The following is a 112827-nucleotide window of genomic DNA, read 5'->3' on the forward strand; positions in this document are numbered from 1 at the left end:
TCCTTCATTGCTGGATGTTTGAGTTACTGAACCAGGCCATGGTGCGACCATGATGGTTATGTCTGCTCTCCACAGCTTCCAACATTACCACCCCCGATGTTATCACTTTCAGCTACCTGCCTTCCGCAACCTCCAACCTTAATGTCCCCGAGTCCAGCATGGCCCGGTTTTATCTTCTCCCCAAATTCCCTCAACAGAACTGCCTTGGCAGACCCATTGTTTCTGTCTGCTCTTGCCCTACTAAATTCATTTCAGAACGGGTCTTGACCTGAAATGTCACCCATTCCTTTTCTCCAGAGGTGCGGCCTGACCCACTGAGTGCTTCCAGCATTTTGTGTCTATCTTCGGTGTAAACCAGCATCTGCAGTTCCTTCCCACACATGATGCAACCAGTTAGCGTGCTCACCAACATACACCTGGAGATACTCAATAAAGTATTTGGCGACTTGCCGAATCTCTTCAAACATCTGAGAAAGTAGAGGCGTCGGTAACATTTATTTGAGATTTAATCAGTGTTGGTTTCTTATGCCTTCAACCCTTGATATCAATGGACCAAAGACTTTATTGTGGTAATGAATATATCTGTGAGGTAAATGGGAGATATATGTATGTATATTTATGTATATATGTGTGTGTGTGCATATGTGTACGTATGTGTGTATGTATATATATGTGTGTATGTATATATGTGTGTATGTATATATGTGTGTATGTATATATGTATGTGTATGTGTGTATATATATATATATGTGTGTGTATGTATATATGTATGTGTATGTGTATGTGTATGTATATATATGTGTATATATACATACATGTATATGTGTATGTATTTGTGTATGTATATATGTGTGTGTGTATGTATATGTGTGTGTGTGTATGTATGTATGTATATGTATATATGTGTGTGTGTGTATGTGTATGTATATATGTGTGTATATATACATATATATATATGTGTGTGTGTATATGTGTGTGTCTGAGTATATGTGTATATGTATATGTGTTTGTGTGTGTGTATGAATGTGTACATATGTGTGTATATGTACAAATATATAGGTATATATAGGTTCTTTATTGTCATTATAACATGTAAACATGTACAACGAAATTAAAAATGCCAACCAGTCAGTGCACCATTCACACATTATCTAAAAGCTAACGATACGTAAAAGATGCAATGTATATGTGTATGTATATATGCACAAACACACGTCCATTTGGCCCATCCTGCCTATGCTGGTGCTCATGCACACCACACAAGCCTCCTTCCGCCCATGTTATCTCACCCTATCAGAACCTCTTTCCAATGCTTCCTCCTCTTGTGTTTATCTTGCTTCCTGAATCCATCTTTGCTATTGGCTTCAACCGCTCCCTGTGGTAGCAAGTTCTACATTCTGTGGACAAAGATGTTTTGTTTGTACTTCCTGGTGGACTTATCGGTGCACCTCATGTTTGTATAGTATTGTTAAATATCTAATTACTCAATGAGGTACCATTTTTACACAACAGCTAAGTGTTGACTTTCAAAAAGAGGATGCTTCTGTCGTGTCAACAGTTGCTGCTACAACTTTGTTTCTGATCTTGTTTCGAGCAATATCTGTTGCAATTATTTTTTCAAGAAGTCTTGAATCTGCACACACTTCCTGCCTGTAAAATATTACTTCCAGTTATCTGTTTCCATTGACAGTGATCTCTGGTTTGCTTTCTCAGATGCACGCAAATGATACCAAGGCAGTATCATAGAGTCATGCAGCACGGAAACAGGCCCATTGTCCCAACTTGCTCATGACAACCAGGATGCCCCACCTATGCTGAAGAGAGATACAAAAAGCTGGAGCATCTCAGCGGCTCAGGCAGCATTTCTGGAGAAAAGGAATAGGGGCCCCCACACTCTCAATCTGAAAAAGGGTCTCGACCCGAAACGTCACCTATTCCTTTCTCCAGAGGTGCTGCCTGGCCCTCGAAGTCACAATTTTTGTGTCTATCTTTGATTTAATCCAGCATCTGCAGTTCCCTCCTACATATTTCTCCTGCCCCATCTATGCTAGTCCCATAAGCCCACATGTGGCCCATATCCCTCTAACAATGGGATAATTATTAGAGATATATCAATATCAATATCAGTTTTATTCATCACTTGCACATAAAGTGCAGGTGAAATGAATTTGCCAGCAGCGGTACAATGAAAAAGAACACACAAAAACACAATACAAAATTTAACACAAGCATCCACCACAGTATTCATAAGGCACAAAAATTGGCCAGTCCTCCTCCATTTCCCCCCGTGGTCGGGACCTCATATATATGGGATATAAATAATAATTTCCTATTCATCTAGCTGCTCAGGTGTCTTTCAAATGCTGTTGTATTATCTGCAGCTCAACTACCTCCACTGGCAGTTAGTTCCATACACCCACCACCCTCTGAATGAAAAGTTGCCCCTCAGGTTTGTATTAAATCTTGCCCCTCTCACCTTAAACCTATGTCCTCTTATTTTTGATTCCGCAATCCTTGGAAAAAGACTGTGTGCATTGATCCTATTAATCCCCATTGTGATTTTATACATCTCTATGCTATCACCACTGCACTCCAGGGAATACAGTCCTCGCCTGCCCAACCTCTTACTATAGCTCAACCGCTCAAGTCCTGCATTCATTGTTGAAGAAGAACAATGGGGTTTCTCCTCAACACATTGATCAATATTTATTCCTTAATCAATGTGATTAAAAGACCGATTATCCAATTATTTCCATATGTGGGAGCTTGCTGTGTACAAACCAGCTGTTTTTGCCTTTACTTTAGAGATACAGTGTGGAAAACAGGCCCTTCAGTCCACCAGGTCCGCGCCGACCAGCGATCAGCCCGTACACCAGCATTATCCTACACACTAGTGTGTACGTACATTAAAAACTTAAGCATGTCACTGCAAACCTTGAAGGAATGAAATGTCTTCCATAACAATCTGGTTATATATGACTCTTGTGCATTCCTATAGACTGATTGTCACTCTGAGCTGACTAAATATTCCAATGTGGGAACTGTGCTAATTCTACCCAGTGTTGCGATGAACAACTCATATCCTCAAATTCGAGCAAGAATATGGACCCTAAAGAGAATGTATACCAGATTACAGTGTGTAGCTGTTGCTGGTTTTGTGGAGTTATATCACAGCACAGCCGTAATCACTCTGATTCAATGAAAGACAATGGGTTTATTAGCCTGCACTAGTTCCAGTTTAGCTTTTTTTAAAAGATAAACACAAAATGCAGGGGTAACTCAGCGGCTCAAGCAGCATCTCTGAGAGAAAATGGATAGGTGATGTTTCGGGTCGGGACCCTTCTTCAGACTGAATCGGGGTAAGGGGGTGAAGAGCTGGAGACGAGAAAAGACCAGGGCCTATCAATGCCGGCCACAAATGACCTCGGGCAGGGCTGTGCTTGGTAAACCCATTGTTGGTTAGGGAAGGTGTGATCTCACGAGGGAAACAATGTGGAGAACTGTGCAATTGGCAAAACGACTAGGGTGGAGGAATAGGGCAAAGGAAGAGTGGAAGTAGAAGTTACATCATATTAGAGAATTTAATGTTCATACGGCTAGGTTATATGCTATCCAAGCAAAATATGAAGTGCCGTTCCTCCAATTTGCAACTTCACTGTGGCAATGGAGCCTTTTGTTCTGGAGTTGATGTTCTGGACTATACTTTCTCCCACCCTGCCTCTTGCAAAGATGCTCTCCCATACTCTCAATTTCTCAATCTCTCAATTTCTCCGGACTCTCCCGACGCCGGGGCAAGACCACCCAGTGAGAACGGCCAGGGACATCGGGCCTCCGTAGAGGCAACTGCGGTGGCCCCAATAGGCCTGACTTTGGGGTGAACATGGGGTGGGGACTGGACATTGTGCCTTCCTCCACAGTGCTATCCACTGTGGGGGGATGATTTTTTTTGTCTAACTGTAGTCTTGTAGGTCTGTGTCCAAGATGGCTGCCGTGAAGAGAGAGTGGACGCTGGCACGATTTGGTTGCCGCTGCTCTCTCTTCACACTGTGTTTTTGATTTTCTGTTTTTGGATTGAATTCTGTTTTTAATTTGTGTCATTGTGATGTCTTTAATTACTTGTTTTATTCCGATTATATGTTTTTATTCCGATTACTATGTAAGGTGTCCTTGAGATGTATGAAAGGCGCCCATTAAATAAAATTTATTATTATTATTATTATCTCTGCCGATACTGCTCCCAGGATGAGACTTTACATTCAAGGACATCTGAGATGTCCTTTTTCTTTGGAACGTGGTTTCCAACCCTGCTGTCATAGATGCATCCCTCACCCGCACGTTTTCACAGTGGCCCCCTAGTTCTACTCTCACTCCCCCTCACCCCAATGGTTTGATGATGGATGACATTGAAAGGGGACAGAGACATTAACATTAACCGACATCGGGAAGCTCCAAAAGCTGCACGACGTTTGACTAGTCCTGACCCGGGGTAGATCGCCCGGCAAGGGGGGAGCTGAGATTCCCGCCCGATGCAGGAACTTGATTGCCCCGACGAGGAGGCCAACCGCTGGCTACAGGAGTAAGATCATCCCGTCAACGGAAGGTTAGAGGCCCCCGACCGCGGGAGAACAAAGAAGGGAAGAGATTGAACTTTTTTTCGGCTTCCATCACAGTGAGGAATGTGGAGGAGTCACTGTGGTGGATGTTTATGTTAAAATGTATTTTGTGTGTTCTGTTGCTTTTTATAGGTATGACTGTATGGCAAATCAAATTCCTCGTATGTTGCAAAACATACTTGGCTAATAAAGTATGACTATGATTAAAAATAATGTTGAGTTTCTGTTGCAAGCCCACTCAAAGTTATTTTAAGGTTCTTTTCCCCAAGCATTTTAGGTCCAGAAGTTGTATATCAGAGACAAATTGGGCATTTGTTTTATCCAGAAGTAGTATTTCAACTACAAATTGAGTATGTTATTGTCCAGAAGTTGTATTTCAGCTACAAATTGAGCATCTTTTTTGTCCAGTTCTAATTCAGCTACAAATTGAGCATTTTAGGGGTCTGGGTCGCAATTTTCTCATCCAGAGTGATATGGTCTATGGTATATTAAGGCACACTGAACTTTTATCTCCTGTTCAAGATTCAAGAGAGTTTATTGTCATGTGTCCCAGATAGGACAATGAAATTCTTGCTTTGCTTGGTTCTTGGTTTCTTGGTCCTCCAAAATATTCCAAATGGAATTTAAACTGGAGGTGGTGAAGGGAGGGATTAAGCCAGAAAGGGTTATTGGGAAGAAAGAGCTACTTTAAATTTAGTTGCATCTGGTTGGGTAACTATAGTTGGGTGGAGATTATTCCATGCTTTAATTGTGCGTGGGAAGAACGAATTGCTGTACACATCTGTCTTTGTAGCTGGGATCACAAATTGGATCGAATGCCCTCGTCTGCTCCTAATTGGTTTGGGTTTGGTGTAGGTCTTGTAATCTATGTCTAGCTGACCATTTAACATTTTGTAAAAATTATTATTATGTTTAAATTCTTATTATGTTTACATATTCTGTTGTGCTGCAGCAAGCAAGAATGTCATTATCCTTCCTATGTGGGACACATAACAATAAAACTCTCTTGCCCATCTCTGCTCAACCTGGTGGCGGGACTGTCCCTTTAAACGCCGGTCGCGGCAGCCATTGGCTTTGAGTAGGCCTCAGGCCTCAGGCGGGCGGGCGGTGTGCATGGCAACGGCATGGAGTCGGGCCCTCAGCTCACGATCAACCAGCGCTTCGCCGGCCGTTACGAGCGCTACCGGCAGAAGGAGGAGCTGCAGCGGCGTGAGTAGTGGCGGCGGCGGTGGAGGGGCTGGCGGGAGGGTGGGCATGAAGTCTCCGAGCCGGAGATGTTGCTGCTGTGGTAGTAGGAAGCCTGCTGGCCGAGGCCTCAGCCAGCCTGTAGCTCAATAGCCCCTTAATGCACCTAACGCTGAAAATCCCCAGTGTCACTTTAAAACCTTGCAGCACACTAAGCACAAATAAAACATATGCAGGTAAAGTTTGTATATAGCACCAATAATGATGTAATTAAACAGTTAGAAATAATTGTTAATTATAATAATAATCAGCAATTCTAAACAAGATAGACACAAAGCTGGAGTAACTCAGCGGGTCAGGCAGCATCTCTGTGAAAAGGAATAGGTGATGTTTCAGATCGAGATCCACTTTCAGCCTGGGGCGAAGAGTCTGAAAAATGGTCTTGATCCAAAACGTTACCCATTCCTTCTCTCCAGAGATGCTGCCTGACCTGCTGAGTTACTCCATTATTTTGTGTCTATCTTTGGTGTAAACCAGCATCTGCAGTTCCTTAGGTACACAAAATTGCTGGAGAAACTCAGCGGGTGCAGCAGCATCTATGGAGCGAAGGAAATAGGCGACGTTTCGGGCCGAAACCCTTCTTCAGACTGAAACGTTGCCTATTTCCATCGCTCCATAGATGCTGCTGCACCCGCTGAGTTTCTCCAGCAATTTTGTGTACCTTCGATCTTCCAGAATCTGCAGTTCCTTCTTGAACACATCTGTAGTTCCTTCCCTCACCTCAATTATAAACAATTGTTTACAAACCTGTTGTGCTGCTTCTATTGCAAGACGCACGTAAAGGGCCTGTCCCACTTTCACGACCTAATTCACGACCTTTTTAACGTGGACATTTTTCATGAGGCTAGAAAAAACATCCCGATCTACTTGATGCCACGAGTACATACGACTAGCATCACGGCCTGCTACAACCTGCCTATGACCTCCTACGACCTCGTGACGACCATGCTGCGTGCATGAATCAAGCAGAGGTCGTGAATTAGGTCGTGAAAGTGGGACAGGCCCTTCTCGAGCATGTTCCTTCTCGAGACATATGATAATTAAACACTCTTGATTAATGGTGCCTGCCTGGCAGAAATGAGGAATCTATATGTAAAATATTGATTTAGTGTATGTAAAGTATATTTATTTGCAATCTGTATATGCATATATTTTTTTTCTTTTTGTTTCACAGTAAAGGATCGTTATGGTGATGGGGCTGGGGAAGAAGACAGTTCTTCAAGCTCTGAATCAGATGAGAGTGAATTGGTAAGATTCTCCTGCCTTCTCGCTTGTAACATTTAACACCCTTAATAACCAACAACAGTTTCTTCCCCTCTGTTTTCAGGCTTCCCTAAGCTGGGTACCGTCCAAGCCGCCTCTAACCCAAAGCGGACATTGAACTTTGTCTCTGGAACTGGTGTGCTACAATGCTGAGAACTATGTTCTGCACTCGTATCTTCCCCATTGCTCTACCTATTGTGCTTGAATTTGACTTGATTGGTTTTTACCTGTATTATCTGGTCTGTTTGGATGGTTTAAAAAACAAAGCTTTGACTGTACTTCAGTACAATAATGAACCTAAACCTAAAGCATACCATGACTGAAGTGTGGACTCTCACGCGTGTCTAAATGCCTCTTAAACATTGCTGTTGTATCTGGTCAAGTTGTCTGTGCGTATCACTAAATCTATAACCACTATACTGTACTTCATGCCTGCGTTGGGCCAGCCTGAGTAGAGAACTAGAGTTCAATTCAGTTCATTCCACAGGATCATTTCGTGGATATAATTGTTCATAACTACAGGTAGCTACATGAGCTAAGATTGGCTTTGGATACGTGAGCTAAGAATGGCTTCTTAACTATGGATGAATGTTATGTCATCTACCATCCCCCTGCAAAATAATACTGACACATTGCAAACATAATTCTCAGAAAGATAACATTTTAATCTCAATCTAATAAAATGCAGAGGGGGGTGGTTTTGGGACGCCAGAATGCACCGCTGAGCCTACTGGAGACGTTGTGGGTTCAATCAGCGAAACGTCGATGAAAGTAGGTGCTCACTTGATAACCCCATGACGTGTCTGCCTAGCCTTTCTCAACATCGGAGGAGCATAGGTGAGTGCAGAAGGCTCCCATCACCATCGGGAGTAAGTTGATATTTGGCACTTTGGACTTTTAACATCTTGTCCTGTTTATTTGTAAACATGATACGTTTTTGTTTTAAAGCTGAGATGGTTCTTGGCATCTAGTTTAGCTTGTACATATTTGTGGCTGATCTTTTTCCTGAAGTCAATGACACTTGCCCTCCTCTCCTTCAAAGGAAACTGACCCCACATTGGACATTGACTTCTACAAGACTCTTTCCTTGTTGAAGAAGAAGGATCCCAAAATCTACCAAAAAGATGTGCAGTTTTACACATCAGATGGTAAGTGTATCTGAGGTTTGGGTGGCACATAGTACTTATATGGTCATTGTGTTACTTTGAATGCCCAAGTGTTGTGATGTTTTTCCTCTTCAGGCAAGTATTAGTAAATGGGTTGTGTACCCATTATTGCACGATTTTCAAGTGATCTATTTGCAGTTCCTTAACATACCATCAAATCCTGTGGTTGCTAATTAACGGAAGACAAAAATGCTGGAGAAACTCAGCAGGTGAGGCAGCATGAGCGAAGAAAATGGGCAAAGTTTCGGACCGAAACCCTTCTTCAGCTAATTAACATTGGCTCACAGTCCACGAGTGCACCAATCTCCTTTTCAACCCCATATCCATATCCCTTCCTGACAATTTTTCCTTACGATATAAAAGAAGACCATTTCAGCCCATCGAGTTTGTGCCGGTTCACAGAACAATGCCATTTCCGTACTAATTTTCCATGTAATCTATTTTTTCTTTCTACATTTCTATCATTAGTTCCCCTACATGTTATGAGTCTTTTGAGGAACCTTGTTTGACATCTCATCTGAAAGTTCTAGTTCTAGCCCTTCCCTAGTACTGCAGTGCAGTGGTAGCCTGAATGAATGAAGGAGACTTTATTATCACATGTGACATGTCACAGTGCCATTCTTAGTTTTACTTACACAAGGTATATAAGCAATCGGCACATACAGGGCACCGACAAAGTTACAAAGTATTCCATTTATTCCCGCTTCATTCTCGGCAGACCCTCACGCCGGGTCTCCCTTTGTTCTCTCAGCTGCGGGTCCGATGTCCAGCACCCTCTGCCGGTCTGTCCGACCTCTGGTACCCTCTGCCGGTCTGATTGGGGATGATCAGCCATGATCACATTGAATGGCGGTGCTGGCTCAAAGGGCCGAATGGCCTACTACACCTATCGTCTATTGACCGTCTGACCTCTGAATATCATACTTTTTTTATGAAACAAAAAATAATTGATTCAATTATTTACAATAATATGTACAGTACAAAATAAATCGAAGCAAAACCCACCACTATAATACAAATCAAACAAATATTCTTCAGTACTAAATATACTATTATATAACTATAACACCATCCTTCTTAAGGACGCATTCCAACCCCCTGCCATGCCCAGCGGTCCCGGAAATCCTCCAGGGCGCCCGCGGACAGCGCATAGTCCCTCAGATGTAACCCTGGAGAATAACATACTTGGAAGGCTTGCACCCATAGCTGTCAGATTTCTGAGAGACCGTTGCTGTTGACATAATTTGATGTTTCTTTTGTCTAAGTCATGGGAATTAATTAATTTAAACATCTAACTGAGTAATTGCTGTCACACTTCAGCTGCGTCCACAGGTGCGATCCAAATTGACGTATTGTTGGTTAACAGGTATCTTAATATATTGGGCTGTTCACTGGAATGTATTTATCAACAAGTTCCTCAAATGAATCTAAATCTGAAAGAGGATGTGTGGAAAGCTGTAAGTGATACCAAATCCTTTGTTTTCTGCACAACATTATTTGCATGTTCTCTTTTAACTGTAGATAGAGAGGCCTGAAATTTCAACCAGTTTTCGTCCTGTTTCCAGCTTAATTTATTTTTATTTATTTTTATTTATTTTTAAATTAGAAGCAATTGTACAGAGATAAAATATTCAGCATCTAAAATGATACAATTATTGTACAGCTTCATTTTTATCCTTATAACCTAAACTATCAAAATGAAAAAAGAAAAGAAAAAGAAAACAAGAAAGAAAAAAGAATACAAGGTGAAAAGATAGATTAAAAAAGAACAAAAGAAAGTCCCCTGAACTACAGAGGTAGCGTGGCAGAAAGATATAGAAATAAGAAGAAAGAAAAAGAAAGGTGAAGATATACCTTGCCCCTCGTCCCCCCCGCCCACCTTACCCAACCCAGCATCACGTTTAGCTTAGTTTAGTTTAGAGATACAGCGTGAAAACATGCCCTTTGGCCCACCGAGTCTGCGCCAACCAGTGATCCCCGAACACTAATATTATCCTATATACACTTGGGACAAATTACAATTTTACCAAGCGAATGAACCTACTAACCTTGTGTCTTTGGAGTGCGGGAGCAAACCTGAGCACCCGCATCAAACCCACACAGGTCTTGTGGAGAACGTACAAACTCCGTATGGGCTAGCACCTGTGGTCAGGGTCCAACTCGGGTCTCTGACGGTCTAAGGCTGTAGCTCTACCACTGTGCCAACCCTTGTTGGCTTTTTTCCCCATTTGTATTATCTAGAGCTGGAAAGTGGAAAGAAAGTTGCGCTACCAAGAAGGGATCTGATGGTAACATCTCAAACTATCTTTTTATAGATGTTGGAAATGAAGGCAGCAAGGGGAAACCAGGAAACAAAAAGAAAAAGGAAAAGCCAATGTACCTAAAGGATTATGAACGGAAGGTCATTCTTGAGAAAGAGGGGTAAGTCATGCAGTAACATTCCCCAATATGGAAATGAGAATCTTTCAGTTGCAAGATATTCATTCAAAATATAAGTTTATTGGCCAAGTATTCACATACAAGGAATTTGCCTTGGTGCTCCGCCCACAAGTGACAACATGACATAGTGACAGTTAGGAATGATACATTAAACATTAATAATAAAACATTATTGATGCATTAAATAAAATACCAGAGAAAAACGAGGCTACAGATTTTTAGTTATTGAGTAGAGCTACTACGTGGAAAAAAGCTGTTTTTATGTCTGGCTGTGGCAGCTTTGACTGCATTTTACCTGCCTTCTAATGCTTGAAGTCACTTCTGGATGCTGGAGACATCCATGTTGTTCTCAACAATTAATGGTCTTAAAATGTTGACAATATTCAAAGCCGCAGATTCCAAGATTTTGTTAGTGTTCATACGTGGTAGGAGCAGAATTAGGCCATTCGGCCCATCAAGTTTACTCCGCCATTCAATCATGGCTGATCTATCTCTCCCTCCTAACCCCATTCTCCTGCCTTCTCCCCATAACCTCCATCTGTCTCCTCAGATTCTGGTGAACTTCTACCGCTGCACCATCGAGAGCATCCTTACCAACTGTATCACAGTATGGTATGGCAACTGCTCTGTCTCCGACCGGAAAGCACTGCAGAGGGTGGTGAAAATTGCCCAACGCATCACCGGTTCCTCGCTCCCCTCCATTGAGTCTGACCAAAGCAAGCGTTGTCTGCGAAGGGCGCTCAGCATCGCCAAGGACTGTTTACCCTCCTACCATCCGGGAGGCGCGACAGGTCTCTCCGTTGCCGGACCAGCAGGTCCAGGAACAGCTTCTTCCCTGCGGCTGTCACACCACTCAACAATGTACCTCGGTGATTGCCAATCACCCCCCCCCCCCCCTCCTCCCACAGGAAAAACACTATGACTGTATGCATGTAAATAGATTTATTTATTGAAACCATATTCTATGTCGCTCTTCCAGGGAGATGCTAACTGCATTTCGTTGTCTCTCTACTGTACACTGACAATGACAATTAAAGTTGAATCTGAATCTAACCCCTGACACCCGTACTAATCAAGAATCTATCTATCTCTTCTGTAATATCTAATAACTTGGCCTCCACAGCCTCTGTGGTAATGAATTCCACAGATTCACCACCTTCAGTCACTTCATGCCACCATCTCTTTGTTTATATGTCAGTAAACAAATTGTGCCCTTTTTGGACATATTTTAGCTTTTTATTACTGTCCATTATTGTCCACACTTTGGGATGAAGGTGAGAGTGCAATTAAACATTTAACGATTACTTAAAAAACGAATTCATATTGAGTCAAACATGTTCATTTTTGATCATTACATTGTATAAGATTTTGATAATTGGAGTAATGTGATGGCCGATTTATATATATTTTCCTAAATATTGTTTCCTTCATTACAAAGAAAATATGAGGATGATGACAGTGATGACGAAGAAACAAGAGCTAAAATAGAGGTAGGATTTACTTTCTATGACTGTCTATTGCTGAGTTATTGGAGCATGAGTTACATGTTAGATTCCTGCATTGGGCGACACAGTGACACAGCAGTAGAGTTGCTGCCTTACAGCTGCCTTGCTACGGGTGCTGTCTGTATGGAGTTCGTACATTCTCCCTGTGACCGCATGGGTTTTCTCTGGGTGTTCCATTTCCTCCCACACTCTAAAGACATGTAGGTTTGTAAGTTAACTGGCTTTGGTGCAATTGTGAACTGTCTCTAATGTGTAGGATAGTGCTAGTGTATGGGAATCGCTGGTCGGCGTGGCCTTGGAGGGCCGACTTCCAGTGAGCAAAGGTCCAAAGGTCCAAAGCTCAAGCTCGCTCCATCTAAAAATTCAACCAGTCAATTTTCCGCAATGCAAGTATATCCTTCTGTAAACATGAGGACCAAAGCTATATGCAGTAGTCCAGGTGTCCAGTAAAAGTGCCACTTTTACGCTCCATACCCGTTTCTATAAAGGCCAAAGAAACTACAAAAAGTAGTAAACACTGCCCAGTCCATCATCGGCTCTGACCTCCCTACCATCGAGGGGATCTATCACAGTCACTGCCTCAAAAAGCCTGGCAGCATCATCAAGGACCCATACCATCCTGGCCACACACTCATCTCCCCGCTACCTTCAGGTAGAAGGTACAGGAGCCTGAAGACTGCAACAACCAGGTTCAGAAACAGCTACTTCCCCACAGCCATCAGGCTATTGAACTCAACTCAAACAAAACTCTGAACATTAATAGCCCATTATCTGTTATTTGCACTTTATCTGTTTTATTTATTAATGTGTGTATATACAGTATTTATACAATAGTATATGGACACACTGATCTGTTCTGTATTCATGCCTTCTATAATTCTGTTGTGCTGAAGCAAAGCAAGAATTTCATTGTCCTATCTGGGACACATGACAATAAACAATCTTGAATCTTGAATGTTCCATTAGTCATTCTAATTGCTTCCTTTATCTACACGCCAATCCATTTGTATTTCATGAGATAAGACAGCTGATCCCTTTGCATTGAAGGGGAGAGAAGACAATTGCTATTCTTTACCCTTCTATTTTTTTTGGTTATATAGTATTTCCAAAGGTAGATGCTTGACAGTAGTTTACATTGATAAACTGTCATTAATGTTACAAAATGTTTAATGGATACACTTGAATGACCTTCAGCATCCTTTGTGACTACTACCGTTGAAGCTCTCCTTATCTGCACCTAAACAGCGGATGTTGCAACTTAATCTTGTGCATACTCTAACTTACTTAAGGGCCTGTCCCACTGTACGAGGTAATTCAAGAGTTCTCCCGAGTTTCCCCTGATTCGAACTCGGAGAATTACAGTAATAGCCGTTTGTAGGTACTCGGGGCTCTCGTGGACATTTTTCACACTATTGAAAAAACTTCACGAGCTTACCGCGTTTCCCGAGTACCTGCCGTTAGTGTTACGAGCTGCTAAGAGATGTCCCGAGCTCCAACGTGCCCACTATGTACATTCCACATACTTACCATGAGTTTGATTTTTTTTTTAAACTCGGGAGAGTTCTTGGGTATACTCTTATAGTGGGACAGGCCCTTTACTGTGCACCTGAGTCTTTCAAAACGACTTAGCATTGCCAGAACCTAAAGGCTTCCCATTAAAAAGCCTCCTCCGTGGCCAGATTGGAGGAGCAGCACCTCATATTTCGTTTGGGCAGTTTACACCCCAGCGGTATGAACATTGATTTTTCTAATTTCAGGTAGTCCCTACTTTCTCCTCCCCTTCTCAGCTCTCCCTCAGCCCACTGTCTCCGCCTTCCTTTCTTCTTCCCGCCCCCCCCCCCCCCCACCCACACATCAGTCCGAAGAAGGGTCTCGACCCGAAACGTCACCTATTCCTTCACTCCATAGATGCTGCCTCACCCGCTGAGTTTCTCCAGCATTTTTGTCTACATTTGATTTTCCAGCATCTGCATTTCCCTCTTAAACAAACGGAGTGGTTTTAGTGATCATCTCAATAACATTTTTCGTGCGGCACGGTGGCGCAGCGGTAGAGTTACTACTTTACGGCGCCTTGCAGCGCTGGAGACCCAGGATACTGTCTCTACAGAGTTTGTACGTTCTCCCCGTGACCGCGTGGGTTTTCTCGGAAATCTTTGATTTCCTCCCACACTCCAAAGACGTACAGGTTTGTAGGTTAATTGGCTTGGTTTAACTAAATTTGTCCCTGGTGTGTGTAGGATAGTGTTGGTGTGTGGGGATCGCTGGTCAGTGCGGGCTCGGTGGGCCGAAGGGCCTGTTGCCGCGCAGTATCTGTAAACTAAACTAAAAGATAAGGTTTTAGCATTGTATGGAGCTCAGATACTTATCAAATGCCTTTCTTCAAGAAGCGTTGGTTTGGAAGTAGGTTTGTTACTGTGCTTTTATGATGCTGACACATTAATGGGAATTTGGTTTCAGAGAGCAGCATCTCCCAGTTACATAGAAGAACAAAAACAACTGAAAGAAAGGTAAGAATGTGAGAGACTCGTGCCTGGAATAATCACTTGAATGCACTGATTTTTTTTTCCCTAGTTAGTTCATCTAATTTCTGCTCCCAATCCACTTTCTTCCATCTAGCCAAATTTAATTCCACATGCTGGTTGCAGATCATTGTCTGTCCTTATTGTATATGTTTACAATTCCACATGAATTGAATCAAATCATTACAAACCCACTGCTTCCCATATGTACCTAGACTACACCTCTACCCACCCTGTCTCTTGTAAGGTCTCCCTCTCCCCCTCTCCCCCTCTCCCCCTCTCCCCCTCTCCCTTCCTCTCTCCCCGCTCTCTCCCTCTCTCCATCTCACCCTCTCTCCCTCCCCCTCGCTCCCCCTTTCCCCCTCTCCCCCTCTCCCCCTCCCTCCCCCCCCCCCTCCCCCCCCCCCCCTCTCCCCCCCCCTCCCTCTCTCTCTCCCTCTCCCACTCTCCCCCTCACTCCCTCTCTCCCTCTCTCCCTCTCTCCCTCTCTCCCTCTCTCCCTCTCTCCCTCTCTCCCTCTCTCCCTCCCCCTCCCCCTCCCCCTCCCCCTCCCTCCTGTTCTCCAGATGTGGCCTTCCACAAAAGGACATCCGAGATATCTTTCTTTTATTTCAGGTTCTACTACTTTGAATTGAATCCATACCATTTTCTTTGTCTTCAATATATTCTATTCATTTAGTCAAGACGAGCCATTGGTAGAGCTGCTGCCTCACAGCGCCAGAAACCCAGGTTTGATCCTGAGCTCGGGTGCTGTTGTGCAGAGTTTGCACCTTCTCCCTCTGAGCGCGTGGGTTTCATCCGGATGCTCCCGTTTCCTCCCGCATCCCAAAAACGTGCTGGTTTCTTGGATAATTGGGCTCTGTAAATTGCACTCGGCATGTCGGGGTGTGGATGAGATAGTGGGAAAACATAGCACTAGTGTGAATGGGTGAATGGGCCACAAGGACTAAGTGGGCTGAAGGGCCTGTTTCCTTGCTCTATCACTGAACGGAACATTTTTAGTAATCTGCATTGACTGGGCCTGTCTAACTTCTATTCGCATTATAAACCAATACCATTAACCAACCGTTCCATAATTCCAGGCCCTTTTCACCTACTCCTTTTGTTAAAGATTGTGGGGTTACGTTTGGCAGTCTCCTATAACTGACAGAAATGACCAGAGTGAGCTCTGGGTCACTATAGGAAGCCATGGACGACCCTTCTTTACTGTACTGGTGATGCTGCCCATTTGCCTGGCTGGAACATGCAGCCTGAAGTGATTTGAGGCAGCCAACTGCTGAGCTTTGCACTTTTGTCTGAGATGCACTGTTTCTCTCCTCAATGTGTTACCAATGATTTTTTTGGGGGGGTTATTTCTAAATAAGCATTGAAGTGTGCAGTATCAAATTCTACAAGCTAGACAAATGTATTGCCAGCTTTCAAATCAATGCTTATTTTAAACAAATAAAACCCCTTTTGGTTTTCTTGAGCTGGTTTTGGTTGCAATGATCAAATACAGAGGGGAACCTTGACTTGCACAGAGTGTCATGACCAAGCATAGTAGTTTGGATAGATTTCATGCCGCCAAATAGACACAACAAGCTGGAGCAACCCAGCGGGACAGGCAGCATTTCTGGAGAGAACGAATGGTTGATGTTTCGGAGTGAGACCCTTCTTCAAACTGAATTTTCAGAGAGTTTCTAAACATTTACAAAGCTGCAGGGAAGATCAATAGACAATAGGTGCAGGAGTAAGCCATTCGGCCCTTCGAGCCAGCACCGCCATTCAATGTGATCATGGCTGATCATCCCCAATCAGTACCCCGTTCCTGCCTTCTCCCCATATCCCCTGACTACGCTATTTTTAAGAGCCCTATCTAGCTCTCTCTTGAAAGCATCCAGAGAACCTACCTCCACCGCCCTCTGAGGCAGAGAATTCCACAGACTCGCATCTCTCTGTGAGAAAAAATGTTTCTTCGTCTGCATTCTAAATGGCTTACTCCTTATTTTTAAACTGTGGCCCCTGGGTCTGGACTCCCCCAACATCGGGAACATGTTTCCTGCCTCTAGCGTGTCCAAACCCTTAACAATCTTATATGTTTCAATGAGATCCCTCTCATCCTTCTAAACTCCAGAGTGTACATGCCCAGCCGCTCCATTCTCTCAGCACATGACAGTCCCACCATCCCGGGAATTAACTTTGTATACCTATGTTGCACTCCCTCAATAGCAAGAATGTCCTTCCTCAAATTAGGTGACCAAAACTGCACACAATACTCCAGGTGTGGTGACAAAAACTTGCGTTTAGATCATGTCAAAAGCCACGTCAAAGTAGGGTTGTTTGAGGAAGAGTTTCTTCAAACAACCCTTCTTCAGACCACAAATGCTGCTGGGTGTCCCTTTGCACTGTCTGCCAACCCTCTAACATCTCGTATGATGTGTCTTTGTGCAAGAACACCAGTGCCAGGAGCATGGAGTTTGATATCAAAGAATGATTTCATAAAGATGGACACAAAATGCTGGAGTAACTCAGCGGGACAGGTAGCATCTGTGGAGAGAAGGTAGGGGTGACGTTTCAGGTTGAGACCCTTCTTCAGACTTGGAGTTAGGGGAGAGGGAGATATAGAGATAGGGCCAGAGTGAGTCCCACCGCAAATTGGAGGAGCAGCATCTCATATTTCGCTTGGGTAGTTTACACCTCAGCGGTATGAACATTGACTTCTCCAATTTCAGGTAGTCCTTGCTTTCTCCCTCCTTCCCCTCCCCTTCCCAGCTCTCCCACAGCCTGTCTCCGCCTCTTCCTTTCTTTTTCCCGCCCCCCCCCCCCCCAACATCAGTCTAAAGAAGGGTCTCGACCCGAAATGTCGCCTATTTCCTTCGCTCCATAGATGCTGCCTCACCCACTGAGTTTCTCCAGCTTTTTTGACTACCTTAGAGATATGGAAAGGTAAGGTATGAAAACAAGAGATTCACCACCCTCTGACTAAAGATATCCCTCCTCATCTCCTTCCTAAAGAAATGTCCTTAATTCTGAGGCTATGACCTCTGGTCTTAGACTGTCCCACTAGTGCAAACGTCCTCTCCACATCCACTCTATCCAAGCCTGTCACTAGTCGGCAAGTTTCAATGAGATTCCCCCCCCCTCATTTTGCCTTTGTCTAATCATCTGCCCATTGTCTTGCCTTTGTCTAATCATCTGCCCATCAACCCCCTTTCACCTGTATATTTACCTATGACTTGCCTGGCTTTGGTCTGCGCCTTGCTTTCAGCCCACTACTACAATCAGTTTGAAGAAGGATTTGAAATTGTGCCTATTGATGTTCTCCAGTGATATTGGACATACTCCAGATACTTCAGCACTTTGTCTTTATTTTCGCAAACCAACATCTGCAGTTCCTTGGGTCTAGTTGCTACTCGTTTGCCTTGGAAATTGAACATTGCAATATTTATTGATTATTGTCATAATGTCATAAGTGATAGCAGAACTCGGCCATTCGGCTCATCAAGTCCACTCCGCCACTCAATCACGGCTGGTCTATCTCTCCCTCCTAACCCCATTCTCCTGCCTTCTCCCCTGACACCCAGACCCCCTGACACCCTCACAGTGGCGCAGCGGTAGAGTTGCTGCCTTGCAGCGCCGGAGACCCGGGTTCGACCCTGACTACGGGTGCTGTCTGCGCGGAGTTTGTACGTTCTCCCCGTGACCTGCGTGGGTTTTTTCTGAGACTCTCACTCGGGCTTTGGTCTGCCCCCAGCTTTCCTCCCACACTCCAAAGACGTACAGGTTTGTATGTTAATTGGCTTGGTAAATGTAAAAAATATCCCTAGTGTGTGTCGGATAGTGTTACTTTGCGGGGATCGCTGGTGGAGGCCTGTTTCCGCGCTGTATCTCTAAACTAATCAACCGTTGTGTTGCGTTTTCCCACAGCCTCTGTAAGTTTGTTGACGACAGCGAAGAGGACAGAGAGAGTGGGGATGACGGCACTGGTTTTCTGAAACTGCGGGTGAAGTCTGAAGAAGAAAAGGTGCCTGATGTGGTTTTTATTCCACTTTTAGTTTCCATGCTGCATTTATTATGTGGAAAGATAATTATTCTTGGCTCAGCGCATGTCACTGCACCTATTACAGACTGAAACACTATGTGCCCAGTGCTTTATTGCGCTGTTACATATTTGTTATTGTCCTACGGACATGTGAATTGATGCAGTATATCAATTTACTTGGAATTTGTTGTGTTGTGCTCCTGTCCTATACGAACTATTGATGGTGACTTGGTAACACTGGAAAACAGTAAAATGAAGAAATGGAGAAATCTTATCCTTCACATCCTTAGAAACATATAAAATTATAAAAGGACTGGACAAGCAAGATGCAGGAAAAATGTTCCCAATGTTGGGCGAGTCCAGAACCAGGGGCCACACAGTCTTAGAATAAAGGGGAGGTCATTTAAGACTGAGGTGAGAAAAAAAAATTTCACCCAGAGAGTTGTGAATTTATGGAATTCTCTGCCACAAAGGGCAGTGGAGGCCAAGCCACAGGATGGATTTAAGAGAGAGTTAGATAGAGCTCTAGGGGCTAGTGGAGTCGAGGGATATGGGGAGAAGGCAGGCACGGGTTATTGATAGGGGCCGATCTGCCATGATCACAATGAATGGCGGTGCTGGCTCGAGGGGCCGAATGGCCTCCTGCACCTATTTTCTATGTCTATGTTTTCACAATGTAATACCATGACTGTCAATATTCTGTTATTCTGGGATTTGGGGTCAGTGAATTTGGCACATTGGCTCGTTTGTTGGGATTGCAAGATCCCAACTCCCTTGCAAGTCGGGAGCTTGCAATTTAAAATGTGTGCATTTGTTTCGAGTGAACATGGAGAGCCAGGGTAGAAACTTAAGGGAGCAAACATACAGGTGGCACGGTGGCGTAGCAATCGAGCTACTGCCCAACAGCGCCAGAGGTCCAGGTTAGAATCTGACTACAGGTGCTGTCTGTACGGAGTTTGCACGTTCTCCCCGTGACCGCAAGAATTCTCTCCGAGATCTTCGGTTTCCTCCCACACTCCAAAGACGTGCAGGTTTGTAGGTTACAAGGTCATAAGTGATAGGAGCAGAATTAGGCCATTCAGCCCATCAAGTCTACTCTGCCGTTCAATCATGGCTGATCTATCTGTCTCGCTTCTAACCCTAATCCTAACCCCATTCTCCTGGCTTCTCCCTATAATCCCTGACACCCGTACTAATTAACCAAACCAGGTTAATTGGCTTGGTATAAATGTAAATTGTCCCTACTGTGTGTAGGATAGTGTAAAGGGCCTGTCCCACTTTCACGACCTAATTCACAACCTTTTTTACTCGTGGATATTTTTCATCAGGCTAGAAAAACCTACTTTATGCCACTAGTGCCTACGACTAGCATCAGGCCTGCTACGACCTCCTATGACCTTGTGACGACCATGCTGCGAGTATGAGTCAAGGGCAAACTCGAAGTGGGACAGGCCCTTTAGTGTGCGGGATCGCTGGTCGGTATGGACTCGGTGGGCCGAAGGGTCTGTTTCCGCACCATATCTCTAAAATAAACGAAAATATATAGTGTATTGCTTTAGGCTCCATGATGACATCAGGTATTGCTTAGGAACTGCCAAAGCAACTCGTATCCCAGCTCTCCTTTAATTTCCTGTTGCACATATTCATTTCCTTTCACTGATAAGGCTATACACAGAGTCCAGATTTAAACTCAACCAATATTAATGATTATTCATGTGTTGCTTTTTCAAAGGAAAAAGAAGAAGAGTTTTATATCAGTTGGCTGAGAGGACAAAATGATTTGGAAGACAAAGAGCAGCTAAAAGATATAGTGAGTACTTTCAATTTATTTTCCATTATCTTGGTATAATGGACATCTGATTTGTATTGCATTTGGAAATAATACTTGAGTAAAATAACAATCCAGGTTACTTTTTTTTACAGATGCTAGATAATCTCAAACTTGGGTCAAAATCGTAGAGTTGTAGAGCACAGAAACGGATCCTTTGGCACACTATGTCCATGTCAACCTTTTTCCCCATCTGCAGTAATCCCACTTGCTCACATTCGGTCGGTATCAATAGGCAATAGGTGCAGGAGTAGGCCATTTGGCCCTTCGAGCCAGCACCGCCATTCAATGTGATCATGGCTGATCATCCCCAATCAGTACCCCGTTCCTGCCTTCTCCCCATATCCCCTGACCGCTATCTTTAAGAGCCCTATACAGCTCTCTCTTGAAAGCATCCAGAGAACCGGCCTCCACCGCCCTCTGAGGCAGAGAATTCCACAGACTCACCACTCTCTGTGAGAAAAAGTGTTTCCTCATCTCCGTTCTAAATGGCTTACCCCTTATTCTTAAACTGTGGCCCCTGGTTCTGGACTCCCCCAACATCGGGAACATGTTTCCTGCCTCTAGCGTGTCCAAACCCTTAACAATCTTATATGTTTCAATAAGATACCCTCTCATCCTTCTAAACTCCAGAGTGTACAAGCCCAGCTGCTCCATTCTCCAGCATATGACAGTCCCGCCATCCCGGGAAATTACCATGTAAACCTACGCTGCACTCCCTCAATAGCAATAATGTCCTTCCTCAAATGAGGGGACCACAACTGCACACAATACTCCAGGTGTGGTCTCACTAGGGCTCTGTACAACTGCAGAAGGACCTCTTTGCTCCTGTACTCGACTCCTCTTGTTATAAAGGCCAACATGCCATTCGATTTCTTCACTGCCTGCTGTACCTGCATGCTTACACAAAGCGCTGGAGTAACTCAACGGGACAGGCAGCATGTGTATGAAAGAACTGTTGGTTTATACCGAAGGTAGACACAAAATGCTTGAGTAACTCAGGCGGTCAGGCAGCATTTCTGAAGGAGAAGAATAGGTAACGCATCTCTGGCGAATATGGATAGGCGACTCTTTGGGTCGGGACCCATCTTCAGACAACAAATCTGAATAAGGGTCGCGACCCGAAACGTCTCCTATCCACGTTCTCCAGAGATGTTGCCTGACCCGCTGAGCTACTCCAGTATTTTATGATTTTTTTTTGGAGTTCTTTGTGTCTGCAAAAAATGTGAGGATGTGGCAGTTCAAGGCAGAGCACCACTGAGTAAGAGTCAAGGTTGGGTGGCACATTGAAGTTCAAGTTTAATTAATGATCCCATCTGGTAAAGTACAGGGAACAAGTTTAGTTTATAGTCACATGTACCGAGGTACAGTGAAAAGCTTTTGTTGTGTGCTAAAGGCCCTGTCACAAATTCTCCCGAGTTTTCCCCTTGATTCAAACTCGGAGAATGTCCGTAGCGAGTCCGTAGGAGTCCGTAGATATTTTGTAGCGGCTCATAATGCCAGCCGTAGGTACTCGGGGCATCAGGTAAGTCGGGACGTTTTTTCAGCATGTTGAAAAATGTCCACGAGTAAAACAAAATAGCCCTGAGTACCCACGGCGGGCATCTCCGAGTTTAAATAAAGGGGGGAATTCGTGAGTAACTCGGGAAAGTGGGACAGGGCCTTAACCAGTCAGCGGAAAGACAATACAAGATTACAATGATGCTACCTGACCCGCTGAGTTACTCCTGCATTTTGTGTCTATCTTCGGTGTAAACCAGCATCTGCAGTTCCTTCCCACACACTCGAGCCATCCACAGTGTACAGATACATTATAAAAGGGAATAATGTGAATAATGTTTAGTGGAAGATAAGGCCCAGTTAAGTCCGATTAAAGATAGTCCGGGGGTCTCTAATGAGGTAGACAGTAGTTCAGGACCGCTCTCCAGTTGGTGATAGGATGGATCAGTTGCCTGATAACAGCTGGCAAGAAACTGTCCCTGAATCTGGAGGTGTCCGTTTTAATTGTCAAAGAACTGTTCTCCTGATCAATATTTGATTTGATTTGATTGGATTGGATTCAATTTATTGTCATTGCACTTTTCAGTGCAACGAAATGGTTTAGCCTGCAGTCATAACATAGAATAAATAACAAACACTCAACACAGTTTAAGTCCCAAAGTCATTGTGTCTTCCCTCCTTGCTCTCCCTCTGCGCTGAGGCAATCCAAGCCTCCGATGTTGTGACCCCGCCGGGTGATGGTAAGTAAGTCCCGCGGCTGAATCCGTGCTCCGCAAGCGGGCCGGTTCAAACTCCGCGGCCCGGGGCGGTCGAAGCTGCCGAAGCTGCCGTCCTCCAGTCCAGCGGACGCAGCTGTAGTTGCGGGAGTTCCGGAAAACAGAACTCGAGCTCCCGATGATGTCGTCCACTGGCCCGCGGCCGAGCCTCTGAGGCTCCAAAGTCGGGTTGGAAGTTGGGTCGCCCTGCAACCATAGCCCCGAAGTCGGCCAGCCTCGTTGGTAAGTCCTGGCTCTGCCTCCGGAGCCTCGAGGTCGGTCGCAGTTGGAGGCCGCCAGCTCCGCGATAGGCCTCAGCGCAGACGGACACGGAGACGGGGGATACGGCAGGAAAGGTCGCACCCCCCCCGAAGGAAGAGTCATAAAACATGTTACACCCACCCCCCCCCCCCACACACACACATACACAACTAAATAAACCGAAATAAACTAAAAACGGGACAAGAGAAAACAAAAAGCAGAAAAGACAAGGACTGCAGGCGAGCCGCAGCTGCAAGGCAGCGCCGCCACTTACGGAATTTTTGGTCATTTCTGCTACAAATGGTCAGCAAATTGATGCTTCTGAGGAGAAATTGTTACTGTAATATACAGTTAAACAATGGTATAGGAACTGATGGTGTTTTGTTCACAGCTGTTCAGGGTCAGATGTGTGATTTACTCGAGGTATTTATAAATCATAACACTTTCAGTGATTAGATCTGTGATTTCCTGTGTTCAAAGCTTGTCCATTGTCTAATCGTTAACGCCATCAGGTTTTTTGTCTCCCTAGTGCTTTAATGAACTGTGGAACTGGCCTTATCACAATGGAAATCTTGATGTCAGCAAGTGCCATTCACTCAACAGGGCTAAATGTGTGGTCAATCTAGAGAGATTTTCATCAATCCTCAAGCCAAATCTTAATCCTTAAATCAAGTGCTATCACGATTCCAGCTGACAAACCACTTAGTCCACTAATAAGTTCTTATTTTAAAAATGAACCATGTGCCCAGTCTCTAGAATGTGCCCAACTGAAGTGATATTTTTTCCCCTACTTTAGTTTAGAAATACAGCACGGAAACAGGCCCCCTGGCTCACCAAGTCCGTGCCGATCAGCGATTCCCGTACACTCGCTGGGGCCAAATTACAATTTATACTGAAGTCAATTAACCTACAAACCTGTACATCTTTGGAGTGTGGAAGGAAATCTGAGCACCCAGGGAAAACCCACACAGGTCACCTGAGAACATACAAACTCCGTACAGACAGCACCCGTAGTCAGGATCGAATCTGGGTCTGTGGCGCTGTGAGGCAGGAAATGTCTCTGTAAAGCTTCTCGGATGTTTTTTCCTGCATTAAAACTGCCATCTAAAATAATAATAATGAGTTTCATAACTGACCTTCAGAGTCATACAGCACGGATGCAGGCCCTTCAGCCCATATCGTCCACACCTACCACAATGCCCCGTCAAACCTTTGATCCATACTCTTGTCCACCTTTGATCCACATTCCTTCAAATCCTCTCCTATCAATGTACCTGTCCTATCCATGTACCTGTCCTATCCATGTACCTGTCCTATCCATGTACCTGTCCTATCCATGTACCTGTCCTATCTATGTACCTGTCCAAATGTATTTTAAAGGTTGTTATTGCACCTGCCTTTGCCATTTCCTCTGGCAGCTTGTTCCATAAATGCTTTTGTGACCTGTTTCTAGATTGTAAAGAAAAAATATTTAGTCTCAATATGAGTGTCTTGAAAAATGGCCAGGTCTGAGGTGTAACACTGCTGTTTAGTTTAGTTGAGTGCTACAGTGCGGAAACAGGCCTATCGGCCCACCGAGTCGGCACCCACCAGCGACCCCCGCACATTATCACTACCCTACACACACTAGGGACAATTTTACATTTATACCAATCCAATTAACCTACAAACCGATACCTCTTTGGAGTGTGGGAGGAAACCGAAGATTTGTGAGAAAACCCATGTAGGTCAGGGGGAGAAGGTACAAACACTGTACAGACAGCACCCGTGGTCGGGATGAAACCCAGGCCTGTGGCGCTGTGAGGCAGCAACTCCACCGCTGCACCATCTGTTGCTTTAGAAATGTCCATTTTGTTAGTATGGTTTTAAGACATGGGTGAAAATGGTGCTGCTCTTTTATTATCTGGAACCACTTGGAGATCAGATAAACTCTGTTCCAAGTAGCATTGTACTTTGGTAGTATATCCTACTCTGCATGATAATTGTGTCGGATTGCAAAAGTTATCCTTTTGCATTACCAGTTGGAATGCCACATGTTTAGATTCATGTCATCAATTTCCTTCACCACCTCCAGCCTTATTTAAACCCTTTGGTTTTATTTAGTGGGCTAACATGCAAAACAATGCTTCTGGCTGTATCTCTGTACATGTGCCAATGATAAATCAATATCAATACTCCCAACAGTGCATGGTTGATTTTTATTACCATTGGTTTACTCTTCTTCTTTTCATGTCCATCTTGTTACAAATGTTGACCTCGCTGTCATTGTCCATCCTGAAAAGGATGCAAGCTTCCTGCTGTGACAATCAGTGGAAGCCATCACTTGTTGCAGTAGATGATGGTGGTAGCAGAATTAGCTCAGGATACATCCAGTCTCCAGCCCCGCGACGTGGACGCTTCTGCTATGGGGCCATTGGTTTACTAATGGCATGTGCACTGAGATACACAGAACAAGGTTTTACACTGTATTTTCCAGGCAAATCATTTCATGCATGACTACACCAAATAGTGCAAAAAGAAATAAATAAAGAGTGCAGAATATAGTGTTACTGCTACAGAGAATGTGCAGATGAAAAAGAATGCATGGGCTTCAGCAAGGTAGATTGGAAGATTGAGAAATCAAGATTTTTTTTCTTTTTAGATGTACAGCACAGCTGGTTGAGCTGCTGTCAACAGCACCAGAGACCCTGGTTTGATCCTGACTACGAGTGCTGTCTGTGTGGAGTTTGCACGTTCTCCCTGTGACCACGTGGGTTTCCCCCGGGTGCTCTTGTTTCCTCCCACATTCCAAAGACGTGCGGGTTAGTAGTTTAATTGGCCCTCTGTAAATTTGCCTCTAGTCCGTAGGCAGTGGATGGGAAAGTGGGATAACAGAGAACTAATGTGAAGGTAGACAAAAGTGCTGGAGAAACTCGGCGGGTGCAGCAGCATTTATGGAGCGAAGGAAATAGGCAACGTTTCGGGCTGAAACCCTTCTTCAGACGGGTTTCTAATGTGAACAGGTGACCAATGTTCAGTGTGGACTTGGTGGGCCGAAGGGCCTGTTTCCATGCTGTGTGTGTGCGTGCAAGTTTTTTTTGAATGGTAGTATTAGAATCACTTAACTTGGTCGGGTTCATAAGACAATTGGTTTTGAGACCTGCACTGCTGTAACCCAAATAATGCATCTACTGCCTTAACATGAGAGACTAATAAATATATCTAAGTGGAATCTTCCCTGTGGAATATTCATTTATTTATGATAACATGATCATTTAAACTAAAGAAAAAAACCATTGTGAATTAGCAATTTGAAGCGTACTTCTGCATAGTTCTAGACCGGCCTAGATTGTTAGAGGATTGTGGTGGGTCTTGGGTCAGTGAAGAACAGGAATGCTGCAGTATTGTTACACGAGGTCTCCATTAGACTATCAGGGAGTCTCTTCCTTCGTGAGGGAAGGTGTTTCACTTGCTTTCCAATCAGTGCCATGGGGTTTGTGCACACCTTCAGTTCATCTCCAGCTGTATATACACATACACAAAAAAAAATCAACGCTCCCAAGTCTCTGTAATTCAGAGCTTATTTGGAGGTTGCAGTGTGTAATATATTGTTGGCTGTGGAGAAGAAGCTGTTCCAGACCCTGGATGCTAGTTTTCAGGCACTTATATCTTCTTCCCGATGGCAGGAGTGAAATGAGAGTGTGGCCAGGGCAGTGTGGGTCTCTGATGATGCTGGCTGCCATTTTGAGGCAGCGACTCCTGTAGATCCCTTCGATGGTGGGGAGATCAGTATCCGTGCTGGACTTAAACAAAAGGAAATATTTTGATCATGTTACAGCAATACCTCCGAGATTACTGGAATGATCCTCAATTGGATGAAGGGGAGAAGTTTCTGCGGGACTATGTTCTCAATAAAAAATATCTTGATGAGGATGAGGAGGAAGAAGACAGGTAAGAACATTTATATTTGCTACAGGTGTTTACTACATTCACCGGACTTTTTGTTTCTGTTATTTATTTGACTTTTATTTCATGAAGTATATTTAAGTATTACATCCTGTATCCTTTGAGCCATGTTGTATTTGTATATGACGATATGTGACATTTTATAGCCAAGGTGCTTATTGTTTTAATGGCTTTTTGTAGATAGGGGTGAACTATGAACACGTTTATCTGATTTTTATTGCACAATCCACTTTCGATCAATTTTAAGACCAGTGGCGTCCTTGCATGGTGCTGCCGTTTGTTGTGGAGTTCGTGCTGTGTCAAGTGGAACACATTGGCTCGTTGCCTGTGCTATTTCAGCAGTCACACTTTTTGCAGTCCCTTTCATTCAAAGGTTTCCGCTGTTGCTGCTGTTACCCCAAGATGGAGCTGTCCATGTCCGCCGACTCGGGTGAATGATCCTGCTTCCTTCCCACCACACAGAGGCCAATTCACCTGCAAACCCGCACGTCTTTGGAATGTGGGAGGAAACCCACGCGGGTCACAGGGAGAACGTACAAACTCGGTACAGACAGTGCCCGTAGTCGGGATTGAACCCGGGACTCTGGCGCTGTGAGGCATCAACACTACCGCTGTACCACACACCTTGGTTGCCCATAGTTGCAGAGGTCCCTGGAGGTTGGTGTCAGGGTACATGTGTGTCGAATTTGTGGTGCGCAGATTATAACTTCTGCCTTGGAGATGAGGAACCAGTGAAGACAATTCCAGCATAACAGTGACGTGGGCCTTTGGCAGAGTCACTGGGCAGCGATGGACTGCAGGAACAGCACCACTCACTTTCAAACCCACGGATAATATACAGCAGATAGACACAACAAGCTGGAGTAACTCAGCCGGTCAGACAGCATCTCTGGAGAAAAGGAATTTGGGTCAAGACCCTTCTTCAGACTGAGAGTCAGGGGAAAGGGAAACAAGAGATATAGACGGTGATACAGAGAGAAATATATATAGAACAAATTAATTAAAAATATGTTAAAAAGTTACGATGACAAAGGCGACTGGCCATTGTTAGCTGTGATCTAGGTGAAAATGAGTTACAGCCAATGAGACTCAATATGATAGTATACAGCAGCGGAGTTTGTTTGGCTGTGGTCCCCAATCAGTTGAATAGCCGGGGTGGGAGATTGCAACCTTCACGTGGTACGCCCTGTTTCGGCGAATGCAATCAACCTGGCATGCACAATCAAATAAGTTGTCCTAGATCAAGTTGTCCTACAACTTTAGGCTGTGCGCGCCATACGCAAGATGAAGAAAAAGTTGAATAGCCTGTTGTTCGTGGAAATTAACCATTTGCAGAGGTCTAAGAGCTGCAACCATCCCAGCAACATTTAGCACAAACGTTTCTGAGGATGAGATGGTTGGAAGGGAGAAACATTGTTCTTGTATATACAAAAAAAAAAATTCCTTTTTGCTTTATCAATTCCCCAAAATGTGGATTTAATATACAAAACTCAAAAGAGCTAAAATTAAACTTTAGAATCTGGTCAACTTTGGATGGGGGTCAAGAAACTTCTATTTCTCCCTCCAATCAATAAAAAAACCTATTTGGACGAGGGGGGAGTTTGGAAATTACAAAATTATGGTTAACCTTAAATTACAAAATTAAAATGAATAGATTTTTTGTAAGTCAAGGGAAGCAAATAGATACGAGTTAGTGTAAGACACTGATCAGCCATTTTCTAATACAGTGGTAGAGCAGTAGAGTTGCTGCCTTAAGGGCCTGTCCCACTTTCACGACCTAATTCACGAACTTTTTTACTCATGGACATTTTTCATCATGCTAGAAATGAAATATAGGAGCAAAGAGTACAGAGCCCTAGTGGGACCACACCTGGAGTATTGTGTGCAGTTTTGGTCCCCTAATTTGAGGAAGGACATTCTTGCTATTGAGGGAGTGCAGCGTAGGTTTACAAGGTTAATTCCCGGGATGGCGGGACTGTCATATGCTGAGAGAATGGAGCAGCTGGGCTTGTACACTCTGAAGTTTAGAAGGATGAGAGGGCATCTCATTGAAACATATAAGATTGTTAAGGGTTTGGACACGCTAGAGGCAGGAAACATGTTCCCGATGTTGGGGGAGTCCAGAACCAGGGGCCACAGTTTAAGGATAAGGAGTAAGCCATTTAGAACGGAGACGAGGAATCACTTTTTCTCACAGAGTGGTGAGTCTGCGGAATTCAATGTGGAGGCAGGTTCTCTGGATGCTTTCAAAAGAGAGCTGGATAGAATTTCTCGCTAGAATTTAGAAGATTGAGGGGGGATCCTATAGAAACTTACCAAATTCTTAAGGGGTTGGACGGGCTAGATGCAGGAAGATTGTTCCCGATGTTGGGGAAGTCCAGAACAAGAGGTCACAGTTTAAGGATAAGGGTGAATCTCTGGAATTCTCTGCCACAGAAGGTAGTTGAGGCCAGTTCATTGCCTATTTTTAAGAGGGAGTTAGATGTGGCCCTTGTGGCTAAGGGGATCAGGGGGTATGGAGAGAAGGCAGGTACAGGATACTGAGTTGGATGATCAGCCATGATCACATTGAATGGCAGTGCAGGCTCGAAGGGCCGAATGGCCTACTCCTGCACCTATTTTCTATGTTTCTATGTCTATAGGGCTCTTAAAAATAGCGGAGTCAGGGGATATGGAGAGAAGGCAGGAACGGGGTACTGATGGGGATGATCAGCCATGATCACATTGAATGGTGGTGCTGGCTCGAAGGGCCAAATGGCCTACTTCTGCACCTATTGTCTATTGTCTATCCCTGTACAGTAGTTGATTTTTGAAACTGCTGCAAGCAGATCTTTGAAGGATACCTCTCGCGAACTATGGTACATCAAGGTCAGGGAGGGCACTAACAGGTCAGCCATCTGGAGCAAAGAATGTGCGTAAGTAACACTGTTGCATTGCAGAGTAGCAGAACAAGGTTGCACCAGCTACTAAGTTGCAAGCTCATTAGATACTGCAACATGACGTACAACGATACCATGCCAGCATACAAACCCGTTCAACTGATTCCATTGGTGAATCCTCCGATCTCCCATCCAGTGACATTCAAGTTGGGGAAGAGCGGGAAATTTAAAAAAGACAAAACGTACCAAATTATATTTTTTCCCTCCTGCCCCGTTGAACTGAGGTCAAGGGGAGGGCATCGAATGCGAGCCAGCGCTGATGCCTGATTGCCCAATTACAAAGATGAGTCAATTTCAAATCGTGGCTGAATAAAATATAAGTTGGCAAAGAGCCGGAGTTATGAAACTATAGAACTCACAGTTTTCACTCTGAAAATGGATCCTGTACAAGCCGCAGCAAGGGCAGAGAAAAATTCAGCTGACACCACTTGTTATATTGAAAAAAGTCTGCTGGAACAATTAAGTATGAGATGGTGAGAAGTATATGAAACCACGATATTAATAAAAAGAAAAATCTGCTTCTTCTGCCCCTCCAAGTTGCCTAATTGCTCCACATCAGGAAGGAGGAGTGGAGGCTGCGGTGGCCTGCCTATTTCCTCTGTGGTTGCAAACCAGAGAATTGTGTATTATTGCACAGCTCCAGTAATGCAATCCTCTTGCCCTGCCTTCATAAGATCATAAGGAATAGGAGCAGAATTAGGCCATTCAGCCCATCAAGTCTAATCTGCCATTCAATCATGGCTGATCTATCTCTACCTCCTAACCCCATTCTCCGGCCTTCTCCCCGTAACCCCGGACACCCGTACTAATCAAGAATCTATCTATCTCCGCCTTAAACATATCCAATGACTTGGCCTCCAGTACCTTCTGTGGCAAAGAATGCCACAGATTCACCACCCTCTGACTAAAGAAATGTCTCCTCATCTCATAGAAACATAGAAAATAGGTGCGGGAGGAGGCCATTCGGCCCTTTGAGCCAGCACCGCCATTCATTGTAATCATGGCTGATCGTCCCCTATCATTAACCCGTGCCTGCCTTCTTCCCATATCCCTTGACTCCACTAACCCCGAGAGCTCTAACTCTCTCTTAAAGAGTGTTGTTTTTAGTCCTTCGTTTTACGGTTTTTAATGGTTTGTAATAACTTTTTGTCCATGAGTTCTCATGTACAGCACTTTGTGGCAACTGCGGTTGTTTAAAGCGCTTTATAAATAAAGTTTATTATTATATTATTATTAAATCCATCCAGTGATTTGGCCTCCACTGCCCTCTGTGGCAGGGAATTCCACAAATTCACAACTCTGGGTGAAAAAGTTTTTTCTCACCTCAGTCATAATTGACCTCCCCTTTATTCTAAGAGTGTGGCCCCTGGTTCTGGACTAGCCCAACATTGGGAACATTTTTCCTAATGTTGGGCGAGTCCAGAACCAGGGGCTCCTTCCTAAAATCTCCTTCCTAAAAGAACATCCTTTAATTCTGAGGCTGTGACCTCTAGTCCTAGACTCTCCCACTATTGGAAACATCCTGTCCATGTCCACTCTATCCACAGTTCCAGTCCTGGCCTCCTGTGCATCCCCAATCTGAATCTCCCCACCACTGACCACCATGCACTGCAGCTGCACTGAATCTCTGGAATTCCCTCTCGGTTCTTTTTCCTTCCCAATATTACATAGAAACATAGAAATTAGGTGCAGGAGTAGGCCATTCGGCCCTTCGAGCCTGCACCGCCATTCAATATGATCATGGCTGATCATCCAACTCAGTATCCCGTACCTGCCTTCTCACCATACCCTCTGATCCCCTTAGCCACAAGGGCCACATCTAACTCCCTCTTAAATATAGCCAATGAACTGGCCTCGACTACCCTCTGTGGCAGGGAGTTCCAGAGATTCACCACTCTCTGTGTGAAAAAAGTTCTTCTCATCTCGGTTTTAAAGGATTTCCCCCTTATCCTTAAGCTGTGACCCCTTGTCCTGGACTTCCCCAACATCGGGAGCAATCTTCCTGCATCTAGCCTGTCCAACCCCTTAAGAATTTTGTAAGTTTCTATAAGATCCCCTCTCAATCTCCTAAATTCTAGAGAGTATAAACCAAGTCTATCCAGTCTTTCTTCATAAGACAGTCCTGACATCCCAGGAATCAGTCTGGTGAACCTTCTCTGCACTCCCTCTATGGCAATAATGTCCTTCCTCAGATTTGGAGACCAAAACTGTACGCAATACTCCAGGTGTGGTCTCTAGTGTACAACTGCAGTAGAACCTCCCTGCTCCTGTACTCAAATCCTTTTGCTATGAAAGCTAACATACCATTCGCTTTCTTCACTGCCTGCTGCACCTGCATGCCCACCTTCAAAGACTGGTGCACCATGACACCCAGGTCTCGCTGCATCTCCCCTTTTCCTAGTCGGCCACCATTTAGATAATAGTCTGCTTTCCTGTTTTTGCCACCAAAATGGATAACCTCACATTTATCCACATTATACTGCATCTGCCAAACATTTGCCCACTCACCCAACCTATCCAAGTCACCTTGCAGTCTCCTAGCATCCTCCTCACAGCTAACACTGCCCCCCAGCTTAGTGTCATCCGCAAACTTGGAGATATTGCCTTCAATTCCCTCATCCAGATCATTAATATATATTGTAAATAGCTGGGGTCCCAGCACTGAGCCTTGCGGTACCCCACTAGTCACTGCCTGCCATTGTGAAAAGGACCCGTTTACTCCTACTCTTTGCTTCCTGTTTGCCAGCCAGTTCTCTATCCACATCAATACTGAACCCCCAATGCCGTGTGCTTTAAGTTTGTAAACTAATCTCTTATGTGGGACCTTGTCGAAAGCCTTCTGGAAGTCCAGATACACCACATCCACTGGTTCTCCCCTATCCACGCTACTAGTTACATCCTCGAAAAATTCTATAAGATTCGTCAGACATGATTTACCTTTTGTAAATCCATGCTGACTTTGTCCAATGATTTCACCACTTTCCAAATGTGCTGCTATCCCATCTTTAATAACTGACTCTAGCAGTTTCCCCACTACCGATGTTAGACTAACTGGTCTGTAATTCCCCGTTTTCTCTCTCCCTCCCTTCTTAAAAAGTGGGGTTACGTTTGCTACCCGCCAATCCTCAGGAACTACTCCAGAATCTAAAGAGTTTTGAAAGATTATTACTAATGCATCCACTATTTCTGGAGCTACTTCCTTAAGTACTCTGGGATGCAGCCTATCTGGCCCTGGGGATTTATCGGCCTTTAATCCATTCAATTTACCCAACACCACTTCCCGGCTAACCTGGATTTCACTCAATTCCTCCAACTCCTTTGACCCGCGGTCCCCTGCTATTTCCGGCAGATTATTTATGTCTTCCTTAGTGAAGACGGAACCAAAGTAGTTATTCAATTGGTCCGCCATATCCTTGTTCCCCATGATCAACTCACCTTTTCTGACTGCAAGGGACCTACATTTGTTTTAACTAATCTCTTTCTTTTCACATATCTATAAAAACTTTTGCAGTCAGTTTTTATGTTCCCTGCCAGTTTTCTTTCATAATCTATTTTTCCTTTCCTAATTAAGCCCTTTGTCCTCCTCTGCTGGTCTCTGAATTTCTCCCAGTCCTCCGGTATGCTGCTTTTTCTGGCTAATTTGTACGCATCATCCTTCGCTTTGATACTATCCCTGATTTCCCTTGTTATCCACGGATGCACTACCTTCCCTGATTTATTCTTTTGCCAAACTGGGATGAACAATTTTTGTAGTTCATCCATGCAGTCTTTAAATGTCTTCCATTGCATATCCACCGTCAACCCTTTTAGAATTAATTGCCAGTCAATCTTGGCCAATTCACATCTCATACCCTCAAAGTTACCTTTCTTTAAGTTCAGAACCATTGTTTCTGAATTAACAATGTCACTCTCCATCCTAATGAAGAACTCAACCATATTATGGTCACCCTTGCCCAAGGGGGCACGTACAACAAGACTGCTAACTAACCCTTCCTCATTACCCAATATTCTTCTCTCTCCTTTGATATTCTATTGAAAATAAACCTCTGACCAAACATTTGAGCAATTGTCCATAAGTGTCAATGCCAAGCAACCAGAGGAAAAATAGACACAAAATGCTGGAGTAAAGGTCCTGTTCCACTTTCACGACCTAATTCACGACCTTTTTAACTCGTGGACATTTTTCCTCAGGCTTAAAAAAACGCCCCGACCTACTTGATGCCATGAGTACCTACGACTAGCATCATGACCTGCTACAACCTACCTACGACCTCGTGTCGACCATGCTGCAAGTATGAGTCAAGGGCAAACTCGGCAGAGGTCGTGAATTAGGTTGCGAAAGTGGGACAAGCCCTTAAGTCTGGCAGCACCCTTGGAGAATGTGGATAGGTGATATTTCCCGTCGGGTCCCTTCTACAGATTTCAAACCCTTCTTCAAACAAGCCCACTTTGAAGTGGCTTTGACATGATCTAAACGCAAGTTTTTGTCACCACTGATCATCCATGCAGCTTTGTAAATGTTTAGAATCTCTCTAAAAATGTCTAACTCTGTGAAACTCTTTACGGAGATATGATAGTGGCATTTAAGAGACATTTGAATAGGGATATGTGGATATGCAAGGAATTGTAGGATAAGGATTATGTGCAGGTGGATAGAAGTTGGTCTTGGCATCAGGTTTGGCACAGACATTGTGGTCTGAAAGGCCTGTTCTTGTTCTATGTTCTATAACATGCACCAGGTGGTATTGTACCCTGCCCTGTAGTATTTTATCCTACACATCACCCAGAATTTCTGCTTGAATCCATCATCAGTTCTGTGATCTATTCTCCAAAGCGACAATTCCAGGGAGCCAATAACCAATTCTGTGGTCCTTGACAGGGAAGGCAATTGTTTCTTATTCACTCGGGGCGGCACGGTGGAGCAGCGGTAGAGTTACTGCCTCACAGCACCAGAGACCCAGGTTCCATCTTGACTCTGGGTGCTGGCTGTATGGAGTTTGTACGTTCTCCCCGTGACCTGCGTGGGTTTTCTCCGGGTGCTCCGATTTCCTCCCACGCTCCAAAGACGTGCAGGTATGCAGGTTAATTAGCTTCGGTAAAATTGTAAGTTGTCCCTAGTGTGTGTAGGATAGTGTTAGTGTTCGGGGATTGCTGGTTGGCATGGACTCGATGGGCCGAAGGGTCTGTATCTCTAAACTAAACTAAACTTGTAAAGGGAAACTTTTTAAAAGAAGCAGTTCATTTTTGGATGATGCTTGTTATCACCAACACGTGATGTTAGCGAGGTGGGAACAGAAATCCTTGCCTTGAACTAAATTAAGGAGAAAGAGAGATATTTAGGGATGTAGAGAGTGATAATTCCCCTCATTGGCAGTGCATAGGTTGCTTGTGACTGACGACAAGGTTAAGCTTGACAATAATGTCCATTGTTCAAATAGGAAAAATCATAGTTTGGCCAAAAGTGTTAGAGTCTGAAGATAGACACAAAATGCTGGAGTAACTCAGCGGGATAGGCAGCATCTCTGGAGAGAAGGAATGGGTGATGTTTTGGGTGAGACCCTTCTGAACTTGGCCATAAAGGCTCATTGTCCTGGCAGAGGCACTGGGTTGGTGTTGCAGGGGTCGGCCTGCTCGGTGCCGCTGTGGGCCGCGTCCTATCCAAGCGCTCGGCCACTTGCAGCGGCACCCGCCCGAGATGTGCTTTTGCGAACTGCTGACTTAAGTTTTTTTAAGTCTACAGCAGTGGAATCTGACCTGGATGATCTGAGAGAGGAAGAGAAAGTTACCCTCTTCACCTCTGTGCACTTGTCCACTCGTGATCTGCAGCCATAATGGTGTAGCCTTCTAAGAATAGACAAAATGCTGGAGTAACTCAGCGGGACAGGCAGCATCTCTGGATAGAAGAAATGGATGACGTTTTGGTTCGAGGCCCTTCGAGGCCACTTTCACCCGGCACATTACCTCTTTAATCTCCTCCCATCAGGAAGGAGATATAGAAGCATTAAAAGTAAAACATCTCGCTTCAGAGACAGCACCTACCTCCAAGCCATCAGATATTTGAATTTGCACTAATCACTTTGCACTTTCTTTTGCACTTGCACTTACGCTTAACATGACGCTGCTGGGTACTGTCCTTCCTGTATATATTGTCCTTCGTACGGTACTGTCTGTATTATTTATTGTGGTGTATGTGGTGGTTGTATTGTACTGTATTGTATCTGTCTGAGAGCGAACCAAGACACATTCCTATCAACTTGTTGACATGGCAATAAACTTCTTGAATCTTGAATCTTGAATCTTCTTCAGACTGAGAATCGTATCGCATTTAGGCTGCTTGACATTCACTTTGCTTTTGTTTCCTTCCCTTCCTTCCCTCGTGCTCGCCCACAACAATCTTGAAGGATACCTACTTACGATGAAATCGTTCAAGACGATGTAGACGACTCCTCGGATGAAGGGGAGGAATTTCTAAAGAAACAGGAAGACTTTGAAAGAAAATATAATTTCCGATTCGAGGAACCAGGTGCAGAATTAGTAAGTGACATGTTAAATATAGATGATAATGCACTTCCCTTTATTGATCCCAATTACCCACAGCCCTAATATAGTCACAAGTTCAATGTGCGTCTCAGGTCATCAGTGGTGAAAGTATTTCTCCAACAGCCTCAAGAAATGGAGAGAGAAAAGAATCATTCAAAGGACAAAGGACATGTAGAAACATAGAAAATAGGTGCAGGAGTAGGCCATTCGGCCCTTCGAGCCTGCACCGCCATTCAATTTGATCATGGCTGATCATCCAACTCAGTATCCTGTACCTGCCTTCTCTCCATACCCCCTGATCCCTTTAGCCACAAGGGCCACATCTAACTCCCTCTTAAATATAGCCAACGAACTGGCCTCAACTACCTTCTGTGGCAGAGAATTCCACAGATTCACCACTCTCTGCGTGAAAATTTTTTTCCTCATCTCGGTCCTAAAAGATTTCCCCCTTATCCTTAAACTGTGACCCCTTGTTCTGGACTTCCCCAACATCGGAAACAATCTTCCTGCATCTAGCCTGTCCAACCCCTTAAGAATTTTGTAAGTTTCTATAAGATCCCCCCTCAATCTTCTAAATTCTAGCGAGTACAAACCGAGTCTATCCAGTCTTTCTTCATATGAAAGTCCTGACATCCGAGGAATCAGTCTGGTGAACCTTCTCTGTACTCCCTCTATGGCAAGAATGTCTTTCCTCAGATTAGGAGACCAAAACTGTACGCAATACTCCAGGTGTGGTCTCACCAAGACCCTGTACAACTGCAGTAGAACCTCCCTGCTCCTATACTCAAATCCTTTTGCTATGAATGCTAACATACCATTCGCCTTCTTCACTGCCTGCTGCACCTGCATGCCTACTTTTAATGACTGGTGTACCATGACACCCAGGTCTCGTTGCATCTCCCCCTTTCCTAATCGGCCACCATTCAGATAATAGTCTACTTTCCTGTTTTTGCCACCAAAGTGGATAACCTCACATTTATCCACATTATACTGCATCTGCCATGCATTTGCCCACTCACCCAGCCTATCCAAGTCACCTTGCAGCCTCCTAGCATCCTCCTCACAGCTAACACTGCCTCCCAGCTTCGTGTCATCTGCAAACTTGGAGATGTTGCATTCAATTCCCTCGTCCAAATCATTAATATATATCGTAAATAGCTGGGGTCCCAGCACTGAGCCTTGCGGTACCCTACTAGTCACTGCCTGCCATTGTGTAAAGGACCCGTTTACTCCTACTCTTTGCTTCCTGTCTGCCAGCCAGTTCTCTATCCACATCAATACTGAACCCCCAATTCCGTGTGCTTTAAGTTTGTATACTAATCTCTTATGTGGGACCTTGTCGAAAGCCTTCTGAAAGTCCAGATATAACACATCCACTGGTTCTCCCTTATCCACTCTACTAGTTACATCCTCGAAAAATTCTATAAGATTCGTCAGACATGATTTACCTTTTGTAAATCCATGCTGACTTTGTCCAATGATTTCACCGCTTTCCAAATGTGCTGCTATCCCATCTTTAATAACTGATTCTAGCAGTTTCCCCACTACCGACGTTAGACTAACTGGTCTGTAATTCCCCGTTTTCACTCTCCCTCCCTTTTTAAAAAGTGGGGTTACATTAGCTACCCTCCAATCCTCAGGAACTACTCCAGAATCTAAAGAGTTTTGAAAAATTATCACTAATGCATGCACTATTTCTGGGGCTACTTCCTTAAGTACTCTGGGATGCAGCCTATCTGGCCCTGGGGATTTATCGGCCTTTAATCCATTCAATTTACCTAACACCACTTCCCGGCTAACCTGGATTTCACGCATTTACCTGGATTTCACTCAAAATAGCTGGGGTCCCAGCACTTAATTCTTCCCTTCCCTCCCGCACCACCCCCTCCCCGGGCACTTTCCGTTGCAACCGCAAGAAATGCAACACCTGTCCCTTCACCTCCCCCCTCGACTCCATTCAAGGTCCCAAGCAGTCGTTCCAGGTGCGACAAAGGTTCACCTGTATCTCCTCCAACCTCATCTACTGCATCCGCTGCTCTAGATGTCAGCTCATTTACATCGGTGAGACCAAGCGTAGGTTGGGCGATCGTTTCGCCGAACACCTCCGCTCAGTCCGCAATAACCTACCTGACCTCCCGGTAGCTCAGCACTTCAACTCCCCCTCCCATTCCCAATCCGACCTCTCTGTCCTGGGTCTCCTCCATTGCCAGAGTGAGCAACAGCGGAAATTGGAGGAACAGCACCTCATATTCCGTCTGGGGTCCTTGCGTCCTTATGGCATTAACATTGAATTCTCCCAATTTGGCTAGCCCGTGCTGTCTCCTCCCCTTCCTTAACCCTCTAGCTGTCTCCTCCCACCCTCCCATCCGCCCGCCCTCGGGCTCCTCCTCCTCCTCCCCTTTTCCTTCTTTCTTTCCCCACCCCCCATCAGTCTGAAGAAGGGTTTCGGCCCGAAACGTCGCCTATTTCCTTCGCTCCATAGATGCTGCTGCACCCGCTGAGTTTCCCCAGCAATTGTGTGTACCCTGGATTTCACTCAGTTCCTCCATCTCATTTGACCCCCGGTCCCCTGCTATTTCCGGCAGATTATTTATGTCTTCCTTAGTGAAGACAGAACCAAAGTAGTTATTCAATTGGTCTGCCATGTCCTTGTTCCCCATGATCAATTCACCTGTTTCTGACTGCAAGGGACCTACATTTGTTTTAACTAATCTTTTTCTCTTCACATATCTATAAAAGCTTTTGCTGTCAGTTTTTATGTTCCCTGCCAGTTTTCTTTCATAATCTATTTTCCCTTTCCTAATTAAGCCCTTTGTCCTCCTCTGCTGGACTCTGAATTTCTCCCAGTCCTCTGGTAGGCTGCTTTTTCTGGCTAATTTGTACACTTCATCTTTTGTTTTGATACTATCCCTGATTTCCCTTGTTATCCACGGATGCACTACCTTCCCTGATTTATTTTTTTGCCAAACTGGGATGAACAATTGTTGTAGTTCATCCATGCAGTCATTAAATGCCTTCCATTGCATATCCACCGTCAACCCTTTAAGAATCAATTGCCAGTCTATCTTGGCCAATTCACGTCTCATACCCTCAAAGTTACCTTTCTTTAATTTCAGGACCCTTGTTTCTGACTTAACAATGTCACTCTCCATCCTAATGGAGAACTCAACCATATTATGGTCACTCTTGCCCAAGGGGCCACGCACAACAAGACTGCTAACTAACCCTTCCTCATTACTCAATACCCAATCTAGAATAGCCTGCTCTCTCGTTGGTTCCTCTACATGTTGGTTTAGAAACCTATCCCGCATACATTCCAAGAAATCCTCTTCTTCAGCACCCTTGCCAATTTGATTCACCCAAACTATATGTAGATTGAAGTCACCCATTATAACTGTTTTACCTTTGTTGCACGCATTTCTAATTTCCTGTTTGATGCCATCCCCCAACTCCACTACTACTGTTAGGTGGCCTGTACACAACTCCCACTAGAGTTTTCTGCCCCTTAGTGTTTTGCAGCTCTACCCATATCGATTCTACATCCTCCAAGCTAATGTCCTTCCTTTCTATTGCGTTAATCTGCTCTCTAACCAGCAACGCTACCCCACCTCCTTTCCCTTTCTGTCTATCCCTCCTGAATATTGAATATCCCTGGATGTTCAGCTCCCAGCCTTGGTCACCCTGGAGCCATGTCTCCGTGATCCCAACTATATCATAGTCATTAATAGCTATCTGCACATTCAACTCATCCACCTTATTACGAATGCTCCTTGCATTGAGACACAAAGCCTTCAGGCTTGTTTTTACAACACTCTTACCCCTTATACTATTATGTTGAAAAGTGGCCCTTTTTGATTTTTGCCCTGGATTTGTCTGCCTGCCACATTTCACCTTGCTACCTATTGCTTCTCCCCTCATTTTACACCCCTCTGTCTCTACGCTCACACATTTAAGAAACCCTTTCCCTTTAACTCCATCCTCAACTATCCCATTCGACACCCCACCCCCCTTATTCAGTTTAAAACCACCCGTGTAGCAGTGGCAAACCTGCCTGCCAGAATGCTGGTCCCCCACCTGTTAAGATGCAATCCATCCCTTTTGTACAGTTCCCCCTTACCCCAAAACAGATCCCAGTGATCTAAGAATCTAAATCCCTGCCCCGTGCACCAGTTCCTCAGCCACACGTTCAGGTCCCGTATCTCCCTGTTCCTGCTCTCGCCAGCATGAGGAACTGGAAGCAAACCGGAGATAACAACCCTGGAGGTCCTGCTTTTCAGCATTTTTCCGAGCTCTCTAAAGTCACGCTGCAGAATATTCATCCCTTTCTCTCCGACATCATTTGTGCCGACATGCACTACCACTTCCGGCTGTTCACCTTCGCCATTGAGGATTTTCTGCACTCTGTCCGTGACATCCTGGATCCTGGCACCAGGAAGGCAGCACACCTTCCTCGAATCCCGTCTGTTGCCGCAGAAACCCCTGTCCGTACCTCTCACAATGGAGTCTCCCACTACAATGGCGTTGCCTGACTTAGGCCTTTTTGGTTTTGGCTCAACATTTATTGTCACATACACCAATTGGTGTCGTGAAATTTGAGTTGCCATTGCAACACACCAATAAAATTAACACAACATTATAGAATTTAACATTAAACATAAAAATACATCTCCCCACAGCGGGATCAACGTTTCCCACTGTGAGGGAAGGCAGCAAAGTTCAGTCCACTTCCTCCATGTACCTACATCACTGTTTCCCAAGTCTAAGTGTCATTCATAACTCGAGGGATTTACGCTATCTATTCCCCTCATGACTTGGTTACACCTCTAGAAGTTCACCCCTCAGCCTCCACCCCTCCAGCCTCGAGTCTTTTTTTCCCCCAGGGCAGTGAAATCAAGAACTAGGTTTAAGGTGAGTGGGGAAAGATTTACGAGGAACCCAAGGGGCAATTTTTTCACAGAGGGTGGCGGGTATGTGTACACGCTGCCAGAAGCATTTGAGACAGATGCAGAAACAATTGAGAGACACTTGGATAGGTTCATGGATAGGGTAGGTTTAGAGGGATCTGGGCCAAACACAGGCAGGTGGGACTAGTGTAGATGCAGGGCTGCCAACATTGGGTGAGAATTGGGAGTGAGAAATTGCGAGAGACCGGGGTGGGGGGTGGGAGGAGTGTGTCCCCCTCCCATTGGTACGGAACGTTTGCATTTTTCAGCTTGAAATTGTGCAATATGGTGCATACTGTAGCGAGTCTTTTAACTTACATTTGAATGCAATATATATGCTTTAAATTGGATTGGAGCGTTTTTGAAAGGGGGGAGGCTGTGCGATCACTGATCACTGGCCTTGGGGGTACCCGGTGAGGGAGTGGAGCAACCGAGTGGGGAGAGGGTGTGGAAGAAGGGGGTCCCCCCTCCCAGGGTAGGAACATTTTGAAATTTGATGTATTAAAATCATGTTTTAGTGCACTGTAGAAGTATGATTTCAATGTTTATTGTCTGAAGTATTTTTAAGAGGTAAGTTTTTAAGGGGTAACTTTATCCACACAAAGGGTGATGGGTGTATGGAACAAGCTGCCAGAGGAGGTAGTTGAGGCAGGGACCATCCCAACATTTAAGAAAAGGTTAGGCTGATACATGGATAGGACAGGTTTGGAGGTATGGACCAAAAGCAGGTAGCGTAGCTGGGACATGTTGGCGGGTGTGGGCAAGTTGTGCCGAAGGGCCTGTTTTCACACTGTATCACTCTATGACTACATTATACCTCTACCAAGCATGAATGCTTCAAAATCAAGTGATCGAGTTTTATTGCCATATACTTAAGCATAGAAACATAGAAAATAGGTGTAGGAATAGGCCATCGGCCCTTCGAGCCAGCACTGCTATTCAATATGATCATGGCTATTCATCTAAAATCCGTACCTCTTTCCTGTTTTTTTCCCCATATCCCTTGATGTCGTTAGCCCCAAGAACTAAATGTAACTCTCTCTTGAAAACATCCAGTGAATTGGCCTGCACTGCCTTCTGTGGCAGAGAATTCCACAGATTCACAACTCTCTGCGTGAAGAAAGTTTGTTCTCATCTCAGTCCTAACTGGCCCCCTCTTTATTCTTAAACTGTGACCCATGGTTCTGAACGCCCCCAACATCGGGAACATTTTTCCTGCAGTTACAGTAAGTGAAAATCTAGCAGGCAAGCAGGATGCTTTATCCAACCACCCCCATTTGAAGTCCACTATCTTCCACCGTTTCTACCCAGTGCTTGGTACTTACTTCCGGCAGCCACTGGTTGTCCTCCAGGATGCACCGAGCCGCAGCCTGGTCCATGCCGGTCATCTGGGCGAATTCGGCACAGAGACTCTCTCTCCCCCCTCTTCCGCTCTCTCTCCTCTCAACCCCCCTCTCTCTCCCCCCCTCTATCTCTCCCCCCCTCTATCTCTCCCCTCCCCTCTCTCCCCTCTCTCTCTCCCCCTCTCTCTCCATCTCTCTCTCTCTCCCCCCTCTCTCCCTCTCTCTCTCCCCTCTCTCTCCCCCTCTCTCCCTCTCCCCTTCTTTCCCCTCTATCTCCCCCTTCTCTCCCTCTCTCTCTCCCCTCTCTCTCTCTCCCCTCTCTCCCTCTCTCTCCCCCTCACTCGTCCCCCCTCTCTCCCCCTCTCTCTCACCCCCTCCCTCTCTTTCTCTCTCCACCCTCTCTCCCCTCTCTACCCCCTCTCTCTCTCTCCCTCTCCTCTCTCCCCTCTCCCTCTCTCTCCTCTCTCTACCTCCTCTCTCTCTCTCTTCCATTCCTCTCTCTATCCCCCTCTCTCTCCCCCTTCCTCTCTCTTCCCCCTCTCTCTCTCCTCCTCCCCTCTCTCTCTCTCCCCCTCTCCTCTCACCTCTCCCTCTCTCTCTCCCCCTCTCTCTCTCTCCTCTCTCTCTCCCTCTCTCTCTCCTCTCCCTCTCCCCATTTCTCCCTCTCACCTCACTCTCCCCTGGCTCTCTCTCCCCTCTCTCTTTCTCCTCTGTCTCTATCTCCTCTTTCTCTTTGCCCCCCCCATCTCTCTCTTTCCCCTGTTTTTCTCTTTCCCCTCTCTCCCTCTTCCCCCTCTCTGTTTTACCACCCCTCTCTCTCCCATTCTTTCCTACCCTCTCCTCCCTCTCCACCCCCTCTCTCTCTTCCATCTTTCTTCCCTCTCACCCCTTTCTCTCTTCCCCCCTCTCCCACCTCACTCTTCCCCCTCTCACTCCCCTACCTCTATCTCCCCTCTCTCCCCCCCTCCCTCTTCTCTCTCTCCATTCATGCCCCCCCCCCCCTCTGTCTCCCCTCTCTCTCCTCTCACCCCCTCTCTCTCTCCCCACTGTCTCCCTGTCTCCTTCCCCTCTCTCTCTCTCTCCACCTCCCTTTGAGAGTCTGTTCCTTCGGCACAGAGACTCTCGCGGCAGCGGCACGACGCTTCCGACGCCCCCGCGCCCGGGACTTGCACTGTCCGGGTGCTCCATGGCCAGACTTGCTGCGAGCGACACGTCAGCCCCGCAAACACTCGCCAGTCCCGGCTCCCCGCATCTGTTCCCGCCGCTGGTTCTGCTCCCATCCCTCCCTCAGCCCCTGCTCTCCAACACCCGTGGACCATGCAGTTTATCCGAGTTTTGAAATTTTCGTTGATCACAGAATTTCTCACCACAGAGCGTGAGAAATTTCTGATCAGCGTGAGGGCGTGAGAGTTTGCTTGAGGGCGTGAGTCTCACGCTCAAAGCGTGAGAGTTGGCAGCCCTGGTAGATGGGATATGTTGGTCGGTATGGGCATGTAGGGCTGATGGGCCTTTATCCACACTGTGATGACTCTGACTCTTAAATGTTATCAGACAACTAAACCTACCTACTGTAACCAGAGAGCAGTGCTGAACTACTATCTACCGAATCGGGCACCCTTGGACTATCCTTGATCGGATTTTACTGGCTTGCACTAAACGTTATTCCCTTATCGTATCTGAGGGACCTCCAGGTCCCTCGGATCGGCCGACTTGGGGTTGCTGAACATCCCGCGGTCTATGCATAAGCTCAGGGGCGACCGCGCTTTTGCAGTTGCAGCTCCTAGACTGTGGAACAGCATCCCTCCTCCCATCAGAACTGCCCCCTCCATCGACTCCTTTAAGTCTAGACTTAAAACTGATCTCTACTCCCAAGCCTTTCTTGACATACTCTGAGCGAGGGCTATATGTATGTAGTGATGTTTGTATTTAATCTATGAACCACTGTTGTTTGTTATACTATTCTTATACCAATGTAAAGCACTTTGGCCAACGAGAGTTATTTTTTAAATGTGCTATATAAATAAAAGTGACTCGACTTGACGTATCTGTACACTGAGAATGGCTCGATTGTAATCATGTATTGTCTTTCCTCTGACTGGTTAGCACGCAACAAAACCTGGTGACAATAAACTAAAGAGAAACTGAACTGAAATGACTGAACTATGAGGTACATGGATAGGAAAGATTTGGAGGAGTCCAGGCCAAATGTGGGTACATTTACCAAGATGCCCCATACATTAGATGCGGCATCTTGGCTGGCATGGACACGTTGGGCCAAAGGGAAGGAAGCGACTGGAAGAGACTAATTAGTAGAGGGCAGGAAAACATGAGCCATCTGAGCAATCATCCAACATGCACATCCTTCGGCAGACTGAAGAAGGGTCCTGATCCGAAACGTCTCCTATCCATGTCCTCCATAGATGCTCCCTGGCCGCTGAGTTACTCGAGCATGTTGGGCTTTTAAAAACGTTTTTTTAAAGTTTCTATTCAAATCTTTCTGGTTGCAGTTAAGGAACAAGGGCCATGAGGTGATAACACAGGCAAGCACCACACCTGACTGTTGCACGTATCCCAGCCTCTATAAAACTAATAGCTGGTAGTTTGGGAAGGAGAAGAAAGATGCTGTATGACTCAGATTGACTCTGGAAAGCCTGATAGTGGTGTATGGCACAGGAAAAACCAAAAGGAATTTTGAGAATCTATGTTCTCAATGTGACCTTGTGGGTTTTCTCCGGGTGATCCGGTTTCCTCCCACACTCCAAAGATGTGCAAGGTTGTCAAGTCAAGTTTATTCATATGAGATGTGCAGTGAAATGAAAAGTGGCAATGCTTGCGGATTGTGCAAAAAAACAAAACAAAACTACAAAACAAAATGAAACAGAAACATGTTCATTCGACTTTGGTAAAAATTGTAAATTGTCTCTAGCGTGTAGGATAGTGCTAGTATACAGGGATCGCTGGTCAGCACGGACCCGGTGGGCCGAAGGGCCTGTTTCCGCGCTGTAACTCTAAACTAATCTAAACTAGAAATCTCCCAATTTTAATTGAAGTGTTACGTTCAAGCTTGTTCAAGCTGCATGATGTTGAGGAAGTGGGTAGACTACCTGCTTTGATCCTGTCTTGCACTGAAACTGACAGGGAAGATAGACACAAAATGCTGGAGTTACGCAATGGGGTAGGCAGCAAAAATGGGCAGGAGACGTTTTGGTTTGGGACCCTTCTTCAGACGGATTGTAGTGGGTTGAGGGGGATGGGACTGGAAGCCAGAAACGACCTGGACAAATCAAGCCCGGCAACAGATGACCTCAGGCAGGGTGGTTACCTGATAGGCCAATTGTGTAGGAAGGAACTGCAGACGCTGGTTTACACTGAAGATGGACACGAAATGCTGGAGTAACTCAGCGAGACAGGCAGCATCTCTGGAGAGAAGGAATGGGTGACGTTTTGGGTCGAGACCTTTCCTCAGACCGGGAAGGGTTGGTGTCAAATATAGAGGACTCTTGAAAGTCTCAGCAGAGCTCTTGATTAAAAACTCTTGAAAAACGTTGATATATTCATTTTGTGGACTACCAAAACATGCATTGCTTTCTCTTTTAAAGATCAAATCATACCCAAGAACCATTGCAAGCTCAGTCAGAGCGAAGGACATTCGAAGAAAACAGAAAAGAGTCGAAATTAAGCAACGGAAGAAAAGCGTAAGTGTATCACGTAATCATTGAAGCAAAATGGTATAAATGTCGGGATTTTTGTTTTGATTCACTACGGACGGGCACAGTGGCGCAGCAGTAGAGTTGCTGCCTCACAGCGCCAGAAACCCGGGTTCCATCCTGACTACAGGCGCTGTCTGTACAGAGTTTGTACATTCTCCCTGTGACCATTCTCTCCGGGTGCTCCGGTTTCCTCTCACACTCTAAAGGTGTACAGGTTTGTAGGTTAATTGGCTCTGTTAAGTGTGTGTTGGATAGTGCAAGTGGATTGTCACCTTGTCGTGGTGGAGGAGCTTGTGTGGACCTGAGATCCTGAGAGCGATGCCGTCTGGAGCTGTGCTCCTGGTAGGGCCACCCATGGCGGTAAGGTCGAGGGGGAGGTCTCTGACAAAGTGCAATCCAACCAAGACTTCAACGGTGGAACAGGCGGAGGACGATGGCTGACCTTAGTGGAGCGTCACAACGGCTGGGAAGGCGGATGAAGGCTGCAGCAGAAAAGGGTCTCCGGTCGTCTTGGACTCCTGGTAGGGCCACTGGATCCTGCCACTGGATCCTGACCCAGATCTGTCAAGGACCGTGGGGTGGCTGTCTGTGCACCAGTCTCCCCACGTTAAACAAAGTCACGCACAGGCGTCCTCCAACCCTGGAGACACCCATGGTCAGCCAAGACCAAAGGGGGCCAAAGAAGATGGGGTGATTGCTGGTCGGTGCAGAATCGTTGGGCCGAAGGGCCTTTTTCGATTCTGTATCTCTAAAGACTAGTCTAAAAACTGCATTAGGACAGGAGTAGGCCATTGGCCCTTTGTGCTCATTCCACCATTTACTTACCAAGTGTAGGAAGGAACTGCAGATGCTAGTTTAAACTCAGAATGAACACAAAGTGCTGGAGTAACTCAGCAGTAGACTAAAATGCTGGAGAAACTCAGTGGGTGAGGCAGCATCTATGGAGCGAAGGAAATGGGCAACGTTTAGGGTCGAGACCCTTCTTCAGACTGGTGTGAGGGTGGGGGGAGGGGTGGGGGGGGGAAGAAGAAAGGAAGAGGTGGAGACAGAGGGCTGAGGGAGAGCTGAGGAGGGGAGGAGAAAGTCAGGACTATCTGAAATTAGAGAAGTCAATGTTCGTACCGCTGGGGTGCAAACTGCCCAAGCGAAATATGAGGTGCTGCTCCTCCAATTTCCGGTGATCCTCACTCTGGCCATGGAGGAGGCCCAGGACAGAAAGGTGAGATTCGGAATGGGAGGGGGAGTTGAAGTGCTGAGCCACCGGGAGATCAGGTTGGTTATTGCGAACTGAGCGGTGGTGTTGGGCGAAGCGATCGCCAAGCCTACGCTTGGTCTCGCCGATTTAGAGCAGCTGACACCTAGAGCCGCGGATGCAATAGATTGGAGGAGGTGCAGGTGAACCTGTGCCGCACCTGGAAAGTGTTCGGGTCCTTGAATGGAGTCAAGGGGGGAGGTAAAGCGACAAGTGTAGCATTTCCTGCGGTTGCAAGGGAAAGTGCCAGGAGAGGGGGTGGTTCGGGTGGGAAGGGAACAATTGACCAGGGAGTTACGGAGGGAGCGGTCTCTGCGGAAAGCAGACTCAGCGGCTCAGAGTAACTCAGCGAGTCAGGCAGCGTCTCTGGAGAAAAGGAATAGGTGGATAGAAATCATGGTTGATTTTGATCAGCACCACTTTTTGATCAGCATCACTTTCTTGCAATGACTACATGTTTCTTGATTTCCTTAACAGAAAAAAAGTATTGATTCTTTTTAATATGGTCAACAATTAATCGTGGGTAGAGAATTATAAAGATTCTGGTCTCTGTCCTCAACAGCCAAGTCCTCATGTTAAGCCTATAATTCATTTCTGCACACCTCGCCCAACCAGAAGAACGGTCACCCCTGGAACCACCCTGTGGATTGAAAGATGCAGCATGAAAATAGGCCCTTCGGCCCACTGAGTCCAGGCTGACCATCTATCACCCATTCACAGTAGTTCGAAATGATCCCACTTTCGTGTACACTGCTTACACATGAGGGTCAATTTAATGGGCCTACAAACCAGCACATCTTTGGGATGTGGGATGGAACCAGAGCACCCAAAGGAAACCCACGCAGTCACAGGGAGAACATGCAAACTCCACACAGTCAACACCCGAGGTCAGGATCAAACTCTCTGGCACAGTGGGGTAGCAGCTCTAACAGCTGTTCTGCAACAACTTTGTTTCAATGTCATCAACTCTCATGAGTTTTCAGGCTGCAGAATTTGAGCACCGGTCAGTCAGCGAGCTCTCCAAGAACTAACCTCGTCTTCTGTTAATGTTGATAAATGGGTTCTTTAGGAGAAGGAAAAGAAGAAAGAGGACCTGAAGCAGCTGAAGAAGCTGAAGAGGATGGAAATAATGAACAAACTGAACCGCCTAAAGGAGATAACTGGGAATGAAACCATTGGTTTCAATGAGGAGCACCTGGAGGAAGACTTCAACCCAGCCAAGCACGACCAGCTCATGCAGGTCTGTATCGGGCAAAGTAAACCGCGCCTTGTAGAGACGCTTCATAGAGTCATACTGTGAGGAAACAGTCCCTTCGGCCCAACTGGCCCCATCTACACTAGTCCCACAGGCCTATGTTTGCCCCATATCCCGCCAAACCTACCCTGTCCATGTACCTGTATAAATGTTTCTCAAATGTAACAATAGTTGCTGCCTCATCTACCTTTTCCAGCAGCTCGTTCCACACACCCACCACCCTTTGAGTTAAAAAAAAAGTGACTCCCTCAAGTTCCTATTAAAGCTTTCCCCCCCCCCCTTTACCTTAAATCTATGTCCCCTGGTTCTCTATTCCCCTACCCTGGTACGGTAGTTTACTCGATCTATTCCTCTCATGGAGTTGTAAGATTACCTCTCATCCTCCTGTGCTCCAAGGAATAGAGTCCTCGCCTACTCAACCTCTCCCTGCAGCTGAGGCTCTCGGGCCCAGCCAACATCCCCGTAAATCTTCCCCGCACCCTTTCCAGCTTGACGACATCGCAAAGAGAAATAGAGCTTTTGTAACCGGGAAAACTATTTTATTCCTGCTCTGCAGCGATTCTTCAATGATGACTATTACGGAGTCGAAGATGAACAGAAGCCACAGTTTGAGAATGAGGAGGAATTTGGAGGTAATGTATCTTCCACTGGAAACTTAATTGAAAGATCTAAATTAAATGCAGCCTCTTGTGTTCTTTTGTCTGTTGGTGGAGGAAGCTGTGAATGGAATGATGGTGAGGACAAGTTGCATTCAGTCTCAATTCTCATCTATATTTGCTGTGGAGAGCAACATAGATGTTAGGGAACTCTGGGCAATTAATAGAGTTGAGGAGAGTCCACATTACAGAAGAGGAAGATAGACACAAAATGCTGTATTAACTCAGCAGGACAGGCAGCACCCCTGGATAGAAAGAGTGGGTGACGTTTCGGGCCGAGAACCTTGAAGTGCTGGCTTAAAATGCCGTTATTGGAAGGGATTGAGGGACATGTATTTGGAAAGGCAATGGCTCATGAAAGATAGTCAGCATGGCTTTGTGTGTAGGAAAACATGCCTCACAAATTAGGTTTTTTTTAAAAAAGAGGTGACGAAGATAATGGATAAGTTCAGTATGTTTGATGTTGTCTACATGGACTTATCAAGGCTTTTGACAGGGTAACACCTGCAAGGCCGGTCTGGAGGTGTGTAGGAACAACTGCAGATGATGGTTTATACATTAAGCCACATTAAGTTAACTGTAATCTAATAAGGCCGCATCCAAGAAACTTCAATTAGATATATTTCAAAATGTACATTATTTTGTTAAAATAGCCCTCATGACTTCCTAATGTTTTAATTGTGGCCGTCAGTCGGGGAGGATTATTTCATTGAATCTTCTTTTACTCTTTGGTATTTTAAATACGTTCATTTTAAGATTAAAATAAAGTAATAAAAGATGAACAAAAACATATTAATAAAGATAAAAGGTAGACAAAAATGCTGGAGAAACTCAGCGGGTGAGGCAGCATCTATGGAGCAAAAGAAATAGGCGACATTTTGGGTCGAGACCCTTCTTCAGGACTGAAGAGGGTCTCGACCCGAAACGTCGAGACCCTTTAGGCGACCCTTTTTCGCCCTATTTCCTTCGCTCCATAGATGCTGCCTCACCCGCTGAGTTTCTACAGCATTTTTGTCTACCTTCGATTTTCCAGCATCTGCAGTTCCTTAAATAAAAATAAAAGGATTTGTTCTACAAAATTTGGATTCATTCAATAGGCCGCACCTAATGGCCTAGAAGGCTGCATGTGGCCTTAATGCCGCAGGTTCCCCATCCCTGGTTTATACCAAAGATAAACACAAAATGCTGGAGTAACTCAGCGGGTTAGGGGATAAGGAATAGGTGACGTATCAGGTCGAGACCCTTCTTCAGTCACGGAAGGGTCTCAACCTGTGCCACAGGGATCAGTGCCGGCCCGAGTGTGTTGGTTACTTAAATTAACGATTATGATGTGGGTGGCATGATTGGTAAGGTTTGCAGATGCAAACACACAAAGTAGGTTTGTGGCACGCACTGTCGGGTGGGCGTGGAGGCAGTGGCATTTAAGAGGCTTCTCTAATTTAAGAATTAGATACGCAGGGAATGTAAAGATAGGAATCACATTCAGGCAAGGAAGATCAATTTCACCATGGATGTTGTAGACCTGGTCAAGAGCTGTACTGTTTGACGGTCTATGTTTAAAATGCTGGAGTAACTCAGCGGGACAGGCAGCATCTCTGGAGAGAAGGAATGGGTGACTTTTCAGGTCGAGACACTTCTTCAGACTGACTTGACTTTGAGCGGACTTTACAGTATCTTGCACTAAACGTTATTCCCTTTATCATAAGTGATAGGAGCAGAATTAGGCCATTCGGCCCATCAAGTCTACTCTGCCATTCAATCATGGCTGATCCATCTCTCCCTCCTAACCCCATTCTCCCGTCTTCACCCCATAACCCCTGACACCCATCACTCATGTGTCTGTACAATGTGGATGGCTCACTTGTAATTGTGTATTATCTTTCTGCTGACTGGTTAGCATACAACAAAAGCTTTTCACTGTACACGAGACAATAAACAACAGTCAAACTCAGCAAAAAAAGTCTATATCCAACTGACCTTATTGGTAAAGAAGAATACATAAGATGAAACTTTAGCAACAGAAATAAAGAATATGTTTTTAGTGCACTAAAATGTTTTAAATCTAATCTAATTGAAGTTCCTGTTTATTGTTCCACCAGATGAGTGGAACTGGGACACATGGACTGGGAAGGAAGCAGACTGGACAGAGAGAGGGGGAGAAGACCAGTGGCCAGAAGAGAGTTGTGAACCACACTGTGATGATCCAGATTTCATTGTAAGCCAAACTCCCAGTTCAATGAATTAACATTGCCACAAAATTGCGTTACCAGGAATTTTTTTAACTTTTTTAGAAATTGACCACTTTGGGCATTAGAAATCAAATGTGTAGTTCGTGCAGAGTATTATACTGATTGTAGCATGTGCACCTTTTTCCGACAAAGATAAGTTCATAAGTGATAGGAGCAGTATTCGGCCATTGGGTCCATCAAGTCTGCTCCGCCATTCAATCATGGCTGATCTATCTTTCTCTCTTAACCCCATTCTCCTGCCTTCTCCCCATAACCCCTGACACCCGTAGTAATCAAACCTGTAAGTGTACAAGTTGGGGTTTCTATGTTTAGTCTTCTTGTCGAGTCCACACACAAGATTAGAAGTTGTTCTGCCAGAGCTGAACACACTTCTCGGCATCTGCATGCAATGGTGTCTGTCTTGTGCTTCTTGTGCGTGCTGGTGGAAAGAAACAGATCCGCGACGTGAATGCTCTTTCCTTGACCCCTCTAAATTTAGTCCAGTTTAGAGATACAGCGCGGAAACAGGCATTTCCGCCCACCGGGTCCACACTGACCAGTGATCCCCGCACACTAACACTAGGGACAATTTTTACATTTACCAAGCCAATTAACCTACAAACCTGTACGTCTCTGGAGTGTGGGAGGAAACCGAAGATCTCGGAGAAAACCCACCCAGGTCACGGGGAGAACGTACAAACTCCGTACAGCCAGCGCCCGTAGTCGGGATCGAACCCGGGTCTCCGGCACTGCATTCGCTGAAAGGCAGCAACTCAACTGCTGTGCCACCCTGACCGCCCTGCAGACTGCCTTATGTCTTGCGGTCTTGGCGCATGGAGAGCCCTTGGTCACAACACTTGGCAAAGGAACAGTACGAGGGAGATTGTGATCCTTCTCTTTACTTTTGCTGCGAATGAGAACCTTTATCAGGAGTCATCTGTACAATGAGAGATTGCTCATGTGTGAGTGCCAGCCTTGGATGGCAGCAGGGTCAAAACCGCTCATCCGATGCTGGCACGTGCAAGCTTCCTGTCTTGGTGGCATGCAGACTGGGCAGCTCCCAGACTGGTAAGGTATGAAGGTCATTCTGCAGTGAGCTTGCCCACACTGATTCTCCATTCCTACAGCCTCAGAATAAAAGGACGTACCTTTAGAAAGGAGATGAGGAGGAATTTATTCATTCAGAGGGGGGTGAAACTGTGGAATACATTGCCACAGACGTATGTGGAGGCCAAGTCAATGGATATTTTTAAGGCGGAGATGACAGATTCTCAATTAGCGTCAGGGGTTATGCGGAGAAGGCAGGAAAATGGGGTTGAGAGGGAAAGATAGGTCAGCCATGATTGAATGGCGGAGTAGACTTGATGGGCCGAATGGCCTAATTCTGCCTCTAGAACCTATGAACATGAACCATTACTGCTTTCATCGAGTTTGCTCCTGAAGAATAAGCTCGTGGGTCATCCATCCCTCAGCAACCTTTCCCCATGGACCATGAATCGCAGAAGAGAGACAGAAAGTTGTGGGGGTGCAACGTGGTGGAGAGTTAAGGGTCTGTCCCTCTGTACGAGCTAATTCAAGAGTTCTCCCGAGTTTTCCCTGATTCGAACTCGGAGAATTACGGTAATGGCCGCTCGTAGGTACTTGGGGCTCTCGTGGACATTTTTCAACATGTTGAAGAATCTTCACGAGTCTTCCCGAGCTTACCGCGTTTCCCTTGTACCTGCCGTTAACGTTACGAGCCGCTAAGAGACGTCCCATGCTCCGACGTACCCGCTATGTACATTCTACGTGCTTACCATGAGTTTGATTTTTTTTTAAACTCGGGAGAGCTCTTGAATTACCTCGTACAGTGGGACAGCCCCTTTATTATCTCTGTACTGTGATCAGAGCATAAACACTGGGGCGGCACAGTGGCGTAGCGGTAGAGTTACTGCCTGACAGCGGCAGAGACCCTGGTTCCATCCAAACTACGGGTGTTGACCGGACGGAGTTTGTACGTTCTCCCCGTGACCGCGTGGGATTTCCCGGGTAGCCGGTTCCCTCACACATTCCAAAACGTACAGGTTTGTAGTTCAGTTGGTTTTGCTAAATGATTGTAAATTGTCCCTAGTGTGTAGGATAGTGCTAGTGTATGGGGATCGCTGGTCGTCACGGACTCGGTGGGCCGAAATGCCTGTTTCCATGCTGCATCTTTAAACTAAACTAAACTGGCATCTAAGAAGGCACACCAACCCCTCTACCTCCTGAGAAGAGTGAGGACATTTGGCATGTCTCCAATCATCTTTCAAACTTCTGCTGATGCACCGTATAAAGCATATGGTTGGGTTGCATCAAAGCTTGGTTTCAGAACAGCTGTGGCCAAGACCGCAAGATGTTGCAGATATTTCTCAATGTAGCCCAGTCCATGACACAGACCAGTCTTCCCACCATGGACTCCATCTACACCTCATGATGCTTTGGGAAAGCAGTCAAACTGATCCCACGCCGGTCTTTCCTTCTCCCTCCTCCTGCCTAAAAGTACAGTAGCTTGAAAGCGTGTACTACCAGACTCGGAAACAGCTTCTTCCCCTCTGTTATCAGGCTTCTGACTAGTCCTTCCATTAACTAGGACACTGGCTATTTCACCTCTACCCCATTGCGGATATTGGACTTTGTCTGTGGAACTGATGCGCTACAATGCTGAGAACTATATTCTGCACTCTGTATCTTCCCCTTTGTTCTACCTACTGTACTAGAGTTTGATTATATTTATGTATAGTGCATTTGATCTGCTTGGATAGTCTGCATTACAAAACCTTTCACTGTACCTCGATACATGTCGCAATAATAAACCTATACCTTTCACAGATGGATGCAGATTATGATCCCAGTCAGACGGTGGTCCCCTCCAAGAAGAAAAAGAAACAAGATGTTCCGCTCATGGGCAAGAAAAGACGGAAATCTAAATTTGCAGAGGCAGTTTGCAAGATGAAGCCAGCTTTTGATCCAAGTAAGACTCTCAGGTGTGAGTGATCCTTCTAACCACACAACTGATGGTAGCTCATCTCTCCTTGGTGAATGTCTATTATGCCTTCATGGTTAAAACTGAACTAGTGTTTACTGAGAAGGTTGCAGCAGAAAAAAAGCACCCTGATTGTCCGACTGAATAAAGACTGGATGTCTTGTAATATGGTGCTGTGATGGGAGATGAGCAATGGAGAGATTCGGGGGTAGAATGGCTATGGAAGGATATGGACCATGAGTCGTTTACATTTTAGCTCAGATTTAGTTTACATTTTAGTTTCGAGATACAGCATGGAAATAGGCCCTTCAGCCCACCGAGTCCGTGCCGACCAATGATCAAGTAATAGGAGGTAGACAAAAATGCTGCAGAAACTCACCGGGTGAGGCAGCATCTACGGAGCGAAGGAATAGGTGACGTTTCAGGTCGAGACCCTTCTTCAGACTCGGCCCGAAATGTCACCTATTCCTTCGCTCCATAGATGCTGCCCCACCCGGTGAGTTTCTGCAGCATTTTTGTCTACCTTCGATTTTTCCAGCACCTGCAGTTCTTAAACACAATGATCACGTAATGGTCTGAAGAAGGCTCTCAACCCGAAACATCTCATATTCCTTTTCTCCAGAGATGCTGTCTGACCCGCCGAGTTACTTTGGCTTTTTGTGTCTATCTTCGGTGTAAACCATCATCTGCAAATCCTTGCTACACATTACCTGTGTACTAGTCCTATCCTACATACTAGGGACAATTTACAGAGGGGCCTATTAACTTACAAACCCGCACGTCTTTGTATTGTGGGAGGAAACCGGAGCACACGGAAAAACCCCACGTGGACACAGGCAGAATGTACAAACTCCATACAGGCAGCAGAGACAGTCAGGATGAAACCTGGGTCTCTGGCGCTGAAAGGCAGCAACTCTACCGCTGCACCACCCTGTGAGATCAGGTCTGGCACAGATATTGTGGGCTGAATGGCCTGTTCCTTTGCTGTACTCTTCTGTGTTCAGTGCCTTCCATTATGTGAGGAATCTACTCCATCTTTTTGGTTGTGCTGTCTCTTGAATTTGACCTTCAATATCTGAGGTGTGAAACACTTTGGGAAGTTCAATACTAACGTTATACACAGACACCTTGGGAGTGTTGCTGTACAGGTGCCTCGGGATGCAAATTCTTTGCTCCCTCAGAATGGAGAAGCAGGTGGACAAGTGAAGATGGCACTCAGCGGGCTTGCCTTCATAGGACAGGGCATTGAGTATATGAAATGAAAAGGAAAGTGGTGAAATCATTGGACAAAGTCAGCATGGATTTACAAAAGGTAAATCATGTCTGACGAATCTTATAGAATTTTTCGAGGATGTAACTAGTAGCGTGGATAGGGGAGAACCAGTGGATGTGGTGTATCTGGACTTCCAGAAGGCTTTCGACAAGGTCCCACATAAGAGATTAGTTTACAAACTTAAAGCACACGGCATTGGGGGTTCAGTATTGATGTGGATAGAGAACTGGCTGGCAAACAGGAAGCAAAGAGTAGGAGTAAACGGGTCCTTTTCACAATGGCAGGCAGTGACTAGTGGGGTACCGCAAGGCTCAGTGCTGGGACCCCAGCTGTTTACAATATATATTAATGATCTGGATGAGGGAATTGAAGGCAATATCTCCAAGTTTGCGGATGACACTAAGCTGGGGGGCAGTGTTAGCTGTGAGGAGGATGCTAGGAGACTGCAAGGTGACTTGGATAGGCTGGGTGAGTGGGCAAATGTTTGGCAGATGCAGTATAATGTGGATAAATGTGAGGTTATCCATTTTGGTGGCAAAAACGGGAAAGCAGACTATTATCTAAATGGTGGCCGACTAGGAAAAGGGGAGATGCAGCGAGACCTGGGTGTCATGGTACACCAGTCATTGAAAGTGGGCATGCAGGTGCAGCAGGCAGTGAAGAAAGCGAATGGTATGTTAGCTTTCATAGCAAAAGGATTTGAGTATAGGAGCAGGGAGGTTCTACTGCAGTTGTACAGGGTCTTGGTGAGACCACACCTGGAGTATTGCGTACAGTTTTGGTCTCCAAATCTGAGGAAGGACATTATTGCCATAGAGGGAGTGCAGAGAAGGTTCACCAGACTGATTCCTGGGATGTCAGGACTGTCTTATGAAGAAAGACTGGATAGACTTGGTTTATACTCTCTAGAATTTAGGAGATTGAGAGGGGATCTTATAGAAACTTACAAAATTCTTAAGGGGTTGGACAGGCTAGATGCAGGAAGATTGCTCCCGATGTTGGGGAAGTCCAGGACAAGGGGTCACAGCTTAAGGATAAGGGGGAAATCCTTTAAAACCGAGATGAGAAGAACTTTTTTCACACAGAGAGTGGTGAATCTCTGGAACTCCCTGCCACAGAGGGTAGTCGAGGCCAGTTCATTGGCTATATTTAAGAGGGAGTTAGATGTGGCCCTTGTGGCTAAGGGGATCAGAGGGTATGGAGAGAAGGCAGGTACGGGATACTGAGTTGGATGATCAGCCATGATCATATTGAATGGTGGTGCAGGCTCGAAGGGCCGAATGGCCTACTCCTGCACCTAATTTCTATGTTTCTATGTTTCTATGAATTCATTAAAGTCTGAATTGAGTTCATTGAGTTTGAGGAAGGGTCTCGACCCAAGACGTCATCCATTCCTTCCCTCCAGAGATGCTGCTTGTCCCGCTGAGTTACTCCAGCATTTTGTGTCCATCATTGAGTGTAGGAGTTGGGATGTCATATTGCAGCTGTCCAAAAATGGCCAGGCTGCATTCGGAGTATTGTGTGCAATTGTGTTTGCGACAATACAGAAGGATGTGGTGAAGTTCAGAAGAGTGCAGATAAGATTCACCGAGATGTTGCCTGAAAATACAGGGCTTTACTTACTTCACAGACTGGCTTTACCCAGTCTGATGAAGGGTTTCGGCCTATTTCCTTCGCTCCATAGATGCTGCTGCACCCGCTGAGTTTCTCCAGCCTTTTTGTGTACCTTTAACTTATGAGAGTTTGGTTAGGCTGGTTTATTCTTACTATAATGTAGAATGCTGATGGGCATCCCTTATATGGGTTTATGAAATGATGAGTGACACTAAAGAAGGGTCTCGGCCCAAAACATCACCAATTCCCGCTGAGTTACAATTTTTGTATCTATCTTCGATTTAATGCAGCATCTGCAGTTCCTTCCGACACATTTCTCCTGCCCCATCTATGCTGGTCCCATATGCCTGCATTTGGCCCATATCTTGCTGAGTCCCATATGCCCATATTTGGCCTGTCCTGCTGAGTTACTCCAGCTTTTTGTGTCTAAGATAAGATGGATAGTCAGAACCTCTCCCAGATTCCCACGGGAGGGGTTCCCAGAAGGTATTGGGGGCCAAATCACTGGATGGATTTAAGAGAGAGTTAGATAGAGCTCTAGGGGCTAGTGGAATCAAGGGATATGGGGAGAAGGCAGGCAGGTTATTGATTGGGGATGATCAGCCATGATCATAATGAATGGCGGTGCTGGCTCGAAGGGCCGAATGGCCTCCTCCTGCACCTATTTTCTATGTATGAGCTCGGCCCGTGCGTTTGGGTGGTAAGGCCACTGCCACTGGGTTCAGTGTGGGGGCAGGGAGTTTAGTGATCGGGTGGGGAGGGAGAGTGGTTGGAAAGACCGCTTCACTAAGGGCGTCGAGGGCCTGTGGGGGAAGGCAGGAGAATGAAAATGTAGCAGCACTCTGCATCTGTGGAAAGAGGAAGTTAATGTTTGAGTCACAGACCTTTCACCAGAACTGGGAAAGGGAGAAGACGAGTTAGGTTTCATTTGCAGAGAGGGTGGGAGCAGAGAGCAGAGGCAATGGGATTACAGTACAGTTTGCATAATCCAGTCCCATTGTTCAAAACCCCCGATTATTTACCAAATCTGTAGCCTCCCTTTGATCTGGTATTTTGTTGGTTCACATGCTTGATCAATGGTGTTTTATCATTAATGTTTTATTATTATTAATGTTTAGTGTTTTCTGAGTCATTCGTAACTGTCACTGTATGTCATGTTGTTACTTGTGGGCGGAGCACCAAGGCAAATTCCTTGTATGTGAATACTTGGCCAATAAACTTACTTACTTACTTACCCTGCTGTGCACACTTTCTTTAAACTTGCTGGTGCCCCGTCTCTCAAGCTCCCTCTATACTCACTGGGTGAGTTTATTCAAGTTCAAGTTCAAGTTTATTGTCAAGCGTCCCTGATAGGACAATGAAACTCTTGCTTTGCTTCAGCACACAGAACATAGTAGGCATTGACTACAAAACACATCAATAAATAAACTGATAAAGTGGAAAATGACAGATAATGGGTTATTAATGTTCAGAGTTTTGTCCGAGCCAGGTTTAATAGCCTGATGGCTGTGGGGAAGTAGCTATTCCTGAACCTGGTTGTTGCAGTCTTCAGGCTCCTGTACCTTCTACCTGAAGATAGCAGGGAGATGAGTGTGTGGCCAGGATGGTGTAGGTCTTTGATGATACTGCCAGCCTTTTTGAGGCAGCGACTTCGATAAATCCATGGAAGGAAGGTCAGAGCCGATGATGGACTGGGCAGTGTTTACTACTTTTTGTAGTCTCTTCCTCTCCAGGGCGCTCAAGTTGCCGAACCAAGCCACGATGCAACCAGTTCTACCACTGTGTAGAGAATAAAGAGCTTTGGGTATTAACAGGATAGTATTCAATCTGTTTATCCCACAGTAGTGAAGTTGCGTGGGTGCTGGATTACCAGCGCTTTACTGTACTTGTGATAGGGTGAGGCAGGTACTACTTTGTTTTCTGTTCTTTCACATCAACGCATCTTTGCATTTTCTAGACTTCCTTATAGTCTCCCATAATTAGTGGGTTTTTTTAAGTTTTCTTTCCGGATTGGTTTTGGTGCATTTAAAGGATGGCTTGAAGCCAGAAAGAAAAAGGTAGCAGGCAGAATTGTGCATCACAGCAGCACGGCTGGTAGAGTTGCTGCCTCACAGTGCCCGTGACCCGGGTTTGATCCTGACCTCAGCTGCTCTCTGTGTGAAATTTGTACGCTCTCCTTCTGATGTTGGGGGAGTCCAGAACCAGGGGCCACAGTTTAAGAATAAGGGGTAAGCCGTTTAGAACGGAGACGAGGAAACACTTTTTCACACAGAGAGTGGTGAGTCTGTGGAATTCTCTGCCTCAGAGGGCGATGGAGGCAGGTTCTCTGGATGCTTTCAAGAGAGAGCCAGATAGGGCTCTTAAAGATAGCGGAATCAAGGGATATGGGGAGAAGGCAGGAACGGGGCACTGATTGGGGATGATCAGCCATGATCGCATTGAATGGCGGTGCTGGCTCGAAGGGCCGAATGGCCTACTCCTGCACCTATTGTCTTTTGTCTATTGTGATCACATGGGTTTCCTCCGGGTGCTTCGATTTCCTCCAACATCCCAAAGACAGGCAGGTTTGTAGGATAACACAAAATTGCTGGGGAAACTCAGCGGGTGCAGCTGCACCCGCTGAGTTTCCCCAGCAATTTTGTGTACCTTCGATATTCCAGCATCTGCAGTTCCCTTTTGAAGAGGTTTGTAGGATAAATGGCTTCAGTAAATTGCCCCCAGTGTGGATTGGAAAGTGGGATGATATAGAACTAGTGTGAACGGGAGATCGATGGTCTGCGTGGACTTGGTGTGCTGAATGTTTAGTTTAGAGATATTGCGCGGAAACGGGCCTTTTGTCCCACCGAGTCTGTGCCGACCAGTGATCCCCATACACTAGCACTATCCTACACACTAGAAGCCAATAAACTTACAATCCTGGACGTGTTTGGCATGTGGGAGGAAACTGGAGCACCTGGGGAAAACCATAGTCTGTATCGAACTCGGGTCTCTGGTGTTATAAGGCAGCAACTCTACCGCTGCGCCACCGTGCCACCCTAATGTCATGTTCCCGTACTGTATTTCTAAGCTAAACTAAGAAAAATAAATCACTAAAACATGGGGGGAAAGCACATTAACATAAGAGAAAAAGCAGGGCAGATCATGTAGTTTTGATTTACCTAACAACTCAGAGGAGCTGTGCTTGCCACTTTCATTTTGGTAAATTTGTTGATGTGGCATTTACCTTATCTCTTTTAATGTGTTTGACTTTTGACCAAATTGTTTTTTATTGCAGAGGACAAGACCTTTGAGCAGTACTTAGATGAGTATTACCAGCTGGATTATGAAGATATCATCGATGACTTGCCCTGCAGGTTTAAGTACAGATGGGTGTTGCCCAATGACTTTGGCCTCAGTACAGAAGAGGTATGCTTGAACTGTCAAACCCACAGCTCTTTAGCTGTGCAGATTGGAAAGCAACCAACAATAACGCTTAAAGTTAACGTTGACGTCTCCGGGCCTGTGCCCACTGGAGTATGGAAAGATGAGAGGGGGGGATCTCATTCAAGCTTACCAAATAGTGAAAGGGCTGGATAGAATGGATGTGGAGAGGGTGTTTCCACAAGTGGGAGTGACTAGAAGCAGAGGCCACAGCCTCAGTGTAAAAAGACGTTCCTTTCGGAAGGAGATGAGGGGGAATTGTTTTTTGTTAGTAGTTGGTGAATCTGTGGTATTCAAGACTTAAGTCGAGACTTAGAACTCATCTTTACTCTCAAGCCTTTCTTGACGTCCTCTGAGTGAGGGCTGTATTTATGTATGTACTTAATCTATGAACCACTGTTGTAGAAAGTTAGCACCTCCACCAATGTAAAGCACTTTGGCCAACGAGAGTTGTTTTTTTAATGTGCTATAGAAATAAAAGTGACTTGACGGAAGTGGCGGCGCTGTTAACAGCTGCGGCTCGCCTGCAGTCCGTCTGTCTTTACTTTTTTCTGTTGTTTTTTTTGTCTTGTTTTGGTTAAGTTTTAGTTTGTTGGGTTGTGTTAGGGGGGGGGGGAACATGTTCTCTGTCTCTTCCTTCGGGGGAATGCGACTTTTTCGTGTCGTATCCCCCTTCTCTGCCTCCGTCTGCGCTGAGGCCTAATGGCGGAGCTGGCGGCCTCCAGCCTGCGACTGACCCCGAGGCTCCAGTGGCAGAGCCAGCCAGGACTCACCAACGAGAGGCTGGCCGTCTTCGGGGCTGAGGCAGCGGTGGCCCGACTTGCTGGTGCGGCGTTCTGGCTTTCGGCGGCGGCTTGGAGTTGATGCAGCGGGGCTCGGAGCTGAGACTGCGGGACCCGGAGCTGGGGCGGCGGCCCTGAGCGGAGACTGCGGGACCCGGAGCTGGGGCGGCGGCCCGGAGCGGAGACTGCGGGACTCGGAGCTGGGGCGGCTGCCCGGAGCGGAGACTGCGGAACCCGGAGCTGGGGCGGCGGCCCGGAGCGGAGACTGTGGGACCCGGAGCTGGGGCGGCGGCCCGGAGCAGAGACTGCGGGACCCGGAGCTGGGGCGGCAGCCCGGAGCGGAGACTGCGGGACCCGGAGCTGGGGCGGCGGCCTGGAGCTGGGGCGGCTGCCCGGAGCTGATGCTGTGGCGGGCCGTCTCGGAGCGGAGACGGCGTTCCGGCTTTCGGCGGCGGCGACATCACCACGGAGGTCCGCTGGACTAGAGGGCGGCATCTCCGGCCTGGATCGATCGCCTCAGCGCAGAGGGAGAACAAGGAGGGAAGAGACGGAGACTAAGACTTTGCCTCCATCACAGTGAGGATGTGCTTGGTGAACTCACTGTGGTGGATGTTTAATTTGTGTTTATTGTATGTTTTGTTTTTATTGTTACTGTGTATGACTGCAGGCAACATAATTTCGTTCAGACCGAAAGGTCTGAATGACAATAAAGGAATCTAATCTAATCTAATCTAATCTAAAACTTGATTCATTGTCACAGACGGCTGTGAAAGTCCAGACATTGGGTCTTTTTTAAGGCAAAGATTAACAGATTCTTGATTAGGACGGGTGTCAGGGGTTATAGGGAGAAGGCAGGAGAATGGGGTTGAGAGGGAAAGATAGATTAGCCATGATTGAATGGAGGAGTAGACTCGATGGGCCGAATGGCCTGGTTCTGCTCCCACGGCCCATGAAATATGAAAGCTTCAGGCACGATGACCTACAAATATCAGGTTATCATGTAGAGTTTGCAGACGTGTTGTGAGAGCTTGGAGTTGCAAGGATGCTCAACTCTGAGACACAAGGTCTTTGTGGAGTGGAGGGCCTTTTGATAGAACGGAAATAAAGGGATTTAGTGGGAAAGAGTTCCACAAAAGCAAGAATTTATTGACAAAAAATGTGCGTCATTGTCCTATCTACTGTTCTCCTTCACCCTTCCAACCACTGCCATGCTTTCTACTATCTGACCCGATAAGTTCTGTCCTACTGTATATCTAGGAAAGAACTGCAGATGCTGGTTTAAATCAAAGGTGGACACAAAATGCTGGAGCAACTCAGCAGGACAGGTAGCATCTCTGGAGAGAAGGAATGGGTGACGTTTCTAGTCGAGACCTGTCTGAAGAAGGATCTCGACGCGAAACGTCACCCATTCCTTCTCTCCGCAGATGTTGCCTGTCCCGCTGAGCTACTCCAGCATTTTGTGTTTATCTACTCAATCTCTGACTCTACCGCTGTGCATCTTCCTCTGACCGGCTCTCAGTCTCTCCTTATGTGATACTGAGCCCAATTTTGTCTTTGTAAAGTTCCTGTTGACAATCTCACGAAATGGAAAGTATAGCTCATACGTTCATAAGTGATAGGGGCAGAATTAGGCCATTTGGCCCATCGAGTCTACTCCGCTATTCAATCATGGCTGATCTATCTTTCTCTCCTAACCCCATTCTCCTGCCTTCTTCCCATAACCCCTGACACCCGTACTAAACAAGAATCTATCTATCTCTACTTTAAAAAATATCCACTGACTTGGCCTCCACAGTCTCCTGTGGCAAAGAATTCCACAGATTCACCACCCTCTGACTAAAGAAATTCTTTATAATGTAAGTCTGAGTTACTGCGTGCTTAGAAAGTCCAAAACACTGGTGGTCTGACCACTGGAATAACTTTGATTAAAATATTCATTGCTATTAATTGAGTAAAACAAAGGAAATTTGTATACAAAAGCCCAGTAGTGGCTTTAGGCAAAAATACAACCTTTTTTGCCTTTTCTGCTTCCTAAGAGTACAGAGTGTTTTATAGTCTTGTGTCCCAAACAGAAACATTAAATTCTTACTTGCAGCAGCACAACGGAATATGTAAATAATATTGTAAACAAAAAAAGTATTTTTGTAATATCTGTGTGTGTGTGCACACGCGCGCGCGCACACACACACACTCACACACGCACAGGTACATATACATATAAATATACAAGCACACACTTGCGCGCGCACACACACACTCGCACACACACACTCGCACACACACACTTGCACACACACTCACACATTCACGCACACTCATACATTAAAAACAAACAATAATATTGCAAGAAGACAAATCCAATGCCCCCAAGTCTATGTAGATCTGGGCTTATCTGGAGGTTGGAGTATTGAATGTAATATCCTGATAGCTGTAGGGAAGGAGCTGGTCCTGAACCTGGACCCAGTTTTCAGGCTTCTATATCTTCTTCCCGATGGCAGCGGTGAAATGAGAGCGTGGTCAAGGTGGTGTGGGTCTCTGATGATGCTGGCTGCCATTTTGAGGCAGTGACTCCTGTAGATCCCTTCGAAGGTGGGGAGGTCAGTACCCGTGATGGACCGGGCAGTGTTCACTGCTTTTTGCAGTCTCCTTCGCTCCTGGATGTTCAAATTGCCGAACCAGGTTGTAATGCAACCAGTTAATATGCTCTCTACTGTACACCTATAGAGTTTAAGACAGGTGTTGAGGACACTAGTGGCTGCACTGCTGTGGTAGATCCCCAGATGTTGCATTCAGGTTCCCCTTTAATAAGTGGGCTGGTAGAACTGCCAAAGAACCTGGAAATTATCATACTTGCTGGATTTTACTTTAGTTTTTAAAGAAATTTGGCATGTCCAGAAAGTGATTCCAGATTTCTTGATCAATTCACAGTGGCGCTGCTGGTAGAACTGCTGCCTCAGGCCCCTCTTCGATCCTGATGTTTGCTGCTGTCTACGTGGAGTTTGCACGTTCTCCCTGTGCCCGCATGAATTTCCTCTGGTACTTCAAAGATGTGCGGATTCGTCGTTTAATTGGCCTCTGTAAATTGCCCCCAGTGTGTAGAGAGGGGATGAGGAAGTGGGATAACAGAGAACAAGTGTGAATAGGTGATTGTTGGTCGGCGTGGGCCGAAGGGCCTGTTTCCATGCTGTGCCTCTAAATGTTAAATGAGCATCAGCAACTGTATCCCCACTCATTTATTTGTAACCTACTGCTATGCTGTGATAGGTGATCAGTAAATTAGTTTCTGCTGACAGCATCGTTATTGTGTGTAAATAACAAAAAGATTCTCGGGTCACAAACGCATATTAACAAATTTAGGTTGAATTTCTTATCTCCAAATCTACTGTTGAAAACTTTGCACTTTTGTTATCTGCAACTTCTCTGTAGCGCTATTCGGCACTGTTTCCTTTCTCCTTTTTCCACTCCTGGTGCAGTCAGTGCAGGCTATATAATTGTACTTGTTTTTGAGATGATATGCCTGGATAGTATGCAAAACAAAGAATTTGTATACTACCTCTTTTAGACAATAGACAATAGGTGCAGGAGTAGGCCATTTGCCCTTCGAGCCAGCACTGCCATTCAATGTGATCATGGCTGATCATCCCCAATCAGTACCCCGTTCCTGCCTTCTCCCCATATCCCCTGACTCCGCTATTTTTAAGAGCCCTATCTAGCTCTCTCTTGAAAGCATCCAGAGAATCTGCCTCCACCGCCCTCTGAGGCAGAGAATTCCACAGACTCACCACTCTCTGTGAGAAAAAGTGTTTCCTCGTCTCCGTTCTAAATGGCTTACTCCTTATTCTTAAACTGTGGCCCCTGGGTCTGGACTCCCCCAACATCGGGAACATGTTTCCTGTCTCTAGCGTGTCCAAACCCTTAACAATCTTATATGTTTCAATGAGATATCCTCTCATCCTTCTAACCTCCAGAGTGTACAAGCCCAGCTACTCCATTCTCTCAGCATATGACAGTCCCACCATCCCGGGAATTAACCTTGTAAACCTACGCTGCACTCCCTCAATAGCAAGAATATCCTTCCTCAAATTAGGGGCCCAAAACTGCACACAATACTCCAGGTGTGGTCTCACTAGGGTTTTCTGTAGGTTTAGAGCGATTATAGGCCAAACATGGGCACTTGGGACCAGCTTATATGGGCGCCAGGGACAGCATGGATGAGTTGGGCCGAAGAGCCTGTTTCCGTGCTGTATGACTGACAATAATCATCCAATATCAATACATTGTTACATAGCTTTGGGGCCAGTGTGTCTTCAAAAGACATTTGGATGGGCCCATGGATGGATAGGTTTAGAGGGATATGACTCAAACAGGGCAGGTCGGACTAGTGTAGATGGGACATCTTGGTCGGCATGGGAAAGTTGGGCTGAAGGGCCTGTTTCCATGTTCCTCTATGACTCTTAACTTCATGACCAAATCTGCAACAATAACTATTTGTCTCTGCATTTCAGATTTTGGCAGCAGATGATAAAGAACTGAATGCTTGGTGTTCGTTAAAGAAAACCTGTCAGTTCAGGTCAGTCAAAACTTATTTTACTGGATGCTATCTTTATAGGGCGTCACAGTATCGCAGCGGTAGAGTTGTTGCCTTACAGCACCAGGGACCCGGGTTTGATTCTGACTACAGGTGCTGTCTGTACAGAGTTTGTATGTTCTCCCCGTGACCTGCGTGGGTTTTCTTCGGGAGCTCCGGTTTCCTCTCACACTCCAAAGATGTGCATGTTTGTAGGTTAGTTGTACAAATTGTCAATTGTCCCTAGTGTGTGTGTGTGTGTTCATGTGCGGGGATTGCCGGACAGCGAGGACTCGGTGGGCCAAAGGGCCTATTTCCGTGCAGTATCTCTAAATTAAACTAAACTAACTGCAGATTATAACATCAAAACAAAACACTGTTATAAGCAGAATGCAGGGCAATACAGTGGGACAATGCCAGAGTTGCTACTTTATAGTGCCAAAGTCCCAGCTTCGATCCTAATTATGGGTGCTGTCTGTACGGAGTTTGCACGTTCTCCCTGTGACTGTATGGGTTCTCTCTGTATATTCCAGTTTCCCCCCACATTCCAGAGATGTACAGGTTTATAGGTTAATTGGCCAGTAAATTATCACAAGTGTGCAGGATAGAACGAGTGTGAACGTCGGCATGGACCCAGTGGGCCGAAGGGCCTGGTTCCATGCTGTATCACTAAACTGCATGATCACATTCCTAACTTCTGCAAGGGTCCAGACTTGCATCATTCCCAGTTATTTTCCCGGGCATACTTGGAATTTCCTATAAGCGATTTATTTATTACTGTAAATACGTTTAGTGTTCCAGACAGATTAGGAAGAACCCTGGTCCTTGCTGAATTAGTTGATCTTTGTGGTGCCATATCTTCACAGGAGAGCTTATAATATGCAATAACGTACTTTTAGCTTTGGACATCTAAATTTAGTGAGAACTGCATGGACAGGGCGGCATGGTGCCTTATTGTGCCAGAGTCCCGGGTTCCAACCTGACTACGGGTGCTGTCTGTACGGAGTTTGTACCTTCTCCCCATGACCACGTACGTTTGCCCCAAGTCAAGTCAAGTCAAGTTTATTCGTCACATACACATACGAGATGTGCAGTGAAATGAAAGTGGCAATGCTCGCGGACATTGTGCAAAAAAACAAACAAACAAACTACAAACAGAATGGAACAGAATCACATTTACATATATTACATATTTATGGGAGGAAAGAAAAAGGAAAAAAACAGCAATTAAAAAAAAACACCACACAACAGTAAAATGGTTCAGTAAAGTTAGTCCCTGGTGAGATAGGAGTTTACAGTCCTAATGGCCTCTGGGAAGAAACTCCTTCTCATCCTCTCCGTTCTCACAGCATGGCAACGGAGGCGTTTGCCTGACCGTAGCAGCTGGAACAGTCCGTTGCTGGGGTGGAGGGGGTCTCCCATGATCTTGTTGGCTCTGGAGTTGCACCTTCTGATGTATAATTCCTGCAGGGGGGTGAGTGTAGTTCCCATAGTGCATTCGGCCGAACGCACTACTCCCTGCAGAGCCTTCTTGTCCTGGGCAGAGCAGTTCCCAAACCAGATTGTGATGTTTCCGGACAAGATGCTTTCCACAGCCGCTGAGTAGAAGCACTGGAGGATCCTCAGAGACACTCTGAATTTCCTCAATTGCCTGAGGTGGTAAAGGCGCTGCCTTGCCTTACTCAGGAGTGCTGCAGCGTGTGATGTCCATGTCATATCCTCAGAGATGTGGACTCCTAGGTATTTAAAGCAGCTCCCCCTATCCCCAGTATCCCCATTTATCTTCAATGGAGTGTATGTCCTCAGATGATGTGCCCTCCTAAAGTCCTAATGTGCTCTGGTTTCCTCCCACACTCCAAAGATGTACAGCTTTATAGGCTAGTGTTGCTTTGGTAAAAATCGTAACTAGTTGCCAGTGTGTAGGATGGTGCTCGCATACGGGGATCGCTGGTCGGCGCGGACTCGGTCGGCCGAAGGGCCTGTTTCTGCGCTGTATTTAAACTAAAACTGCACCAACACCTGCACATCAGCACACCTCTTAACTGCAAACCCAGTAAAAACACAATTTTCTATTTTCTCAGAACAGAGAAAGAAGAGGTACTTGACCTGAAGATTTACAAGAAGAAAGCACAGAATTCCTGGAAAAAACAGCAGACCTTTAAGTCTCTGGCGCTGCAGTAAGTGTCATCAGTCAGCAGTGTCAATACCATCAGTAGTCTTGATAATGACAGGAATCGGTTCAGAAAAAGGAAGTAGTGGCTTCTTGGGTGTTCACCACAATGACGGCATTGGTGCCGGCTTTTCTGGACTCGCATACAGGGTTTTTGTGGGGGGGGTGGGATAAAGAGTCATTATGCTTGATGCTCAGTTCTGTGACCTGCCTTCAAAGGAGTGTGCTCTATTTCTTTAGTCAAAGCAGCATACTCTGTCTAGTTTGGATTTCTCTTGTTCTTATTGTTGGCAAAATCTGGTAGTTTCAGTCATTTAAAAAATAGCTTTTAGGCAAATATTTCAGCTTTCATTTATAATATTGCCTGTTAATTATCTGCGCCAACACTTTATGTAGCAATGTTACAAAAGTTTGAGATTTTAAAAATCAAGTCTGCAATTTATCCCATCAGATAAAGCATAAAAATAAGTTTAATTTGACACCTAATTCACTTTCACATCTTCAGTATTAAAAAAAGTTATGGCCATTTTCATCCTCGGAAATTAGCATCTTGTTCCCTATTGATTTTCCATTGACTTAACACAAAAGCTGTGATCGAGGACAGTCTAAAGCCCATAACTTTATTAAAAATTAAGAGAACTGAAAGAAATGTTCAGTTATTATAGATTGAAGCATTCTGAAACAAATATTAAACAATCTTACTTGGATGACCTGAAATTAAAGCATATAATTAGTTAGTTACCCAATTGTAGCTAATTCCAAAATTCAATTACTAGATCTAAACATCTATCCATTTCTTAAGGAAAGATTAACATTTTTAAATAGCCTAAGTGTCCAAAGAACATTCAGACAAGAATTCACAATAAAACATGATTTTAAAATCTTATTGACGTTAATTTATAGGCCAAATGGAAGGAATTTAGTGTTCAATTGCTGTAAATTAATGGCCATTTAAATCAGCTTTCGTGGGATCGTGTGGAACACGATGGTTTGGAACGTTCCCATTGTGGTGAATTTGTACCCCATATGCCCAGAAAAATACTGCAGGATTTAATGGGCCGCCAAATCAGCTACTCGCAACATAAAATTTTGTATAAAGGGATCTTAAGAAGCACTTTTTAATGTAAAAATAAACAGCCTACCTTGCGTTGTCCCCTACATGAGATCCGTCCCGTTGGCGGTGGTCGCGGGTTTAGAGGATGACTTTTAACCTACTATAACAATTAAATAAACCAATATAGTTTAAAAATAGCTGCAGCGAACTAATGTCGCAGCGATTTTTCGTCATCAACTAAGTAGGCTGAACAACCTCGATTTGAATAGCCGAGAGACAATCGCGTTTTAAACCCGCACCCCTCTCAAAGGCGCCAAAATCACGCACATGGGCGGCGACAGACCTGCAGCGACGCTGAAGGTAAGTTTTGCAACATACCTACTTTATGAGCATTTTCGGGGTTGCATCATTGCAGCTCGTTGTTGTAACGCTCTGGGTGTTGAACATAGAACAGTACAGCACAGGCCCTTCGGCCCACAATGTCTGTGGTGAAAATGATGCCAAGTTACATTAATCTCCTCAGCCTGCACGTGATCCTTACCCCTCCATTCCCTGCATATCCATGGGCCTAACCAAAAGCCTCTTAAACGCTACTATCATATCTGCCTTCACTGCCACCCCTGGCAGTGCGTATTCGGCACTATTCTTCTTCTTCTTCTTTCGTGTGGCGTGCACAGCTTAAACTTGTTGGACAACTTGTACTACTTGATCTTCTGATTGTGCATGTCGAGTTGATTGCATTAGTCGAAACAGGGCGGACCATGTGAAGGTTGCAATCTTCCACCCCATTCGGCACTCTCTTTGTGAACAAATACTTGCCCCACACATCGCCTTTAAACTTTGCCCCTCTCGTCTAAAAGCTATGCCTTCTGGCCTTTGTCATTCCCATCCTCGGGAATAAGGTTCTGACTATCTACCTCTCATAATTTTATATATTTCTATCTGGTCTCTAAATCTAAATCTCTTATTAATGTTATTCAATTCAATTCTGTATTCTTTCTTAATGTGCTGCATTGGCAAGAAGCATTTCACTACACCTAGGTGTATGTGACCAATAAATAACCTTTGAACCTTTGGTCTTCGCTCCGCCTCTGAAGCTCCAGAAAAAACAATCCAAGTTTGTCCAACCTTTCCCCGCATTATCCCATTTACCTCATCGACTGGAGTGTTCATATCATTCCGTGTTTAACTAAAGTTGCATGCTTGACATATGAACTGTATGGTCGACAGAATTTTACCCAAGACTTTTTAAACAAAACAAATTTTCTGCCTAGGCTCTTCGGAATTGTCACTCTGACTTTTATTTTTATTGTTATTCTCATCAGCAGTTCAACTGAAATATTTAAATTCTTAGCATATAAATTGACATCTATCATTGATTGATTCGCATATCAGTGGACAGTGGAGACCCTCCTTCAGACTAGTTTGGGTGGAGAGAGGAGGAGAACTTTTTCAGGGTAGACGGTAGACACAAAATGCTGGAGTAACTCAGCGGGACAGTCTGAAGAAGGGTCTCGACCCGAAACCTCATCCATTCCTTCTCTCCAAAGATGGTGCCTGTCCCAGCTGAGTTACTCCAGCATTTTGTGTCTATCTTCGATTTAAACCAGCATCTGCAGTTCTTTCCTACACATTCTTCAGAGTACACATACCTCGAGGAGATTTTGCAGTGGAGCAGACAAAATGTGTAGGAAGGAACTGCAGATGCTGGTTTACAGTGAAGATATTATCTTTTATAACGCTCACCTTTTCACTCCATGTCTATTCAGTCTCTCTCAAACTCTCACACTCTTGCCGACCTTTACACACCCTAGCCCTTTGCTGGGCAGTTAATGGCCTCTGCTGCTAAAGCACAGAGCCTCTCTCCATGAGATATCCGTTAACCTTCAATTCACTATTATATTCACTATTAAATAGTGAATGTAACCTTCAATCCACTATTAATATCAATTGAATAATACAGATTGATTGATATTAATAGTGAATTGAAGGTTAAATTACTGACCCTTTAAAAAATGTTTTTCAATGTTTTTGTTCTGCAGGGAAGAAGAATCTCAGACTGACGAGGCTGCTGGCAGAGCCAAGATGGGCAAGAAGCGCAGGGATAAAGTGCAAACGGCAAGGCTGCTGGAGGAAGGAGTGGCAGCAGAGATGGAGAGCACGAATACCAGCCCGATGGGTGGGTGGCTGGAGGCCGGGATGGGTGGACCAGATGCTGAGGTGGATGAAGCCGTCCTGATTGGCAGCGTGAACGCAACGTCGGCGGCGGAGGAAGCACCGGGAACGTCCCCTGCTCCCCCAGCCGCCCTGGGGGAAAAGGCGGCGCAGCCCGCTAAGAAGAAGAAACTGCGAAGGAGAAACGTGCGGCTGGGCTCGCGGGTGAAGATGGGTGGCCGGGTGTTCAGTGGCTCCAGGCTGCAGGCGTACGGGCTGGACCCACGCAAGCTAAGATACAAGCTGATGAACAGAGGAAAGAAGAAACAAGGAAAGAAGCAAACAAGAGCCTGATTTATTGTTGATGAACAAGGTCATTTTGTGAAAAGTAAGCTGGTTTCTTCAATCATTATTTAGATTACTTTACCTCCTGTTACTGGCACATTTTGGTCCTTGTTCAATAGGAATTGTCTCTCAATGTCCCTTAAATGGGGAGTTTCGAGGGGTTTCTGCTTCATAGTGTCACGTCATGCTGCCCAAGATGCCCCATCTCAGCCACTCACATTTACCCGTGTTTGGTCCATATCCCTCTAAACCTTTCCTATCCATGGACCTGTCCAAATGTCAATAGACAATAGACAATAGATGCAGGAGTAGGCAGCACCGCCATTCAATGTGATCATCGCTGATCATCCACAATCAGTACCCCGTTCCTGCCTTCTCCCCATATCCCCTGGCTCTGCTATTTTTAAGAGCCCTATCTAGCTCTCTCTTGAAAGCATCCAGAGAACCTGCCTCCACCGCACTCTGAGGCAGAGTAATCCACAGAATTCTCTGCCTCTGTCCTTTAAACGTTGCTATTGTCCCTGCCTCAACTACCTCCTATGGTAGTGTTGCAAATACCATTTGTATGGAAGATAGACACAAAATGCTGGAGTAACTCAGCGGGACAGGCAGCATCTCTGTATAGAAGGAATGGGTGACGTTTCGGGTCAACACCCTTCTTCAGGTCCATTCCTTTCCTTCAGAGATGCTGCCTGTCCCACTGTGTTACTCCAGCATTTTGTGTCTATCTTCAGTATAAAGCACATCTCAGATCCGCAGACCCTCAGCACAGGAGCACCGCAAGGCTGCGCACCCTCCCCTCTCCTCTACTCTCTCTACACCAACGACTACACCACCACAGACACCTCTGTCAAGCTTCTTAAGTTTGCGGACGACACAACCCTGATTGGACTGATCCAGGATGGGGAGGAATCCGCATACAGACAGGAAGTGACACAGCTGGTGTCCTGGTGCCATCGTAACAACCTAGAGCTCAATGCTCTTAAGACAGTGGAATTGATTGTAGGCTTTAGGAGAGCTCCCCCTCCCCTGACCCCACTCACCATCAACAACACCACAGTCACATCTGTGGAGTCTTTTAAGTTCCTGGGAACCATTCAGATTCAGATTCAATTTAGATTGTCATTCTCAGTGTACAGTACAGAGACAACGAAATGCATTTAGCATCTCCCTGGAACAGCGACATAGCAAATGATTTAAATAAATAATAATAAGTGATAATAAGTGTCCGGGGGGTGGGGGGGTGATTGGCAGTCACCGAGGTACGTTGTTGAGTAGAGTGACAGCCGCCGGGAAGAAGCTGTTCCTGGACCTGCTGGTTCGGCAACAGAGAGACCTGTAGCGCCTCCCGGATGGTAGGAGGGTAAACAGTCCATGGTTGGGGTGAGAGCAGTCCTTGGCGATGCTGAGCGCCCTCCGCAGACAACGCTTGCTTTGGACAGACTCAATGGAGGGGAGCGAGGAACCGGTGATGCGTTGGGCAATTTTCACCACCCTCTGCAATGCCTTCCGGTCGGAGACAGAGCAGTTGCCATACCATACTGTGATGCAGTTGGTAAGGATGCTCTCGATGGTGCAGCGGTAGAAGTTCACCAGGATCTGAGGAGACAGATGGACCTTCTTCAGTCTCCTCAGGAAGAAGAGACGCTGGTGAGCCTTCTTGATCAGAGTTGAGGTATTGTGGGTCCAAGAGAGGTCATCGGAGATGTTGACTCCCAGGAACCTGAAGCTAGAAACACGTTCCACCTCCGTCCCGTTAATGTGGATGGGGGTGTGCGTGCCGCCCCTGGACTTCCTGAAGTCTACAATGAGCTCCTTGGTCTTCTTGGAGTTAAGGGCCAGGTTGTTGTCAGCGCATCATGCTGCTAAGTGCTGGACCTCCTCTCTGGACATCATCTCCAAGGACCTTAAATGGGGGGCTACCATCGACTCCACAGTCAAAAAGGCTCAACAGAGGATGTACTTCTTACGGCAGCTGAGGAAGCACAATCTGCCACAGCCAATTCTACACGGCCATCGTAGAGTCTGTTCTCACCTTCTCCATCATGGTCTGGTTTGGCTCAGCCACCAAGCACGACACCGAGAGGCTGCAGCGAATCGTCCGATCAGCAGAGAAGGTTATTGGCTGCAACCTTCCCTCCATTGATGAACTGTACACTGCAAGGGCCAGGAAGCGAGCGGGCAAGATCATCTCTGACCCCTCTCACCCTGGCCACAAACTCTTTGAATCACTTCCCTCTGGAAGGCGACTCCGGACTGTCAAAGCTGCCACAGCCAGACATAAAAACTGTTTTTTCCACTAGCAGTAGCTCTACTCAACAGCCAAAAGTCTGTAGCCTCCTTTTGCTCTGGTATTTTATCTGGGACTCAGCTTCGATCCTGATGTCAGTTGCTGTCTGTGAGGAGTTTGCACGTTCTCCCTGTGACCACGTGGGTTTCCACTGGGTGCTCCGGTTTCCCATGCTTCCTGAAGACGTGCAGGTTTGTAGGTTAATCGGCCCTCTATAGATTGCCCCTGGTGTGTAGGGAGTGGATGAGAAAGTGGGATAACACAGAACTAGTGTGAACGGGTGATCGATGGTCGGCGTGGACTCTTGCTCTTTGCTCAGAGTAAGGGAATCGAGAACCAGACGATTTAGATTTAAGGTGAAGGGGGAAAGATTTTATAGGAATCTGAGGGATAACTTTTTCACACATAGGGGTGGTAGATGTATGGAACAAACTGCCATGGGAGATAATTGGGGCAACGTTTAAGAAGCAATTAGATACATGGATAGGACAGGTTTAGAGGGATATGGACTAATGCGGGCAAATGGGACTAGTGTAGATGGAGCATGTTGTTCGGTGTGGGCAAGTTGGGCCGAATGGCCTGTTTCCACACTGTATGGCTCGAAGACCCCTTCATACAAGTTCTATCTTATTCCACTTTCTTGTCCACTCCTTTACAAGCTAAAGGGCAATTGGCAGAGGTCAATGAACTAACAAACTACACATCTTTGTGGTGTGGGGTGTAAGCGGAGAACCCCGGAGGAAACCTACGCAATCACACAGGGAGAACGTGCAAACTCCACCCAGACGGCACCAGAGGAACCCGTGTCCGGCAGCTCTACCACTGTGCTGTCTAGTCAAATCGTACAACATGCGAGTACAATTAAGTCACACACTACTGTTACAGAGGAAAAGTCCATGGTCTGGAATGGGACTGGTGGGAGATCAGGACTACATTCCAGCTCATGGAAGGGCAACTCAGTACTCTGATAACAGCGGGGAAGAAGCTGATCCTGAATCTGGTGCTTAAGAAGATGCTGGAAAAATCAAAGATCAAAGATCGTGTAGAGCAGGGGTGGGCAACCTTGTTCTGCATAGGGGCCGGGACGCATGTCTGTGAGCGGATGGTGGGCCACATCTATCACGTGTACACATGGATCCCGCCCCGGATGGCAGGCATCAAATCACATGTTCACAGAAGGTAGACAAAAATGCTGGAGAAACTCAGCGGGTGAGGCAGCATCTATGGTGCGAAGGAATAGATGAGGTTTCGGGTCGAGACCCTTCTCCAGACTTGGCTTGGCACTTTCAAGCTGTTGTATCTTGTGCCCGATGGGGGAGATGAGAGGTGGGAATGACCAGCATGTAAATAGTCCTTGATTATGTTGGCTGCTTTCCTGAGGCAGTGTGAGGTGTTGATGGTGGGGAGTTTGGGATGTGTGATGGACTGGGCGACTGTCTGCAATTTCTTGTGGTCTTCTGCAGAGCCAGCTGTGGTGCATCCAGATAGTATGCTCTCTGTAGCAGACGTTTCAAATCAGCACTTCACACATTCCAGTGTAAATCAGAAGCCTTGCTGATTTTATATATTTTCTTTTCTCCACTATAGCTTGGGAAACTTGACACCGTGTTATGTTCTAAGCAAGCCCGGGAGAACATCACCTCACGAAGCAGGGATGGCAGGAAAAAACGTGTTGCTTTCCATGGAGAGTCTCGTGGCCATCTTGGAAGATGTTCTCAGTAGCCCGTTACACCAGTCTCCTCTTAGCTCACTGCCAGAACTCTATGAATTATAATACATCCTTCCCCTGAGCTCCTTTTATAGATTTTTAATGATTATGAATAAAAGATGGTGTTAAAATTTCATTCAACTTTCTTTAAAACAATGTCCTTGATGACTTGGCTGAGTCGCACTTGAGAGGAAGATCCCGACACAAAATGTCACCTATCCATGTCCTCCAAGATGCTGCCTGCTCCGCTGAATTACTCCAGCACTCTGTGAAACGTCACCTATCCATGTCCTCCAAGATGCTGCCTGCTCCGCTGAATTACTCCAGCACTTTGTGAAACGTCACCTATCCATGTCCTCCAAGATGCTGCCTGCTCCGCTGAATTACTCCAGCACTTTGTGAAACGTCACCTATCCATGTCCTCCAAGATGCTGCCTGCTCCGCTGAATTACTCCAGCACTTTGTGTTTTTGCCCAAGATTCCAGCATCTGCAGTTTAGTTTTAGTATGGAGGTACAGCGCGGAAACAGGCCCTTCAGCCCTCTTAGGTCATGCTGACTAACGTTCACCCATAGATTAGTTCTATCCTACACACTAGAGCAAGTTACAGAAGCTATATAGCCTGCAAACTTGTGCGTCTTTGGAGTGTGGGAGGAAACCGGGGCACCCAGAGAAAACCCACGCGGTTACTGGGAGAACGTACAAACTCCGTACAGACAGCAGCCGTAGTCAGGATGGAACCTGGGTCTCTGGCTCTGTGAGGCAGCAACTCTACCCCTGCGCAAGCTTGAAGCTTATCTTTGAGTATAATTATGAGAAGACTCTACGAACTGGGATAAAATTCCATTCTCTTTCCTTGTTCAGGGTGTTTAATTCATTTGTAGTGAAGAAGCTGGTGGTTCCAATTAAAATAGCAGAAATGAAATGTTGCTGGGAGTGATTCTACTTAACTGGCAGTGAGCTTGAATTAATTTCTCTCTATCCAGTGCTTGAGAGCTGACATTATATCTGCTTGAGGGCAGCTGTGAAATGCAACTCGCAGACTACACAATTGGAAGGGGGAGGGTTGCAGACATCAGATCACAAAGTCCCTAAAAGCCCAGTCCCACAGTACAAGTTCATTCCAAGAGCTCTCCCGAGTTTGCCCTGATTCGAACTCGGAGATTTACGGTAATGGCCGCTCGTCGGTACTCGGGGCTCTCGTAGACATTTTTCAACATGTTGAAAAATCTTCACGAGTCTTCCCGTGCTTACCTGCCGTTAGCGAGTCTTCCCGAGTACCTGCCGTTAGCGCTATGAAATGTCCCCGAGCTCCGACGTATCTGCTACGTTCATTCTCCGTGCTTCCCACGAGTTTGATAGTTTTTAAAACTCAGGAGAGCTCTTGGAATGAACTCGCACCGTGGGACAGGGCTTTACCTCCCTGAAAGTGGCAGCACAAGGATGGTAAAGAAGCCATACCGCTGGGTTGTAAGCTGCCCAAGTGGGATACGAGGTGCTGATCCTCCAATTTGTGTTGGGCCTCACTCTGACAGTGAAGGAGGCTCAGGACAGAAAATTCCGTATATGGGAATGGGAGGGGGAGTTAAAATGTGTAGGAATGAACTGCAGATGCTGGTTTAAACCGAAGACAGACACAAAATGCTGGAGTAACTCAGCGGGACAGGCAGCATCTCTGGTGAGAAGGAATGGGTGCTGTTTCAGATCCAGACCCTTCAGACAAAATGTTTGGCAACCGGGAGATCGCGTAGGCCAGGGGTGGGCAACCTTGCATTGGGGCCGGGACGCATGTCTGAGCGGATGCCGGGCCACATCTATCACGTGTACACGTGGATCCCGCGATGGCAGCCATCAAATCACGTGTTCACAGAAGGTAGACAAAAATGCTGGAGAAATTCAGTGGGTGAGGCAGCCTCATGCAATCCTTGCATGTCTCACCCGCTGAGTTTCCCCAGCATTTTTGTCTACCTTCGATTTTTCCAGCATCTGCAGCTCTTTCTTAAACTTATTCGCAGAAGGTACGCGGCCGTGCCGGCAGCTTTGCGCAGGATGCGGTACAGACAGAGCTCGACGGGCCGGATGATTTGGGGGAGTCCAGAACCAGGGGCCACAGTTTAAGAATAAGGGCTAAGCCATTTAGAACGGAGACAAGGAAACACTTTTTCTCACAGAGAGTGGTGAGTGTGGTATTCTCTGCCTCAGAGGGTGGTGGAGGCAGGTTCTCTGGATGCTTTCAAGAGAGAGCTAGATAGGGCTCTTAAAGATAGCGGAGTCAGGGGATATGGGGAGAAGGCAGGAACGGGATACTGATTGGGGATGATCAGCCATGATCAAATTGAATGGTGTTGCTGACTCGAAGGGCCAAATGGCCTTAAAGATAGCGTAGTCAGGGGATATGGGGAGAAGGCAGGAACGGGATACTGATTGGGGATGATCAGCCATGATCACATTGAATGGCGGTGCAGGCTCGAAGGGCCAAATGGCCTACTCCTGCACCTATTGTCTATTGTCTATTACGGGGGGGGGTAAATGCGCCTGCGGGCTGGATGATTTGGGGTTAAGGGGCCGCATTCGGACCCAGGGCCGTAGGTTGCCGGCCCCTGGCGAAGGCCAAGGTGGACTGAGCGAAGGTGTCCCTAAAACTCCCTTCACCCGCAGTGTCAAAGTGTGGCTGGCCTGGAACATGAAAGCACAGACGTTTGAGCAAGAGCTCTTTATGGTGCAACATCCTCACTGCGCAATGTCCTTTACAAAGTTACAGCCTGTTCCAGCCCGGAGGGAAGCTGGCGGTCACTGCACAAGGTATTACAGTAAAAACAATGCAGCGGCAGAGTCATTGTCGGGCTGGTAATCCTCCAGATCGGTGGATGTCAGTTCAAATTTCATCACCACCTCAGCGAGGGAATTAAAATGCAGCCCATTGAGCAAATGTGGAATTGAAAAGCCTACTGCCGGTAATGGTGACTATCTCTGAGCGGAAGGAACCCGACAGTCCCTTCTGGCCTGTATGTGTCTACAAGCCCTTCGGTAAACATAAAATGGTGGAGTAACTCAGAGGGTGAGGCAGCATCTCTGGAGAGAAGGAATGGGCGACGTTTCGGGTCGAGATTCTCGACCCGAAACGTCGCCCATTCCTTCTCTCCAGGGATGCTGCCTCACCTGCTGAGTTACACCAGCATTTTGTGTCTACCTTCGATTTATACCAGCATCTGCAGTTCTTACACTTTCCACATGCCCTTAGTTACCACACTACTAGGAAGAGCCATGAGGATCAGGCCAAAGAGATCAAAATTGGTGTTCATAAGTTCTAGCAGAATTAGGCCATTCAGCCCATCAAGTCCACTGCGCCATTCAATCATGGCTGATCTATCTTTCCCTCCTAGCCCCATTCTCCTGCACGGCACAAGCTGACCCTGCTGTTCCTTGAAGTCCCATGGAAAAATAACCTGTGAGTGTGACGGACAACCTGGTCAAGGGATGAATTGTCCCAGACATCCAACTATTCCAGACAATAGAACATAGGTGCAGGAGTAGGCCATTCGGCCCTTCGAGCCAGCACCGCCATTCAATGTGATCATGGCTGATCATCCCCAATCAGTACCCCGTTCCTGCCTTCTCCCCATATCCCCTGACTCCGTTATCCAGAACATGTTTCCTGCCTCTAGCGTGTCCAAGCCCTTAACAATCTTATATGTTACAATGAGATGCCCTCTCATCCTTCTTAACGCCAGCATAGTCCTCCTCAGACCTATCCTACCCCACACAGTCAGTGGCAGGGTGTTCCCAGTGGTGTAGCTGGTATAGCCACTGCCTCACAGCATCAGACCTGCCTTCGATCCTCACTAATTAAGCTGAATTGAGAGATACATCGCGGAAACAGGCCCTTCGGCCCATCAAGTCCGCGCCGACCAGCGATCCCGTACACGAGCACTATCCTACACACTGGGGACAATTTAGATTGCCTATTACCCCACAAACCTGTACGTCCTTGGGATTGTGGGAGGAAGCTGGAGCACCTGGAGAAAACCCACCCTGTCACAGGGAGTACGTTCAAACTCCGTACAGACGGTGTAGAGTTCGAACGTTCTCCCTGTGACAGCCTGGGTTTCCTCCGGGTGCTCCGGTTTCCTCCCCCATCCAAAAGACGTACGGGTTTGCAGATTATCTAGCCCTCTAAGTGTGCAAGGAGTGGATGAGAAAGTGGGATAGCATAGAACTAGTGCGGACGGGTGATCGATGGTCGGCATGGACTCAGTGGGCCGAAGGGCCTGTTTCTGGTCCTGGCCCTAGGCCCTGCTTAAGAGCAGGGAGGTTCTACTGCAGTTGTACAGGGTCTTGGTGAGACCACACCTGGAGTATTGCGTACAGTTTTGGTCTCCTAATCTGAGGAAAGACATTCTTGCCATAGAGGGAGTACAGAGAAGGTTCACCAGACTGATTACTGGGATGTCAGGACTTTCATATGAAGAAAAACTGGATAGACTCGGCTTGTACTCGCTAGAATTTAGAAGATTGAGGGGGGATCTTATAGAAACTTACAAAATTCTTAAGGGGTTGGACAGGCTAGATGCAGGAAGATTATTCCCGATGTTGGGGAAGTCCAGAACTAGGGGTCACAGTTTAAGGATAAGGGGGAAGTCTTTTAGGACCGAGATGAGAAAATCATTTTTTACACAGAGAGTGGTGAATCTGTGGAATTCTCTGCCACAGAAGGTAGTTGAGGCCAGTTCATTGGCTATATTTAAGAGGGAGTTAGATGTGGCCCTTGTGGCTAAAGGGATCAGGGGGTATGGAGAGAAGGCAGGTACAGGATACTGAGTTGGATGAGCAGTCATGATCATATTGAATGGCGGTGCAGGCTCGAAGGGCCGAATGGCCTACTCCTGCACCTATTTTCTATGTTTCTATGTTTCCATGCCTAACTCTAAACTTATGGTTGAAGTGTGACTAGCACTGTTAATACACACCATGGTGTACAGACAATTATATGGGTGTGCTTGTTTCAACTCAATCACATAACTATTTTGAGCATGAGTAACACGGTAAAGACTTGTTGCAAGACGTTGGGCTTTCAAGTTCAAGAACATAATATTTAACTTTCAGAAAAGTTATAAAACTGCTGGGAACTTTGGATAAAGTTGGTTTGGTGTTTCGGATGATAGCTGGATTCGTGATGTTGGTGCGTAACCTCTACAACCCAACTCCCCTGCTGATCGGTGGCACCAATGTTAAGGATGGGAGTGCAGCGTAGGTTTACAAGGTTAATTCCCGGGATGGCGGGACTGTCATATGCTGAGAGAATGGAGCGGCTGGGCTTGTACACTCTGGAGTTTAGAAGGATGAGAGGGTATCTCATTGAAACATATAAGATTGTTAAGGGCTTGGACACGCTAGAGGCAGGAAACATGTTTCTGATGTTGGGGAAGTCCAGAACCAGGGGCCACAGATTAAGTATAAGGAGTAAGCCATTTAGAACGGAGACAAGGAAACACTTTTTCTCACAGAGAGTGGTGAGTCTGTGGAATTCTCTGCCTCAGAGGGCGGTGGAGGCAGGTTCTCTGGATACTTTCAAGAGAGAGCTAGATAGGGCTCTTAAAGATAGCAAAGTCAGGGGATATGGGGAGAAGGCAGGAACGGGGTACTGATTGGGGATGATCAGCCATGATCACATTGAATGGCGGTGCTGGCTCGAAGGGCCGAATGGCCTACTCCTGCACCCATTGTCTATTGTCTATTGAGTCCTGAAGGACTTAACTGGGTTAATTGGCCGAAGGGGCTGTTCCCATGCTGATGTCTAAACTAACTAAGTCACACAGCTAAGACACAAAGTTCTGGAGTAAGTCAGCGGGTCAGGCAGCATCCCTGGAGAACACGGGTAGGAGACGTTTCAGGTCGGGACCCTTCCTCTGCATTTGCAGTTCCTTGTTTCAACATAAATCACTTTAGCGTCATCTGCAAACTTACTAATAACTCTCATCTACATCATGTACATTCTCATCTAATTCGTGGTGACAAACCACAAACAGCAATGGGCCCAGCACTGATTCCAGAAGCACATCACTAGTCACAGGCCCCTAGTCCAAAAAAAAATCTTCCACCACCACCCTCTGCTTCCTTCCAAGAGGCCATTGGTCTATTCAGTTGGCTAGGTCTCGCGATATTCTTCCAAAGTAGCCTGTCATTTATCACCTTATCAAATGCCTTCCTGAAGTCCATATAACTATGGCTTTCCCTCCTGCCGTTCCATTACGCAGTTGCCACAGTGTGTACCATCCATATAATGCATCCCAGCAACTCGTCAAAGCTTGCTCCTATATATCCTTAGTACACAGAACAAGCTCATGTAAGCCCTTTTGAACTGAGTGATGGATCACATGTTGATATGAATCATGAAAGTAGCCAGTCCTTGTTCAATAACACAACAAAAAGGATCTTGGGGTGCAAGTCCACAAAGTTGCAAACACAAGTACCTTGAATGGTAAAGGATGCGTATGGTATGCTTCATTGGGAGAGACATGGAGACAAGGGTCTGTCCCACCTGGGCGTTATTTGCGCGTTACGCAGATGGCTCGCCCAGATTTTGTACATCCCAAAACCCGGGGGGGCGCCGCGCGCGACCCAGCATCACTGCCTACGTCACCACGCACCATGCGCGCGTAATGGGCGCCATGCGTGAGGCAGGACGCGCGCGTCGTGCGTCATGACGCATAAATGATGTTGTGTAACTTACGTGCAAATGACGCCCGAGTGGGATAGGCCCTTAAGTCACGATGCAGCTGTATAGGACTGGTTCGGCCGTATTTGGAGTATTGCATGCAGTTCTGGTCACCCCATTACAGGAAGAATATGGAAAGGATTAGAGGAGGTTTACCAGAATAGAGTCAAGAGAGGGAGTCAAGAGTGTTTTATTGTCATGTGTCCCAGATAGGACAATGGAATTCTTACTCGCTGCAGCACAACAGAATATCTTCTTCTTCTTCCGTATGGCGTGCACAGCCTAAAGTTGTAGGACAGCTTGTTCTATTTGATCTTCTGTTTGTGCACGTTGAGTTGATTGCATTAGTCGAAACAGGGCGGAGCGCGTGAAGGTTGCAATCTTCCACCCCACAACAGAATATCTAAACATCGTACATAACAGAACAAAACAAACGTTCAGTGTGTGGGCCCATTTACCCACATTTAGTCCATATCCCTCTAAATCTTTCCTCTCCATGTTCCCGCCCAAGTTCCTCCAGCACTTTGTGTTTTTCTCAAGGTTCCCGCACTTGCGGTTCCGTGTCTCCAAGATCAAACTGTCGTGTTTGTTGCTCCCCTTTGCGATCATACGCACATGAAATGCATTTGCAATCGATCCAAATCACCATCTATATCGAATCCAGGCCCACCGAGGTGGCTGGGATTTAGATGCCTCTTTGGTTGGGTTGTGGTAGAGAATAATTCCAGCATGGATTGAGAGTTGGTGATCCGCCAAGGAGAAAAGCCTGGGAACAAATGGACCTACTCAGATCAACAGTCGATGAGTCGTCAGCGCTTTAACTTCCCCACCCATTCCCACACTGACCTTCCTGTCCTGGGCCTCCTCCACTGTCAGTTTGAGGCCACATGCAAACTAGAGGAACAGCACCTCCTATTTTGCTTGGCAGCTTACAACCCAGCGGTAGGAACGTTGATCCCTCTAATTTCAAATAATTAGGGATTCCCTCTCTCTCCCTGTGCCTCCCCCATCCCAGTCCTCCTTCTAATTTCACCCTTTGTGAAATTACTCCTTATTCTTAAAACTGTGGCCCCTGGTTCTGGCCTCCATCCTTCACTGCCTTGCCTGTTCAAGTGCCTTTCCAAACGCATCTTAAACACAGTACTTGTTTCTCATTCCACCACCACCACCATCACTTGCAGCGAGTCCCGGATATCATCCAATCTCTGCGTTGAAAGAAAAAAGTTACCTCCAAGATCCATGTTCCCAGATCACAACAAACTGACCTTGAAACCTTGAACTCCTTATATCCGTGCCATCGTGTTTGTGACAGTCCCCAACACTGTGGGGGAAAAATGGGAACCTGACCATCTGTGGAGACCACATTTCAGATCAGGACCCTTCATCAGTCTGAAGAAGGTTACCAACCTGCAACATCATCTGGTCTCTCTCTTGAAAGCATCCAGAGAACCAACCTCCACCACCCTCTGAGACAGAGAATGGCAAAGACTCACAACTCTCTGTGTGAAAAGGTGTTTCCTCATCTCCGTTCTAAATGGCTTACTCCATATTCTTAAACTGTGGCCCCTGGTTCTGGACTCCCCCAACATCGGGAACATGTTTCCTGCCTCTAGCGTGCCCAAACCCTTAACAATCTAATGGTTTCCAAAGTCTACAGAGTGATTTAGGCCATTTGGAAGAATGGGCTGAAAGATGGCAGATGGAGTTTAATGCTGATAAATGTGAGGTGCTACACCTTGGCAGGACAAATCAAAATAGGACGTACATGGTAAATGGTAGCGAATTGAAGAATACAGTTGAACAGAGGGATCTGGGAATAACCGTGCATAGTTCCTTGAAGGTGGAATCTCATATAGATAGGGTGGTAAAGAAAGCTTTTGGTATGCTAGCCTTTATAAATCAGAGCATTGAGTATAGAAGCTGGGATGTAATGTTAAAATTGTATAAGGCATTGGTGAGACCAAATCTGGAGTATGGTGTACAATTTTGGTCGCCCAATTATAGGAAGGATGTCAACAAAATAGAGAGAGTACAGAGGAGATTTACTAGAATGTTGCCTGGGTTTCAGCAACTAAGTTACAGAGAAAGGTTGAATAAGTTAGGTCTTTATTCTCTGGAGCGCAGATGGTTAAGGGGGGACTTGATAGAGGTCTTTAAAATGATGAGAGGGATAGACAGAGTTGATGTGGACAAGCTTTTCCCTTTGAGAGCTGGGAAGATTCAAACAAGAGGACATGACTTCAGAATTAAGGGACAGAAGTTTAGGGGTAACATGAGGGGGAACTTCTTTACTCAGAGAGTGGTAGCTGTGTGGAATGAGCTTCCAGTGGAAGTGGTGGAGGCAGGTTCGATGGTATCATTTAAAAATAAATTGGATAGGCATATGGATGAGAAGGGAATGGAGGGTTATGGTATGAGTGCAGGCAGGTGGGACTAAGGGAAAATAATTGTTCGGCACGGACTTGTAGGGCCGAGATGGCCTGTTTCCGTGCTGTAATTGTTATATGGTTATATGGTTATACAAGTCCCAACCACCATTAGGTTATTAAACACAACAACCTCCAATTAAGCTCGGACCACATATATTTGCGAGATATGATTTTTATTGTTCTTGTTTTTGCACTATTATTATGTTTTTTTATAGAGATATATAACTTTATTTGTTGTTTTATATAGTGTTGACAAAGTATTCGGATACATATCTGTTCCCGACCAAAACGCCACTTATCCATGTTCTCCAGAGATGTTGCCCGACTCGCTGAGTTACTCCAGCACTTTGTGTCTTTTTGTAAACCAGCATCTGCATTTCCTTATGTCTCCATGAAGTCATAGAGAGTTACAGAGTTCTAGAGTGAAATCAGGCCCTTCGGCCCAACTTGCCCATGCCGACCAACATGTCTCATCTACACTAGTCCCACCTGCCTGCATTTGGCCCATATCCCTGTCCTATCCAGGGGGACATGTCCAAACGTCATTTAAACCTGCCTCAACTATCTCATCTGGCAGCTTGTTCCGTATACCCACCAACCTTTGTGTAAAAAGTTGCCACTTAATTCCCTATTAAATCACCCCACCCCCTCACCTTAAACCTGAGTCCTCTGGTCCTTGATTCCTCTACTCTGGGTAAAAGACTGTGCATTTACCCCACCGATTCATTTCCAGTGAAATGCACCCACTGTGTTTGCAAGTGTGGGCAAGTTGGGCCGAAGGGCCTGTTTCCATACTGTATGAGTCTCTGACTGTCTGACTTCCTGCACAGAAAGTAAATATTACAATCAGTGTTCCCACAGGAGTGAGTGCGGTGTAAGGCCAGCGTTGGCTCAGAAGGTAGTCGGCACATCAGGTGAGATCACCTCTCATGGCCAGAAGGCAGGCAGGCAGGCAGGTGTCTGCTTCAACAGGCCGGTTCAACGAAGAGGCATTGGAAGCTCAAAGATTCAAATGCAACGCTAGCATTTATTTCGAAAGGACTAGAATACAAAACCAGAGATGTAATGATGAGACGCTGGTCAGATCGCATTTGAAGTATTGTGAGCAATTTTGGGCCCTGTATCTGAGGAATAAGGTTGCCAACTGTCCCGTATTAGCCGGGACATCCCGTATATTGGGCTAAATTGGTTTGTCCCGTACGGGACCGCCCGTGTCCCGTATTTGACCGCTACTACTCGGGTCGAGGGGACTGTCGGGTCGGAGCGCCGCGTACGGCCCCGCCTCACGTCCCGACGTAGTGCAGCCCATGGAGTGCAGCAGCAGCAGCAGCGCCTCGCCCGTGGCCCCGTCGTTCGGCAGCCCGGCCAGCTGTCCGACCTTCGGACCTTCGCTTACCGCCGACACCACCACCACCCCTCCTTCTCATGGACGATCATCAGTTCATGAGTTGGACGGGGCGTCGGACTTTGCACGGCCCGGGCCAAAACTCCTCAGCTGGCCCGCCGGCTGGGCTTTGTGTGCAGTCCAGCACCCGGGGCCAACTCATCATTCACCCAGCCACGGCCGAGTCGGTCAACGAATTGCCGTCAGGAATTTGTCCAACATTTTGACCGTTTGTCCCTCATTTGGGAGTGAGAAAGTTGGCGACCCTACTGAGGAAGGATGTGCTGGCCCTGGAGAGGATCCAGAGGAGGTTTACAAAAATGATTCCAGGAATGAGTGGGTTAACATATGATGAGCGTTTGACGGCACTGGGCCTGCACTCGCTGGAGTTTAGAAGGATGAGGGGTGACCTCATTGAAATGTACAGAATAGTGAAAGGTTTGGATAGAGTGGATGTGGAGAGCAAGAGCGGAACTCGCTATCAAAACATGGAGGGGACGGGGGACACCATTTTTTGGTGGCCACGTGCGCATGCGCTCACTCACACACGCGCGCGAGGCTTCGGAGGCTCAATCCAGCGCTAAAAGCGGAGATTTTAAAATCGGGATGACAAAAACTTGGGGGGGATGTCCCCCACCTCTCAAAACATGGGGGGGACGTGTCCCCTCTGGGCCCCCCTGGGTTTTCCGCCCCTGGTGGAGAGGATGTTTCCACTAGTGGGAGAGTCTAGGACCAGCCTCAGAATAAAAGGACGTTCCTTTAGGAAGATGAGGAGGAATTTCTTTAGTCGGAGGGTGGTGAATCTGTGGAATTCATTGCCACAGAAGGCTGTGGAGGCCAAGTCAATGGATATTTCTAAGGCAGAGATAGGTAGATTCTTGATCAGTGCGGGTGTCAGGGGTTATGGGGAGAAGGCAGGAGAATGGGGTTAAGAGGGAGAGATAGATCAGCCATGATTGAATGGCAGAGTAGACTTGATTGGCTGAATGGCCTCTAATTCTGTTCCTATAACCTATGAACTTATGATACAACAGAGGACATTATTAAAGAGCTAATCTCAGTCCAGTACACAACCATTCATCTGATAAACCAGGCCTAATCCGCACCAGAGACCAGCTGTGCAAGGACTATAGAACCTCGTTGACATTAATTTTGAAAGTTATTTTAACGATGACTGTTCCGCTGTTCTCTGGGATTTTAAACTTTCTGATTGGCAGCTGCCCGTGTCGAGATTGCACTTTTAGTTCCAACACAGGGAAGTTGTGACTCAAAGGGAAAGATTCCCATTGCTCCCAGTTTAGGTTTTGAATATCCCTGTTTTATTGTAACAAGGACAAATACTATGAGCTTTGTAACTGACATGACTTTAGTATTGTGTAGGAAGGAACTGCAGATCCTGCTTCAGGGCTGCACGGTGGCGCAGCGGTAGAGTTGCTGCCTCACAGCACCAGAGACCCGGGTTCGAACCCAACCACGGGTGCTGTCTGTACGGAGTTTGTACGTTCTCCCCGTGACCTCATGGGTTTTTTCCGAGATCTTCGGTTTCCTCCCACAGCCCAAAGACGTACAGGTTTGTAGGTTAATTGGCTTGGGTTTGTAATCCTTGGTATATGTGTAAATATATGTGGAGTACTGCATTTCGTTGTCTCTGTACTGTACACTGACAATGACAATTAAAGTTGAATCTGAATCTGAAATTGTCCCTAGTGTGTGTAGGATAGTGTTAATGTGCGGGGATTGCTGGTCGGCGCGGACTCGGTCTTTCTGCACTGGATCTCTAAACTAAGTCAAGTCAAGTCAAGTGAGTTTATTGTCATGTGTCCCTGATAGGACAATGAAATTCTTGCTTTGCTTCAGCACACAGAACATAGAACAACTAAACGAAACCATCAGGCTACAACCTCCAAATAAACTCCGAACTACAAATTGCCTTTAGTTGTACTAAGTATTTAGGATTTTTTGCACTAGATTTTTACAAAAATTTATTGAACTTCTTTTTTTGTGTTTGTTTATTTTATATTATCTATGGGTATTGTGTTTACAGACCTGTTGTACTGCCGCAAGTTCGAATGTCATTGTTCCGTATTGCAACATATGACAGTAAAACACTGCTGGCTCTCCCTTGACACTCGACTCACTTGAAGGAAACTCACGGTGAACATACACATTCTACCCAGACATCGTCCGAGGTCGAGATCGAACCCGGATCTCAGGCTGTGACACAGCAGCTCAACCCGCTGCGCCTCTACGCCGCCCACATCTGTGGATGGATAGGGCAGGCCATGTTTCAGCTTGGTACCCTTTTTCAAGTTGATGGAGAAGGGAGGAGAAAGCTGGAAAGTGTAGGTGGAGGCTGGGCAAAGCCTGGGAAGTGATAGGTGGATGGACACAAGAAGCTGGAGTAACTCAGCGGTACAGGCAACATCTCTGGAGAGAAGGAACGGGTGACGTTTCAGGTCGAGACCCTTCTCGGATACGTGGGGGTGGGAGGGGGTGGGATGTTGGCACATTGCTCCATCAGTCTGAAGGATCCCTCAAGCACACTTTGACAGTCTTCTTTATGGTCTGCGACACTATTAATCTTGCCATCATTTGCAAATCTACTAACCAACCCATCCACATTTACATCCGAGTTGTTTATATATATCGTAAACAACAGAGGTCCCAGCACAGATATGTGAGACTTTAACATCGTGGAGCTTGCGATCTCTTTGCCGGGGGATCGAAGATCCAGCCGTGGGGCCCGTAGACTTTCACACCATGAAGCCCGCGGTCTCTGGTAAGAAGAGGCCGACTCGGGAGCTCCATGCCGCGGAGAGAATTTCAACCGCCTCGATGTGGGAGTTTCGATTACCCCGACAGGGGCTTCGATCATCGTCTGTGGGGGCTTTGATCACCCCGACTATGGACGGTTTGACTGCCCCGACCGCGGGAGAACACGAGGAAGAAGACTGAACTTTATTGCCTTCCATCACAGTGAGGAATGTGGAATCCACTGTGGTGAATGTTTATGTTAACTTTTATGTGGTGATGTCACGTTTCAGGTTGGAACCCTTCATCAAACTGCACTTTGCAGCCTGAAGAAGGGTCCTGACCCGAAAAGTCACCCTGGTTGGCACGGTGGCGCAGCGGTAGAGTTGCTGCCTCACAGCGCCAGAGAGCCGGGTTTGATCCTGACCATGGGTGCTGTCTGTAAGGAGTTTGTACGTTCTCCCCATGACCTGCGTTGGTTTTCTCCGGGTTCCTTCCACACTCCAAAGACGTACAGGGTTGTGGGCTAATTGGCTTGGCATAATTCATTGTAAATTGTCCCTAGTGTGTATAGGATATGTGTAAATGTGCGGGGATCGCTGGTCGGCCCGGACCCGGTGGGCCGAAGGGCCCATTTCCGTGCTGTATCTCTAAACTTTGTGTCTATTGAAGGATGGACAATTTACAGAACCAGGAAAGGTTAATTACAGATCAGAAAGGTCATCACATTGCGACTAAAGCTGGTGATTGACACAATATTGAACCCAGCACAAGTGGAAAGCATTTTATCGGGATGCATCACAGCTTGGTTTGGGAACAGCTCCACCCAAGACCACAAGAAATTGCACAGAATTATGAAAGCAGCCCAGACCATCACACAAACCAACCGCCCTACCATTGACTCAATATACACCTCACGCTGCCTCAACAAGGCCAGCAGCATAATCAAGTGTGAGTCACCTGCTGGCCACTACCTCTTCTCCTCTCCCATCGGGCAAAATGCATAGAAGTGTGAAAACGCACATCTCCAGATTCAGGGACAGTTTCTTCCCAGCTATTATCAGACAACTAAACCATCCTATTATACTGTCTATTATACGGTGCCAAAACACTCCACTGCGGCGAGCCTCAACGACTTCCGCCCAGTTGCACTTACTCCCATCATCACTAAGTGCTTCGAGAGGCTGGTCTTGGCACACCTCAAAGGCTGCCTACCTCCCACACTGGATCACTATCAGTTCGCCTACCGCAAGAACAGGAGTACGGAGGATGCCATCTCAACGGCACTTCACTCCGCCCTCTCCCACCTCGACAACAGAGACACTTACGTAAGAATGCTGTTCATCGATTACAGCTCAGCATTCAACATCATTATACCCTCTAAACTGATCACCAAACTCGGTGACCTGGGCATCGACCCCTCCTTCTGCAACTGGATATTGGACTTTCTAACCAACAGACCCCAGTCTGTTAGGTTAGACAAGCACACCTCTTCAACCCTCACCCTGAACACCGGCGTTCCACAGGGCTGTGTGCTGAGCCCCCTCCTCTACTTCCTCTTCACCTACGACTGCACACCTGTACATGGGACTAACACCATCATCAAGTATGCAGATGATACAACGGTGATTGGCCTCATCAGCAACAACGATGAGTCGGCCTATAGGGAGGAGGTCCAGCTCCTAGCAGCATGGTGCGCTGACAACAACCTGGCCCTTAACTCCAAGACCAAGGAGCTCATTGTAGACTTCAGGAAGTCCAGGGGTGGCACGCACACCCTCACCCACATCAACGGGATGGAGGTGGAACGTTTCCAGCTTCAGGTTCCTGGGGGTCAACATCTCCGATGACCTCTCGTGGACCCACAATACCTCAACTCTGGTCAAGAAGGCTCACCAGCGTCTCTTCTTCCTGAGGAGACTGAAGAAGGTCCATCTGTCTCCTCAGATTCTGGTGAACTTCTACCGCTGCACCATCAAGAGCATCCTTACCAACTGTATCACAGTATGGTATGGCAACTGCTCTGTCTCCGACCGGAAGGCATTGCAGAGGGTGGTGAAAACTGCCCAACGCATCACCGGTTCCTCACTCCCCTCCATTGAGTCTGTCCAAAGCAAGCGTTGTCTGCGGAGGGCGCTCAGCATCGCCAAGGACTGCTCTCACCCCAATCATGGACTGTTTACCCTCCTACCATCCGGGAGGCGCTACAGGTCTCTCCGTTGCCGGACCAGCAGGTCCAGGAACAGCTTCTTCCCTGCGGCTGTCACTCTACTCAACAACGTACCTCGGTGACTGCCAATCACCCCCCCCCCCCCCCCCCCCCCCCCCCCCGGACACTCCTCCCACTGGAAAAACACTATGACTGTATGCATGTAAATAGATTTATTTATTGAAACCATAGGGGAGATGCTAACTGCATTTCGTTGTCTCTGTATTGTACACTGACAATGACAATTAAAGTTGAATCTGAATCTCATTTGGAGACCCTCGGACTATCTTTGATCGGACTTTACTGGATGTCATTCCCTTTATCATGTATCTGTATATGGCGCATGGCTAGATTAGAAACATAGAAACATAGAAATTAGGTGCAGGAGTAGGCCATTCGGCCCTTCGAGCCTGCACCGCCATTCAATATGATCATGGCTGTATTGGATTGTAATCATGTATTTGATGACTAGTTTGCATGTAACAAAAGCTTTTCACTGTAACTTGGTACACGTGACTATTAAGTAAAGTAAACTAAACAAACAATCCTAATCTAGACTGAACTAATCTAAACTAAGCTGAACTAAACTAAAACTGAACTAAACTGCACTAAACTAAGGTAGACAAAAGTGCTGGAGAAACTCAGCGGGTGCAGCAGCACCCATGGAGCGAAGGAAATAGGCAACGTTTCGGACCGAAACCCTTCTTCAGACTGATGTAGGGTGGGGAGAAGAAAGAAAAAGGAAGAGGAGGAGCCCGAGGGCTGAGGGAGAGCTGAGAGGGGGAGGAGACAGCAAGGGATACCGGAAATTAGAGAATTCAATGTTTATGCAGCTAGGGTGCAGACTGCCCAAGCGGAATATGAGGTGCTGCTCCTCCAATTTCCGGTGGTGCTCACGCTGGCCATGGAGGAGGCCCAGGACAGAGAGGTCGGATACGGAATGGGAGGGGGAGTTGAAGTGCTGAGCCACAGGGAGATCAGGTTGGTTATTGGCGAAACAATCGCCAAGCCTACGCTTGGTCTCACCGATGTAGATCAGCCGACATCTAGAGCAGCGGATGCAATAGATGAGGTTGGAGGAGGTGCAGGTGAACCTCTGTCACACCTAAACTAAACTAAGCTGAACTAAACTGTACTAAACTAAATTGAACTAAACCAAACTGATCTAATCTAAACAACAAATCTAAACTAAAATGAACTAATCTCAACTAAACTAAAACTGAGCTAACCTGAATGAAACTAAACTAAGTGAAGTTGAGTGAGGTAAAGAGCAGCTGTGGTGACTCAGACCAAGGTTGATGTTGACCTTGCCCATTGAATCGTCACCCATTGCCAACAATGACCAGCATCAGTGCCCAGACATGCTGCGGAAACCCCGCCTCCCGCCGGCGCTGATTGGACCCACTGCGTCGCCGGCCCTTCCCTGATTGGCGGAGAGCGCCGTCAATCAGATGCGGGCCTTGGACCCGCCCCTTGAGCCAGCCCAGGCCCGGTGCTGATTAGTCGGCACAGCTGTCCATCAAAGCAGCAGCAAGTTAGGGTGCACCAGGCAGCCGAACCCGCCCACCCATCCACCCACCGCCTCGCCATTGGCTGCGTCCCTTCGATTGAGTGGCATCGAAACCGGAGAGTGGTCAACAGGACTGTCAATCAAGCGTCGTCCCCGCCCCCGGTGGGCATCAGGTTAGTGTGAGAGGGCGGAGGCGCGGAAAATGGCGGCTGGGGAGACGATGGCGGCGTCGATGTCGCTGTCGCTGGCGGGGTCGCGGTCGGGAGCGGCGGAGACGGAGACGGAGACGGAGACGCTCTGGTGATGTTCCCCGGCACAAACGGCGCTGAAACGCCCGATGACATTTAAAAAAACCCATTTGAAGCCCCAGTGTTTCTTCTCCCCCTCGGCGACTCGACCATCACCATGGGCAACTGCTTCAAGTCGCAGGCGGGCGACGACATCTCGCTGCTGAATGACTCGGCGAGTTACGCCGGAGAGGGAGCGGGCGGCGGGATCGCCGGGCCTGGGGCCAGAGGCAGAGGCAGAGCCGGCCCGGGGCCGATGCACAGGCCGCCCGCCGCCGCTTCACCACCCCAGCAGGTCGGTGCTGGCCTGCACATTCATTGCATTCGCATATCGCCCTGCTCGTCCCTGTACAGCAGCGCAGCCTGACGTGGGGGGGGGGGGGGGTCTCTGCTCCTCTTCCTCTCTCCCCCTCTTCCTCTCTCTCTCTCCCCCCCTCCCCTCCACCACTTCCTGCTGCACAGTAAGATCCCAGTATCCGTGTGTTCCCACTCACCCGGCGATTGGGATCAGTGTAGGAAGGAACTGCAGGTGCTGCTCTACACCGAGGATAGACACAAAGTACTGGAGTAACTCGTGTATTATTGACACGTGTACCAAATCATACCGCACATGTTGACACAATGAACTGTAGATGCTGGACCCTTGAACAAAACACAAAGTGAATTATCTATCATCCTTTCCCTTCCCTACTGCCCCCTTCCACCTTTATCCCTCCCTCTGTCTCTAGATTTCAGCGAGTTAGGCAACATCTGTAGTGGGAAAGGACAGATGATGTTTCGGATAGGGATCCTTCATGCTGATTCATCGTTCAGTCTGAAGCAGGGTCCTGACCTGAGTTGTCATCATGGATGCTGCCTGACCTGCTGATTTCTTCTAGTGCTTTGTGTTTTGCATACCATTAAGGTAGTGCAAGAAGGAAAAGAAAACTAAGTGTGGAATGTAGAAAAAAGGAACTGCAGATGTTGGTTTATACTAAAGATAGACACAAAGTGCTAGAGTAACTCAGTGGGTCAGGCAGCATCTCTGGAGAATGTTACAGCTACAGAGATGATTGTACGGAGTTTGTACGTTCTTCCCGTGACCTGCGTGAGTTTTCTCCGAGATCTTCGGTTTCCTCACACCAAAGATGTGCAGGTATGTAGGTTAATTGACTTGGTGTAATTGTAAAAATTGCCCCTCGTGGGTGTAGGACAGTGTGCCGTTTATGTGGTGTTTGCACGTTCTCCCTGTGATGTAGGTTTCCTCTGGGTGCTCTGGTTTCCTCCCACATCCCAAAGATGTGTGGGTTTGTAGATTAATTGACCCTCTGTAAATTGCCTCTAGTGTGAAGGGAATGGATGAGAAAGTGAGATAACATAGAATAGTGTGAACAGAAGATTGTGTTTGGTGTGGACTCGATGGGCAGAGGGGCCTTTAAACATGCTATATGACTAAACTAAAGTGCAGGGGATGCACGTGGTTGATTGGGAGATGGGAAATACATCCTTAAATCGAGAGGGAGGACCTTGAGGAAGCACACTTGGTTGTGGTGGGGAGGGGGGTCTGGGTCAGGACATGGTCGGAGAGCAGTAGGAATCACGGAGTGGGAGCAAGTGAGTGAGGGTCTCACAGAACTGTCAGAGGGAGGCGCTTGAGAAAACATGTGGCTGTGGTTGAATAAATCAAGTGTGATTATTTACCATATGCACAGGATGTGAACAGATTCAATGAAATTCTTACTTGCTGCAACTTTTGAGCCTCATTAGATGCAACAATAACAATGAATATAGAAAATACCTTGTATGTGAGAGGTCCATATAGAGGTGTGCTTGTTGGTGGGCATGGTCATTGTGGGCTGAAGAGCCTGTCTGTGTGCTATGACTGTCAGCTGTCTTTGTGATGTTGGTTTGGGAATAAATGTTGCCTGCGATTATATCACTGCTTTCTTTGAAATACCGCCCGCCCCCAGATTTGTTACTTGCACGAGATGTCAGTACCTCTTGATAGATAGCACCTCTGGTAGTGTGACACCTACCAAGGGGGCTACATTTTTAGATTTAGTCTCTGAGTTGTGAAGTTTAAGTGGAGAGTTGATTGAGAGTTGGGGGAAAAATGGCTATGAGATCATGGTAATGTGACTAGCTTTTTCTCCACCTTGAATACAAAAAGATCAAGGATGTCAATGTTTATTGGAGACGGGCTTGCAGACTTCCTAAATTCTAATTAAAGTACAAAAGTGGAACCAGTTACAATGTTTACGTCACAGAAGGATTTGGCAAGTTATTGAGAAGTTACAAAGTGAAGAACTAGCACAATGTCAGCAACTCCCCCAACTTCTGCAATGCCAGAGAACTTTGGGATAAATCCGCTGGATTAAATTGAAACGCAAAATCCTGTAGGTTCTTGACTATGAATAAATGACTGTTTCCTCGTAGGAAGATCCAGAAATGAATGGATTGACCATTTAAGACAGATGTGGTGAATTTGTTTTTCTCCCAAAGATTTGTGAAACTTTCAAACTCTTTTCTGAAACTTTTCTTTTGATATTTTAAAGCAGAAGTAGTTAAATGCATGATGAGCAATGGTATGAAAGATTGTCAGGGACTGAGGGGAATGCAGAGTCGAGGTTAAGATCAGATTGGTGACAATCTCATTAAATGGCAACGCATGCCTAAGGGGCTAAGTGGCCTATTGCGCCTAATGCATGTGATTGTATAAGGGTCATCGATGGAGGTGTACGGATTGCTGTCACATATGCTTGTGGTCTGTAAATTCTCACAAAATTGCAGTTAGGTAATGGTTGAATAATCTCACTTAGATGTTGATTGAAAGATAAATAATAGCCAGGTTGCTGGAGGAAACTCAAGTTCAAGTGAGTTTATTGTCATGTGTCCCTGTATAGGACAATGAAATTCTTGCTTTGCTTCAGCACACAGAACATAGTAGGCATTTACTACAAAACAGATAAGTGTGTCCATATACCATAATATAAATATATACACACATGAATAAATACTCTTGAGATATTAATGCAGGGGATCCCATACTGAGAGGCTCATAAATTATAGGAGCAGAATTAGGCCATTCGGCCCATCAAGTCTACACCGCCATTCAATCATGGCTGATCTATCTCTCCCTCCTAACCCCATTCTCCTGCACAACACAAGATGACCCTGCTGTCAACCCCATTCTCCTGCCTTCTCCCATAAACTCTGACACCAGTACTAATCAAGAATCTACCAATCTCCATCTTAAAAATATTAATTGACATGGCCTCCACAGCCTTCTGTGGCAATGAATTCCACAAATTCAACACGCTCTGACTAAATAAATTCCTCTTCAATGATGGGCCAGTAATCTCAACTTTTTAAAACGATTTATTTTTATTAGGAGTGTACAAAAGTATAAACCGCGGCATTTGACATAATACATTTATTGTACAGCTTCAATTTTAATTTTAGCTAAGATGAAATAGAAAAAGAGAGAAAGAGCAAGAAAGAAAGAAAATGAAAGAGAAAGTGAATGTGTAAGAATAGAACCCCCAAATTACCAAATAAGTGTAGTCAAAGAGTAAGTAAAAGAAATAGGAAAAACGTAAAAAATTAAAAGACGGAAAAAAAAGAAGAAAAAAAAAAAGTGATGATATACCTGCTTCATTTCTCTCCCCACCCATCACCCAGTCCGTAAATCGGTTTAATTCCGAAGTTGTGTTGCACCATACTATCCTTGTAATGAATCAATGAATGGAATCCATGTCTTCGAAAATTGCTCTGATTTTCCTGCTAAGACAAGTCTCTTATTTTCAAGATGTAGCGTCTCAGACATGTTTGTAATCCACATTTTAAGAGATGGGGCAGCTGTATTTTTCCAAAATTTAAGTATGAGTTTTTTCGCCGTTATCAGGCCATAATTAAGGAAACGTCTTTGAAATATTGCTAGGGCAGGCTTCTGCTGTTCCGAAAATAATAATAATAATAACAATAATATCTTTTATTGTCATTGCACGTCAGTGCAACGAGATTTAGTATGCAGCTTCCAACCGATGTAAGAGAAAAGTAAAATAAATAAATAAGCCATGTGACGTGACCATCCGAGGGAGACAGTCCAGGGGGGGTGGGGGGCACTCAGCAGGGCCGGTTCAGAGCCGCTATAGCTCTGGGAATAAAACTGTTTCTGAGTCTGGAGGTTCGGGCGTAGAAGGCCTTGTAACGTCTGCGGGAGGGAAGTAGTTCAAACAGATCCTCCAAGGCTGGTAGCTGTGTCCCAATGATCCTCTGCGCTCTGTGGACGACGCGCTGAAGAGCTCTCCTCTCCGCCTCCGTGCAGCTGAGATACCACACAGAGATGCCATACGTTAATATGCTCTCTGTGGTGCAGCGTTAGAACGTTGTCGGCAGCTGTTGGGGCAGACCAGTCTTTTTTAATGTCCTCAGGAAGAACAGTCGTTGCTGTGCCTTCTTGACCATGTGAGGTCCTCTGAAATGTGAGTGCTCAGAAACTTAAAGCTGGACGCTCTCGCCACACTCCCCGTAATTAGATTAGATTAGATAGCCTTTTATTGTCATCCAGACCGAAGTCTGAACGAAATTGAAGCAGTCATACATACAATACAATACAATAAAAAACAACAATAAACACATATTAACATCCACCACAGTGAGTCCACCCAACATCTCCTCACTGTGATGGAGGCAAAAGTCTTAGGGCTGCAGTCTCTTCCCTCCTCTTCTCCTTCTGCGCTGAGGCGATACCCCCCGGGCGATGTTAAAACCTGTCCCGCGGCCCGGGGTGGTCGAAGCTGCCACTCACCAGACCTGCTGACGCAGCCGCTGGCCCGCGGCCGAACCCCGGTCTCAGGCCACCGCCACCAGAACTGCCGTCCCAGCCCCCGGAGCATCGTTCCAGCCCCGAGCCGGATCGCCCTCACGTGAGTACTGCCACCGTCTCAGCCTCGCGCCAGGCCGCCGCTCCTCCCTCGGGCTGGGCCGCCCCGACTGGGCGCCGCTCCTCCCTCGTGCTGGGCCGCCCCGACTGGAGTTCCGTATGGGAGTAATCTCTACTCTGACAACAATATTCACGCAAGGGCATCACTCCTGGTTCAGTGGTGGAGTGTCAGCCTAGATTTGGTGGAATATTTTAAGAGGTCCCAATTTTACTTCCATTCCACAGTCATTTAGTGGCTGGAGTTGGCATAAAGCCAGAAATTCCCCTGTTTATATTTGATCCCCTTACAAGGAAAAGGGTGGGAAGTCAGCCAAGATGCCTGGTTCCATTCACACCCAAATCAATCCTCAAAATTGTATGGCAAGGCCAAGTGGGCCTTGTGATTCTTCCCCCCCCCCCCAGTCCAACAGTGTACCCACTGATGAGGAACATACACAGAGTGATCACTTGCAAGGTAACCTTCCCCCATGGTATTCCCGCAAGGATGTGCTGGAGTGTGTTTTGGGATGTAAGGAGTGAATTGAGCTGAACAGTGACGACCCTGGGATTACGTAGACATGCATCTTGGGAGCATCTGTGGATAAGTGATGTTTTGGTTCAGGACCCTTCTTCAGACCGATTGCAGAGGGGAATGGGGCACTGTGAGAGAAGTGGGGGGTGAACACATCACGGCTGGCAACAGATGACCTCTGGCGAGGGGGGTTCCCTGACGGTGGGGCCTTGTGGTCGATGAGCATGATGGGAGGAGGGGAAGACAATGGGAACCCGGCATGGGTAGACCGCTGTTGAGAACAATGGGACCCGGCATGGGGGGGGGGACAGCTATGAGGGGGGTCATTCTAGCTTAGAATCCTCTGTCCGAGTCTGTGTTTATTTGTTCATTTGTTTCGGTGAAGGCGCTGTGCACATGGCAGCCAGACAACAGTTGCTTGTTTTTCTTTTTGTTTTCACTTTAAATTTCAAGTTTTTGTGTACCTTGTGTGTTGTGACTGTCGGCAGACCAATTTCCCTCCGGTGATGAATAAAGTTTTATCGTATCGGATCGTATCTGATAGAAGCAGACTAATTGCCTAGGGGGAAGGGGGAGAGCAGGAGATGGCAAGAACGTGTTGCGATAGCGGTTTCTGAGAATGTTGTTTAGCTGCACCTACAATGTTCTAAACTGTTTCAAAGTTTTATTGAATGTATACTACAGTGGAAAATTCCCAGTGCTAAGATGCTAAGATGCACAGTCTGGACAGGTCACATTCCTACTGTCTGAGACTGGGTCCGATGTTGATGCTTACAGATTTCCAAGTACCTTTTTAAATTCTGCTATCAGAAACTTTGTTTCATGATTTTGTTTCGTTCCTTTGACGCGGTTGGTGAGGTGTCTATAGAGCGGGTTTAAAGTGGTGATTTGAACACATTTGTATCGTAGTAAGGAAGATTGGTGAGTGATGCGAGAGGTGTTTAAAAAGATTTGAAATGGTGGAGATAGCATTTGTGGCCATAAAAAAACAGACCATGGGGGCCCCCCCTCTGGTCTGAGCTGGCACTGATGCTACAAAACGACAAAACTACAATTACTCCCTCCACAATAATAATAATAATAATAATAATATTTTGTTTATAGGGACAGTGCATATTAATTAACATTTGCATGTAAATATGCGAGATTGTAGCCAATCAGTAGCTAATTTCCGTCTCTAGTCCCAGGCAAAGGTAGGTGAAGTGTCTTGCCCAAGGACACAATGACAGTACACACTCCAAGCAGGATTCGAACCGGCCACCTTCAGGCTGCCAGCCGAACACTTAGCCCATTGTGCCATCTGTCGTCCTTTTTTTCCATTTTTTCCTTTCTCTCCTCGAGTTTGTCTAGATTCCCTTTAAATGCATCCACAGATTAAAAGTGTGTATGAGTGACGTGGAAATGTAGTGCAGGAGTGTTGGTGGGCACTGCTCTGAGGAGTGTCAGTGTTATGGGGGTTTAGTTTAGTTTCGAGATACAGCGCGGAAGCAACCAGTCATCACCCATAAACTAGCCCTATCCTACATACAAGTGACAATCTTGAATTTTACTGAAGCCAATTAACCGAAAAACCTGAAGGTAGATAAAAATGCTGGAGAAACTCAGCGGGTGATGCAGCATCTATGGAGCGAAGGAATAGGTGACGTTTCAGGTCCTGAAACATCACCTATTGAGTCTGAAGAAGGGTCTCGACCTGACGAGAAAGCTTGTACATTGGGCCGTCCATAGTGGTGACTATGGTGGGTTGATGGCCCCGACCACGGGTGAACAAAGGAGGGGGACTGGCTGAACTTTGTGCCTTTCACCGCAGTGAAGAATGCTGTGGTGGATGTTTGTGTTAAATGTTATTTTGTATTGTGTGTTCTTTTTAAGTGTATCGCTGCTGGCAAATTCATTTCACTGCACCTTCGGGCGCATGTCTTTGAGATAGATTGATGGACAGGCAGTTGGCAAAATAAGTCTCCTGTGCTGTGATAATTCCCTGATTCTATAAACCTTCTCCACATTCATGTACCATTCTTGTGGGACTGAAGTAATGGTACAGGTTGTTGCGGGGCACTGATAACTAAGTGGTGCCTGCTCGAGACAAGCTTGGCACCACAAGCGGCCACTCTGGGAGTGGCTGTGATTTCCCCAGCGCTGATTTCTAAGCTGCTACTGTGGCCAGTTTTTCCTTTTCCTAAGTAGACTGCAGGTGCTTCCCCACAGGAAGAGAAAACTAAGGCTTTCACCTCTCCTTTAATAGAGTTCCCCTTCAAGTACTGCGCGGACAAACTGTATAACATTCCATGCGTGTATTTTGGCTTGGGGACACAAAACGCCTGTGTGTTCCACATCATGCAGGCAGGTAGGGCCATGAATGGAGACTTTGAGATGTGGTTGTGGAGCTAGGCATGTTTCAGGGATGAGGGGGTGGCCTATGTAAATAATCCAGGGACCGCAGGAATAGATCAGCAGGTTATAATTAGATGTTTAACCATAGGTTTGACCTATAAATAGACTTTGGAAAAAGATTTTGGGTTAAGGATATATATAGCCCTGATACCACGGATATAATGTCACTGCTGTGAGAAGGGGTTTATTGGAGAAGGAGGGGGAGGGGGGGGTAAGTTAATTATAGAGACACTGCACAGAAACGGGACCTTCAGCCCACCGAGTCCGCAACGACCAGCGATCCCCACCCATTAACACATTAACTCTTTTTCTCACAGAGTTGTGAGTCTGTGAAATTCTCTGGTGGAGGCAGGTTCTCTGGATGCTTTCAAGAGAGAGCTAGATAGTCAAGTCAAGTCACATTTATTTATATAGCACATTTAAAAAACAACTCTCGTTGGCCAAAGTGCTTTACATTTGTTATAAGAATAGTATAAACAAACTACATACATATATACATATAGCCCTCGCTCAGTGGACGTCAGGAAAGGCTTGGGAGTATAGATAAGTTTTTAGTCTTGACTTAAAGTAGTCGATGGAGGGGGCAGTTCTGATAGGAAGGGGGATGCTGTTCCACAGTCCAGGAGCTGCAACCGCAAAGGCACGGTCGCCCCTAAGCTTATGCCTAGACCGTGGGATATTCAGCAGCCCCAAGTCGGCCGATCTGAGGGACCTGGAGGTGGAGTGGTGGGTGAGAAGACTTTTAATGTAGGAGGGGGCAAGCCCATTGAGGGCTTTGTAGACATAGAGGAGGGTCTTGAAATGTATACGGAACCGCACAGGGAGCCAGTGGAGAGAGGCCAGGATCGGGGTGATGTGGTCCCTTTTTCGGGTGCCCGTCAGGTGTCTCGCTGCGGCGTTTTGGACCAGTTGCAGGTGGGACAGGGAAGATTGGCTGATGCCAGTGTAAAGAGAGTTGCAGTAATCTAGGCGGGAGGAGATAAATGTGTGGATGATCTTTTCGAGGTCATCAAACTGGAGGAATTGTTTTATTTTAACTATCGTCCGAAGCTGAAAGAAGCTAGCTTTTACCACGGCATTGACTTATTTGTCAAATTTCAGTGCTGTCAAATATCACGCCGAGGTTTTTGACCTGAGGTTTGAGTAGTGGGGTAAGGCTTCCAAGGCTGCCTGCTATCATTTTGATTGAATCCGAGGGGCCGGGATGGATGACCTCAGACTTTCATTTAGTTGGAGGAAATTCTGGGCCATCCAGCACTTTATATCCTCGAGGCAGCGGGTAAGGTTAAGCAGATTTGATTGGTTTTTGGGCTTCAGGTGGAGATAGAGTTGTGTATCATCTGAGTAGCAATGGAAGGAAATGCCGTGCCTTTCAATGACTTGGCCTAAGGGGAGCATATACAGGGAGAAGAGAATGGGGCCAAGGATGGAACCTTGTGGAACCCCACAGCCGAGATTAGCTGGGGAGGAGAAAGGGCTCTTAAAAATAGCGGAGTCAGGGGATATGGGGAGAAGGCAGGAACGGGGTACTGATTGGGGATGATCAGCCATGATCACATTGAATGGCGGTGCTGGCTCGAAGGACCAAATGGCCTACTCCTGCACCTAATGTGTATTGTCTATTGTCTAACACTATCCTACATACACTGGGGACAGTTTTGCATTCAGACAAAACCAATTAACCTACAAACCTGTACGTCTTTGGAATGTGGGAGGGACAGGATTGAACCCGAGTCTCTGGCTCTCTAATGCAGCAACTCTACCACTGTCGCCCCGAGGGTGTTGTTTAAATCTGAGTGTGGAGCCCCGGGATTTCCTAACGCTGAAGTCTCTGGCTTTTCTTTTCCAGAAAGGATTGCTACGAGTTGGAATACAGCAGGCTTTAGAAGACCGAAAGGCAAGGCAGTAAAGCCAGACCAGGACACAGAGAGTGCTTCACGTACACACACGCACGCACGCGCACACAGAACAACAGAGAGACAGCAAAGGCCAGAGGCTTAGGGAGCAAGGAAGACAGCGCAACATGGCTGAGAGTAAGAAAGAAAGAATCAGAATTCGGGAGGAGCAGAAAGGGAAAAGGGCTCACAGAGAACAGACTACAGTAAGTGGGAACCAGAGGCTAGGTTGGTGGGCAGGGATTGTCAACGTGATTGGGCATGTTAGTGGAGAGGGGCCTTCTGTTGGGGGCAGGGCAACGTGATTAGGTGCGCTGGCAAGGTGGAGAAGTGATTGGGCATGCTGAAGGAGCGGGGGGGTGGGGGGGGGTACATTGGGTGTCCTGTTGGGGTGGGGAACGTGAATGGGTGTGCTGATGAGGGATGGGCACGTGATTGGGCGTGTGGGCAGGGGCACCACGTGATTGGACGTGTGGCCAGGGGCACCACGTGATTGGATGTGTGGCCAGGGGCACCACGTGATTGGGGGTGTGGGAGGAGAATCACATGAGTGGGAGTGTGGGTAGGTTTGGGAAGGGGAAGGATATCTGGATGAGCCTGGAAGTGGAAGGGATGACTGGGCGTGCTGGGTCAGGTGATGTGGGTTGTTGGGCGTACCAGGGCTTGGCTGTTGGCTGTGCTGATCAGATGGGAGGTTGTCATTGGGAAGGGAATGGTTGGTCATAGGTGAGGAGTTCAGGTCATGGTTGGGCAGGGATGGTGGGGGAGTCGAAAGAGCGACCACATTTCAGCTTCTGATCACGATTGTTTTTCAAGAATCTTGTCCACGGGGCACCTCATGCATAAAATAAGAAGAGGAAACTTAGGAGACTGCAGATGCTGGAATCTGTTGGAGGATCTCAGCGGGTCGAGCAGCATCTGTGGGGGAATGAGCAATGTTTTGGGTTGAACCCTGCCAGCACTGTGGCACAACTGGTCGAGTAGCTGCCTCGTAGCACCAGAGACCCTGGTTCGAACCTGACCTCGGCTGATGTCTTTGTGGAGTTTGCACGATCTCCCTGTGACCGCATGGGTTTCCTCCTGGTGCTCCAGGTCTGGCTCAAAACGTCACTTACCTATGTTCTCTAGAGATGTTGCCAGATCCGCTGAGTTACTCCAGCACTTTGTGACTTTTTATGGGCGGCACTTTGGCACAGCTGTAAAGTTACTGCCTTACAGCGCCAGAGAACCGGGTTTGATCCCGAGCACGGCTGCTGTCTACGGAGTTTGTACATTCTCCCTTGACTCCATAAGTGATTTCCACATGAGACAGACCCAGTATAAAGAAATGCTTTTATGCAACAAGTCTAGTATCTGGGATGTACTGCATGATAAGGTGGTGGGTGTCAATGTTATTGGTTGAAAATAGAATTAGAAAAATGATCAGACTAAGTAAATCTAGGGACAGGAATTGGATAAACTGGATTATGTTTGGAAAGAGGTTCTGCAAATGAGTTGGGTTGATCCCCTGCCCAGTGCCCCACTCACTACGCCTGCCTCCACCCATTGTCTGTCCCATATAGTGCCCACCCCCATGCCCCATACATAGTGCCTCCCTTGCCTGCCCCAAACAGTGCCCACATACCCCCCAGCCCGACCCACGCATGCCCACCCAGTGCCTGTCTCATATAGTACTCACCCCCTGCCCACACACACCCCTACCTGATGCCGACCCTGCCCCATACACTGTGCCCTCCTGCCCAGTGACTGCCCCTTACACAATGCCCTCCCTCGCCCGCCCCAAACAGTGCCCACAGACCACACACGGTGTCCGACCCACGCACGCCCACCCAGTGCTTGTTCCATTCACAGTGGCCACTCACCCCCCCGCCTGGTGCCTTTCCCCATACAGTGCCCATCTGTACCTCAAGTACTGGAAATCTGAGATAAAAAGAAAAGGCAGATGAGATCAAGAGTCAAGAGAGTTTATTGTCATGTGTCCCAGATAGGACAATGAAATTCTTGCATTTGCTGCAGCACAACAGGATATTGTAGTCATAAATACAGATTGTCTTGATCTCATGTTTGGCACAGACATTGTGGGCCGAAGGGCCTGTTCTTGTGCTGTACTACTCAATATTCTATATGGTTTGGGGCAAACTACAGAGCAATGTTGCAAAAGCCTGTCCTGTCAGAGATCGACTGAAAACTAAGGGTGGCGCAGAGGTAGAGTTGCTATCTCACAGTGCCAGAGACCCAGGTTCGATCCTGACTATGGGTGCTGTCTGTGCGGAGTTTGTATGTTCTCCCCGTGGGTTTTCTCCGGGTGCTCTGGTTTCCTTCCGCACTCCAAACACAAGCAGGTTTGTAGGTTAAATGGCTTTGGTAAAGATTGTAAACGGCCCCTAGTATGAAGGATAGTGCTAGTGTGCCACGATTGCTGGTTGCTGCCAAAGTGCCTGTTTTCACTCTGTATCTCTAAACTCTGAAGTAACCGATCAGATTAAGTTGGTCAGAAATGGGCTCCTTCATTTTGAAACTCTCCGTGACCCAAGAAATTATTCCCTGTGTTTCAGGAACAAGCACAAATTCCAGTTTATCACCCAACGCCGAGTCAAACCCGTCTGGCCACACAGTTGACGGAGGAAGAGCAGATCCGAATAGCACAGAGACTGGGTCTAATCCAACACCTTCCCAAGGGCAGCTTCAACTGCGGACGAGAACCCCAGAACAAGAAGGCCAAGGAGTGAGTATCCTGGCAGTGACAGCTCGGAGGTTGCATTACTCAAAAACAATGCAAGAGGCTACATAGCACTATGGTCGCTGGAACCTTTACATTCAGTTAACTAAATGATTAAAAAACTAATATAATTTGCACAGAATTACCGCATTATCCCTCCATCCTCTGGTTCACTGAGCACCTTTCGGGAAGGATGTCTATACTCTTTGTGTAGGAAGGAACTGCAGACGCTGATTTACACTGAAGATAGACATAAAATGAAGAAGGGTCTCGACCAAAAAGTCACCCATTCCTTCTCTCCTGAGATGCTGCCTGTCCCGCTGAGTTACTCCAGCATTTTGTGTTTATACCCTATTTGTGTTTGTGTTATACCCTATCTGCAGATGTCACATCCTTCATCAGGATTAATGACGTGCAGGAAGGAATTGCAGATGCTGGTTTATGTTACAAGATTCAGATAAAGTGCTGGAGTAACTCAGCGGGGTCAGGCAGCATCTCTGGAGAAAAAGGATGGGTGGTGTGTCCGAAGAAAGATTCTGACCCGAAACGTCAGATCACAACGGACTAAAACTTTTAAGAAAATTAGTGTTGTGTTATTTCAGTTGTGTTACTTCTGATCACCATGCATTAGGGAAGATCCCATTATGCTCATGGGAGCAGAGAAGATTTAAGATATTGCCAGGACTCGAGGGGCTGAGCTGCAGGGAGAGGTTGGGCAGGCTAGGAATTTATTCTTTGAAGCTCAGGAGGTTGAGGGTTGATCTCATAGAGGAGTACAAGTCTTCCCAGAGCTGGGGAATCAAGAAGTAAAGGGGGAAAAAATGACAGTAATTCAGCAGGTCAGGCAGGATCTTTGCCTGACTCGCTGCGTTGCTGCCTGACCTGCTGAGCACTCCAGCACTTTGTGTCTTTTTTTGTAAACCAGCGTCCGCAATTCCTTGTGCCTCCAAGAACCAGAGGACATAGGTTTAAGATGAGAGGGGAAAGATTTAATAGAATCCTGAGGGGCGACTTTTTCCACACAGAAGGGGTGGGTATTGAGGCAGGGACTATCCCAACATTTAAGGAACAGTTAGACAGGTACATGGATAGGTAGACAAAAATGCTGGAGAAACTCAGCGGGTGCGGCAGCATCTATGGAGCGAAGGAAATGGGCAACATTTCGGCCCGAAACCTTGCCTATTTCCTTCGCTCCATAGATGCTGCCGCACCCGCTGAGTTTCTCCAGCATTTTTGTCTACCTGCGATTTTCCTGCATCTGCAGTTCCTTCTTGAACAGGCAGGTACATGGATAGGACGGGTTTGGAAGGATATGGGCCAAATGTAGGCCGATGGGATCGGTGTAGCTGGGACATGTTGGCCGGTGTGGGCATGTTGGGCAGAAGGGCCTGTTTCCACACTCTATGACTCTATAAGCCATTTAAGTAATAATGTATTTGTCGTTTGTCCTCAGGTGCGTGATCTGTATGATGGACTTTGTCTTCGGGGACCCCATCCGGTTTTTGCCGTGCATGCACATCTACCACATGGAATGCATTGACGAGTGGCTCATGCGGTCGTTCACCTGCCCCACGTGCATGGAACCCGTCGATGCGGCCTTGCTGGCATCCTACGAGACCAACTGACCTGGCTCGGCCGTTGCCAATTGCCCCTGCACTTTGAATGTTGCGCTGCCAAAAGGAAAGAAGACTGGGGCGGGGCAGGTGTGGGGGGGACTTGGGGGTGATAACAGAGGGAAATCTCCCACTCACTCAGACCAAAGAACTATCCCATCCACCCCCCACCTCCCTGCCCCCTCTCTTCACCCCATCCATAAAATCAACCAGAGCTTTTGTTTGAACCAGATCGTACATTTTACCAGCTGAAGATGCTGCGATTTGGCCAAATGTTTTACTTAACACTGACCAGCAGAGAGGAAAGTGATTAAAAGCAGAGTGAAGGCAGGAGTCCCACTCAAAAAACAACTCGAGGTGTTTTAGACTTTAGCTCTCTTTGCACATGCTGTGTCGTTGCCCTTCAAATCAATTGGCTTTGCCCGCTACGAGGCTGGTAGAGTTTGTGCTTTGACACATCAGGGTGGCGTTACTCCGATTGATGCTCCGTGCAGCAGGGTACGGTTCCAGCTGCGGCTGTTAGCTCCCCCCCCCCCTCCTCACCTTCATCTCGGTGGTTGCAGTGGGATTTGCCATTGACAGTGCACATGGTTTAGGTCAAAGTCTCCTGAACAATCCTTCGTTGGGGAGGTGGCTGATTCTGCCGATGAACTGGAGTTAAAGGATCATTGGAGCCGAGAACATCGGGACATTGTGGGACGGTATGGGCGAGTTGGGCCGAAGGGCCTGTTTCCACACTCTATTAATCTATGACTCGAAGCGGCAGACGTGTATTGACGGGGTTGCATCTTCACATTCGAGTACCAGAATATGATTGCCTGCCAGGCCAGTGTTGGTCATCTGTGAGCGGGTGAACACATCCCCCTGACTGAAGCCCCGGAAAACACGGATCACTTTCACATCTCGGGAAGGCCGGATCTCCGATGAAAGACTCCGTGTTCTGCGGCATCTGAGGGGAGATCCAAAACGGAGACTACGAGCAGGCACCAGGCAGCAGAGATGCCCACACAGACTTAGCTTCGAGGGCATCGATGGCACTTCAGCATCTCAGCTGCCCGGCAGTCAGTGTATTTTCAGAACTCCTCTCTCCCATGGCGGTGGAGCCCAGCCTCGTGCCTGGGATCCAGCGTGGTGCTCCAGTTCAAGACCTCCATGCCTCTCTGCTGGGAGGGAGCAAATAGTTTTAGCAGTGACGGGGAAAGACGGACTGAGCAACACGCTGCTGGTTCGGCTTCATCTTTTACCAAACCCTTTACCTGCTGTGACCCGAGGCAAGGCACCAAAGTGTTCTTCAGTGTTGATCATGGCCAGCAGGTTCTGGGAGAGATTCATGAGGTTCATCTGTCCCTGGCTTCTGGGGATCTGGGAGAAGCCTTGCATTGCCCCTCAGTTGTGGACTCGGTGGTTCCAAGGACTGCTCCAACTTACCACACACGTTTGCTCCAGAGTCCTTGTACTGATTCAGGAGGTTCTGAGTATTGATGTGAAAATAATGGGGTGGTGACACAGAGGCACTGCTGCCTCACAGCGCCAGAGATCCAGGTTCAATCCTGACCTCTGATGCTGTCTGTGTGCCGTTTGCATGTTCTCCCTATGACCGCGTGGGTTTCCTCAGGATGCTCCGGTTTCACGAAACTGAACTAGCGCTGACAGTGAGAACAAACTGAATATGTTGTTCAGTGTGCATCTGTGTAAACCATCTGATTTTGTTTGTTTTAAGGGAACTCTTAACATAAAGAGTTAAAATTATGTCCGATAACTTGGTGTAATTTGCACCCGAGCAGTTCAAATGTTGAGGGTTTATTTAGCTATTTACCTGCACTCGGTCAGAGCAGGCACCATCTCATGTGCTGAACCTCTGCTGCACCAGAGTATTTCCTGGTTCTCCTCGAATCCCTGCAGCTGATTCTTACTGGGCTCTGGTGTTTGTTTGTGCACTCTTGTTTCACCCGGAGACTGTGACATTTGGTCTGCATTGGCCATGGGTGCAGGGTGTCACAGTCGGTCCACTCATGGCTGTTATACTGTTAACCTCAAATCCAATTTGTACAATGTGACTTGCTGACTGTCCCTCATAAGTCAAGGCCTGCCTCGACAGCAATCATCCGACTCGCTGCCAACCAACAATCACACCAGACATGCTCTGGTCTCTGAGCAAGTCTGATACCAGCTGTTGCCTTTACCTTTACCTTTACCTGACATCATTGGGTAGATCCTTGGAGTGTCTGGTAAACCTGTACACTGAAATGTCTCCTCCAGGATTGCACCTTGACTTGTTTAATGATGAGATTTGCTTTTCTGGTCAGTGTTGCTCTTGAGCTGGTTCCCAAGAAAGGTTTAAGTTGCCCTCCATGGGTGTGAGAGAGCAAAGCCAGGTTGACTCCATGAAGGAAAATGAAGCCTGGGTGAACTTGTGTGTTACTTGGTTTGGGATATGTGGCCGCACGGGAAAATGTGGGCATTCTGTGACAATGCAATGTGGTTGCAGTACTTAAAACCTTGACTGATGTGTTTAGGAATATTGCCTGTCTAATTGCATCTTCCCACAGGTACATCTGAATCTGTTCTCCCATCACTTGTGGAAGTGAGGCATTAAAAGTCAGGAGGACCCATGACTTTAAATTGGGCTCGGAATTATGTTTTGTTGCAGTATCTCATCGGTTCATAACTTATAGGAGCAGAATTAGGCCATTTGGCCCATCAAGTTTACTCTGCCATTCAATCACGACTGATCTATCTTTCCCTCTCAAAGCTATTCCCCATAACCCCCTGATATCCATACTGATCAAGAATCTGTCAATCTCTGCCTTAAAAATACCCATTGCCTTGGCCTCCACAGCTCTGTCTGCCCTCACTTTATTTGATAAGACATGGAAGCAGGCCCTTTGGCCCGCACTGACCATCCATCACCTGTTGATGCTAATTCTAGGTTATCACACTTTCGCATCCACTCCCTGCACACTAGGGGCAATTTACAGAGGCCAATTAGCCGACAAACCTGTAGATCTTTGGTATGTGGGAGGAAACCGGAATACCGAGAGGAAAATGTGCAAACTCCACACAGACAGCACCTGTGATCAGTATTGAACCCAGGTCACTGGCACTGTGATGCAGCAACTCTACTAGCTGCTCCAGTATGCCGTTACTTGCAAGAAAGACTTGGACCAGCGTTTCAGAAGTGCAAATCTAACATGACGTTGACAAGGAGCTTCCACTATCAGACTCATAGTCCTGCAACAGGAAACAGGCCCTTTAGCCCAACTTGTCCATGCTGATCGAGATGCCCAGTCTAAACTATTCCCATTTGGCACATATGCCTCTAAATCTTTCTAATCCATGAACCTGCCCTAGTGTCTTTTAAGTTTTATTGCACCTGGCTAATTTGTCAAAGGGAAGTTTTACACCATTCCTTGGGAAATGGCACTAGCAGGAATGCAGGAAAATACCACCCTGCATGAACAGGTTTTTTTATATTGAACAAGGACCAGAAGACAAATAATGCTAGGTCTGGGAGTCGGAATTCAGTGTGGGTGGATTACTGTGCATTAGGCTTGGGGAATTAGAGTAAGAGTTGGTGTTGAGGGTGCAGAAACTTCTCATGACTAAGTTATGACTGACTGCAAGTCTGAGCGCAAGCTGCTCTCACTGGCTAGAGAAATAGCCGAGAATATAACTGAGATTGAGTCGTACGGCGCCGGCCCTTCGGCCCATCACGTCTGCACCACCCAACTATACTAATCCCATTTCCCAGCATTGGTTTGTAACCTCTGCCTTGTGGACAGTATAAAGAAAACTGGTATTAACTGCACTTTTGAAAATGTTTGTGTGCTAATGGTTGACGCGTATGCAGAGATAAACGCCAACATTCAATTGGAGGTAAAAGCTAAGAAATGTACAGCATTGAAAAGCTAACGGGTGGAACGGCTCCCTGTTCTAAGGGATCACTCCTGCTGATTGTCACTGCTTTGTGCTGGCAGTTTACACACACAACTTTTCACATCAAGGATGTTATCTCAGATCCTTCAGCCACGCTGAAGCAGCACTTTCATCAGTGGTCTGAAGCAGCACTCTGGCCCAGCTGTGCACTTGCCTTTCCGAGCCAGGGTTATAGTGTACCTGACGGTCATTTGGTCTTGCCACGCTACCAAACAACACCAGAATCCCACCATCATTTTAAAGACTTTGACCGTAAACACTGTTTCTGCTCAAGTCACTTTGACATCTAGGCTGGGAGGAAGATCGCTTCAAAGTATTGCAATCTAGAACTGCTCAATACTCTTCTGTTTTTGGTTTGAGTACAGCTAATGTTTTTAGTTTACACTTGCTGCTGGTTACATAAATCATGTAAAAATGTGTCTATTTAAAAAAAATAAAGAAATCTGCAGACTGATTTCTATGTTGGTGGTATTAGTGGGGAGGGAGACTTCTGGGACATGGGACAGGTCAACAAAGGAGCAGGCCGTTCAACCCACGATGTGCTGAATATGATGCCAAGATAAGATATCCTCATCTGACCACACACGATCCATATACCTGCATTCCCTACTAATCCACATGCTTATCATTATTATAAATACTTCTATCGGGTCTTCCCTCAACCTCTGGTGGTCCAGAACACAATCAAATTTGTCTGACCTCTCCTTGTAGCCAATAGCCTCTAACCCATGCAGCATTCTGGTGAGTTTATGCATCACCCCCTGATCCAGGCAGCATTCTAGTCAATGTACACGTTCCCTCCACATCCTGTAGTTGGGCAATCAGAACTGCACATAATACTCCAAGTGCGGCCTAACTAAAGTTATAGAACTGCATCGTGGCTTCCCGACTATTAAATTGTTCGACTGATAAAGGTGAGCATACCATACATCTTATTTAGAACTCTACTTGTAACTTTCAAGGAAGGAAATACTCCAACATCCCACTGCACATCTACTGTATGCTGTAACATTGCAAACTGGAAGAATGAAAGCATATTGTTTCATTGTAATAGTGCAGAAGGCCAAGAGCAGGATAGCAGGACAGGGAGTTTGGAAGTGAGTGGTGATCGTGAGCAGGGAGACTGAATGGTGCTGTTCACCATCCAGACACCAGTCTGCATTGGAACTCTGGAAGAGCTCGTCTTGAGAAGGGAATCGAGAATCCTAAACCGAAAACATGTCTAAATCTCCATTTCAACTGGATC

At 46.5% G+C, this 112827-nt stretch overlaps 2 protein-coding genes across 4 annotated transcripts; both read left to right on the forward strand.

Moving 5' to 3' along the window:
* Positions 1-5673: 5673 nt before the first annotated feature.
* On the forward strand, positions 5674-76441 carry kri1 (KRI1 homolog). Of its 2 annotated transcripts, none has more exons than XM_033050721.1 (20): positions 5674-5823; positions 7034-7107; positions 8165-8270; positions 10604-10709; positions 12166-12217; positions 14690-14739; positions 18658-18754; positions 20505-20582; positions 26934-27046; positions 36402-36534; positions 46426-46521; positions 48858-49028; positions 49600-49675; positions 51799-51914; positions 54775-54916; positions 61090-61220; positions 66523-66587; positions 68666-68761; positions 71851-72350; positions 76185-76441. In XM_033050721.1, exons 1-19 carry the CDS (start codon positions 5739-5741, stop codon positions 72314-72316), a joined length of 2253 nt encoding a protein of 750 aa, XP_032906612.1. In that variant the 5' UTR covers positions 5674-5738; the 3' UTR covers positions 72317-72350; positions 76185-76441. The 2 variants fall into 2 exon arrangements, with proteins under 2 accessions (XP_032906612.1, XP_032906613.1); XM_033050722.1 differs by lacking the exon at positions 5674-5823 and adding an exon at positions 5945-6035.
* Positions 76442-93494: 17053 nt separating this feature from the next.
* LOC116991909 (RING finger protein 11-like) lies at positions 93495-107993 on the forward strand. 2 transcript variants are annotated; one of them, XM_033050886.1, is made up of 3 exons: positions 93495-93884; positions 105869-106038; positions 107486-107993. In XM_033050886.1, exons 1-3 carry the CDS (start codon positions 93708-93710, stop codon positions 107655-107657), a joined length of 519 nt encoding a protein of 172 aa, XP_032906777.1. In that variant the 5' UTR covers positions 93495-93707; the 3' UTR covers positions 107658-107993. The 2 variants fall into 2 exon arrangements, with proteins under 2 accessions (XP_032906777.1, XP_032906778.1); XM_033050887.1 differs by lacking the exon at positions 93495-93884 and adding an exon at positions 103171-103519.
* The last annotated feature ends 4834 nt before the right edge of the window (positions 107994-112827 follow it).

This window comes from Amblyraja radiata, chromosome 35, assembly GCF_010909765.2.
Source record: "Amblyraja radiata isolate CabotCenter1 chromosome 35, sAmbRad1.1.pri, whole genome shotgun sequence".
Lineage (NCBI taxonomy): Eukaryota > Metazoa > Chordata > Chondrichthyes > Rajiformes > Rajidae > Amblyraja > Amblyraja radiata.

Coding starts and splice junctions, on each gene's coding strand:
- kri1 (XM_033050721.1), top strand. CDS start 5,739: ATGGAGTCGGGCCCTCAGCTCACGATCAACCAGCGCTTCGCCGGCCGT. Junction 7,108..8,164: donor AATCAGATGAGAGTGAATTG/GTAAGATTCTCC, acceptor TCTCCTTCAAAG/GAAACTGACCCCACATTGGA. Junction 46,522..48,857: donor TTAAGCAACGGAAGAAAAGC/GTAAGTGTATCA, acceptor TGGGTTCTTTAG/GAGAAGGAAAAGAAGAAAGA.
- LOC116991909 (XM_033050886.1), top strand. CDS start 93,708: ATGGGCAACTGCTTCAAGTCGCAGGCGGGCGACGACATCTCGCTGCTG. Junction 93,885..105,868: donor CCGCTTCACCACCCCAGCAG/GTCGGTGCTGGC, acceptor CCTGTGTTTCAG/GAACAAGCACAAATTCCAGT. Junction 106,039..107,485: donor CAGAACAAGAAGGCCAAGGA/GTGAGTATCCTG, acceptor GTTTGTCCTCAG/GTGCGTGATCTGTATGATGG.